General features: G+C 37.8%; 1 protein-coding gene and 1 pseudogene across 2 annotated transcripts; both read left to right on the top strand.

Moving 5' to 3' along the window:
* The first annotated feature begins 76650 nt into the window (after positions 1–76650).
* Positions 76651–77219, top strand: LOC114207267 (uncharacterized protein KIAA1143 pseudogene; annotated as a pseudogene).
* Positions 77220–83527: 6308 nt separating this feature from the next.
* HNMT (histamine N-methyltransferase) lies at positions 83528–143905 on the top strand. 2 transcript variants are annotated; one of them, XM_028101321.2, is made up of 8 exons: positions 83528–83678; positions 100369–100408; positions 101932–102078; positions 111930–111982; positions 131909–132016; positions 133036–133166; positions 135604–135697; positions 143509–143905. In XM_028101321.2, exons 3-8 carry the CDS (start codon positions 101942–101944, stop codon positions 143862–143864), a joined length of 879 nt encoding a protein of 292 aa, XP_027957122.1. In that variant the 5' UTR covers positions 83528–83678; positions 100369–100408; positions 101932–101941; the 3' UTR covers positions 143865–143905. The 2 variants fall into 2 exon arrangements, with proteins under 2 accessions (XP_027957122.1, XP_027957121.1); XM_028101320.2 differs by lacking the exons at positions 83528–83678; positions 100369–100408 and adding an exon at positions 101388–101472.
* The last annotated feature ends 274 nt before the right edge of the window (positions 143906–144179 follow it).

Genomic DNA, 144179 nt, shown 5'->3' with positions numbered 1-144179 from the left:
TGAAATCCAGAACAGTTCAGTCTTTATAAAATTCAGATCTTTTATAGAGACATCACAGAGAAACTGTAAAATATTAGAAATTATAAGCAAAATGTGTAGTTAGCACTGAGGTTAGTGCATGAAGTCTAATCTTATCTATATGTTAAGGCAATAATCAATGTCAATTTTATTGGGAAAATGTTTTTTTTTTTTTTTTTTTAAGTTAGTTATCTGCCAGCCTAACAAAGGAGATAATTCTACAAATTGTCGAGACCAGGCATGGTACTGAGTTACCTATCCTTTCATTGCATTCCAACGTGTAGGAAAAAAACTGAGTCCCCACATGATGATTTAGAGTATTAAATGCATTGACAGAGTCTAAAAATTCCCATACGAATTCTCTATTACGACTTGATTAAAACACTTCTGGAATCTGAGGTCAAAATGGGATATAAGGGTGAAGACAGGTGATCACGGGAGGCAGAGCTGATATGACTTACCATCAAAACTCAAGCAGAAAAGTGGCAGAATGTTGGAGTTTCCCTCACAATAGCTTGCAGTTTGGGGTCACGAGTATAAGTGCATGTCTGTTCTGACAGAGTATAGGGTAAGAAAACAGACTTAAAAACCTGGCAGAAGCCTATTTTCTTTTCTTTGCGGGGGGGTAGTTACATTTTCCACTGATAATGTGATCCAATGTTTATCAGGCATGCAAACACAAGCCTCAAAAAATAGTTGAATATTCAGTGTAGGGATAAAATGAGACTAGAATAATTCTCTCTATACTCCCTGAACTAGAAGAGAAGCAAATTTTACTTGTCTATAAGCTAAAGCAGAAATATTAGAAGAAAAGTAGTAATATGCTTCCACCCTCTGCCTCCATTTTTTATCCTGGTTTTTGTTTGTAGCTGACCTGGGATGTTGAAGTTCCATCAAGAAATCCAATACCAGATCAGAAATTCATTCAACCACAGAAAACATAATTTACATCTGACCATTTCACCATCTACTGTAGATCATACACTACCAAATTAAGTTCAATGCAATATGATGGATATTTATATGAGGCTCCCTAGTTAACTTAATGATGTCCCTTTGATATTTAGAATTACTATAAAACACTCTTTCTGACGTGGGGCATTGGTTTGTCATCAACTCTGAAAGGAAGTTGTTAAAGAATAAAAAGTTATGCAGTGCACTTATAGTTAATATACAAAAGATTTTAGATTCATCCATTCCATGCCTATTAAGTGCTATTTTTCCTAATATGTACTTTTTTGCATGCCTGAATTTTTTACCTTCCTCTTCCTACACAACACGTGCCAAATAAGCGTGAGAAGCCAACTAGAGATAACTATAAATTGGGGAATAATATCTTCACAATATGAGTTTGGACAGGATAATACAAGGGAGGATGAATTTGAATGTTTACCAAAGATAGACAAGTTGAAAGTCTCAGTGAAATGCTTGGAGTATGATCTAAGTGATCTCTTACCCTGCTTTTGCAGAGATGTGGCATCAAATATAACTAGCTTTCTTTTCACTCCAGTAGGAAGGGATCAGGCTCAACTGAGACTCTGTTCAGGCTTCAACGAAGACCACCATTGTGGGGATTTCTCCTTCATGGGTAGGCAAGGGATCAAAAGGCAAGAGAACAGTGTCAGAGACTAGGGATAAGCACTGATGGAAAAGTGACCTATCTAGGGAAGAGCCTGGTTTTCAAAGATCTAAATACGTATCTGGAAAAATGGCAGCATGGGTCCTACAAGGTGCTGGATTTCCTGATCCCCCCAAAGTGAAGAAGACAAATAGGTAAGTGGTGGATTTTGTGCATTTACAGTAAATAGAATATTTGGAGTACAAAGAGGCTTCCTCCAGGTGCATTGATAGGGGCCTGACAGAGCAAGCCTACAGGAACAAAGTCCCTTTTATTGTACCATCTGCTTTTTCCCAATAATCAGAAATGGGTCTCAGTGAAATGTCAAAGAAAAGTAGGGCAAGCAGGAAGAGAGAGGAAGCCAGCCAGAACAGTCATAACATATACCCGGTAAAATGAAATTGCCAGAGAAAAAGAAGAAAACCTAAAATCTACATAAGGAGAGTCAAGCGCAACACCAAAAAATAATAATGGAAAGAGAATATTTAACTCTATAGAAATATATTTGAAATATATTTCAAGAATAGAATAATTTAGAATAATCTAGAATAAATTAATGAATTGCTAACAATGTACTCATTGCCAAATTAAGTAGCAGGAAACTTGGATGGACCAAATCCAACAGAAGAGATTCCAAAGGTGAATAAAGATATATTATTGGAAACAGCTCCAAGAAAACTATAAAATACTAAATAAATTTAACACGAATGACACGGGATCTATATTTATGATTTTCAACCTTGGATTTACATTAAAATTATCTTGGGGAACTTTAAAATATTCTGATGTCCTCAGACAAAACAAATCAGAATTTCTAGATGTGAAGCCCAAGCACCAGCAACTTTTGAAGCCTTTGAGTAATTCCAATGGCAGTATTGAGTTCAAGAGTGACTAGTCTATATGAAGAAAATTATAAAATTGTATTAAAAGGTGTAAAACAAAATCTGAAAGGAACCACAACCTTTGGTGAGAAAGCTTAATTTCATGGCATTGTTCATTCTCCTGAATTAATATGTAAATTTAAGGGAATTTCAATGAGAAACTCAACAATTCTTTTTAATTGGAACTGACTTTAAAGTTTGTATTAAAGATGATTAGCATTACCAAAAAACAGCCGAGAAAAAGACCATAATGATTTACCAGTTATTAGAAAATATTATGACTAATTAATTCATCATTATATAAAACAGGACAAATAGATCAGTGGTACAGAATAGAGAATTCAGAAATGTCATCCATGTATGAGAAGCCACAATCAATTCCGTTGCATGAGAAAATGATGGATTATTTATGTACTGACACCAATGGATGTACACCCGGAAGAAAGTAAAAGTGGACCTCCATCTTTTAATATTTCCTAGCCAACTCAAAACTGTTTATCATTTTAAATGTACAGTAAAATAATTAATACATTTATATATACATACATACGTATGTAGACTCTTAAGGAGACTTCATGTTAAAAATAGGGATGGGTCGGACCTTCTTAACCAGGGCTGCTCTATAGCTTCCTTTCTCTATTTTCCTCTGGCAGTCATTGCAAATTCTTCCCCTTCTCCTTTATTCTTCTCAGGCCCACAAAACTACCTCCAACAGCATCCTGTTCCATTCAGTTGCTTAGAAATTCTTACCATTACCATCTGCTCTTCCTCTGAGGCTTTGGGAACACAGAGGAAGGGAAATGGAACCTGGACTACTCATTCATGTGCTGCACCTTTCATGCAGCATTGTTCATGATACCCTCATGGCCACCTGAAGCGTCAGGGCATGGAGACCACTTTGAGTCTAGAATCTATCACAAAAGTCTAGCTTCGAAACAACAGGGAGGCAGAGCAAGATGGCGGAGGAGTAGGAGACCTAGATTTCGTCTGGTCTCAGGAATTCAGCTGAATAGGGATCAAACCATTCTGAACACCTACGAACTCAACAGGAGATCGAACAGGAGAGTAGCAACAACTCTCTGAACAGAGAAGCGACCACTTACTGGAAGGTAGGACGTGCGGAGAAGTGAATCCGAGGCGATATTCGGGAGGATAGACGGCGGGGGAGGGGCCTCCGTCGGCCGCTTCTGGCAAGTGATAGAGCCGCGGAGCACAAAATCGGACCTTTTAGAAGTTGGCTTGGCGGAGGGACGTCGCTGCAGTGGCTAGGCGGGGGGTGGAATCCTCCCGGGACAGTGTGGTCTCAGGACCCTTGGGGTCACAGAGAGACCAGGGGTGACTGAGTGCGCCAGAGCTCCCAGGTATCAGAGCAGGGAAGCCGGCTGCAGATACGGAGCAGAGTCGCGGGCTCTCAGCTCGGGGTTGCCATGAACTGTGATCTGCAGCCCAGTCGGGGCACGGCTCCCCCAGCGGGGACCCAACAAGCGGCAGATCCGGGGAGACTCCCCTTCCTTCCCGGGGAGGAGCGGTGCGGGAGCACACTGCAGGGATCTGCTGGGTTTGGAGACTCCGCGCGGGGTCGGGTGCCAGAGATAGCAATTCTCGGTCACAGGCCGGGTGAGCACGGAGTGCGGCCGGAGACCGGGGACACGGAAGTGACTGCTTTTCTCTGGGGGCACACTGAGGAGCGGGGCCCCGAGTTCTCAGCTCCTCCGAGTGGAGATTGGGAGGCCACCATTTTTACCCTGGTCCTCCAAGGCTGTACGGAGAGCTTGCAGGGAACAAAAGCTCCTGAGATCAAACCCGAGCAGCTTGCTTAGCCCGGACCGACAAGGGCGGGGCAATTCAGCCTCGAGCAAAGACATTTGGAAACCACAGCAACAGGCCCCTCCCCCAGAAGATCAACACAAACAGCCAGCAAGCCAAGACCAAGTTGATCGATCAAGGAGAATAGGAGAACTCCAGCGCTAGGGGAATACTGCACATAGATTCATGGCTTTTTTTTTTTTTTTTTTTTACCATGATTCATTATTTCATCAAAGTTAATTTTTGTTGACTGTTTTTTTTTTTTATTTTTCTTTTTCCCTTTTTCAACCAACATCTTATAAATCCCTTTTAAAAAAAAAAAACATTTTTTATTTTTCATTTTTAGAGTCATATTTTATCCCTTCATAGTAGTTACCCTTATTTTTGGCATATATATATAAGTTGTTCTCTCTTTAAAATTTTGAGGTACAGTTTCTTCTAACAGATCAAAATATACCCTAAATCACTAGTGTATGGCTTTGTTCTAGTCTCCTGCCTGATCACATTCTCTCCCTTTTTCCTTTTTTTTTTTTTCTTCTTAAATCTTCTTTCTTTTTTCAAACAACTTATCTTACCAAGTCCTTTTATAAAATCTTTTATAATTTTCATCTTTACAGTCATCTTCCATCCCTTCATTGTATCAACCCTTATTTTGTACATATATGTCTTTCTTCCTTTAAAATTTTAGGAGGCACTTTTTTCTAACAGACCAAAATATGCCCAAAATCTAGTGTGTGGCACTGATCTATGCACTAGCCTGATCATATTTGATCATATTCTGCCTTTTTTGTATTGTTTTGTTTTTGTTTTTATCTTTTTTTTTTCTTTTTCTCTTTCTTTTTTCTTTCTTTCCCTTTCTTTTCCCCTGGTTTCAGGTCTTTTCTGATTTGTATACAGTATATTTGCTGGGGACGTTGTAAACCTGTTAGCATTTTGTTCTCTCATTCATCTATTCTCCTCTGGACAAAATGACAAGACGAAAGAAATCACCTCAGCAAAAAGAACAAGAGGTAGTACCGTCAGCCAGGGACCTACTCAATACGGACATTAGTATGATGTCGGACCAAGAGTTCAGAATCATGACTTTAAAGATACTAGCTGGGCTTGAAAAAAGCGTGGAAGTTATTAGAGAAACCCTTTCTGGAGAAATAAAAGAACTAAAATCTAACCAAATCGAAATCAAAAAGGCTATTGATGAGGTGCAATCAAAAATGGGGGCACTAAATGCTAGGATAAATGAGGCAGAAGAGAGAATCAGCGATATAGAAGAACAAATGATGGAAAATAAAGAGGCTGAGAAAAAGAGAGAGAAACAACTACAGGATCATGAGGGCAGAATTCGAGAGATAAGTGATATGATAAGACGAAACAACATTAGAATAATTGGGATCCCAGAAGAAGAAGAGAGAGAGAGAGGGGCAGAAGGTATATTGGAGCAAATTATAGCAGAGAACTTCCCTAATGTGAGGAAGGAAACAGGCATTAAAATCCAGGAGGCACAGAGAACCCCTCTCAAATTCAATAATAATAGGTCAACACCTCGACATCTAATAGTAAAACTTATGAGTCTCAGAGACAAAGAGAAAATCCTGAAAGCAGCTCGGGAGAAGAGATATGTAACCTACAATGGTAGAAACATTAGATTGGCAACAGACCTATCCACAGAGACCTGGCAGGCCAGAAAGGACTGGCAAGATATCTTCAGAGCACTAAACGAGAAAAATATGCAGCCAAGAATACTATATCCAGCTAGGCTATCATTGAAAATAAAAGGAGAGATAAAAAGCTTCCAGAACAAACAAAAACTAAAGGAATTTGCAAACACGAAACCAGCCATACAAGAAATATTGAGAGGGGTCCTCTAAGCAAAGAGAGAACCTAAAAGCAGCAAAGAGCAGAAACGAACACAGACAACAGACAGTTAACAGTCACCTTACAGGTAATACAATGGCACTAAATTCATACCTTTCAATAGTTACCCTGAATGTAAATGGGCTAAATGCCCCAATCAAAAGACACAGGCTATCAGATTGGATTAAAAAACAAGACCCATCAATATGCTGTCTGCAAGAGACTCATTTTAGACCCAAAGACACCCCCAGATTGAAAGTGAGGGGGTGGAAAACCATTTACCATGCTAATGGACACCAAAAGAAAGCTAGGGTGGCAATCCTTATATCAGACAAACTAGATTTTAAAACAAAGACTGTAATAAGAGATGAGGAAGGACACTATATCCTACTTAAAGGGTCTATCCAACAAGAAGATCTAACAATTGTAAATATCTATGCCCCGAACATGGGAGCAGCCAATTATATAAGGCAATTAATAACAAAAGCAAAGAAACACATTGACAACAATACAATAATAGTGGGGGACTTTAACACCCCTCTCACTGAAATGGACAGATCATCTAAGCAAAAGATCAACAAGGAAATAAAGACTTTAAATGACACACTGGACCAAATGGACTTCACAGACATATTCAGAACATTCCATCCCAGAGCAAAGGAATACACATTCTTCTCTAGTGCCCATGGAACATTCTCCAGAATTGATCACATCCTAGGTCACAAATCAGGTCTCAATCGGTACCAAAAGATTGGGATCATTCCCTGCATATTTTCAGACCACAATGCTTTGAAACTAGAACTCAACCACAAGAGGAAAGTCGGAAAGAACTCAAATACATGGAGGCTAAAGAGCATCCTACTAAAGAATGAATGGGTCAACCAAGAAATTAAAGAAGAATTAAAAAAATTCATGGAAACCAATGAAAATGAAAATACAACTGTTCAAAATCTTTGGGATACAGCAAAGGCAGTCCTGAGAGGAAAGTATATAGCAATACAAGCCTTTCTCAAGAAACAAGAAAGGTCTCAAATAAACAACCTAACCCTACACCTAAAGGAGCTGGAGAAAGAACAGCAAATAAAGCCTAAACCCAGCAGGAGAAGAGAAATCATAAAGATCAGAGCTGAAATCAATGAACTAGAAACCAAAAGAACAGTAGAACAGATCAACGAAACTAGGAGCTGGTTCTTTGAAAGAATTAACAAGATTGATAAACCCCTGGCCAGACTGATCAAAAAGAAAAGAGAAATGACCCAAATCAACAAAATCATGAATGAAAGAGGAGAGATCACAACCAACACCAAAGAAATACAAACAATTATAAGAACATATTATGAGCAACTCTATGCCAGCAAATTAGATAACCTGGAAGAAATGGGTGCATTCCTAGAGATGTATCAACTACCAAAATTGAACCAGGAAGAAACAGAAAACCTGAACAGACCTATAACCACTAAGGAAATTGAAACAGTCATCAAAAATCTCCCAAGAAAAAAAACCCCAGGGCCAGATGGCTTCCCAGGGGAATTCTATCAGACATTTCAAGAAGAATTAATACCTATTCTCCTGAAACTGTTCCAAAAAATAGAAATGGAAGGGAAACTTCCAAACTCATTTTATGAGGCCAGCATTACCTTGATCCCAAAACCAGACAAAGACCCCATCAAAAAAGAGAATTACAGACCAATATCCTTGATGAACATGGATGCAAAAATTCTCACCAAAATACTAGCCAATAGGATCCAACAGTACATTAAAAGGATTATTCACCATGACCAAGTGGGATTTATCCCTGGGCTGCAAGGCTGGTTCAACATCCGCAAATCAATCAACGTGATACAATACATTAACAAAAGAAAGAACAAGAATCATATGATCCTCTCAATAGATGCAGAAAAAGCATTTGACAAAGTACAGCATCCTTTCTTGATCAAAACTCTTCCGAGTATAGGGATAGAGGGTACATACCTCAATATCATATAAGCCATCTATGAAAAACCCACAGCGAATATCATTCTCAATGGGGAAAAACTGAGAGCTTTTCCCCTAAGGTCAGGAACGCGGCAGGGATGTCCACTCTCACCACTGCTATTCAACATAGTATTAGAAGTCCTAGCCACAGCAATTAGACAACAAAAAGAAATCAAAGGCATCCAAATCGGCAAAGAGGAAGTCAAACTCTCACTCTTTGCAGATGATATGATACTGTATGTGGAAAACCCAAAAGACTCCACCCCAAAACTGCTAGAACTCATACAGGAATTCAGTAAAGTAGCAGGCTATAAAATCAATGCACAGAAATCAGTGGCATTCCTATACACCAACAACAAGACAGAAGAGAGACAAATCAAGGAGTCGATCCCATTTACAATTGCACCCAAAAGCATTAGATACCTAGGAATAAATCTAACCAAAGAGGCAAAGGATCTGTACTCAGGAAACTATAAAATACTCATGAAAGAAATTGAAGAAGACACAAAGAAATGGAAAAACGTTCCATGCTCATGGATTGGGAGAATCAACATTGTGAAGATGTCAATGCTACCTAGAGCAATCTACACATTCAATGCAATCCCCATCAAAATACCATCCACTTTTTTCAAAGAAATGGAACAAATAATCCTAAAATTTGTATGGAACCAGAAGAGACCCAGAATAGCCAGAGGAATACTGAAAAAGAAAAGCAAAGCTGGCGGCATCACAATTCCGGACTTCCAGCTCTATTACAAAGCTGTCATCATCAAGACAGTATGGTACTGGCACAAAAACAGACACATAGATCAATGGAACAGAATCGAGAGCCCAGAAATGGACCCTCAACTCTATGGTCAACTTATCTTTGACAAAGCAGGAAAGAATGTCCAATGGAAAAGAGACAGTCTCTTCAACAAATGGTGTTGGGAAAATTGGACAGCCACATGCAGAAGAATGAAACTGGACCATTTCCTTACACCACACACAAAAATAGACTCCAAATGGTTGAAAGACCTAAACGTGAGACAGGAGTCCATCAAAATCCTAAAGGAGAACACAGGTAGCAACCTTTTCGACCTTAGCCGCAGCAACTTCTTCCTAGAAACATCGCCAAAGGCACGGGAAGCCAGGGCAAAAATGAACTATTGGGATTTCATCAAGATAAAAAGCTTTTGCACAGCAAAAGAAACAGTCCACAAAACCAAAAGACAACCGACAGAATGGGAGAAAATATTTGCAAATGACATATCAGATAAAGGGCTAGTATCCAAAATCTATAAAGAACTTATCAAACTCAACACCCAAAGAACAAATAATCCAATCAAGAAATGGGCAGAAGACATGAACAGACATTTCTCCAAAGAAGACATCCAAATGGCCAACAGGCACATGAAAAAGTGCTCAACATCGCTTGGCATCAGGGAAATCCAAATCAAAACCTCAATGAGATACCACCTCACACCCGTCAGAATGGCTAAAATTAACAAGTCAGGGAACGACAGATGTTGGCGGGGATGTGGAGAAAGGGGAACCCTCCTACACTGTTGGTGGGAATGCAAGCTGGTGCAACCCCTCTGGAAAACAGTATGGAGGTTCCTCAAACAGTTGAAATTAGAGCTACCGTTCGATCCAGCAATTGCACTACTGGGTATTTACCACAATGATACAACTGTAGGGACCCGAAGGGGTACGTGTACCCCAATGTTTATAGCAGCAATGTCCACCATAGCCAAACTGTGGAAAGAGCCAAGATGCCCATCGACAGATGAATGGCTAAAGAAGATGTGGTATATATACACAATGGAATATTATGCAGCCATCAAAAGGAATGAGATCTTGCCATTTGCAACGACGTGGATGGAACTGGAGGGTGTTATGCTGAGTGAAATAAGTCAATCAGAGAAAGACATGTATCACATGACCTCACTGATATGAGGAATTCTTAATCTCAGGAAAGAAACTGAGTGTTACTGGAGTGGTTGGGGGTGGGAGGGATGGGATGGCTGGGTGATAGACATTGGGGAGGGTATGTGCTACGGTGAGCGCTGTGAATTGTGCAAGACTGTTGAATCACAGTTCTGTACTTCTGAAACAAATAATGCAACATATTTTAAGAAAAAAGAAAAAGAAGAAGATAACAGGAGAGGAAGAAAAGGGGAGTATGTCAGAGGGGGAGACGAACCATGAGAGATGATGGACTCTGAAAAACAAACTGAGGGTTCTGGAGGGGAGGGGGTTGGGGGGATGGGTTAGCCTGGTGATGGGTATTGAGGAGGGCACGTTCTGCATGGAGCACTGGGTGTTATGAACAAACAATGAATCATGGAACACTGCACCAAAAACTAATGATGTAATATATAGTGATTAACATAACAATAAAAAATTTAAAAAAAAAAAAAAGTCTAGCTTCATGAGGACCAGAAGAAAAAAGTGGTTACTTTGCCTTTCATTTTTCTTATTTGTAGAAATAGATTTTTCTCTTTGACTTTTCTTTTTTCAAAAATATTTATTTATTTGAGAGAGAGAGGGAGCGTGAATGGGGGAGGGGCAAAGGGAGAGGGGGCAAGAGAATCCTCAAGCAGACTCCCCACTGACTGAGTGCAGAGCCCAAAGCAGGACTCCATCCCATGACCCTGAAATCATGACCTGAGCCCAAATCCTGAGTTAGATGCTTAACTGACTGAGCCACCCAGGTGCCCCATTCTCTTTGTCTTTTCAGTTGAAAGTATTTGATATCTTAAGCATTTAATTGGTCTAAAAATTAATTCTGCTAAATTAGAAAATCTCTATGGTAAATTGGCTTCAAGTATATTGGCTAACCCAGCAGAACAGCCTGTGCAAAATTATGCTGACCTTGATTACACAGTGCATCCATACTGGATACCCATGTAGGCTTTGACTAGGATTTCTTCTGTTACCTAAACACCTATAAACATTTTACAATGGTGTAAATGCAGAGGCTCAGAATTACTTTATTAAGATTTTTTTATTTATTAAACACACCAGAATTTGTATATTCAAATAAGTGCTACCTCTCTAAAGCATTCCATGACATTGCCATTGCTGTTACTACTAGGTGTGTTGTTCTTTTCTCAGAATTTTCCTTAGCGTCAAAGATTCTTTGAATCTCTTCAATGAGTTTTTGAAACTAGAAGCGCAATCTGAAAATAGCCAAAATCATACAGAGTAAAAGCTGAGTAGTCATATAGAATAAAGTTGGAAAGAATATATGTAGTTATATAGAATATAGATGGGCAATCTCCCTGAATAATACTGTGTGTAAGCTCCCACATACATATGTAACAGTTTCTTAGAGGTCTCGAATTTGTTTGAACATAATTTTAAATATTTACTGTTTCTGGGTAACTACATTAAATGTCAGCACTCACTAGGGATACGGCTGTCATTTGGGGGGATTATATTTGCTATCTCACAGTCACACCTTTTAAATGCTGCACAGATGCATAAATATCTTTATTTCTTCTTTTAGACCCATATGGTCCGTTCACTGAAGCCAAGCTGATCTGCCCAACCGTGGCCCAAGGTCTTGCTATCTCCAACTTCGGGATATTATTTATGTCGCAAATACCCCTGGCCCAAGGACCCTCCTCAACCCTTTGTCAACCCTGTCCAGCATTGCTTTTGAGACCTGACTCTGGACGCCCTCTCTAAGGATTATTTTCTATAAAAAAGGAAAAATTTTCACTTGCAACAGCACTTGCTTAAGAGATGGCAAAATTAAATGTGTTTCATTACACTGGGTCCTAACCAGCTGAAGCTGATTAACCACTAGGGACTGGGAATGACACCCTCCCCCTCCCTCCCTCCTCCCTGCCCCTGACGAAAGGGATCCTTTCTGAACCTAACTGAAATTGTTCATGACCAGTAAACAAGGGGGGATACTTTCCAGAGCTCATGCACTGATCCTCAGTCCTAGGAGAAATGTGAGTTTTCAGTGCTTAATTAGCATAAGCACCATGGCCCTCCACATTCTAGCATTTAAGACCCTGAGCTTTGCCTTTTAGGCCCAAATATTCAGGGGATTTCTTTCCTCACCCGTGTGTGTGCTTCCTAATAAAGTCAGCTCCACAGGCCGCCCTCACCTCTGTAGGCTGTGGTCTTGTATTTTCTTTGTCATCTCTGACCTCTTCTGCCTCACTGCTGTTTCATTAGCTACTGTCTCAGAACTTCTGGAGTCTTTGCACTATATTTTACTTTAAAAATACGTGACTTGCCAGTATTCTTATTTCATCAAACATGTGACAAAATACACCCCTAATACATCTCCTTACGAATCTTGAATCAAGGACAGATTGCTGATAAGCCATTTTTTTTTTCATCCCTAGAAACAGTATTCCTTATAGTGTGGTCTCCAAATAGCACTAGGAGCATCACCTGGGAATTTCGTAGAAATATACATTCTCGAGCCGCAGTTCAGACCTGCTGAATCAGGGACTGTGGGAGTGTGGCCCAGAAGCCTATTTCATCAGGTCCTCCAGGTGTTTCTGAGATTTCTCAAACTCAAATTTGACAACCATTTAGCAGGCAAACTGCCCCAGAGTAGTGTCTCAATATTAACTGCCTTTTAGTTTGCCTCTCTTCCTTTCCTTTCAAGCTGCAATTAAAATTAAGGGAACCCAGCGATTCTAAGCAGAAAATAGGAGAAAGATACAAAGGATGCAGTAGGAATTTTAGGCCCATAGAGGGAGCTGAGTCTTCAAAAAGAAATACAACATACCTGTTTATCTCATGTTTGTTTTCTTACCTTGTCTCATCCTGGCTGTGTGATTCCACATACCTCTCTGACTGTCCGGGTTGTCTTCTGCATGGTTACACACAGGTCCTGAGAAAAATCTTCTTTAACTTTCTGTCCTTTATTCATATTTCAGAGCTGATGTCTTCACAGAAAGCCAGCCATCGCTGCAAAGGGGCACGATTTCTAGGGAATCTGGAGTCACTCAGAGTTCTCTAGCAAAACTGGTTTCTCTTTGCACGTCTTCACTAAACATGGGGCTTTCTGATACCTCACATTTTCTAGAACCACCGTAGTTTTTAGATGTCCAGTGCAACAGCACCTTAACTGATAGCTCCCTGCAGCAGACGAAGGCACTAGTTGCTTCCAGCCAAGACAGGAGCTGGAAGTTAAGAAAAAGCATGGGCTTGGAATTGGATGCTGATTGACAAAGAGAGCACCAAACTTCCTATTTTTTTTCTTTGTGCTAGGTCTTCCTAAATCATAAGTCCTTTGAGCACATGGTAAATCTTTATTTGGTTAGCTCTTTGGACCAGTGACTCTCGACCTTGTCAAGGATGTTCGAATTATCTGGGGGAATTTATTTTTAAATCTCTGGGCATGGGACCCATGTATCAGTAGTTCTTAAATTTCCCAGGTGATTCTAATGAGTAACTAAGACTGAAAAACACTGTTTTGGATTTCCTAATTAAAGATTGTTAACAATGAGTTGTCTGCCTATTTCTCAATGTTCCTTTTCCTACAGTCAGCTCCTAGAGGTCAGATCACAAGTGGATCAAAGAACTGCACAAAAAAGGGAAACTGAGTCATCCCTCAATAGCTCTAGGATCAAAATAAGACACAATTACATGATCAATAAGCTCTGATGCCATCTCTCTCTCTTTTTTGCATCTGTTTTTCTTTTCCTATCTACTTAGGACCCCTACTCTGCCTTTATGACAAAGTACCCACCGTTACTGAAGAAAACTGACACAGCTGCTAATAATAAAGCTTCAGTGACCCAAAAGGTAACTACTCTTCTTTTTGATGGACTTTTGCATTTTCAAAAGTTACCTGAAGAGGAAAACATCAAACTCATGGGGCTTGAGAATGTACTAACCCAATGCTAATGACTGCATTTCAGGTTAGGGATGTGTCTTTGATCTAAGAGACCTTCCCATGATGCTCTGGGGAAATGTGTGCTGCCTTAGAAAAAGCAACTTGAAGATTTGCAGACCCAGCATCCCAGGAAATGATATGGAAGTATGGGCTGAAAGATGATATACATTACTGATCAATATATATAGATAACAACACAAGAGAATTTCTGGAAATGCAAATTGTTTTTAGTATGTGATGGTAATCTCAATTTTTAAAGCACCATTGATACATATCAGTTGCAAACCTTGTTAAATCACCCCTTCCACTCCTGTGGGTAATAAAATTCATTGTCTTAGTTTGAAGACATTCCTAACCCATAATCACCAACAGCAAAATACAGATTTCAGACATTTGCATCTAAAAGTTAAAGACAACTTAAAATGTAATACTAAATGGGGGTGCCTGAGTGGCTCAGTCTGTTGAGTGTCTGACTCTTGGTTTTGGCTCAGGTCATGATCTCACAGTCCTGGGACCTAGCCTGGCATGGGGCTCTGTGCTCAGCAGGGAGTCTGCTTGAGATTCTCCCTATCCCTCTGCCTCTCCCCATCCTGCTCCCGTAGGTGCACTCACACACTCTCTCTCTCTCAAATAAGTAAATAAATCTTTTAAAAAATGCAATACTAAATTATTTCTAAATTATTCAAAGCTCAGTACTTTTTTACACTTGTTTAACATTTTGATTATCAACTTTAAGAGGGTAACTGAATAGGAAAGAGTTACTAAGTATAAAGAGATGAGGACTTTCACAATTTGCCATGATCCACATTACTTATCTAAAATCAAACAAAATTCTGGTTGAAAAATAAGAAGGCAAGAAGGAAGCTCCTTCATGCATGTTGCCTCTGACTATTATCTGAAGACACTATCAGATGATGACAGAATCACTACAAAAACATTATTCCACTGAGGTCACTTCCTCCAGAGGTAATGTCTAGACTTGGGATCACTTGTAGTGGGTCAATACCTCAAGACAGGGGTGTGGTTGGCATTTTAAGTGTGAAATTAGATTTCTGGTGTAATCAATCATCTAATTGCATATCCAAATGTATTTTACATTTGCACATTTAATTATGTCTTAATTGAAATCATCCTGCTCTTAATGATTTGTTCTAATTTCCTTTCAAATAAAATTAGCAAGGGAAAAATTCAGTTTGAATTTATTTGTAGGGGAGGTTTATACATATTGAAAAAAGTAAAAATGATGGATTTTCAAACTGTTTTTAAAAGGAAAAATTTTTTCAGTTCCTGTAGAGGTGCAAAGGAAAACATTAAAAACAATCCAGATAAATTAATTGGATTTCATTTGAATACTCATCTAACTTTGAAGATGGAGAGAATATTCTTTTGTTGTGGATGTGCCCATTATAATATTCATATAATTAGTCTTCCGGCTGAAATTCAGATTCTTGGGTCAGTGCAAAAGCCTTGTTTATTTAGAAGAGGCAATTCTCTGAGAAAGTGGTTCATTAGTCTTAGATTCCAGGCGCACATGGTCTGGTGTACAAATTAAAACAGCTATTTAAATTCCCTTTATGAAAATTGTGCCTGGTAGGACACTTCCACATGCAATGAGGTCTTTATTTCTACATCTAGACACTCCAGGAAACTAGAAAAGGTGGGGTTTGTATCTTTAGATGTGCCACAGTTGATAAATCCTAAGATTCAGATATTAACAATTGGGCAAATTCTTGCATTTCCCATGATTTTAGATTTGAGGCCATCTAAATAATGTCAGGAAATGCGGAGAGAGAAAAATTTCCCTGCTATGTTTTTTTTGGGGGGAGTCTATAATTGGAAGTCAGATTAGGCCTTTAAAATTAATGACATATAATGTCACACAAAGGTCAAGTTATTCATTTGGGAGTCACAGTTATGAAATTACTGACTAGGGCATCTAACAGTTTAGCTTTAACTTGGGCATTTAATTTATTATCCATTATAGCTTTTCTTCCATCCTGATCCTTGCCCTGAACAAGATGTCATTTCATAAACCCAATTAAACATGGTACTTACTGTGGCTTAAATACCAAGACAGATTTAATGTATTGTCCAATTTCACAGATCAGCAATGTTTCTCTCCTTGCATCACTTGCCATGACTGTAACAGAAGTGAACAATCTGTGCTATTGGACGGGCCAGAGTGAAAACTGTATAAATACTGTGCGGCCCCGCAGGTAAGACAGTAGGGAATTCTTCACCCAAGGTGTCGGAGAGTTCTTGGATACATTGTGAAGTTAATATTCCATATACATGAATTTCAGCCTTTTTCAAGAGAGGCAGAATGGTTTCTGGAAAGCAGTGAGTCTCTTTCCAAATTATTGAATTAAAATGCTTTGTCAATAAATAAGTAAACCAGTGCTATTTTCATTAATAATTGGGTTGATTTCCAGGGTGTGTTTTTTTTTTTTTTTTCCAATTAGAAGAGTCTTCTAGCTAATTTGTTTAAATAGTGAGAAGTCAACACGGAACTATTTTGTTCTTGCCTCACAGTGGGCTCTGCCTACCCCACTCTCTCTTCTTTAGCCCAGGCATATTCATTATGATGTTGATGTGAACTATGTCAGATAATGTTGCTGGTTTCTTACTAGACATAATTCCTTATATCCTTAATTTATAATAATCATATTTTATGCATGTTGCCACAAGTTCACAGAATGTGGATTCCTCTCCCAGTCCGAGGGGATGGGCCATGATTGGTTTAAGCCATGAATGTTGCAGTAAGTTGTTTTATTTGTTCATAATTCTCTGTTCCCTCCCTACCCTTGCCATGCTTCAATAAGGGAAAAGAGTACTTCCCTGCCGCATTGACTTTAGCTTGGCTATATGATGGCTTTACCAGGGGAACATGGGTGGAAGTGAGAAAGTGCCTATTTTAAGAAAAACTACTAGGAAGCATCATGTGGTTTTTTTTTTCCTTTTTTAAAAATTCAGATTTCTTTTTTTATTTACATATAATGTATTATTTGTTTCAGGGGTACTACTCTGTGATTCATCAGTCTTACACAATTCACAGTGCTCACCCTAGTACTTACCCTCCCCCATGTCCATCACCCAGCCACCCCATCCCTCCCACCCCCCTCCTCTCCAGCAACCCTCAATTTGTTTCCTGAGATTAAGAGTCTTTTATGGTTTGTCTCCCTCTCTGGTTTTGTCTTGTTTCATTTTTCCCTCCCTTCCCCTATGAACCTCTGTCTTGTTTCTCAAATTCTTCATATTGGTGAGATCATGATACTTGCCTTTCTCTGATTGACTTATTTCACTTAACATAATACCCTCTAGTTCTATCCATGCTGTTGCAAATGGCAAGATTTCATTTTTTTGATGGCTGCATAATATTCCAGTGTGTGTGTCACACACACACACACACACATACGTACCACATCTTGTTTATCCATTCATCTGTTCATGGACATCTAGGCTCTTTCCATAGTTTGGCTATTGTTACATTGCTGCTATAAACATCGGGGTGCGCATGCCCCTTCAGATCACTACATTTGTATCTTTGGGGTTAATACCTAGTAGTACAATTGCTGGGTCGTAGGGTAGCTCTATTTTCAACTTTTTGAGGAACTTCCATACTGTTTTCCAGAGTGGCTGCACCAGCTTGCATTCCCACCAACAGTGTAGGAGGGTTCCCCTTCTCCACATCTCCGCCAACATCTGCCATTTCCTGACTTGTTAATTTTAGCCATTCTGACTGGTGTGAGGTGGTATCTAATTGAGGTTTTCATTTGTATTTCCCTGATGCCGAGTGATGTTGAGTACTTTTTCATGTGTCTGTTGGCCATTTGGATGTCTTTGCAGAAATGTCTGTTCATGTCTTCTGCCCATCTCTTGATTGGATTATTTGTTCTTTGGGTGTTGAGTTTGATAAATTCTTTATAGATTTTGGATACTAGCCCTTTATCTGATATGTCATTTACAAATATCTTCTCCCATTCTGTCAGTTGTCTTTTGTTTTTTGTTGACTGTTTCCTTTGCTGTGCAAAAGCTTTTTATCTTGATGGAGTCCCAATAGTTCATTTTTGCCCTTGCTTCCCTTGCCTTTGGCGATGTTTCTAGGAAGAAGTTGCTGCGGCTGAGGTTGAAGAGGTTGCTGCCTGTGTTCTCCTTTAGGATTTTGATGGACTCCTGTCCCACATTTAGGTCTTTCCTCCATTTTGGGTCTGTTTTTGTATATGGTGTAATGAAATGGTCCAGTTTCATTCTTCTGCATGTCGCTGTCCAATTTTCCCAACAAATTTTTGAAGATACTGTCTTTTTTCCACTGATCATTCTTTCCTGCTTTGTCAAAGATTAGTTGACCATAAAGTTGAGGGTCCATTTCTGGGCTCTCTATTCCATTCCACTGATCTATGTGTCTGTTTTTGTGCCGATACCGTACTGTCTTGATTACAGCCTTGTAATAGAGCTTGAAGTCCGGAATTGTGATACCACCGGCTTTGCTTTTCTTTTTTAACATTCCTCTGGCTATTCGGGGTCTTTTCTGTTTCCATACAAATTTTAGGATTATTTTTCCATTTCTTTGAAAAAAAAGTTGATGGTATTTTGATAAGGGTTGCATTAAATGTGTAGATTGCTCTAGGTAGCATAGACATTCTCACAATATTTGTTCTTCCAATCCATGAGCATGGAACGTTTTTCCATTTCTTTGTGTCTTCTTCAATTTCTTTCATGAGTATTCTATAGTTTTCTGAGTACAAATTCTTTGCCTCTTTGGTCAAATTTATTCCTAGGTATCTTATGGTTTTGGGTGCAATTGTAAATGGGATCGACTCCTTAATTTCTCTCTCTTCTGTCTTGTTGTTGGTGTATAGGAATGCCACTGATTTCTGTGCATTGATTTTATATCCTGCCACTTTACTGAATTCCTGTATGAGTTCTAGCAGTTTTGGGGTGGAGTCTTTTGGGTTTTCCACATAAAGTATCATATCATCTGCAAACAGTGAGAGTTTGACTTCTTCTTTGTCGATTTGGATGCCTTTGATTTCTTTTTGTTGTCTGAGTGCTGAGGCTAGAACTTCTAGTACTATGTTGAATAGCAGTGGTGATAACAGACATCCCTGCCGTATTCCTGACCTTAGGGGAAAAGCTATCGGTTTTTCCCCATTAAGTATGATATTCACTGTGGGTTTTTCATAGATGGCTTTTATGATATTGAGGTATGTGCCCTCTATCCCTACACTGTGAAGAGTCTTAAGAAAGGATGCTATACTTTGTCAAATGCTTTTTCTCCATCTATTGAGAGGATCATATGGTTCTTGTTCTTTCTTTTATTAATGTATTGTATAACATTGATTGATTTGCGGATGTTGAACCAACCTTGCAGCCCAGGAATAAATCCCACTTGGTCGTGGTGAATAATCCTTTTAATGTACTGTTGGATCCTATTGGCTAGGATTTTGGTGAAGACATCATGTGTTTCTGCTTCTCCTCTTGCATTACTGCCCTGAATTGTGAAAATCGTGTACCCCAGCTAGTCACTGTCCTTCAGCTTTCCAGGAATGAAGGACTCATGGAGCACACTTGAACCTCCCTCATGGTCTAATGTAGAAATGCTGCAACTGATCCACAAACTCATGAGCCAGAAACACTAAACATATGTTTATTGACATGTCAGTGTGTTTCTTCAGTTGCATTTTTGTAGCACAAGCTAATTAATACAAATGTTGACTTAATTCTTCTTTTCTTGTGATTGGTTTAGGGATGAACATTTCAACCTCTTGTAGAATTCTAATACATCTAATTTGATGTATTAGAAAAGTATATTATGGGAGGGAGATTATGAGTAGGATTTTGACCTCTGACGAAAAAGAGAGAAGGCAAAAAGTAAATGCACTTTTAAAATTTCGTTGGCTTTATTGTTTAAAGACATAATTATTGGAGTTGTGGTACTGAACTTTTAACTGTGAAGAATTACTCCAGATGAAAATGAAACATGCTAAGGGTATCAGAGCAGAAAGTTAGAGAAAAGCTGGATGCCTATGACATTGTTGAACCGTCACAGAAAATCTCATAGCTGTCATTTCCAGAGGTCTTGTTATAAAGAAAAACTGAGTTACTATATTGCTTAAGCCACTATTAGTGACTCTTCTGTTACTTGCAACCACATACACCTAATTAATACAGCATGTTTCTAGCAACATACCAAGAAACGCAGACCATATACACAGAGATCTTTTTAAATTAAAGCTTCATACTATGTAAATTGTATTATTTTTCATTTAAAAAGGAAAAATGACATTCCTATACACCATAGTATCTCTGTACCAGAGGACCAATATCTGTCATTAAAAAAAAACCTGCCTAGTATTCTATGCATGATTATAACAATGCCCTTGTACTGAATTAGGAATCTAAAACATCAATCAATCTCAGTGAGTTATTACTGCAAAAATAAATTTTAAAATATATAGAAACATGAAAAATGTGAAAGAAAAGCTAAATTACATGGAAATTAAATCCACAAATCATAATACGCACCTGCATGATTCATGAAGGAATAGAACAGAGGAAATGAAAATAAAGAAACACTCAAAGAAATAATAGAAGAAAACTTTAAAAGGTGGACTAATGAATTACATCCTGTGAAGCCACTACTCACAAGGTACTAAGTTAAATGATTTTTTTTTTTAAACTCTAAAAGCAGGTACAGCATTGAGTATGCATGTGTGGACATGTATGTGAAACATTTATTTTAAATTACTTTCTTTTTAAAGAAGATTATTTGAGAGAGAGAGAGAGTAGGGGGAGAGACACAGGGAGAAGGACAGAGAGAATCCTAAGCAGACTCCCTGCTGAGTGTGGAGCCTGATGCGGAGCTAGATCCCACAAGCCTGAGATCATGACCTGAGCTGAAATCACAAGTTAGATACTCAACCAACTGAGCCACCTAGGTGCCCCTTAAATTACTTTTATTGAAATATCACATATGTACATATAAGGACAGATTTTTAGTGTGATGAATTTTTACAAAGTGAATACAGTCCTTTAACTATCCACCAAGTTAGTAAATAACACTTACCCAGCACCCCTGTCAGATATCTTCACTTAGGACATTATTTGTGATATTCACCTATGCTGTTCCACATAGAAGTAATGCATATTTACTTATTATTCTATAGTATTCTATATGCAAATAAATGACAATTTATCTTTTCTCCTCCTGATGGACATGTGGGTTGGTTTTAGGGTTTGGTTATTATGAATATTGATGTTTTATGAATATGATGTTTTAAATAGTCCTGTCCCTTTTTTAAGTGAGAATGTATGGATTTACAGATGGACAGGAGAAGCTCTCTGTATCTCTGGGGAAACCTGGATATCTAGATTTTTAGCTCTTGGCCAAGATAACAGCGATGAGATTTATAATGTAGAACTTAAAGCCAGGAAACAACTCTTGGTGACCTTCAGGGTCAAGTTTTTGTTTTGTTTTGGTTTTGGTTTTACTGAGGGTTTGCAACTAGCCTACCTTGCTTGACAACATGGTTTAATTAGATGGTCAAGGGGGTATAAAAGTCTCACTAAGCGTTTTTCCTATGAGCTCTCCTGAAAGCAAGATTCCTGTCATAGATCTTGGTAGTTCAAGCTGAAGACATAGTACAGTCTGTGTGTGTGTGAATAAGAAGAGACCTGAGGGCCTTCCTGTGGGATGTCTTTCAGAGCCTCAGTGCTTGCCTGCACCATCTCTGATTTGTTGCACCATATTCTTTGCATTTAAGTGAATACCTTAAAGGAGTATGCTCTATGGAATGATGTTCCTTTCAAATATCCAAACTTCGGGAAACTTTGCAATATAGATCTAGCTCTATGTATATATTTAGGACTGAATTTGCTAATTCATAAGGTACACACATGTTGAGTTTTGGAAGATACAGCTAAGGTTTCCAAATGATTGTACTAATTCACACTCCTACCAGCAGTGTGTTAATGATCCAATTTCTTTACATTTTTTTTCATTACTGGTATAGTCTTTTTGTTTTCATTATCCAGTTGTAGCTTTTCTAAAAGAAATTTTTTTTCAAATTTTGACATAACTTCAGACTTAGACACAAGTTGCAAGTATAGGACAAAATAATTTCTTTTTGCATCATTTAAGAGTAAGACCAGCAGCCCAATAGCTCCAATAATTTGGGATATATAACTTATAAAAAAAAGATTTCTCCTACATATCCACAACAAACAAGCAGCATTGGTTATACTGTCTTACATATGTTGCTAGGATCAAATCCTCAGACCCCATAAGACCCTCACATTCCCACTTAGCTATCCCTGTGTGTAGTCACCCTTTTCATTTTATTGTGGCTGTGATCCCCTCCCTACATCTGAATACCCCAAAGAGTTTCCATATACACCAGACAGAACTTTCCTGAATGTTTTCTTACATAACCATAATATAATCATCAAAGCTAGGAAACTAGCATTGTCATTGGTATAATAATATTAATCAAGCTACAGGCCTCGTTCAAATTTTGGCTGTTTTTCCACTAACATCCTTTTTCTGTTTCAGGATTCTGTGGGATCCCACCCTGCATTTAGTTGTCATGACTCCTCTGTCTCCTCCAAATTATGACTGTTCCTTAGTTTTTGTTTTTTAGAACCTTGCCATCTTTGAAGAGTACTGGTTGGTTATTTGTGGAATGTCCCTCATTTGGGTTTGTTTCATGTTTTCTCCTGACTGGATTGAGGATATGCGTTTTTATCAGGAAAAACCAGAAGTGATGCTCCTTTCTCAGTACAACATAACAGGGATTATATGATAGTGACAGTATGTTTTGTTACTGATGGTGTTTACCTTCATCACTGGGCTAAGGTTGTGTCTGCTGGATTTCTCTACCATAAAGGCACTGTCTTTACCATTGTAGCTAATAAATATCTCACAGGAGATAATTTGAGACAATGCAACATCTTTTACCCCAAACTTTTGCCATTAATTTGAGCATCCATCAGTGGATCTGATCACTAATGACTATTATTGTGGTGATTGCCCAATGGTGATTATCCATCTCCTTCTTTCTGTCTACATTTATTTAGAACTTTTCTTAAGCAAGTGCTATCTTCTCCTTCCGCATTTATTTATTTATCCATTCAATTATTTAAATGGATATAGACTTATAAGTCTATATTATATTGCTCAAAATGTTTGAATTTTGACCATTAGGATCCCCTTCAGGATGACCGCTAATGTTTTTTCAACAAGCACCCATCATTTATTATATTTTCTACTTTTTTTAAACCGCTTCCTTATTTTCAGGGACTATAAGACGTTCCAAACTTATCTTGTGTTTTTCCTACCCTGGTCCAGCAATTAACCATTTTTTTCCAATGAGTATTGGCTCCTTTTATTGAAAAATGGTGTTTAGATGCCAAGATCTAGGTTCTCAGTGTTCTAATAGAGTATCATTACTGTTAGGCCCTCTTACTGAACAAAGCTAAGGAATATATATGTATACACTAAGCAACACACACTATAAGGATAAAATGATGAAACTTTCTTTGAGGAGGGAATTGGCAATCTCCCCATACTCCCTTCCTTAGAGTGTCTCCTTGAAATCCTAATAGGCCTCAAAAGAGATCCGAACTTTTGCTTTTACAGTGCAAATTTGGGGACGTTCTGATATTTGGAACTGTAAACACATATCTCTAAAATTAACTTAGTAGACTTTCACAAGGAGACTATCATCAGGTGTGGCTCTTTGTCTCTTGAGGAGATAAGAGAAGTTATTCTTGTATCTGCCTTGCTAAAGAAATTATGTGAACATCTGTCCAGGCTTTTTGTCACATTTTTTGATATCTTACATACATATAAATCTATTAATTCTTACTTAGAAATAAACTGTGTTCTCTTTTCTATATTTGTTCAGAGGGGTCTTTTTGGCAGGATTGTTTTATTTCCCCCAACCACATGCACACACACACACACATGCACATATATCTGTTTCTGAATCTTTGCCTTAAAAAGAGGGGATGCTCTTGGATGCTTAAATATTGGTGAACAGGCACCAGTAAAAAAAGAATGCAGAAGAAAACAGATTTATAGATTTAGTGGCAGAGAATTAAGGGATTTTTCACTTTGGGCACCAATTATCTTTGAAAAGTAGAAAGTAGGTCATTCGTTGGGAGTACCTATAGAATTGGGAGGAGCGATGGTTTGAGGAAAGTAGAGGTTTATAAAATTAAAATAGTTACCGTCAACAATGAGAAATAGAGTTGATTAAAAAACAAAGCATGCGTGGTTGCTGAGTAGTTTCTTGGATGAGTTCATATTGATGACTACAGCTATAATCTACTGTGGCTTAACCACTCACTCCAGAACTGCCTCTGCTCTGATGCTCCCCAACTCTCCTCCACACCCCTCAGCCAGTGGTTCACTACCCCAGCTACACATCAGATTCATCTGGGCATCTGTTAAGAAACAATGATTCCTGGGCCTCACCCCCAGAGATGCTGTTGTAACCCTTCCACACTATGATGTCAGCATCCAGTATTTAAAAGCTCCCCAAGTGATTCTAAAGTGCCTGAAGGTGGAGAACCGCAGATCCAAATGTACTACTCACTTCTCCATTGCTTGCCACAAATAAACTACTCATGCAAGTCATTTGTGAACACAATAGAGTTTACTGAAGATTGTAAATTGGAGGTTGAGTAAGCAAGCAAATTTAGTCACATTGAATTTAATTCTGAGTTTTAAAAATTTCCTATGGCCACCCCAAGAACTGGACACATTCACTGGGCCTTCATCCAGCATCATCTTCAACTTTGAACCATTTCACTAGCTCCACTTTACCCTTCTACCCCACTCTCTTTTTGCCACTTCTTCCTAGTCTGCCTGACCGTGGGAAGTAAAACTTCTCACTCATATGCAGAGTGATTCAGTTCCTACTAACAATCTGGCATCCTCCACTTCCTTGCAGTATGAACTATAACTATTCATCTCCTTTGAGAGTTTTTGCGAGGCAGCATTCTTGCATGTTATCTAGTTTGTAGAACCAGGACAAAAGGTTGATGCTGACTTCAAAGCTTCTAGGGCCCAGGAGCTTCTAAGGAATACATGGCAGATACAGACTTGCAGGATGAAGTAAGATATTTTGCTCTTTTCATTCACTCAGTAGTTCCTAATAGCCTGCCATAGGGTAGGCCAATGAAGGAAAAAAGACAAATAGATACGTACAGTGTAATCAGTACAATGGTTTAGTAAACATAGGAAGCACACAGTAGAAACACCTAAACAAACTAGGAGGATGGGGTAGAGAAGGTGAAGGAGCCCTAGGCAGTAAGAGCCCTGGGTTGCAAGCTGGTTTCCTGAGTCCAGATTGATAGAATTGTAGAATTAGAGCATCACAAGGGATGGTAGCGATCATCTGGTCTAATCACCCCCTTTTGTGGATTAGGTTATAGAAGTCTGCTGTCTAGGAATTGAACCGAATGGCAGAAGGTCCCATATCATATCAAGTCAGTGGTAAGGATCAGGATTAAATTGGAATCTGAGTCCATTGGTTATGGGCCTAGTGATACTTTTCCCAATAGGTGAGTTTCTCTGGGCCCTCCTACAGCAAGAGGGTAGGCCAGCATAAGTTGCTGAATCTGCACAGCTGACCCCTCTATCTGCAGGTGATTGCCTCAGCCTATAGCCCTTAGCTGTGCACTCCCTAGTGGTCCACCCAAAGGGGACCTAGGAGGGAGAGGTTGATAGAGAATTTGGCTTCAGCATGAAGTGAGAGGAAGGGCACATACTAAAAACAGAGAAGAGAATGGAGCATCTGAAAGAAGAACCACTCTAACAAATGTTAAATTTTTAAATTATAAAGCAAGTGTATCTCAGGCATATGGCACAGCTTTGGAAAATTTCAGGAGAATGAACAAGAGCAAATAAGGATAGAAAAAGATGACTTTGGGACCTGTGTCTGAAGTAAGTGAAGAGGCATTTGGGGGCATAGCAGGCAAGGAATACACATACCATTTAAGGAGAAAACTCAGACAGATTCACAATAGGCCTTTAAAAAAAAATCAGTTTGTATGGAGTAAATTGGAGGGAGTGTAGATCATTTCACCACTCACTCTGGTTAGAGTTGCTTAAACGCAGACCAAATAGGGCAAAAACATGTTGTAATGGGGGGCCGTTGTACTCAGCAGTTCTCTCTTTTCCTTTTCACTTCCTACCACAAGGGACTAACAGAGAAATTCTCTCCATTCACTTAGTTTGACATTCCCCAATTTTCACATTTGTAATTATAACTCAGGAAACTTCTTTGCTTGGACAAAGATGTTCTTACATTAAACATAAAACTTTTCCCAAGCGTCCACTAGTTCACCCACTAAGCAATTTCTTCCTTACACACCAGAGGTCAGTATTTGCCTGTTAATTTACATGAGCTATTAGTTCCTATTTTCCCAGTTAATTAAAATGAGAAACAAAATACCACGGATCATTGTTATATTGGAATTTGGTATTAATTCCTTAAGAAAGTTTCTTTTGGGTGGAAATGCATATATCATGAATGACTTAAGAAAAAGAAGAAAAATTTAAAAAGGGGGAAAAAAGCCATGCAATGAAAGTGGTCTTTGTTCTTCAGGAAAGCATTCCTAACTCATTTTGGGCATTTTAATTAAGCAGCTTTTACATGATAGTTACTATTTCATGTGAGAAATCTTTACAACTAGCAGTATTGACTTACATGCTGAAAGTCCACTGAACGCATAACTACAGTATTTAGATAGTATTTAGAGCCCAGGAAGTAAGAATCTCATATAAATCTGCACATCTACAATAGTGTATCAGTTGTGGATGGCAAAGTTACAGATAAATAAGACAGGGGTCCAGCAGTATAATACTGACTGTAAATACTTAGAGAGTTTCAAAGATCTAATGGAAAGAAGAAAAAACCTAAAGGCAGATATTTTAACTGTCTACAGATGAATTAAAGGCTTTCTATAGGAAGGAAAAATAGATTGGCAAGGTTGCTCTAGTCGGCAAGGCACAGAATTACAGACATCGGCATTGCGGCTTCATACAAATTAGAATTTTCTAAAAACTATAGCTGTTCCAACATTTTTGCCCGGGGTGCCATAGAAACACTTCTGGCATTGAGTATCAGGGTAAACTAGATGAATGCCCAAATCTTGTACATTCTAAGGTTATAGGGGTATCTGATTGTGATGCCAAAGAGCAGACATTCTCATGGATTCCACAAATTCTAAGCCTCTTTCCAAGCATATATATTCTAGGTGGCACCTGCTTTAAAAAGCCTCCTGAATCCTTCAGAACAGTTTGCTCATCGTGGGTGCCTCTAATATATTAACCATATACATTGCCTTTTGTCACCCTTTGAAACATATTCTATATTTTTGTATTATTTAGCTTTGTGTTTTTATGTCTTATCTGCAAAACAGATTACTCTTTTGGGAATACATGTTATTTTATCCTCTGTAATACTGAATATAATACGATGGAGTTAGTAGATACTCAGATAATATTTGTGAAGTGAACTGATTTCCCTATCTATAAACTAGTGAATAAAAATACCCACCGTCCCTGCCTCCCTGAGTAGTTTTGAGGCTCAAATGATATAATGTGTCTGAAAGCACTTTGAAGAGTATAAAGTGCAATACAAATGTAAGGCATTATTATTTCAGAGGGGGTTCTCTCAGTTATAACCTTCCATGTCAGCTTGAACATAATGGCAACCAAGGAACATTTTTTAAAACTTAATCTGAAAAGAGACTTGTCCCTTCTGGGCACAAATTATAAGACTCCTGGAAAAAAAATGTTTGTGCATATTTTTTTGTTTGTTTCTAAATAGCATAATGAGCTATGGTCTTTCAGGGAAAATGTTGCTCTGATAGAAGTAATTCACAATGTAGAAAATTGCCCTTGTGTACTTCCAGTAAGGAATTGCAAACAAACGAGCTATTTTGTCTTCTCAAGCAAAGGGACTTACTGGGCGTGGGTAGCAGCTGTTCAAGTCCATCTGGTCAAGAATTCACTAAGATCATAATGTGAAAGTAGCTCAAATGCAGATTTGCATGACAGCCTGCAAATGTTCCTTTGGAGACAAAATTGTTTCTCAGGCCAATAATCTGCGGTTCTAAAAGTCTCTAAATATGGGTTTATCGAATAATTCATAATAGCTTTAAGAAACTATTATGGCACACTGGGAAAGTCATCCATCTAGCAGGGCATACTTGTTCTGTCGGCCTGCACACATTTGTTTACAGTTGGCCTTGATCATATCACAATTTTATAAATAGTTTATTTTTGTAAGAACAAATTTTCTAGACAAAATATTATGAGCAAATAGAGGACGCGGCGAGATTTTCGAAACATCTTATTAGCCTTGAAATGCTATTTCATTTATTTATTTTTTAATTTTTATTTATTTACTTGAGAGAGAGAGAGCACGAGCGGGGTGAGGGGCAGAGGGAGAAACAGACTCCCTGCCAAGTGGGGAGCCTGATGTCGGGCTTGATCCTGGGACTCTGGGATCATGACCTGAGCCAAAGGCAGACGCTTAACAGACTGAGTCACCCAGGCGCCCCTGAAGTGGTATTTTAAAACTGAAATAAGACAATAAGATACCTGCTGATAAATAAGGGTGGGGGAGAAAAATAATTAACTGGAAGTTCATAAAAGCTTCTCAGCAAATAAACAAATGAGAAGGCAGTAAATGATAGAACTATATAATCTCTAATCTACCTTAATGGTATATTTACATAGCTTCTTAAAATAGTTTTATCACTTTAACATGCTTTTTCTTTTTTTTTAAATATTTTATTTATTTATTTGACAGAGAGAGCGACAGCGAGAGGGGGAACACAAGCAGGGGGAGTGGGAGAGGGTGAAGCAGGCTTCCCGCTGAGCAGGGAGCCCGATGCAGGGCTCGATCCCAGGGCCCTGGGATCATGACCTGAGCCAAAGGCAGACACTCAAAGACTGAGCCACCCAGGCGCCCCAACATGCTTTTTCTTATTAGAATATGTGAAGAACGTTGTGAGGAGGAATGTATATGTTTTATAAATGAGTGCGCTGACGTTAAAAGAGGGGAAGTGACTGATTCTGTTATCTCTCTCTCAAAAGCATGACAGAAATTAACACTGTGAACCGTTACTTGTGCCTGGAGCTGGTGCTCTAGTCCTGTGGGCTTCAGGTCCCTGGAGCACTCTACGCTGACAACACTGCCTCGGAGCCTTCTACTTACCTTGTTTTTTTCTACTTTCTCAAGGCCAAAGACCTGCCTCTTCTCTTCAGAATCCTCATGAAATTTCAGGAACACTGATGAACAGGGAAGTTGTTTCCAGGCTTGTTTCAGAATTATTCTCCAGTGGGCCAGGGCTGGTTTAGAATTGGGGGAGAGAAGCAAGAGGGCTTGGTAAAATGTCTATTAGTTCTAGCGTTAAGGCTAGAGGTACCAGGGCAATCTCACATTTCCCTAGGATGTCCCAAGGAATTCCTGTTATGTCCATATCAGGTCCAGATATCATTCCACCAGCCAAAGGCCATGGGCAGCCTCGACAACTCAGAGTAAAGAAAGTTTTAGCAGTCCTTGGGCAGTTGCTAGTCATTCATGGAGTTCCAGGGATCGCTCAGCTGTCTCTTCAATGGTTTAGGAGGCAGTAGGGACACCTTGGTGGTCATTTCCCCCACAAACACATACTCAAGGCAACTCTGCCACTTAGGGGATAATGCTGACTTTTGAAAGTTATAGTAGGTTTATCACCAGGGTCTCCTTCTACCTGTTCCAACAAGCACTGCAACTGACTCATAAAGCTTTCATCCCTTCAGAATATCCAGCTCTAGTTAATCTGGGAAGATGAAATGGAACAGGCTGACACTTGATTCAAAGGTCTGGACAACAAACTGATGGAACTTACAACCCCCCATACTATAGTCATCATGGTTCAATCATGGTAGATTGCCTGGGGTTGAGGGAGCTGGAGCCAGGGTCAGAGGCTATCTATTATAAAGGCTCCTATTGACTTCTTAGGGCCAGAAGACACACATCATTAGTATCTGGGAGGTAAAAGTTCTAGACACCCCAGGCCAGAGTGAAAAATCTGGGTCTGACTCACAATCCTCATCAGGGACCTCTGGGTGGCACACATTAGGTTTTGAGCAAGCATTAGTAGAAGAGATGTTTATAGAAGGACAATTGTCTGATCTAAGGTACTATATCCCGGAGAGAAAGGTTCTTAGAACTTACTGTTAAAGAATTGTATTTCAATTGTTTGCTTGTCTTCTCTGTCATCCAGAATGAGTTTTGTCAAAAGAGAAAATGTGCCTTGTTTATGCTCATCTCCCCCGTGGCCAATATAGTTCCAGGCAACCAATAAGCATTCAGTGTTTTCAGAATGAACAAACCAGGTAAGTCCTGTTACTTATTGCCATATGGCTTGGGTGAGAAAGGGCTGGAATTTGGTAAAGGACTCAATCACTGAATAGGATCTGGGTGAATGGATCCCATCACACATGTGAATAAAAACCAAAGCAGCATGTCCAGTACAACAGAGTGATAGCTGGTTCTACTCCAGATAAGTAGATATCAGCAAAGCATTAAAATGAGATATTGGCCTTTCCAAACAGTTGGATGGAATATGAGACAATTCATTCTTATAGGAAGGATAACAAATTGAAACAAGAGGTATCTGTCATTATAGAGGAGGGTCCTAGCTAATGAGCCAGAATCCAGGACTGGGATATCCCTTTATGAGAAGGGCAATAGCAGATAACAAAAGAGAACCTCAGAAACAGGGATCATGCTGAAGCTTGGTCATCAAACAGGCAAATAAGGCAAATAGGAATTCAGAACAGGGGCACCTGGGTGGCTAAGTCAGTTAAGCCAACTCTTGATTTCGGCTCAGGTCATGATCTCAGGGTTGTGAGATGGAGCCCAGCGTCAGCTCCTGGCTGGGCATGGAGCCTCCTTAAGATTCTCCCTCTCCCTCTCCCTCTGCCTCTGCCCCTCCACCCCCACCCTCCACCCTGGCTCATGCTCTCACTCTCTCTATCTAAAAAAAAAAAAAAAAAGACTTCAGAACAGACTCAAATCCATTTACCAGAACTAAGGTATGACATCAGAGCAAAGGCAAAATAAACAGAATCAACCACAGTTTCTAGACATGCAGCCATGTAAAACTCCCCAGCAACAATTCAGGATTAGTGCTGAGAGTCAAGACAGTGGTGAAATTTTGGGAGGGCTTTAGGCTGCCACAGTTCAGGAAGGAAGAGACTTTCAGAGACTGGAAACCACGCCTGCGCTAACATTTGCAATAGTGGGTTTGATTTGGTATGTTCATTCTAACAAACAACAGTTTAATTAACTGACATATTCCAGGATGTTTATAAGAACTAATTTCCTTGGAAATGATTTTTTAAATATTCATTATAGAAATTATTTTTTGCTGTGTACATTTTAGAGAAAGGTATATTATTTATAAAAGTTGGGATTGTTGAACTATTAGACAAAGCAGGGAGAAAAAAACCTTCACAAAGTGCCTTCTCCAGCTACTCCTTACAGATGTATTCTTACAATAATTACTTGACATATTTATATGTACATCTTTAGTTTAATATCTTACCTAATTGTCCAACAAACTAATTCAATGTTGTTTGCGATGCATTAAATGAACAAAAGATAAACTGGGTAATAGAGAATGCAGAGAGCCTAGTGGCCCATGAAATCACTGGATTTGCAAAGTGATTTTCTTTTCAGTGCTGTGCCCTATCTGAGAACAAAATCTGTTGGCAAAGCACTTTAGTGGCAACCAATGGATTAGAATATAGAGACATTAGGCATGCCACACGGGGTCAAACCAATGGTCCATCCAGGATAACTTATTATAGAGGCAACATGAGATGTTTTTTGGAGATCAAGGCTGTCTGATGTGGTATCAGTTTATAACAAAGGAAGCGTTTAATATATCTTCCTAAAATTTCTTAGTGAACTGACATGTAACTGTAATCCACCATATTATCCGAATTCCTGGATTTTTTTTTTTTTTCAGCAGCTCTCAGTCCTTGTGTTACAGGCTCCATAGTTGTAATGTCTGATATGTGAAAAGTAACATTCTCCTTTTCTTACTTGTAGACTTCCAGATATTTCCAATATTTCCTAAAATCTCTCGGTAGTCTTACTGATATTTCAAACCATTCCCATCTCACTTTGCTGTGTAGCAGTTCTCTGTGTGTGGTTCCCAGAGCAGCAGTGTGAGCTGGGAAATTGTTAGAAATGCAAAGTCTCAGGTCCCACCCTGGACCTACTGAATCAGAAATCTCTATTTCAAAAGCCCACTATATGATTATGAGGTATACTCACAATTGAGAACTATTGCTATACACACAGTACGTTTATCCACCTACCCTCTGGCAAAAACATATCATTGCATTTACTTTTTATTTTGATAGTTACTTATCTCGGTAACTTTGGATTCTAATTCAGCTGGAAACAAAAACAGAATTTTATATACTGAAATACCAAATGGAAGTAAAGAAGGCGAAAATATTGGTAGTAAAATCAACAACTATAAAGCAGTTTGGGGTCATTTAGTTCAGGGGCAGGCACTATAACTCAAAACCCAAGAAACATTACATTTTATTTATTTTATTTTTATTTTTTAAAGATTTATTTATTTGAGAGAGAGAGAGAAAGAGAAAGTGGGGGGTGGCAGGGCAGAGGAAGAGAGAGAGAGAGAGAGTCTCCAGCAGACACCTTGCTGAGCGCAGAGCCTGCTGCTGGACTCCATCCCAGGACCTTGAGATCATGACCTGAGCCAGAATCAAGAGTCAGATGCTTAACTGCCTGAGCCACCCAGGTGCCCCAGCATTACATTTTAAAAATGTAGCCCCAAAGTGAATGATTTCCAGTGATGATCTTTAGTCATAAAGAGATTAACTCACGTTTATTATATCTAAATTTCTCTGACCAAAGAATAAATTATTAAAGCATTTTGGATATATTTTCCTCATAACGAAAATAATAAATGTTTCAAAAATAATGGGGCAACAGATATATATGAAGTATTTACTTATTTGAATACCTGAAGATGCTAGAAGCACATGTCATTATAATCCTCTATTTGTCTTCTTTGAAACATAAAAAGTGGTGTCCATTATCACTTTTTTTTCAGTTCTTTGTGGTAAAATACATATAAAATCTATTACCCATTTTTAAATACATAGTTCAGTGGCATTAAACACATTCATATATTGTGCAACCATCACCACCATCCAACTCCATAAATTTTTCAGCTTGTAAAACTGGAAACTCTATAGCCATTAAACAATAACTCCCCGTGCTCCTAAGCCCCAGGTCCTGGCAACTACCATTCCACTTTCTGTCTCCATGACTTTGACTGCTCTGAGTGGAATCATATAGTATATATCTTTTTGTGATTGGTTTATTTCACTTAATGTTCTTAAGGCCCATCTATGGCATAACATATTGAAGAATTTAGTTCCATTTTAAGGATGATTAATATTCCTTTGTAGGTATATACCATATTTTGTTTATCCATTTATCCATCAGTATTCACAGAGCTTCCATGTATTAGCTATTGTGAATAATGCTGCTGTGAACATGGATATACAAATATCTCCTTGACACCTGCTTTCAATTCTGTGTATATACCCAGAAGTGGAATTACAAGATCCTATGGTAATTCTATTTTTAATTATTTGAGGAACTGCCATATAGTTTTCCATAGTGGCTGTGCTATTTTACATTTCTGCCAATAGTACACAAGGGTTCCAGTTTCTCTACATCCTAGCAGTGCTTCTTGTCTGTTTTTTTTTGACAGTAGCCATCCTAATTGGTGAGGTGGTATCTCATTGTAGTTTTCATTTGCTTACCTTAATGATTGGGGATGTTGAGCTTCTTTTCATGTGCTTATTGGTCATTTGTTTATCTTCTTTAGAGAAATGTCTATTCAAATACTATGCCCATTTTTGAATCAGGTTGGTTGTTTTATTGCTGTTGAGTTTTAAGACTTCTCTACATATTATGAATACCAATCTCTTATCAGATACATAATTTGCAAATATCTCCTCCCATTCTGTAGGTTTCCTTTGTTCTCCATTAATAGTGTATTTTGATGTACACAATTTAAAATTTCATAAAGTCCAATTTGTCTATTTTTTTCTTTTGCTACCTGTGCCTTTGGTGTCATATCCAAGAAATCATTGCCAAATCCAATGTAAATCTTTTTTTGTTATTTTTTTCTTCTAAAAGTTTTATGGTTTCAGGTCTTACATTTAGATATTTGATTCATTTTTACTTAATTTTATATATGGTGTTAGATAAAGATCCAACTTCATTCTTTTGCATGTAGATATCTATTTTCCCCAGCACCATTTGTTAAAAAGACTGTCTTTTTATATGTAAGGATTTATTTCTGGGCTCTCTATTCTCTTCTATTGGTCTATATGCCTGTCTTTGTGCGTGTATCCCACTGTTTCAAAAACTGCAGCTTTGAATGTAAGTTTTGAAATCAGGAAGTGTGAGTCTTCCAGTTTCATTCTTTTGCAAAATTGTTTTGGCTATTGGGGGTACAATAACATTTCACATGAATTTTAGAACAGGTTTTTCTATTCCTGCAAAAAAATGTCATTAGGAATTTGATAAGGTTTGCATTGAACCTCTAGATTGCTTTGCCTAGTATTGACATTTTAACAATATAAAGTCTGCCAATCCATGAACTTGGGATGTGTTTCCATTTATTAATAGATATAGGGGATTAGGAGTACACTTACTGTGATAAGCACTGAGTAATGTATAGAATTGTTGAATCATTATACTGTATATCTGAAATTAATATAAACACTACATATTAATTACACTTCAGTATTTGTGTCTTCTTTAATTTCATTTAACAATGTTTTGTAGTTTTAATTGTCCAAGTCTTTCACCTTCTTGGTTAATTCTTAAGTATTTTATTATTTTTGATGCTATTGTTACTGAAATTGTATTCGTAATTTCATTTTCAGATTTTTCATTATTACTATACAAAAATACAACTGATTTTTGTGCATTGGATGTATCCTGCAATTTTACCAAATTTATTTATTCTAACAATTTTTGTGGCATTTTTAGGGTTTTCTCCATATAAGATATCACCTGTGAACAGAGATAATTTTACTTCTTCCTTTCCAATTTGGAAACCTTTTATTTCCTTTGCTTTCTTAATTGCTCTAGCTTGAACTTTGATTACTATGTCAAATAGAAGTGGTGAAAGCAGGGGCTTCTGGGTGTCTCAGTTGGTTAAGTGTCTGACCCTTGCTTTCAGCTCAGGTCATGGTCTCAGGGTTGTGAGATCAAGCCCCATGTTGGGCTCCACACTGGGCATGGAACCTGCTTAAGATTCTCTCTCTTCCTCTCTCTCTGTGCCCCTCACCCCCAACTTGTGCATGTGCTCTCTTAAAAAACAAAAAAAAAAGTGGTGAGTGAAAGCAGGCATACTTGCCTGGTTCCTGACCTTAGAGAAAGAAGATGTTTTCAGTTTTTCATCATTGAGTTTTTGTTCACTGTGCATTTTTCATATATAGCTTTTATTATATTGAGGTAGTGTCCTCATACTTCTAGGTTTTTTTCAGTGTTTTTATCATGAAAGGATGTTGAATTTTGTCAAAGGCTTTTTCTGCATCAAATGAGACGATCGTGTGTTTTTTGTCCTTCTTTCTGTTAATGTGATATATTACATTGATGTTCATAGGTTGAACCATCCTTGCATTCAGGAATAATTCCATTTGTATAATCATTTTAATATGCAGCTGAATTGGGTTTGCTAGTATTTCACTGAGAATTTTTGCATAAATGTTCATAAAAGATACTTGTCTGCCTTTCTTGTGTGTCTTTGTCTGGCTTTGGTATCAGGGTAATACTGGCCTCCTAGAATGAGTTAGGATGTGTTTCCTCCTCTTCTATTTTTTTTTTTTTTTAAAGTTTGAGAAGGCGTGGTATTAGTTCTTTAACTGTTTGATAGAATTCACCAGCAAAGCCAGTGGGAACAGGGCTTTTCTTTGTTGGGAGGATTTTAATTACTGATTCAATCTTGATGCAATCTCCTTACTATTTATAAATCTATTAAGATTTTCTACTTATTCATGAGCTTGTCTTGGTAGGTGTTATGTTTATAGTAATTTATATATTTCATCTTGGTTATCCAATTTGTTGGTGCACAATCATTCACAGTACTCTCTTATAATGCTTTTTTATTTCTATAGAATCAGTAATAATATCCCCACTTTCATTTTTGATTTTAGTAATTTCAATCTTCTCTTTTTTTTTTTTAGTCCATCTAGTTAAAGGTTTGTCAATTTTGCTAATCTCTTTGAAGAACCAACTTTTGGTTTCATTCATTTTCTCTACTGTTTTCTTTTCACTATTTCATTTATCTCTGATCTAATCTTCATTATTTCTCTTTCTGTTAGCTTTGGGTCTAGTTTGTTCTTTTTCTAGTTCATTAAGTTCTAAAGTTAGGTTGTGTATTTGAGAACTTTTTTTTTTTTAAAGATTTTATTTATTTGACAGAGAGAGACACAGTGAGAGAGGGAACACAAGCAGGGGGAGTGGGAGAGGGAGAAGCAGGCTTCCCGCTGAGCAGGGAGTCTGATGCGGGGCTCAATCCCAGGACCCCAGGATCATGACCTGAGCCAAAGGCAGACGCTTAATGACTGAGTCACCCAGGTACCCCTGTTTTTGTTTTTTAATGTAAGGATTTATAGCTATATATTTTCCCCTTAGCTCCACTTTGGGTGCAATGTGTAAGTTTTGGTATATGGTATTTTCATTTTCATTTGTGTGTAACTATTTTCTGATTTTCTTTGTGATTTCTTCTTTGATTCACTAGTTGCTTAAAGGTATATTGTTAAATTTCTACTACTTGGTGAAAATTCCAGTTTTTCTTTTGTTATTTATTTCTAACTTTATTATGTTGTGGTCAAAGAAGATATCCTTTATGATATCAATCTTTTGAAGTCTAACAAGACTTAACTTGTGACCTAACATATGGTCTATCCCAGTGCACTTAAGAAGAATGTGTATACTGTTGTTGTTAAGTAGAGTATCCTGTACATGTCTGTTAGATCTAGTTGATCTACCATGTTGTTTAAAGTCCTCTCTATCCATACTTATCTTTTGTCTGGTTGTTCTATCCATTATTGTGAGTGGGGTTTTATTGTAGAACCATCTATTTCTTACTTCTGTTTTTCTAATTTTTGCTTCATATATTTTGTTGGTCTTTCATTAGTATGTAAATGCTTATAATTGTTATATCTTCTTGCTGTATTGGCCCTTTTATTAATATATAATGTGCTTCTTTGTCCCTTGTAATCTTTTTTCATTTAAGGTCTATTTTGTCTAATATTAGGATAGCTATCTCTCTCCCTTTTTTGTTATTTTCATGAAATATCTTTTCCATCCTTTTACTTTCAATCAATGTGTCTCATTGGGTCTCAAGTGAGTCTTTCATATACAGCATACAGTTGGACTATGTGTTTGTTTGTTTGCTTTTTAAGATTTATTTATTTATTATTGAGAGAAAGAGAGTGTGGGGGGGGAGGCAGAGGGAGAGAATTCTCAAGCAGACTCCCTGCTGAGTGCAGAGTGTGATGTGGGGCTCTACACAGGGCTTGATCTCATGAGATCATGACCTGAGATGAAACCAAGAGTCGGAAGCTTAACCAACTGAGCCACCCAGGCGCCCCTGTTTGTTTTGTTTTATTTTAAGATTTTATTTATTTATTTGTCAGACAGAGAGAGAGATTGAGAGCACAAGCAGGGGGAGTGGCAGGCAAAGGGAAAAGCAGGCTCCCTGCTGAGCTAGGAGCCTGAGTTGGGACTGGATCCTAGGACCCTGGGATCATGACCTAAGCCAAAGGCAGACTTTTAACTGACTGAGCTACCCAGGCATCCCTGTTTGTTTGTTTTTAATTTAAGTACAGTTGAAACACATGTTACATTAGTTTCAGGTATACAATTTAGAGATTTGACAAGTTTATACATCATGCTATGTTCACCACAAGTACAGCTACCATCTGTCCCATTACATCACTGTTACATTGACTATATTCTTTATGCTCTGCTTTCCATTCCCATGACTCACTCATTCCATAACTGGAGGCCTGTATCTCCCTTTCCCTCTACCCATTTTGCCCAACCTCCTACTCCCCTCCCCTCTGGCAACCATCAGGTTGTTCTGTGTATTTATAGTTCCAGTTCTGCTTTTTGTTTATTTTATTTTATTTTTTTTAGATCTCATATATGAGTGGACTATGTGTTTTTAAGTCATCTGTCAATTTTTGTCTTTTGGCTGAAGAGCTTAATCTACTTACATCTAAAGTAATTACTGATAAGGAGGGATTCAATTCTGTCATTTTTCTATTCGTTTTCTATTTGTCTAAAGCTTTTTTTTGTCTCATTTCCTACATTACTGTTTCTTTCATGTTTAGTTGATTTTTTATAGTGAAATGTTTCAGTTCCTTTCTCATTTCCTTTTGTGTATCTTCTATAGCTATTTGCTTTGTGGTTACTTCCTTTAGTTCTTTGTGGGGATTATATCTAAAGTCTTAAAATTATAACACTATAATTTGGATTTATACCAGGTTATTTCAATAACATATAAAAACTCTGTTCCTTTACAGCTCTGTTCCTACTCTATTTTATTGGTGATGTCCCCAAAATTACATCTTTGTTTGTATCCACAAAACATAAACTAATAATTCTTTTAACTGCATATATCTCTTAAATTACATGGGAAATGATATTGGAGTTACAAATAAAAGTTATAGTAATACTAGCTTTTAGACTAATAACTTTTTTAAATGTATTAGTCTCTTAAATCATGCAGAAAACAAAAATTTCAGTTTTAAACTAATGTTACAATAACACTGATTTTTATAATTGCCCATGTATTTACCTTTGTTGGGACCTATTTCTCCATATGGCTTTGAGTTACTGTCAAGTGTCCTTTAGTTTTACCCAGCAGGACGGTCTTGAGAACTTTTTGCAAGGCAGGTCTAATGGTAATGAACCCCCTCAACCTTTGTATCTAGGGCATTTTAATTTCTCCCTCACTTTTGAAGGAGAGTTTCATTGAATATAGGATTCTTGGTTGATAGCTTTTTTATTTCTCTTAGCACTTTGACTATATTGGTCCACTGACTTCTGGCCTCCAAAGGTTCTAATGAGAAATCTGCTCATAATCTTATTGAGGATTCCTTGTAGGTGATGATTTGTTTCTTTCTTCCTTCTTTTAAGATTTACTCTTAGTCTTTCAAAAGTTTGATTATGTGTCTCTGTATGAATCTCTTTGAGTTCATATAACTTGGAGTTTTTTGAGCTTCTTGGATATTTATGTTCATACTTTTATCACATTTGGGAAGTTTTTAGCCATTATTTCTTCAAATATTCTTCCTGCCCCTTTCTCTCTTTCTTCTCTTCTGGAATTCCCACAATGCATATGTTGTTCCATTTGATGGTGTCTCACAGTCCCTTAGGCCCTGTTCGCTTCAATATTTCTTCTCTGTTCCTCAGACTCAATAATTTCTATTGTCCCATCTTCAAGTTCACTGATTCTTTCTTCTGCCTGCTCACATATGTCCTTGAGTCCATGTAGTAAATTTTTTATTTCAGTTATTGTATTTTTCAGTTCTAGAATTTTTTTAGTTTTCTTTTAGATTTTCTCTTTATTGATATTTCCATTTTGTTTATGCATCACTTTTTTTAACTTTCTCCACATCTTCCTTTAGTTTAGTTTTTTTTTAAAGACAGTTTTTTTTTTTTTTTTTAAGACTTTGCCTAGTATATCTTCCATGAGGTCTTTTTTAGGGATAGTTTCTATTTTTCCATTGAATGGATCATATTTTCCTGTTTCTTTGTATGCCTTGTGATTTGTGATTGTTGTTATTGTTGTTGAAAGCTGGTTTTTTGAATCTAATAATGTGGCAACCGTGAACATAGGGTACTCCCTTCCAGAATTTGCTGGGTTTTGTTATTGTTATTGGTTTTGTTTTTCTGATTAATGTAGGCTTTCTCTGTACTGAGGATCAACCTGAGGTATAAATTTAAGGTCTTTCCTGAGCCTTTCCCTGGACATGTGTGGTCATTTTCTAATCTGAGTATATGAAATTGCTTTTGAATATCCCAGTTTTTAGTGTCTGGCTCCCAAAAGGGGAAAATTAAAAGAAAAATGAAGGGGGAGAGAGCATTAGCCTTTTAAATGTCCTGAAAGTCACTTCCGCAGGAGACAGAGGGGCTTACAACAATGAGGTACCTTAAAAAACAATGGGTGCCTACTTCTATTTTTTTAATTAATTAAAAAATTTTTTTTATTAACATATAATGTATTCTTTGTTTCAGGGGTATAGCTCTGTGATTCATCAGTCTTACACAATTCACAGTGCTCACCATAGCATATACCCTCCCCAATGTCCATCACCCAGCCACCCCATCCCTCCCAACCCCCTCCACCTCAGCAACCCTCAGTTTGTTTCCTGAGATTAAGAGTCTCTTTTGGTTTGTCTCCTTCTCTGGTTTCGTCTTGTTTCATTTTTCCCTCCCTTCCCCTATGATCTTCTGTCTTGTTTCTCAAATTCTTCATAGTGAGATCATATGATACTTGTCTTTCTCTGATTGACTTATTTTGCTTAGCATAATACCCTCTAGTTCCATCCACATGGTTTCAAATGGAAAGATTTCATTTTTTTAATGGCTGCATAATATTCCAGTGTGTGTGTATGTGTATGTGTGTGTATATATGTACCACATCTTCTTTATCCATTCATCTGTTGATGGACATCTTGGCTCTTTCCATAGTTTGGCTATTGTGGACATTGCTGCTATAAATATTGGGATGCATGTGCCCCTTTGGATCACTACATTTGAATCTTTGGGGTAAATACCCAGTAGTGAAATTTGCTGGGTCATAGGGTAGCTCTATTTTCAACTTTTTGAGGAACCTCCATACTGTTTTCCGGAGTGGCTGCACCAGCTTGCATTCCCATCAACAGTGTATGAGGGTCCCCTTTCTCCGCATCCTTGCCAACATCTGTCATTTCCTGACTTGTTAATTTTAGCCATTCTGACTGGTGTGAGTTGGTATCTCATTGAGGTTTTGATTTGTATTTCCCTGATGCTGAGTGATGTTCAGCACAGGGTGCCTACTTCTTTGCCTATACTTCTGTGATCTGAACCAGCAATTAGTGACCAGAGCACAGATTCTTAATAGTTGGAGGATAGGGTCCTTTTTTTCTACCCTGGATCCCACCAGCTGTGTACAAACTGTTCCAAGAATACTGTGCCCTGCTGCCTACCACATGGCTGTGTGTGAGGACAGGTAAATGCTACTGTGCAAAAAGCTAAAATTGGTAATCAACAGCTACTTACCATCCAAACATTTCCCTGGAGATTTAAGCCTTCAATAGACTCCAGAGTTCCAAAATAGTTACATCAGATTCTGCCAGTATAATTGTTTCTAGGTGACAGATAGTGGAGGTGGTGTCTAGGGAGATGCTTCCTACTCTACCATCCTCCTGTCCATTAGCTTTATTTTATTTTTTTAGGATTTTATTTATTTATTTGAGAGAGAGAGAATGAGAGATAGAGAGCACAAGAGGGAAGAGGGTCAGAGGGAGAAGCAGACTCCCTGCTGAGCAGGGAGCCTGATGTGGGACTCAATCCAGGGACTCCAAGATCATGACCTGTGCTGAAGGCAGTTGCTTAACCAACTGAGCCACCCAGGTGCCCATGTCCATTAGCTTTAAACATGTTACAACTGAGGCATAGGACAACATATTCTATCTTAAGAAGCCAATGAGTTTGGGTCAAATTTCACAATAACATGGTACCTGGGTGGCTCACTCAGTTAAGCGTCTGCCTTTGTCTTGTGTAATGATCCCAGGGTCCTGGGATCAAGCCCTGAGTCAGGCTTCCAGCTCTGCAGGGACCTGCTTCTCCCTCTCCCTCTGCTGCTACCCCTGCTTGTGCTCTCTCACTCTCTCTGTTAAATAAATAAATAAAATCTTTAAAAAAAAAAGATTCATAATAACATTGTGTTATATGTTTGGTCATTGTGGTGGCAATTTTTTGAGAGAGAAAGAGTGGGGGAGGGGCAGAGGGAGAGAATCTCAAGCAGACTCCATGCTGAGTGTGGAGCTGGATGTGGGGCTCCATCCCAGGACCCTGAGATCATGACCTGAGCCAAAATCAAGAGTTGGGCACTTAACTGACTGAGCCATCCAGGTGCCCCCATGGTGGCAATTTTTTACATATGAAAACTTTTACTTTGTAAGCCCAAACACTAATTTCGCACCTTTGACTTATTCTGAAATATAGCTCTAGTACCAGGAAAAGTTTGATTTCATGTTCAGTGGATATTTGTTGAAGGAGAAAATGTATGCCTCTGTTCTGTTAAGTCTTCCTGGAGTCATGCTGACCAGTAGAGCATGTAAATCCCAGACTAACTGCATCACAGGTGGAAACAGTGACAAAAAGAATATCTTCCCAAGTTCTCATCCTTGCAGAGCCAGATTACTCAGTCAGTCAAGTAAGGAATTTGGTGTAAAACAATGTTAAATTTAGTGGAGAAAAAAGTTTTAATTTTCTCATATTCTTTGTCACCTACTGTCTGATGTGTTTTTATCCACTCAGTTGTTCTTCTCTGTATTTCAAATAGAATTTCTAATAATAAACGTGACCCAATTCCATCATCAGACCATTCATGTTCTTTACATTTATGTCCTTTATAATTATATAATAGTCTTTGAATATGAAGATAATACCTCTGATGCAGCATTAATAATGCATATGCCTTGAGTTGTTGTGTTTTTCTAGAGGAATAAATTTATATTGATCTCATCACTGCAGTTTCTTGCCCAGTCTTCATGTGACCAATAGTACCATCTGCAAGACTGTTATGTGAATGTGGCTTGCAACTTACACCAAAAATACAACTGTCAACCAAGCTGATGTGGGAATTTAGCAAAGACCCATGCTTTGGCCTCTTTAGCAACAGGAACCAGCAAAAGGTAGTGGTCACCACTCATTAATTTAAATAGATACTGAAATTTATCTTGGGAAAAAGCCAAAGGACAAAAATAAATACTATATAATACCATAAATTACTGCTATGGATGCTTGGATGATGAAAGATAAAATTGACAAGACTGGGAGCTCTGCAATGGTCTGATATCAGGAAGGATTAATAGTATGTTCTGGCAATAAGAGAATAGGAGAAAAGAGTATTGTAGTGATACAAGAATTTAAAATACTGTGGGGCATGTTCTGAAGAAAACAGATCAGCCTAAAAGTATTGGAACAAAGGGTGGTAGTTCTAAGAGAATTGGAGGTACCAGGCTTGAGATCCAAACTAAAATTAACTCAATATTCTTCTCATAGATACTTCAAGTATGGAAAATTTAATTTTATTAGTAAAATAGTGCATGCTTGCTATTCCTATTAAAACAAACTTACAAAAAAATGTATAATCCAGAATATAAAGTCCCTTAAAGTAAGGTGGCTATAGATCCTGATTTCCTCTAGACACTCCTGTATCATGCTGACAGTTCAGATGTAATTCACAAAAATGTCCTGGTGTGTGTGCATGTACGTGTGTGTGTGCATATACATATGAATATAGCTTTTGTTTTTATTTGTTGTTTGTTTTGCAAAAGTGAAATGATAGTATACATGTGGTTCTGAAACTTTTTTTCACTGAATATATATCTTAGAATCTTTTTTTGTTTTTTGTTATTCAAAATAACCCTTTTTTTAACCTACTATATACTATTCATTAATTTTACTTAATCCTCTATTAAAACTATCTGTATTGGGGCACCTGGGTGGCTCAGTCGTTAAGCGTCTGCCTTGGGCTCAGGTCATGATCCCAGGGTCCTGGGATCGAGCCCCGCATCAGGCTCCCTGATCGGTCAGAAGCCTGCTTCTCCCTCTCCCACTCCCCCTGCTGTGTTCCCTCTCTCGCTGTGTCTCTGTCAAATAAATAAATAAAAATAAATAAAAATAAAACTATCTGCATTATTTTGAATCTTGCATGACTACAAATAGTTTTGCCACACATTTTTTACCCATAACTTCATGTGCATGTTTTAGTGTTTCTGTAGGATAAATTTTTGGAAATGGTATTGTTGATCCAAGAATATGAACATTAAAATCATAATCACTATTCCAAAGTTTAGGTACATTTTTGAATCTTCAATTTAATAACTCATAAAACTTCAACTTTTTCCCTTAATAGTTCCATTTTAAACTAAAAGTTTTAGTTCTTTAAGCACAAAATGTAGCATATTTTGTTTTGTCACTTATGCTATATATATATATATACATATATATAGATATAATTTATGGTATTATATAGTATTTATTTTTGTCCTTTGGCTTTTTCCAAAGATAAATTTCAGTATCTATTTAAGTTAATGAGTGGTGACCACTACCTTTTGCTGGTTCCTGTTGCTATATATATATATATATGTTGAGACTGGAGTGATTGACCAGACAAGTACAACATAGAGGTACTGGCTGTCCATACTAAAACTTAAGACCCTCTGGGAGCCTATAGACTTCCTCTGGTCCACCTTAAAGCAGTCTCACTTACCATTTGATAAAATATTTCAAACCAACTTGTCAAATAGTCTAAGTTAGCTGAGTTTCCTTATATATAAAACTAGAATAACCTATCAAACTGAACTGTTCCATGTAACTATAAGAGTAATTTATCTTTAGCTTTTAGGACTCTATGAAGTGACATTACAGGCAATAAAAGGTCTCACTTGTTGAATTAGGGCAGCTGAGAAGAAAGAGAATATCCTGGAATTAGTTGGCTGTATGGCTGCATTGTTAGGTATGAGAAATGTGCCAGAGATACCCTCTCTTGGTTGTCTTCCTGTTATTCTGGTGCTGAAGCTTGTATCAATCCATGGAGCTTTGTGACAAAAGGTACACATGTGCAAATTCCTTCCTTTTCTTCTTTCCTTGTAGTCTTGCTCATTTGCTTCCTTCCTTTCTTCTTTGTCTATTTTCCCTTTATTCATTTCTATTTCCTACTCAAATACAACTCCCAACTCTTTCCCACATTATCAATATGCACCAACAAAATGGCAAGTACAGGTCTTAAAGAAGACACAGATGACTAAGAGGGAGTGCTTGCCCTTGAAAAGCCCACAGTTGAGTCAGGGAGACAGACATGTAAACAAAGAATTAACCAGCCTGATGAGTACCATAATTATGTATCCAATATAATTAGCATGATAAAGAAAACTGAGCAACTAATTTTCCTAGGAGGAATCAGGACAGTTCTACAGAGGAGCTGGTACTTGTGACATGTCTGGAAGGTCATTCCTTTGGAGTGTGGGAGAGATTAATTTGGGCACATGGACAGATGGGCCCTGGGTGCTGACTGCATCAAACACAGGCTACAGCATAAAGGGCAAGTGATGTCATTTCTGCCTTCATTCTCTAACCTGCTTAACAGAGATGGTAGCAATTAAGTTATAATATAGTGGTCTTTACTTTACTTGACATCTGCCTATGTCACTGCTAGCAGAGAGGGGAAAAAAATAGCCCCTGGAACAAAGCATTTAGCTTCTGTTAGTTTCCTTCCTTTGGGAAAATAATCTCAGAATTTTTATTTCCTCTTTTTAGAAGAAACATAATATTTAAATATATGAAATAAAGGTACTCCATTATTTTCGACATTTGTAACTATTTCTTCAATAATTGGACCAAATACCTTGATGCCCCATTTTATAAACACTACTCTTCACACTGCCTTAATCCTCAAAGGTCAATTCACAGCCAATAGATAGGTACTGATCATGCTGGAACAAGCATGATAAGGCTCATACTGGGTAGATGTGTAATTATAAACATTATTAGAGTTATCTAATCAAAGCCACCAGACTATTTGCTGTCTGAAATGAATCCTCTAAGGCATATCAGGAGTATATGTGTGTGCATATGTTTCCCTCTAAGTAATTGAAAACATGTTTCTCAACTTTTGGATATTTCACAGGAAGCTTAGATATTATTTTCATTATTTATTCTATTTTATAAAATTTGTTATTTAGCCATCTTGTCTTCAAGTTGGAAGTAACCTGGTTATATTAATCTGGATAGGTTATGCTATGCTATGGTACAAATACTGAAATCTTAGCTTTAAAGCATCAAGATTTATTTCTAGATCATACTACATGACCATTGCATTTCTTGAGGGCTTTGTTCTATATTATCTTTATTCCAGGGGTCAGGCTGATGGAAGTTCTACCATCTGGAGCATCTCCAATTGTGGCAGTAGGGGAAGACATTTCTAGAACATCTTAAATGACAATTAAATGTGCTGGCCAGAGATGGCGCACATATATCCAGCATAATATATGGTCTAGAATTAGTCACATAGTCATGCCTAATTTCAAAGGAAAGGTGAATCAGATTTTACAAATGCCTGGAAGGAAGTGTGCCATACATATTTCTTTGGGGGGCATGCCTACAGGCCTCCATCAGGGCCTTGTCTGGGTGGGTGGAGTGTGGGGTTTCCCAGAAAAGAAAATGGCACAGTTGGAGTTTGCAGGGTGCACCTCTGGTGTTTGGGGGAAGTGCTTGGGAGAGTGCTTGTAGGTCCAGAAAAAGGGGCAGGGAAAGGATGGGCTGGGATGTGTTGGGCATCAGGGAAAGTTCAGAATAGCAGAATAAGGTCTGAGGTCCCAAACACACTTCTCAGTGGAAGGATGATTTCCAGGGATTACAAAAATTCTACTGAGGGGGGAAAAAAAAGGACGAAAACACAGTGAGGCAAACCATAAGAAACTCTTAACTATAGGAAACAAACTGAGAGGGGCGCCTGGGTGGCTCAGTCATTAAGCGTCTGCCTTCAGCTCAGGTCATGGTCCCAGGGTCCTGGGATCGAGCCCCGCATCGGGCTCCCTGCTCGGCAGGAGGCTTGCTTCTCCCTCTCCCACTCCCCCTGCTTGTGTTCCTTCTCTCCCTGTGTCTCTCTCTGTCAAATAAATAAATAAAATCTTAAAAAAAAAAAGGAAACAAACAGGGTTGCTGGAGGGGTGGTAGGTGGGGGGATGGGGTAACTGGGTGATGGGCATTAAGAAGGGTACTTAATGTAATGAGCATTGGGTGTTATATGCAACTGATGAATCCCTAAATTCTCTCTCTGAAACTAATAATACAGTATATGTTACATAAAATGAATTTAAATAAAAAGTTAAAAAAATCTAATGGGTCAGCAGAGAACCTGGGATGAAAAACACCTGGGCTGCCCAGGTGCTAAAGTCCCCTCATCCCAGACCTCTCTGTAAGGAGTGTGGCTCACACTACCTATTATGCAAACTCCAATACTTGTGGATGCCTTTCCCTCCCCCTACTTGACCTTGAGGGCTGGCCAGGTGTGGTGGAACCAGCAGGCTGTGCAGGACAGGGACTGCACAAGACCATAAAGGAGAGTTACCTGAACCTGCGCAAACTGCAAATCTATAGCCTTCTAGGTCCCTGAAGACCCCAGGACAGCAAGGGTTTCAAGAAGGAAACCTAGGACTCCGATCCCATGACTGCCAAGGTCCAAGTCCATAGCAACCCTCGGGGCCAGTTTTTCCTCCTGGAAGCTGTGAGTTATCTCAAATTGTCCTAGGAGACCATTGCTGCCTCTTCCTGGAGGCTTTCCACTGAAGAGCAGCCTCAGGACATCAGTCTCTTTCTAAAGGTACAGCCAACAGGATTTCCTCATAGATTTGGGCATAGAAGTAAGAGAAACAGAGGCATAGAGGATGATACTGAGGTTTTTAGGCTGAGCAAGTAGAAGCAGGTTAGGATTAGGATGGGGTGAATGAAGGGCTGAGGGCACCAAATTTGAGGCACTCATACTCAGGGTCATGCAAAAGCAGGTTTGGCACTTGCATGATACTCTAATGTCTTAAATTTTGTGCCTAAGCAACTGATTTGCCCCACCCTGGTCCTAGTACTGACTAGCATAAACTGAGTGGGGGTAGGCTGTGCAAAAGCAAGTCTGGTGAGGGTGGGGTGAATATCTAAAGTCTGGTTCTAAACATGTTAAGTTTGAGAAAGCTATTGAACTTCCAAGAGGAGAAAACAAGTGGTCAGCTGCATCACTAATTCTGTATTTCTGGGGAGAAGTCTAGAGTAAAGTTATACATTAGAGGGTGGTGACAAGACTAGATCATTCATGAAGGCAGTGAGCATAGATAGATAGATAGATAGATAGATAGATAGATGTTCAAGGACTAAGCCAGGAAATGCTTTTTTTGTCAGAATGAAGAAGAGAAACTAGCAAAGGACCTTGAAAAAGAGGATCTAGGGAGAGAAGGAAAACTAGGATTATGGAGTCCTGGAAGGCAAGAGAAAATGCTTCAACGGGCAGGGAGTAATCAGTTATGTTTCATGCTGCTGTATCAAGTTAGAATAGGATTGAGACTGTAACATTGGCATCCACTGCATGGAAGTCACTGATGTTGAGGAAAAACAGTTTTGGTGGAGAGACAGGAACAAAAGCTTAAGCAGAGTACATTGAGCAGAGAGAGGGAGAAAGGTATAGCATTCAGTAAATATGGACAACCCTTTAAAGGAGGAGAGAGAGAAGCTGCAGAGGGAGGGAGAAGCTGCAAGGGAAACAGAGGTCCAGAATTTAGGACTCTTCCTGTTTCTCAGACTGGCACCCAAACCTCTCATCTTTGGATTTAGCAATGGGTCCTCTGAGTTCCTGATTTTTCAGCAGACAGGGATTCTAAATAACAACCTCTTTATTCTGATGGGTGAGAAAACTTCTAGAAGAGATTTTTCTACCAAGACACATGTCAAAGGAAATGGCAACATGTGGCAATTCAACTAGGATCAGCAACTTTTTCTCTGAATTTGTTGATTTGGAAATCATTTGTCTGGTTCTGCAACTGAATCATCATTTGCTCTACCAGTTTTTCTAAAGTCTCACATGCTGATGCTGGTTAAGAATCATACATTTTACTCTGTCAACTTTTGCTTACCATTGAAGATCTAAAAGTATGTTCAAAGGTAATTTGAACAGACTCTTTCAAGATACTGCATCTTTTAGTAGATCCACAGAACGGTAAATATAACTTGATAATCATGCCAAACATTTCTTTGCATTGTAAAATTGAATTGGCAGCTTTGCATAATAAAGGGCTAAAATTATGAACCACATAAGATTTGCCTGAAACTTGATTGTTCAGGCTCAAAATTCTCTGCTGAATACTGTTATGCTTGCTTTTGTATTTATCCACTTTCATGTGACTGTTTACAGCAGACATTTTATTTTTTAACTATTTTCAGAAAAATAAATTTTAATAAATATGCCAAAGCCATTCCAATGGCCTCCACATCACATGTATTATATAGATATATATTTTACCATCATAATTGACATACCAGCATTGATGAACTTGATTCTTTGTGGATGCATTAGGAGAAGTATCCCTTTGTAGAATGTAGTATTTTGTTATCTTTTATTCCTTTATCTCACAAAGTGTTTATACAATGAAGTGCTTTATTGGGAGCAAAATGGGCAATCACCAGGGTAAAGTCATAGGAAAAGTGAAAGTAGAGTGAGGATCATGGGACATTTCCATTTCTTTCTAAGGTGTGGATAAATTTTAGCCCCACAGAAACTCTTGAGAAATAATCCAGCAAGAGTGAGATCATGGAATGTTAGCTTTCCCAAAGTAGAAATTATGAACAGAGTTATAAAATTTCCACTTACAAATTTAATCCTCTACCTTCCAATGGAAATTAGGGACTGAAGAAATGGCCAAGAGGGACCTCCAAATTAATCTAAGTTGTTCTCATTGTGCAGATGAGAAAACTGAGCAGTGAGATTCTGCAAGTCACCCTAATGTGGTCTAGAAAATATTGGAATCTAGGTTTCTATTACTGTTCTGGATATCCCTCTATTACAACATACTTTTATGAAGAAACTAGTATGGACAAGGGATCATTCTAACTTTCCATGAAGGATACAAAGTTGTAGAATATACTCTTTGCCCTGGAGAACCTTAGTCTATTATCAAAGAATAAATAGTTTCAGTATCTAAAATACAAGTTTCAATTTATTAAAAGCCATGAGAGTGATATAAAGGTTTAAGAAGGAAAATATAAAATGAAGTTTGGGCAAACCTGTGTGAATTTCTTAAAGGAATAGCATTTCATTTGTGATGTGAAGGTAAGGTTTCAATAAAGAGAGATGCGGAAGAGGCTGGTGAGCCTGGCAGAGGGGTATCATTAGCAAGGACAAGAAAATACACAGTAATGAAGAAGAGCAAGTCATCTAATGTGACTGGATTATAATTTACATTACTGGAATATAAGTTACATTATAATTTACACTCTGTCATGTTATTTCCTGCCCATAAATTATGGCCATATTTTCAATGAACTTAAATATCAAATTAAGTAGCCTTGTCTTAATAGTAACTCACTGAAGTCCCCAAGCCGAAAATAACTTGATTGCCATTCTCTAGACTTTGAGAACAAAATCAAGTGTACATCCTTTACCAAAGTTTGTAAGGCATTTTGATAGAAAAGAGGAAAAGAAAACTGATATGCCCTAACCACTTGTGTTGGTCATTTGTTTTGTTTGCCCTCAAAGCTATCCCTGACCCCTCCTGATCTGCTGTGAATTGCAGTCTTACCTTCGCAAACCAAATTCCTCAGCCTCCCTTTACCAAATGGCAACCAGGAAGGTTCAACTAACTGGGGGAAGAGGGGCACTAAAATTAAAGGATGGAAGGAAAGGAGAAGTCAGGATATTTCTTCTCAGTCTGTGCAGAGGCAGTAGCTCCATAATAGTCACATTTCCTTTCTGGCTTCGACTCTTTATTTTTATTTATTTATTTGTATTTTTTAGCTCTTATAGTGCTGTCTCTGCCTGGTTCCAATCTGGCAGACTCAGCATTTTCTAGGCAGCTCCTTCTTCATGGTTCCAGGTCCTGCTGGAAATCTGGTAGTGCCAAAGCCTTCCTTTGGGCCCCAATTTGGGCAGGATAGAGACTTCCTGATAATGCCAATCTGTGGATGCTTCATACCTCCTTGCTTGCCTTTTCAACACTTCCAACACAGAAAATTAAAGATGTATATAACTGGAATGTTAAAAAATGAAACTATCTTCAAATATAATTAGAGCCAGAGCTTCAAATTCATCGTGGATCTCTCTTTCTCTCCATTTCCAGACTCTTCTGTGTTTCCTCTGCATTGTTTTCATCGTCAGGCCAATATATATTACATATTATATAACTATAATATCATATAATGTAATATAATAATATAATATAATTAAACCATATAGCCAGAAAGATGATTATAGGTTGGCATAAGTCTATATCCTTGAGGTTTATAATCCAAATGAAAAAGAGACTTTTTTCCCAGAAACTCTGTATTAAATCCCCAAGGTTTAGTCTGATTGATTTACTAGAGTTCTAAGGAGAATGAAATTCTCTTGATTGGTCCTGGTCATGTGAGGTAGAGTGTTATTATTCCAGCCATATCAGAGTGAGCCCCATCAATTTACTGAGTGCAGAGTAGTGCTTACTCAAAAGAAGGGATACTGGACAAACAACAAGCTTCTAATATCGGGAGATACTGAAAATTCTCCACTTGCACATCCACATCCACTCTTCAACATTTTTTTTTCTTCTCATCATCATTTTCTGGCCAGAGTTTGTGTCCAGGAACCTGACTTCTTTGACCTCTATTCCCTGTCCCTTTTTGTCTTCTGACTTTTTGTTGAATGCAGCCAATGGAGCACACTGCCAGGTGATTGATCAGAAGGCAGAAGGAAAGAGTCTTAGAGGCATATATATTCTACCTCCACCATGCAGTTATTTGGCAGTGGAAGCATCTCTCACTAATGGCTCTTTACTGGGCAGTATCTCCTATTTGTAAGTTCCCCAGTGTTCTGGTAAGAGCTGCCACCTCCCCTGCCTTCACAGGCCTGAGGAATAATAGCTTTTACCACTGCTAGTCCCTGGGTGCCTCACTACTCCTGGTGGGTTCTTTTAACTCTGTCTACACCCTAAATGAACTCTTCTTTAAACTCTCTTCAACTGCTCTTAAAAAAAAAAAAAACTTTTTTTTAGAGTGGGTTTAGATTTATAACAGAATAAAGAGGATGGTACATAGATATCTTATACACCCCTGCTCCCACACATGCATAGCCTCCCTCATTATCAACATCCCCTCCAGATTTGTACATTTGTTATAACTGATGACCCTATACCAGCACAGCATTATTACCCAAAATCTACAGTTTATTAGGGTTCATTCTTGGTGTTATATATTCTATGGTTTTGGACAAATATATAATGACATATATCCATCATTATGGTGTTATACAGTTTTTTCATTGCCCTAAAAATCCTATGTGCCTGACCTATTCATCCTTCACCCTGGCAACTGCTGATTTTTTTTTACTGTCTTCACAGTTTAGCCTTTATCAGAATGTCATATAGCTGGAGGTATACAATATGTAGTCAATTCATACTGGCCTTTTTCACTTAGTAACATGCAATCAAGGTTCCTCCGTGTCTTTTCACAGCTTGATAGCTCGTTTCTTTTTAACACTGAATAATATTCCATTGTCTGTACCACAGTTTATCCATCCACCCACTGAAGGACATCTTAGTCACTTCCAAGTTTTAGCGATTATGAATAAACTGCTATAAATATCCATGTACAGGGTTTTTTTTGGTAAAGACTTTATTTATTTGAGAAAGAGAGAGAGCGCATACACACAGAGAGGAAGAAGCATGTTCCCTACTGAGCAGGGAGCCTGATGCTGGGCTCAATCCCAGGACCCCAAGATCATGACCTAAGCCAAAGGCAGACACTTAACCAACTGACCCATCCAGGCGCACCCCCATGTGCAGGTTTTGGGGTAGACATGCATTTTCAACTTTTTTTTTGGTAAATCTCAGGGAATGTGGTTGCTGGATTATATGGTAAGAAGATGTTTAGTTTTGTAAGCAACTGCCAAATTGTCTTCCAAAGTGGCTGTACCATTTTGCATTTCCACTAGAAATGAATGAGTTTCTTTGCTCCACATCCTCACCAGCATTTGGCATTGTTAGTGTTCCAGGTTTTGGACATTCTAATAGGTATGTAGTGGTATCTCATTTTAATTTGAATTTCCCTGATGACATGTGATGTAGAACATCTTTTCATATGCTTATTTACTATCTCTATATCTTCTCTGGCAGAGTATCAGTTAAACCTATTTTTTAATCAGGCTGTTTATTTTCTTACTGTGGATTTTTAATGTTACTCTTTTTAGCATGCCAACTGTCCCCAGGAGGACGTTGTACCTGCTGGTGAAATGATTATTCCTACTTTATAGTTTACCAAGGCAAAGCTCTAGCGTTTTGAGAAGCTTCCTAAAAATCATATATTATGGAGGACTGGGATTAAATTTAAGACTCTGGTTTATTTGCCTTCAAAGTTTGGATTCTGAAATGACAATTTCTCTCCTTCTGACAGATAAATAAACACTAGAGGACATAGTCCATTGTCAATGGCCTTGTCTGATGACTATACTCTACCAAATATGGTGGATCAGGAGACAGAGCTTTTGGCTCCTACAGTCAAAATAACTCCTACATTAAAGAGCAAAGGGGAATAAAACAGAGAATTCAACCCCATCCAACACTCACGTTGGTGGATGAATCCAGTTCGTTCGTTTGTTGTTTGTTGATAATGCACATACTCAATTTCTATAGTCTGTGAGGAAATGGGCCCTTCAAAAGTCCACCCAAAGTGTAAGTTTTGCCATTGTAATCCTCACCCGTGTCTTTGTACCATTCTTAGAATGAATAGCATTAATACATGACAGAGTAAATTCTTGGTCTTATTTTTTTTTTGGAAATATGTAGTTTGTGTGGAGAAAATGGGGGAAAATTGTGGTCTAATGGAAACTTGAATAAAACTTTAATCCTCTAAGAAGGTCAGCAACAGGGGCAGGATTTATGAGAAACACCCTCAGTGGTTCTTAACTATAATTGTAAACAGATTTTTTAAGTGGCCTAATTACTGTTAATTCTTTACCATAGAACTTGCTTTAGCACCAGATTCATGAAGGTAAAATTCATCAATGTAAGTACTTAACAACTTATTGTTCAGGGCTCATGGGTATAAAAATATAGTGTTTGAAAGGCACAAAAACAAATGTGTAATAGTAAACAAACAAGACCTGACCCAGAGTGATAAAGTTCATTTCCTTTTCACTTCATTTCCATTGTATCTCCTTACCCAAATGATGTCCAAAAATACATTATGAAACTAAGAAGCCTAAGAAATTAAATGGAAAATAATAGCTGGACTAAAGCACAATTAAAGACACAGGCAGGAAAGACAAATCCTATGATGCATCTGAGATTTGACACACTGGAATCCGATTCAGCAAAGCAAGAAGGAAAATTAGACCAGCCAAGTCCCGCAGAGAGAGAAAGCTCTGTTTTGCAGTGTCCTTTTATGTAGGAGAATCATATAAGGTCCAATATGCAAGAGAAATGAGCACTGTGGTTTGTAGAAAGAATCCAACACAATGAGGCATTTGCATGTGGACAAAGCACTGACTTTGAAGGCCAAGGAAGACAGAAGCTTTATTTAATGATAAGGTAACAAAAATGAAAGAATACATCCACAATTATTAAAATCTTGTTTCTTACACATTGACATGGCCCCAAACTGGGGAGACTTGTCTCCAAAAGCAGATTCACAAAGGGTGAAATTTATTTTGAGGAAAGTTTAGAGCAGAGGATAGACAAAGATTCTTTGTGTTCAGAGTCTGCTCTGAGAGGGGACCCTTGTTTCCTGTGGTTCTGGGCAGACATGGTGACACACAGGTGCAAAGCAATGACCTCTTTACATCTTCTACAAAATTCCAGTTACCCCAGATCCTTCACAATTGGTGAAGATAGAAGAGCTTTGTAGAGTGAAACATCCCCATGGTTTGTGTTTATTTGTTTTGCTGCAAGGTTGTAAGCTCCTTTGTAGCCTATGAATACCTTAAGAGCAGAAACAACCTTTACTCATCATTCTTATTTGTTAACTCTGTGCCTGGACAAATAGTATGTATTTAATAAAGTCAATTCTGTTGACCTAATTTTTAAATTTTGGTATTTTTTTCTCCCTAAAAAAAAAAAATTATACACACACATACACACAAACCAGTGGATGCAAAAATAATAATAATAAGGCGAAGGCAAAAAACAAATCCATTAACTTGCACCAGAAGTAAAAACAAAGATATGGAAAAAGCTCATAGTAAAAAATTGAAATATATAGAAGCTACAGGAAAACATAGACCCACAAAGCATATTTCATGTCTTCATATCTTGATCTTTTTTTTTTTCTCTAACATGGGGAATGAGGTAGGATTTCTACTGGTCCATGCTTTTTGTTGGCTCCTGGTGACTATATTCCCTTTTCTAATAAGAAACTCAGAAATTAGCTGCAGATGCTATTGTCCTTAAATGGGCCTTAAGCATCATTGATCAAATAGAAATTAGTTAAAAGGGAAGGAGGTGTAGTGGGTTGACTCGTGTTCCCCCCAAAACAAAATTCATGTGCACCGTGAACATCAAATGGGGACCTCATTTGAAAATAGAATCTTTATAGATATAATTAGGATATAAAAGAGAATCTTGAGGTAAAATCATCCTGGATTTAGAGTGGGTCCTAAATCCAATGACTGATGCCCTTCTAAGAAGAGAGAAGGGCACAGAGAACAGGAGAGAAGGCCATGTGCAAAAAGAAGCAGAGATTGGAGTTATGCTGCCATAAGCCAAGAAACCCAAGAAACCATCAGAAACTAGAAAAGTCAAGAAAGGATTCCCCCCTACAACTTCCCAATGGAGGGTGGCCCTTCTGGCTCCTTTCTGTTTTTCTGACTTTGGACTTCTCATCACAACTGTGAGAGAAGAAAATTCTATTGTTTTATGCCACCTAATGTCTGCAATACTTTGTTACAGTGCCCTGAGGAAACGAATGCAGGGGTTTTATACTTGGCAAACTATCATATTAACACCATATTGATTATAAACTCTACAAGTGGGAAATCAGCACTCCCAACAGAAGCAAATACCACATTCCAACTGTACTTATGGTAGTCGAGTCAGGGCTTCTTATTCTAAAAGATTCCTCTAAAAACTACCATAGCTATAGACCATGGATGACTCCTGGCCTCTTTTATTTGCAGATTTTATAGAAACTATATAAATGTTTATTTAATAATAAAAAACTATATTGAAGCAATTTCTAAAAATATATGATTAATCACTTCCTTTAGGTCCTCAATAAAATAATGGCATGTCTTAACAGCTCTCGTTTTATAGGATTTCATCTTGATACCTCATTACTCTAACAAAGTATAGGCTAAGGGAGAAACATTCTGCAGCTTCCCTTTGGGAGACCAGTTTTGAATCTACCTTTCCAGAGAGGTATTTTCAAGAATTTCTGTCTCTAGAATTGCTCCTAATACTGCTTCTTGCTATTATCCAGGATAAAAACTATCAGCTACATTAACTGAGGTCCAGAGACAAATACGTGGATCATTACTAGAAGGTATGCAGGCTCTTAAACTTCATTTTACAGACACTGTTTATTATTAATGTAGTAATTTACACTGGAGGAAAATGAAGATCAAGGAAGTTAAGTGAATTGCTTAGGGTCATACAGATAGCAAATGGCAGAATCAGGAACTGAAACCAGTACTGTCTAGTCACAGGACCATGTGCCATATTGTTTCCTTAAAAACATATTTAAACCTGTTTGGTTACTCCCCTTCTTGAGTTCAGGAAGGGCAAACACCATGTGTCTATTGAAAACAAAACAAAACAATTACTGCATGCTTATTTTTTTCCAGGCCCTGTGAGAGTAAACAGTGGTTTATAAGGCAAGCTCAGGCAAGTATACTGGCTGACTAAAATTTAATAATTCTTTTAACTCATTTACATGGTCAAGCAGGATAATAGAAAATAATTTCCCTGTATTTCTGCTCTTATGTTTAAGAAGTAGGTTGGCCCTGGGAGATGGGTTGGAGTGGAAAGGAAGAAAAGTGGCATAACTTTTAGAACTCTTCTCAAAGTCAAAGCCTCATGGGCATACCTTCTTAGTGCAACCCCTGTAAGTGACTTGTGCTTCCAAGCTCCCTTGTTTTAGTCATTTTTCAGTAGGAAAACAAACCCATACTGTAATAAAATATGACTAAGCAAATAATCTAAAATTCTACAACAAAACCCCAAAATCTGGATAGTGGGAAGCCATGATTAGTAATACATTTTTGCCCACCATTTTCTTTTACTAATTTTGAAAACTGTGATAAAATACACATAACACTGGGGAGAGGAGTTAAGATGGTGGAAGAGTAGGGGACCCTAAGTTCATCTGGTCCCTGAAATTCAGCTAGATAGTTATCAAATCATTCTGAACACTGTGGAATCAAGTGGAGATCTGAGAAAAGAAATGCTACAACTCTACAAATAGACAAATGACCACTTTTTGGAAGGTAAGAGGTGCAGAAACTTGAATCCAGGGTGATGTGCTGGAGGATATGGTGGAGGGGAGGGAGCTGGCTTAAGGAGGCTACTGCAAAGTGCTATAAGCAGCAGAATACAAAATTGGAACTTTTAGAAGTCTGCTGGAGGAGGGGTGAAGGGATAGAGTAACTGGGTGATGGGCATTAAGGAGAGCACATGATATAATGAGCACTGGATATTATATAAGACTGATAAATCCTAGGCCTGTACCTCTGAAACCAATAATACATTATATGTTAATTAATGGAATTTAAATAAAAAATGTAAAAAAAGAAGTCTGCTACAGTGGGGGATGTCCCTGGCTTAAAGATGCTGAGGTGGTGAAGCGGGGTGGAATCCTAGGTGGGACAGTGTGGCTTCAGGATCCCTGAGGTCACAAGAAAAATGGGGGGGGGGGCTGAGTGTGGCAGAGTTCCCAGACATCAGCAGGGGAGCTGGCTGAAAATAGTGAGTCCAGGTGCTGGCTTTCTGCTCTGTGTAGCCATAAACTGTGAACCAGTGCACGGTCATGCAACTGCTCCCTTGTAGGGACCCAGCAAAAGGCAGAAGCATGGCAAGACCCCACCTCCATCCCTCAGGAGGAACAGCGTGGGTCTGCTGCAGAAGTCCATAGAATTTGGAGTCTTGAAACTCAGTTTTGTGCCTGAGATAAAAACACTCGGGGACAGCCTGGGTGAACATAGAGTTCTGAGGGAAACCAGGGAGACAAGAGTGACTGTTTTTCTATGAGGGCACACTGAAGAGTGATTTTTTTCAATTATTTTTTAATTCTTTTTAAATTTTTATTTATATATCTTATATATATATTTTATTTTTGGTTTCCTTTCCTTTTATTTTATTTTTGTATATATATTTTTCTTTCTTTCCTATTTTGGGATCTAGTTTTTTTTAATAAGCAGACCAAGACACATCTAGGATCTAGTTTTTTGTTTTGTTCTGTTTTGTTTCTTGTTTGATTTTTTAAAAAATTTTGTGTTTGTGTGTGTGTGTGTGTGTGTGTTTTCCTGTTGTTGCTATTAATATTGTCTTTTCACTTTCTTTCTTCTATTCTTTTCTGGACAAAATGACAAGATGGAGAAATTTAGTCCAAAAGAAAGAGCAGTAGGTAATACTCACTGCCAGGGACTTAATCAATACGATATAAGTAAGATGTCTGAACTAGAATTGAAAACAATGGTTATAAAAATACTAGCAGGGCTTGAAAAAAGCATAAGAAATCCCTTACAGTAGAAATAAGAACTAAAATCTAGTCAGGCCTAAATTAAAAATGCTATTACTGAGACGCAGTCCCAAACAGAGGCTCTAAAAGTGATCATAAATGAGGCAGAAGAGAGTCAGTGATATAGAAGATAAAATTATGTAAAATATGGAAGCTGAATAGAAGAGAGAAAGACAACTACTGGATCACAAAAAGAGACTTCGAGAACTCAACATTTCCATAAAGCAAAATAATATCAGGATGATAGAGGTCCCAGAAGATAAAGAGAGGGAGAGAGGAGCAGAAGGTTTATTTGAATAAATTATAGTTGAGAATTTCCCTAATCTGGGGAAGGAAACAGACATTCAAGTCCAGGAAGCACAAAGAACCCCCCTCAAAATCAATAAAAATAGGTCAACACTTCAACATATAATAGTGAAGCTTGCAAATTTCAAAGATAAAGAGAAAATCCTAAAAGTAGTTTGAGACAAGAGGTCCTTAACCTACAAGGGTAGACATATAAGGTTGGTAGCAGACCTGTCCACAGAGGTCTGTGACAGGCAAGCTAGAAAGGACTGGCATGACATATTCAATGTGCTAAATGGGAAAAATATGCAGCCAAGAATATTTTATCCAGCAAGGCTGTCATTCAGAATAGGAGAAGTAGAGTTTCCAGGACAAACAAAAACTAAACAAATTTGTGAATACTATACCAGCCCTGCAAGAACTATTAAAGGGGATCCTTTGAGCAAAAAGAGAGCCCAAAAGTAACAAAGACCAGAAAGGAACAGAAACAATCTACAGAAACAGTGATTTTACAGGTAGTACAACGGCACTAAATTCCTATCTTTCAATAATTACTCTGAATGTAAATAGACTAAATGCTCCAATCAAAAGACATAAGGTATCAGAGTGGATAAAAACAAAACAAACAAAAAACCCCACAAGACCCATGGGCATGCTGTTTACAAGAGACTCATTTCAACCAAGGACACCTCCAGATTGAACGTTAGGGGGTGGAAAACAATTTGTCATGCTAATGGACATCAAAATAAAGCTGGAGTAGCAATCCTTATATCAGACAAATTAGAATTTAGACCAAAGAGACTGTAATAAGAGATGAAGAAGGATACTATCTCATAATAAAAGGGTCTATCCAACAAAAATGTCTAACAATTGTGAATATTTATGTCCCTAACTTTGAAGCAGGCAAATATATAAGCCAATTAATAACAAAATTAAAGAAACTCATTGAAAATAATACAATAATAGTAGGTGACTTTAACACCCCACTCACAGCAATGGACAAATCAACTAAGAAGAAGATCAAAAAGGAAACAAGGGCTTTGAATGACACACTGGACCAGACATATTGAGGGCATTTCATCCTAAAGCAGCAGAATACAAATTATTCTCGAGTGCACATGGAACATTCTCCAGAATAGATCACATACTGGGTCACAAATCAGGTCTCAACAGGTACAAAAAGACTGAGATTATACCATGCATATTTTCAGATTACAATGCTTTAAAACTTAAAGTCAACCACAACAAAAAAGATGGAAGGAACACATGGAGGTTAAAGAGCATCCTACTAAAGAATGAATGGGTCAACCAGGAAATTGAAGAAGAATTAAAAAAATACATGGAAGCAAATGAAAATGAAAACATGACAGTTCAGAACTGTTGCAGCAAAGGTGATCCTAAGAGGGAACTATACAGGAATACAGGCCTTTCTCAAGAAACAAGAAAAGTCTCAAATATACAACCTAACCTTACACCTAAAGGAGCTGGAGAAAGGACAGTAAATAAAACCTAAATCCAACAGGAGAAGAGAAATAATAAAGATTAGAGCATAAATCAATGAAATAGAAACCAAAAGAACAGTAGAACAGATCAACGAAACTAGGAGCTGGTTTTTTGAAAGAATTAATAAGATTGATAAACCCCTACCCAGACTTATCAAAAAGAAAAGATAAAGGACACAAATAAATAAAATCATGAATGAAAAAGGAGAGATCACAACCAACATCAAAGAAATACAAATAATTATAAGAGAATATTATGAGAAAATATGTCAACAAATTAGGCAATCTGGAAGAAATGGATGCATTCCTAGAAACATATAAACTACCAAAACTGAACAGACCCATAACCAGCAAAGAAATTGAATAAGTAATCAAAAATTGACTTACAAACAAGAGTCCAGGGCTGGATGGCCTCCCAGTGTAATTCTACCCAACATTTAAAGAAGAATTAATATCTATTCCTCTGAAACTGTTTCAAAAAATAGAAAGGGAAGGAAAACTGCCAAACTTGTTCTATGAGGCCAGCATTACCTTACTGCCAAAACCAGACAAGGACCCCACTAAAAAGTAGAATTACAGACAAAATCCCTGATGAACATAGATGCAAAAATTCTCACTATAATCCTAGCTAATAGGATGCAACATTAAAAGGTTTTTTCACCATGATATGGATTTATTCCTGGGCTGCAAGTGTGGTTCAACATCCACAAATCAATCAGTGTGATACATCACCATAATAAAAGAAAGGAAAAGAACCATATGATCCCCTCAATAGATGCAGAAAAAGCATTTGACAAAATGCAGCATCCTTCTTTGATAAAAACCCTCCACAGTATAGGTATAGAAGGAAGATACCTCAATATCATAAAAGCCATATAGGAAAAGCCATAGTGAATATTATCGTCAATGTGGAAAAACAGAGCTTTACCCCTAAGGTCAGGAACACTACAGGGATGTCCACTCTCACTACTGTTGTTCAAAATAGTACCAGAGGTCTTGGCCTCAGCCATCAGACGACAAAAAGAAATAAAAAGCATCCAAACTGGCAAAGAAGAAGTCAAACTTTCACTCTTCACAGATGACATGATACTCTGTAGAAAAAGCCAATGGACTCCACCAAAAAATTGCTAAATTTATATAGGAATTTAACAAAGTTGTAGGATGCAAAATCAATGAACAGAAGTCAGTAGCATTTCTATACACCAACAATGAGGCAGAAGAAATCAAGGAGTCGATCCCATTTACAATTGCACCAAAAATAATAAGATATCTATGAATAAACCTAACCAAAGAGGTAAAAGATCTGTACTCTCAAAACTATAGAATACTTATGAATGAAATTGAGGAAGACACAAAGAAATGGAAAAATATTCCATGTTCATGGATTGGAAGAATAAATATTGTTAAAATGTCTATGCTACCCAAGCAATCTACACATTCAAAGCAATCCCTATCAAAATACCATCAACATTTTTCACAGAGCTGGAACAAACAATCCTAAAATTTGTACGAAACCAGAAAAGACCCCGAATAGCCAAAGGAATGTTGAAAAAGAAAACCAAAGTTGGAGGCATCACAATTCTGAACTTCAAGCTGTATTACAAAGCTGTAATCATCAAGACAGTCCGGTACTGGCACAAAAATAGACACATAGATCAATGGAACATAATAGAAAACCCAGAAATGGACCCTCAACTCTTTGGTCAACTACTCTTTAACAAAGCAAGAAAGAATATCCAATGGAAAAAAGACAGTCTCATCAACAAATGGTGTTGGGAAAATTGGACAGTCACATGCAGAAGAATGAAACTGGACCACTTCCCTACACCACACACAAAAATAAATTCAAAATGGATGAAAGACCTAAATGTGAGACAGGAATCTATCAAAATCCTAGAGGAGAACACAGGCAGCAATCTTTAATCTCAGCCACAGCAACTTCTTGCTAGACACATCTCCAAATGCAAGAGAAACAAAGGCAAAAATGAACTATTGAGACTTCATCAAGATAAAAAGCTTTTGCATAGCAAAGGGAACAGTCAACAAAACTAAAAGGCAAACTACAGAATAAGAGAAGATATTTACAATGTCTTATCAGCTAAGTGGTAGTATCCAAAATCTATAAAGAACTTATCAAACTCAACAACCAAAAAAAAAAAAAAAAAACAAATCCAGTCAAAAAATGGGCAGAAGACATGAACAGACATTTCTACAAGGAAGACATATAAATGGCCAACAGACACATGAAAAAATGCTCAATATCACTCAGCATCACGGAAATACAAATTCAAACCACAACGAGATACCACCTCACACTAGTCAGAACAGCTAAAATTAACTCAGGAAACAACAGATGTTGGCGAGGATGCAGTGAAAGGGGAAACCTTTTATACTGTTGGTGGGAATGCAAGCTGGTGCAGCCACTCTGGAAAACAGTATGGAGGTTTCTCAAAAAGTTGAAAATAGAGCTACCCTATGACCCATCAATTGTACTACTCAGTATTTACCCAAAGATACAAATGTAGTGATCCGAAGGGGCATGTGCACCTCAATGTTTATAGCAGCAATGTTCACAATAGCCAAACTATGGAAAGAGCCTAGATGTCCATCAACAGATGAATGGATAAAGAAGATGTGGTGTATACACACACACACACACACACACACACATATACACAATGGAATATTATGCAGCCATCAAAAAATGAAATCTTGCCATTTGCAACAATGTGGATGGAACTAGAGGGTGTTATGCTAAGTGAAATAAGTCAGTGAGCGAAAAACAAGTATCATATGATCTCAATGATATGAGGAATTTGAGAAACAAAGACAAGAGGATCATAGGGGAACGGAGGGAAAAATGAAACAAGATGAAACTATAGAGGGAGACAAACCATAAGAGACTCTTAATCTCAGGAAACAAACTGAGGGTTGCTGGAGTGGAGGGGGGTGGGAGGGATGGGGTGGCTGGGTGATGGACATTGGTGAGAGTAGGTACTATGGTGAGCGCTGTGAATTGTGTAAGACTGATGACTCACAGACCTGTACCCCTATAACAAAAAGAAGATGGTTTATTTTCTATATACTTCTACACACTGATTAGGTTGAGCTTTTATTTTTCTGTGGTCAAATATATATTTTCTCAAATTCACATATTCTCCCCTGAGCCTCCTTCCATTACCCTGCAAACACTGATTGAGAACCATATCATTTTAAATAGAATGCTCTTTGGCTACATTTAAAACATGATTTTATTTATAAATATTAAGCTGATGGCTCCAACTTGTACAGACCACCTCTGAAGAATGTTACAAATGTGTGAACTTTATAACTATCCCAGCTGCAATTTTTGTTTCCTCATTTATATCTATCCCTAATTCAGCCTTGTGCTGAAAGTCTCTTCAGACAAAGAAAAGTTAACATTAGGCTTTATGTCAGTTGTTAAGGAGTCTATTCTTTAATTTCCACCTATTTTTGAGTTTCCCAATTTTCCTTCTAGTTTTATCCCATATGGTTAGAAAAGACACTTGATATGATTTCAATATTCTCAAATTCGGTAAGACTTGTTTTGTGACCCATCATATGATCTAATGCTGGAAAATGTTCTGTGTGACTTGAGAAGAAGGTATATTCTGCTGCTATTGAATAGAATGTTCTGTATATGTCTGTAAGTTCCGTTTGGTCTATAGTGTTATTCAAGAAGACTATTTCCTTGTTGATTTTCCGTCTGGATGATCTATCCATTGTTGAAACTGTAGTATTGAAGTCCTTTACTATTATTGTACTGCTGTCTATGTCTCCTTTCTGTTCGGCTAGCATTTGCTTTATATATTTAGGTGCTCCAATGTTGGGTGCATATATATTTACTACTGTTATATCCTCTTGATGAACTGACCCCTTCATCATTATATAGTGATCTTCTTTGTCTCTCGACTTCCTGATTTCAAATTATATTATGAAACTATAATAATCAAAACAATATGATACTGGCATAAAAATATATACATAGGCCAATGGAACAGACTAGAGAGACCAGAAATAAACCTTCATATATATGGTCAATTAATATTTGACAAGGGCATCAAGAATATACGATGAGGAAAGGAACATATTCAATAAATGGTATTGGGACAACTGGATACCTACATGCAAAAGAATGAAATTGGATCCTTATGCTATACACAAAATTTAACTCAAAATGGATTAAATGCAATACCTGAAATTGCAAAACCCCTAGAAGAAAACAGAGAAAAATCTCCTTGACATTGGTCTTAGCAATAATTTTTTGGATATGACATCAATAGTACAGGCAACAAAAGCAAAAATAAATAGGTGGACTACATTAACCTAAAAAGCTTCTGTGCAGCAAAGAAAATAATCAACAAAATGAAAAATCAGCTTATGGAATGGCAGAAAATACATGCAAACCATATACTTGATAAAGTGTTAATATTTTGTTTTTCCAAAGAAGGCATACAAATAGCCAAGTATAAGAAAAGGTGCTCAACATCACTAATCATCAGAGAAATAAAGTCAAAACCACAATGAGATATTATCTCACACCTATTACAGTGACAAAAGAGAAGAGATAATAAGTGTTGGCAAAAGTGTGGAGAAAAGAGAACCTCTGTACACTACTGGTGGGAATCTAAATTGGTACAGCCATTATGGAAAACAAGATGGAGGTTCCTCAAAAAAATTAACATAGAACTACCATACGATCCAACAATCCTACCTCTGGATATATATCCAAAGGAAGTAAAATCAGTATCTCAAAGAGACATTTGTCCTCATATATCCATTGCAACATTATTCACAGTAGCCAAGATATAGAAACAACCTGAGTATCTGTTAACTGAATGGATAAAGAAAATGTGTGTGTACACACATACACACATATACATACATACAATGAAATGTTATCCAGCTTTAAGAAAGAAGGAAATCCAGCTATTATGACAACCTAGATGAACCTAGAGGACATTATATTAAGTAAAATAAGCCCGACATGTAAAGACAAATACTGTATGATCTCACTTATATGTGGAATCTAAAAAAGTCAAATTCATAGAACCATAGCGTAGAATGGTAGAGGTTAGGGGGTGAAAAATGGGGAGATGTTGACCAAAGGATACAAACTTTCAGTTATAAAATGAAAGCTTCTGGGGTTCTAATGTACAGCATGGTGACTATAGTTAATAATATTGTGTTGTATAGGTGAAATTTGCTAAGAGAGTAGATCTTAAGTGCTCTCACCAACCAAAAACAAATAGTAATTATGTGAGGTGATGGATGTGTTAACTGTGGTAATCACTTCACAATGCATATATATTAAACCATCATGTTGTACGCTGCAAACAAAATGAAAGAGGTGTTTTTGTTTTTCTTTCTTTTTCTTTCTTCCTTTCTTTCTTTTTCTTTCTTTCTTCTTTCTTTCTTTCTTTCTTTCTTTCTTTCTTTCTTTCTTTCTTTCTTTCTTTCTTTCTTCTTTTCTTTCTTCCTTCCTTCCTTCCTTTCTTTCTTTCTTTCTTTCTTTCTTCTTTCTTTCTTTCTTTTTCTTTCTCTCTTTCTTTCTATAATCTGTGGATCTCACCCCAAGGAACTTTTTGCACTGAGGTAAAGTTTGCATAAATTCCAGCCTATGCATTTTGATAAATAGGATATCAGAAACTTGATCAGCTCTGCTTGGTCTTCACATCAGAAAAGTAAACACTAGCTGTTGTTGAGAGATAAAGCCTGAAATCCCAGTGGCTTAACACGTTGGTTTCATTATGTAAAACCAATCTACAGCAGGGGGATGAGAGTGGGATCTATGTTTGTATTTGTCAGCTTGGGCTACCATAACAAACACCACAGATTGGATGGCATAAACAACAGAAATTTATTTGCTCAAAGTTCTGGAGTCTGGAAGTACACGATCAAAGCGCCCACAGGTTGGTTTCTGGTGTGGTCTCCCTCTTTGTTTTGTAAAAGATGGACTTCTTGCTGAATCCTCACAGGGCCTTTTCTCTGTGCATGCTCAAAGACAGAGAGGGCAAGCAAGCCTCTGGTGTCCTTTCCTCTTCTTATAAGGACACCTATCAACTTCATTTAACCTTAAATATCTCCTGGAAGGCCCTATTTCCAAATATAGTCACATTGGACAAAATATGTCCAAATTTTTGGACATATGAATTTTCAGGGAAGGACATAATTTGGTCCACAACAATGGTATACACAGTCTTTCAGAGACCTAGGCTGAAAGAAGATCCACTACCCTTCTACCAGGTCTCCCTGAGTGTCAACATTCAGCAGCAACGAGGGAAGAGAAAGAGTATTGTGCACAGGAGGGTAAGGGGCCAAGGACATTCATCACTTCTGCAGAGGTCCCACTGGTGATGCAGTCATATGTCACCTAACTGCAAGTGAGATTGAGAAATATTGTCTAGAGTGTGCCCAGTGTAAAAGAAATGGGTTTGATGAATATCTCTCCAATCTGTACTGTAGCCCTTGATGCTCCCAGATATGGTTTTAAAAAAAAGTGTACCTTTTCTTTGCTCTTCCAGAATGTTCTCTAGCTCATGTTAATTTCAAATTCTTCCCACAATTTCCCCATGTGCTTTCACCTATGGAGCCACGTAACTCAAGAAGTGTATGGATAGGGGAGGCTGGGTGGCTCAGTCAGTTAAGCATCTGCTTTTGGCTCAGGTCATGATCCCAGGGTCCTGGGATGGAGCCCCACATCAGGCTCCCTGCTCAGAGGAGAACCTGCTTCTCCCTCTCCCTCTGCCTGCTGCTCCCCCTGCTTGTGGTCTCACTCTCTCTCTCTGTCAAATAAATAAATAAAATCTTCAAAAAATGGACAATGTGTTTATATAAGGACGAGGAAGAAAAAAAAGAAATGAAGAAGGAGTGTGAGGCCACATTCAGCTTAGGTTTTAAATCTAGAGAATGAGGGAAGAGCCAATGCGTGTCCGTTTGACAATGCCCATGCAGTGAAAGGTGAAGAGCTTCAACCACTTTAAATCTGAGAAGTCTTGAAGCCCTCATCTTGCACATGCAGAGTCATCAGACTTGTGTACAGTATCTCTGTACATATAAGAAAAGAGAAGTCCTGTGTGTGTTTCACGTTTTCTGTCATGGTAAGAATGCATGGCAAGAGGGGCGTCTGGTGGCTCAGTCAGTTAAGCATCTGCCCTCGGCTCAGGTCATGATTCCAGGGTCCTGGGATCGAGACTGCATCAGGCTTCCCTGCTCAGTGGGGAGTCTTCTTCTCTCTCTCCCTCTGCCCCTCCCCACTGCTAGTGCTCTCTCTCTTTGTCTCTAGCTTGCTCTCTCTCAAATAAATAAAATCTTAAAGGAAAAAAAAAAAGAATGGGTAGCAAGAGAGCTGGGACAAGACCCTAGAAAAAAGAGGCAGTGCAAAGCACAGTTACCTTCCTTTCACGCTTGCTGCTATCTTTCCAAGAAATCCCATGTAAACCTTAAGCACACTTCAAAACCATGTGTTTAGACAGGTTTATCTCCCAAGCACCAAACCCCATGCCACTCCCCCATGCCACGGGGGTTCTCTCGGGCACCTCCCAGGGCCACTCTGATGAGGGGAGCATCCTGGTCTCCCAGACAAGAAAGCAGGCTAGTCTAGTGCAGGGGCAGGGTGGGCTGGGCTGGGTGTGCCATTCATTCCTTGGCAAGAAATTCCTCAGAACACACTCCTCCCTCCTCCAGTTAATTCTCCTAGTAGAATTAAACTCAGTATTTTTTTTCCACTCTTCTCTAAAGGGTACGAATGAAGACCCATTCTTTTGTTAAGCAATCTGGGTTTAATTGACTAAAAATTACTCTTTCTTTAAATTTCTTGAAAATAGTAAAATTCCATTGCCATTCTTTTTTTTTTCCATACACTCCTCTTTACTGTACTTTCAAAGTAAGCCTTTTTCATAACCCTGAAGTGCTTTTGTCTTTAGGTTGTCAGTAAAAACAAGTTGGCCTCTTTGACTCAGTCCATTGAGATATGGATGCACTGAAATGTGTCCAATGGGCCATTGCCAAAGTTGCTGTTTTTCAATTTATGTCTGAGCCAGAAAAGTCCAAGGAGAATTCTACTTGTGTAGGTTGCATAAGAGCTGGCAAACAAAGCTGAGCTGGATAAGGGCTTAAAGAAAATAAGAGAAACATAGTATGTGATCGAGGCCACAGATACTGTAGTATGGGGAGCAAGATAGTGACAAGGTGAAAAGAGGCTGCAAAAGTATTAAGTGACTCAATCCTTCCTGAGAGCCCTCTGCCATATCTCCTCTGCACAGATGCAGATTTTGCCTTTAGTTTTACAAAGATTAGAGCAAGAAAGAAGCTGCTCTGAAAATGGGGGGCGGGGGGGACCAGTTTCAGTGCACCGGCATGTAGTATAATCAATTGTACCCTGTTATGTGGATGCATCCTCTTATTCTCACCTCATGCCACGTATATAGTAGCAGCTCAATAAATGTCTACTTCATTGAATTGCTAAGCTCTGTTCTCTTCTAAGTAAACCAACACCACGTGCTGCTTGCTACCTCTTGAGTAATCAATATTTTTGTGGTTTCTTCATTTCTCCAACAAATAGCTCCAATAAAACAGCACAGCCTTGAACGCATTTGTGGGAGCACTGCCTGCACATCTCCTGGTTATGCTACAGTAACCTTCAGACCTACTAGAAGGCAACTCTTCTTCCTTTATATCTCCCTCCAGGTCCCAATGAGAGTCCTCTGAAGACAAAAGGAACATGGAATCCCCACCATTTATTACATTTACTTTCCTTCAAGTAAAAAGCATCAGATGTTTCTATATTCAGAAAAAAAAAAGAAAGAAAATAAAAAAAAAAAGAAAGAAAATCATGAGTCATCATGAGAAGACCATAGATTATGGATTCAGACCGATCCATATTCTAATTCCCACTGCACTTCTGGCTGTGAAACCAGGGGGAAGTGGCACGGTCTTTCCTGGTCTGTTCTATCATCTGTGCTATAGTCATGCCTACTTACAAGGATGATCCAGGAATTCAGTGAGAAAACACATGTGCAGTGGGGTTGAAGAGGTACTGAGTCAAACACAGGTGAAGAAATGTAGCTTCTTGGTATTCTGTAGCTGGTCTACTCATTCTCAGTTCACATTCTAGTTGATAGTAGAAGCAATCATGTGATCTTTATTTGACCCAGGAACTGAAAGTCATTTGGGTAATGCTATCTGTTCTAGATGCTGCTCAGACTTTTAGATTCCCTCCCCTTTCCCTGCTCTTCCTTCGGAAATCACCAGTTATATGAGGACCTTTGCTTGTCCTTTTGGTAGAGGGGAGGGAAGACTCAGATCATGCAGGGTCCCCTCCACTCTCTATGGCTTGCTGTGGACAGACTGGTCTACCTCCCCCAATACTGGCAATTGCTGAGCTGGGACTAGTTCTCCCTATTCTTTTTGAAATCAAGTATCAACACCCACCACAGGAGTCCACTGCTCCAGGCATTCACATGTGCTCCCCAATTCCATTCTCACCTTCTCCTGTTTGCTTTGACCCCAAGCCTTTGAAAAGTTGCCCCCCTCCTTTCTCAACACTTCCTCCTCCCCCCTCTAGTGCACAGGGGGACTTCTGGATCCCTGTCATACAAAGCGCAGACAAAGAGGAGCCAGGCCTATATCTCAGGCTCGTGCATCTGAGCCTACCCTGCAGGATGGCTTCAGTGCGATGTTGTATCTGACTTCCACTGACATACAAGCCATTTTAGGGGTCTGCAACCTCCCTCACAGTCTTTCCTGGAAAATAAGCTATTCCCTTAATATTTATATGCTGCCTCACACTCATTTCTGTATTCCTAAAAGACTTCTGCAATTTGATGCATGATTCTTAGGTGGGGAAGTAGAAATAAGAACATTTTTGCTCTACTGTTATCTTTTTTTTTTTTCCCTATGATCCCTCAGGGCAAGAAGGGATAAGCTTTTCTTCTTCTTCTTTCTTCTTTCTTCTTTCTTTCTTTCTTTCTTCTTCTTCTTCTTCTTCTTCTTCTTCTTCTTCTTCTTCTTCTTCTTCTTCTTTTCTTCTTCTTCTTCTTCTTCTTCTTTCTTCTTCTTTCTTCTTTCTTCTTCTTCTTTCCTTCCTGTCTGAAAGGAACTTGTCCTATATCATTTGCTCCTTGTTCCTAACTTCCTTTAAGACTCCAGGGTCATGGTTCAGTCCGAATGGTGGGAGGGGGTGCAAGAAATCAGTCCACGCATAAGAGAACCTAAGTAAGAAAGGATCTCCAAAGACTTATAATTGTTACAGATGACAAACACTTGGACCAAAGCCTGGACTCTTCTATGTACTCACAATAGGTAAATACCCTATACTATGTGGTCATTTCTGTGCATAATTCAAGTATTATGCTTTGAATTAGGGAATGCCAAACATTTTTTAAAACAAACACCAGCCTCAATATGCCCACTCCACCATCTCTAGGCAGAATTTTGCCAAATCTATCTAGATTAAGGACATTTGTAAAGGTCTTTATAGTAGTTGCCCCACAAACCTACAAGTAACTAATCCCAGTATTGACCAGCATTTGCTCTTAGGAAAGTTCTCCAAATTGACTTGCATTCCAGATACCTAGTGCAAAAGACAAAGGGTGTGCTTCTCTCTTCCTATTTATGGATAGTTTTCAGTGATTAGGAAAAGAACCAAACTGTAAATGCAGCTTGTCAACTGCAACAATGTGGCTTTTCAACTTTTGGCTGATCAAGATGTGAAAAGGTAACAATTTGACTACTTTTTATATAAATATAAGTTCATATTTTCACAGCTTTGCTTCAAGACTTAAGCTCTTCCAGCTGATTATTAATTGCCAGGAAACATCTGCCCAGTTTATCAGAGAGTCTTAATTAAGCAAATGCATAGAAATTATAAGGGGGCAGAGGCCCATGGAATTCACCAGGTGTAATGAATTCCAAAGAAGCAGTGGTTATAGATTTCCCAGGGTGTGCTAATAATACACACAAGCTAGAGGACAATAGAATTAAGAATTTTTTTTCCTCCTTTCTAATCTCCTCCCTTTTTAAAAGATACTATTCAGTCTTTAACTCTCAATTTAGGTGCCTCTTCTTTCCAGAGAATTTCTTGGTCCCCCTTTTCTGGACTCCATTAGTCTACATGAAGTGACCCTCCTTCCCACTCCAACTGGTAAAGAGCATTACTATTGTTTTATCCACACTCTGCTTTAATGACCTGTTATATGTTTGTCTCCCCCAAAATGTCTATGACCTTGCCTGGTCCATGCCTTATTCATCAAAATATCACCAGAATGATATAAAATGTCCAGTCCACAGTTATCTGTGCACAGTTTTGTTTGGTTAAATAAAATGTACAAAATCACCAGTTTGAGCTATCCAGAGCACTTTAGAAACGACGAGGACAGAAGGAGTTATTTATTTTTGCACTTTAAATATTATGCTTATGAACAGAGCACACAGTGAGCGAACCTTTAGTTAATTTACTACCTATCTTTGCCAAGCTGGGAACTAAAACATTTTTGGCTCATATTCCCTGTGAGCTGCTGTGCTTTCCATAATTCATTCCTCAGAGGGCTTCACCAGAGGACTGGGGCAGGGAGGGCCTCCCTGGTAAACAGCAGATGCCCAGCAGGCCTAAGGCATGTCTGACACACAGATGATGGAGGGGATTGGAGGAAGGGGGCAGCAGCTCCTGGGATGACATATTTAAGAGCCCAAGGAGGTGTATTGCTTTAAAATTACTGATCATAAGAAATAGTTCCTGCCAATGGTGTATGGTATGTGCCCTTCTGTCCACACTAATTCAGTGGGTAAGCACAGAGAAACAGAATTCTTCTTGTTGAAGCTCACAGAAATGTCAAGAGTGAAAATGATGCTGCAGTTAGAAATCCTTTTGCAACCTGAAGTTCTGGCTTGAAGATGAGACATGAGGAAGGAGCTAAGAGTGAACAGACTGGGGCAGCAAGCGGGAATAATATGTGATTCAATATTTGCCTAAAGTAAGGGTGATGAAATAGTCACTACTTCAGAGAAAGTCAAGTGTTCACTTTTCTGAGGTCACGGCCTTCTGAGAAGAGATATTTCGGTGCAGTAGATGACCACTTTCTCCAAGAAGCTGAGGGCTTGACTTTCTTAATCTTGCAAAAGAGGAAAAATAAAAGGCAGCCACAGATGTTTAAAGAGGGAGAGGGAAGTCTGAAGTCACCATATCACTGACGGCAGATGTGTTCATTACAATGAGGTACATGGGATTTACATCCTAAGGAAAGGCACTGGCCCTATTCAAGGAGGATCCGTTTGGTTAATAATTATTGAATTTCCATTCTCTTTGGAATTTCAAACAGCAAAGTCTATTAATCATGCATTATGAGCAAGGTAGTAAGGGAGTATGAGAAGGAAGAGACATTCTCTGTCCCAAATGACTTTAAGGGTTGGTTGTGAAGATTGCGGAAATACATAAAACTAACCAAACAATGGCATAAATGCTTGGCATAGAGTGGGTGATAGGTTAATACTGACATGGATTTCTGCTTAGTGATGAAGTTTGTGGTCTATGTACTAGATAGATATCACTAGATTTTAAGTACATAATATCATCAAAGCTATGCTCATCCCAGACAAATAGTGAGGCCTGAGCTTGGCACTGCCCCCTCCTTGGGCCTGCACACTGAGGCCCTGCGTTTGCAGTCCTCAGGGACTGCAGCCCTTTGGTCTCATGAGGCCTCTTTCAGGCCTGACCGCCCCCCCCCGCCCCGCCCTTCTCTGCTAGCCCATGTAATTGTGAAAGTACATACTAATACACACGAGGGGTTTATGTGATGATTTTTGTATTTAGACAAGAGATGGATTGGCTCTTACACAGAAGCTACTGCACTTGGAGGCAGAAGTGCAAAGTGTGACCTGAGTCTGTCTTTTACAAGGATGTGCCTTTAGGTAACTCCCTGACATACACAGCCCAAATGTCCTCAGCTCCCCAGAACAGGGATCCCAGCTGCAGAGGAGGCCAAGGTGTGGGCCCACCAGGACATTGAGTCCATTTTGCATGAATGATAGTTTATTTGACTGGACATACACATGTTCCTGGAAGTCCTTCGTTGGTGAGTATAGGCAAAAGTAAGTAAGACATAGGTTATGGTCAAGTTTTTAACCTCACTTGTGAGTCTCATGAAAACTTGCGAAATGCAGGTTACATATAACAGGAACATACATATTTCTCCTCATAAGGTTATTATGAGAGTTAGCCACTAACCACAGTATCCAACAGAGTCTAATTGCATTGCCCAAACATTTCTTGAATCTGCTATTTTGCACCTGAAATTATTTAAGAAAAAAAATGTTGATAACAAAAATAGAAGGCTTAGGTTAGAGGCAAGTAATTGGGGGTTTGTATTCTTAACACCCAGATGGTGGTCACACATTCTACATTTCCTCTGGGGGTTGCCCCAGCTGCCAGCTCTCAGTACACTGAGGCATTGACTCCAACCCACATATCTCCATGTCCTCACAACAGCTAATAAAGTGGCTTATTGCACTAGAAGTTCAATATAGATGTACCAAATAAAAAACAAATAAAATTATAATTAGAAGTCCACAACAGCAAGAAGCAGCAATGCTAATGCAGGTGATCCTGTGTTTACTGAGGAAATGTTTAGGAGCCCACAGTCTGGAATGCTATGCTCATGGGGTACACTGTTAATGAGCAGCCAAGTGCTGAGTTCAGGAACAAGAGAAGACAATTATAGCTCTGCTGCTGGTGAGGCGGCTCTTATCATTGACATGTAAGCCCTGCATAAAGCCTTGGAAATTTCCATTTTAATAAAAACAACCTTGGAGAATCATAGGAGACAGGAGACTCGGTTCTTCATCCCTGAAAGTTTGGTTGTCTCCTAAAATGAGGTTTTGCCAGCCTGACACAAAACCCCTGGTGCAAGTTTTGTCTACATCCACAGACCACCTCTTAGTGCTCTGTAAAAGAGAGCAGAGAGAGGTTGTGGATATTAAACTCCCACCAGGCCTCCTCTCATGCTGAGTATAATTAGATTTTAGTCTTAGGTCAGAGGGAAATGGGTAATTGGGGCAAATTGCTATGAAGCCAGGCACTTTCTCATATGACTTAGACTCTGAACTCAAATGAACTTGACCTCTCTTGCAGAGTCCTGTCTCTGAGGGGTCTCTCCTGTCACTCCTGGTGTCTCCCTCATTACTAACAGCCCCCTGCCCTCAGCAGGCCTCTTTGGGATCTCTCAGTCATTATTTATGTTATAGACTCTCTCACTCTTTTCCCCTTAGATCTCTGGCTAAGGATCCCTGTCTGCCATACTTTGCAACTCTAAGAGAAACGCCCTTACTTAATAATTATTTGTGGATTGGCAAGAACTGGACCCCAGCAGGATAGTTTGAATGGCTGATATCAAGGATTCAGTCAGAGATGAGCTGGGTAATTGAAAGCATTTTTGTTTAAAAACTGTGCATGGAGAGTTTAATCAAGATAACTATGATTCATCCATGTTCTGAAAACAGTCACATAAGTGTGTTGGAAACCTGAAGGGGGAAAAGAAGGCAAGGTGTGCAACCTTCTTTGTCCATGTGATGATGTCAAAGATTCTTCAGAGGTTGGTGTCCTTGTCAATGCTTTTTTTCAGGGTCTAAGGGTGAATGTGAAGGAGGACAGCCAGTCCTGGGACTGAAAGCCAATAAGGAGTCAGGACTGGTCCACATGCAGTGAGTAGAGGTGACTGGGCGTTCTAGCAAAGCAGAGAACATATCCTGTGGGAAGGGTAGACTCCTGGGAATCAGGGATTAGGGACAAGGACCAGCAAGACCTAAGTAAATGTCCTAAACTAAAACAACCAAGCAACGGAATAATAATAAATGTAATGTGGTCTTTTTGTAGTTTTCCATTACTGTTGTAACACATTACTACAAACTTAGTGGCTTAAAACAACATGGACTTATTATCTTATAGTTCCAGAAGCCAGAAATACAAAATGCATCTCGCTGGGATAAAATCAAAGCGTTGGCAGGGTTGCCTTCCTTCCTGGAGGGTCTAGGGTATAATCCATGTTCTTGCCTTTTCCAGCATCTAGAAGCTGCTGACATTCTTTGACTCATGGCCCCCTTCAATCAAATCTTTCTCATGATGTCATTTCTCTGGTTCTACTTCTTCTGCTTCCTTCTCCCACTGTTTTTACATATTCTGGATATCCTCTCTTGCCTTATTTCCAGAACACTCCCTAGCAGTCAGGTGCTATACCCCTTGGCAATGGTGAAGTCCTCTCTAGAGAAATGGAAGAGCCCTACAAACTATGTCTACATATTGTCAGTAAAGGGAGCCTCCATGAAAAAGCCAAACTTTTGGTCACCCTCTGTGATAAAACTCTCTTGTTGGCAAACTCTACCTCTGCACCCTGAGTGAGACCCAAAGATACTCTCTAGAAGCTCAGAATCCATGGGTATGACAAGCATGCAGATGTTTATATAAACTCTGTCTTCTTTCCCTAACCCTCAGAGAACCTGGTGTCTAGGTCCCTCGCACTCTTCTTCAGTTTCTCCCAGAGTTATCCTCCTGGGATGTGAGAAAGAAGCATTATGTATTCTAGCAGCTGTCAACAAAAAGGATATCTGGAATACAGAATTGAAAGACAAAGTGTCTGATCCGAAGAAGGCCAAAGTATGGTGATAATCATTTGCATTTAAACAGATATGAGACAGGTTGTTTTGATGGGAGTATAATGAGGAGTTGGTGAGAACATAGTAAGATGAACACAGAATGCAATGAGTGGTGGCATGGAGGAGAGAAATTTTGCCTCTCTTGGGGAGAGTTTTAGAAGGCTTTCCAGCATGAGGAACCTTTTAACAAGAAGTTTCTGAAAGAAATGTAGATAGCATGGTGGAATTTCCAAGTAGCAAGAGGCATTAAGAAAGGTATCAGGAAATCTTAAAATGGTCTGTTGTTCTTGGGAAATGCAAAAGAAGTTATGAGTGATACACTGTTGGCCCTGAGAGGAAATATTTACTCGCTCTCAGAATCAAGATCCACACAGCAGCTATGTGCCCATATCATAAAGTTGCTTCAGAAAAATACAATTGTTGGCCATCACCAGTGTACCATCTCCAGGCGGCCCCGGGAACCTGTTTTTCCCAGGAGCAGCTACGAGCAAACGGAACCAGGTTTTGTACGTGTGGCCAGCCGAACTGGCGTTCCTGGCTCGCTTCAAGGAACAGGTGGACTACAGGGAAGGGCTACCGTGGAAACCAAGAAAATCCAGCCTCAGCTCCCAGATGAAGATGGTGATCACAGTGATAAAGAAGATGAACAGCCCCAAGTGGTGGTTTTAAAAAAGGGAGACCTGTCAGTTGAAGAAGTCATGAAAATTAAAGCAGAAATAAAGGCTGCCAAAGCAGATGAAGAACCGGCTATAGTTGATGGAAGAATCATGTATCGAAAACCAGTCAAATGTTCCTCGGATGAAAAATATTCAGGTTTAACAGCAAGCTCAAAAGAGGAAGGCAAATGAAAGTGAAATAAATAAGCAAGACTCAGTTAAAAAGAACTCACAAAAGCAAATAAAAAATAATTGCCTCCTTTCTTTTGACAATGAAGATGAAACTGAGTAAGTAGGTAAATATTTTGGACTTAGTCGTCCTTAAGAGTATATGGGGTGTTTTTTAAAGTGACACTATTTTTTTTCTATTTAAAGATAATACAAGTTCATTATAAAAAATTCAGAAAAAATTTAGTATGATAAAAATTTTGTCTATCAATACCCCTTTGACATGAGGCTAACTCTGTAGATATTAACTATTATTAACATTTTGGAACTCCCACATGTGGGGTATGTATTTTTTAAACAGAATTGAGATTATATTGCATATGTTTTCTGTCCTGCTTTTCACATGACGTTATATTCTGAGCATTTTTCCAGATCAGTAAAATTCAAAAATTTAACATAATTGTTAAAGAGGATTTTGTCATTAAACAGATCACCTATTGCATCTTCTTCATTAGCAGAAGCCCACTTTGGAGGAAGATGATAATGTGCCTATTTAAGAATACTTCCCCAGCTCCTGCTAAAGGTAGCCATATAACAGCTCTGGCAATTTTAGAGATAAAAGTGGATCTTGTACAAGTGAGCTTCTAATAGAAGGATCTTGATAGAAGAGAGAATCTAATGTATAACATGGAGACTGTAGTTAATACCACTATAAAAGAGATATAATTAGAAGTCTGCTTAATAAAGCTACCAGGTGTTTGATACAAAAAAGCAAATCTGGCAAACATGAACCTTTGTCCTTCTCGCTACATTCTGCTACATCCAGGAGCACATACATGAAACCTAGGAGTATTGGAGCCATTTTTTGGCCTAAGGAAGGCAGATCCTTTCTCTGGGCAGTACAGTGGAAAGATTCAAGGCACTTGGATTCTGAAAGCATGACTTGAGGAGCTGCTGCACCAACCATGGACTCCCAACCTCTGGACTTCTTGGTACATGAGAAGAATAAACCAAAAATTGTTGGTCAGTAGTACCACTTGCTGACACCTGAGAATTCAATGTCTCCTGCCCTCTTTTTCCCTTAAGAGGCCCCCTTTAGTGTTGTGTTCTAGAATTTGTCAACCTTAATAATAAAAGTCAATTATTTTACCAGCAAAAAAAAAAAAAAGAAAGAAAAGAAAAATACAATTGTTTACTTACTCCTTGAAATATTTCCAGCTACCCATTTTCATCGTCTTTCTCAATGTGGCTCTGTCTGCCCACCTATCACTTCCTCTTTCCTTAACTATCGCGGTTCCTAGGTCTTCCATTATTCAGTAATTCAGGAGAGCTACAAGGCGGACTCAGTCAAAAGGAAACAGAAAGGAGTAATTTAAATATAATGTGATGGGAACTGCAGTTTCAATCCATATCTACTGCTATCCGAAGTCTTGCTGGGTTTTAGTTTTGACTGTGAGTTTCATAAGAAATCATTAAAGTATAGATATTTATAGCTAGACGATCTTGACCTAGACATGTTACAATATTGCATGAGGTTACATGGCCCTTAAGCCCTGTGCTCCAAAACCTTAGATCTCTGGTATACCAGGTCAGTGTTCTTTCTGTTCCGCTTCAGCCCTGCTTTGGGCGGCCGCATCAAGAATCAACAGGGTTTCTCCCTTCAGTGGAAACAGGGTCACAAGCCACCAGGTGGCAGTGGTTGTTAAAAGTGGATACAAGTCAAGACTATTCTGTACTCATTGTTCCTCTTTTCATTCGGGCCATATTTGAAGAACTTTTACATGTTCTAAAGGTTCATCTAAAACTACCCAGCTAGAACTTTCTTTTCTATGGGCAGTGCCATTCTCTTAATTTCCCAAGTTAGGAATTTTAAATTATATTTCACCTTCTAATTCCTTAATTGCTATTATCCAATTAATCTTTACTTCTTGATAAAACACTGTTGCTATCATACAAATCCTCTCAAATTCTCCCAATGGTTTCTTAGCTACTGAGCAGCATCTAAGCATTTCAGGCTAATAATCAGAACTCTAACAATCCATGCCCATTCACCTGTATATAACTGTGGAATCATATGGTATTGTGCTTAAAAGATGCTTAATAAAATTTGTTCTTTCACTGTTATTTGTATATAATTATAAATATGCAAATTTATACAAATGAAAATATAAGGGATATTGTCCTTCAACCATTTTTATTACGGTTGGATCTCTCTGCAAGTAATATACCCAAAGCGAGTAAGTCTTTCAGAGCTTACAAGCTGCTGAAGTATAAAGATTATATAAGATTTCAGTATCACCTCAGAATTTAACCACACACCTGTGGCAGGAAACTACACATCCTCCTGTGACAAGAAGTAGCTTTGTATTCCATCAGATAAACTAGTTTAGTTCATTCATATCCAGGAAACAAACTCACCAACTGATTTAAGATTTCATGCTGACAGTAATGATAATAAGAATTTCATCTTGCATGCATAGAAAGATTTATAAGTGCATAACATGATTTTACTTATTATATCACTTAAATTTATTATATTATTTGAGCCTTACAGGTATCACATGTGGTTGACAGAAAAGTGTTAGTTGTTCTATTTTACAGAAAAAAAAAGGAATTCAATTTTAGTGGAAAAAACGTATTTGCCCATGGTGACAAGGACAAGAAGTGGCAGAAATAATGACTTACACTGGATTTCCAGACCCCTGGTTACAAATATGAACTGGACAAACTTGTAATATTGGAGAAGAAGCAGGCAGTCACTTTGGCTCACTTTACTACTAGAATCTTCTACCCAAGTCTGGAAGAATAGTTCTGTCTTGGTATCTAGGGAAAGTCAGAAAAATTAATGGAATGTGATGGACTAATGAACTTCTCTGCCACCCAGATGTAATTTCTAAACTTTTTTTTTTTTTCAGAAACCTTGTTCATAATAAAGTATTAAGTCGATCTGCTCTGGTTGACAGAGAACCCAGAAAACTGCAAGTGTGGCTTACTCTGTTTTCTCTGTGTAGCTCCTGAAGTACCTGCAGAACCAGAAGATTCCAAGAAACACAGTCGGGGGGAGGAAAAAAAAAAGCATTTGCAGGATTCAGAGGTCTTTCTTGACAAGCAACAGAAACTGGGTCTAGCTGATCTAGGCAAAAAAAAAAAAAAAAAAAAGGACCTATCTTTAATCCTCTTGAGGATGTTGCTTCTCTCCCTGGGGCACCTGGAGAAGTGCTGCTTGCCCAGGAGCTCGCAGGAACTAAACCACTGCTGCCACGGAACCATTTGGTAGTGGACCTGATTCTGCTGCTGCCCCAGAAAGTCATCCTTGTTGTCACGGCCGCCGTCAGCAAAGAGAAATCTCTGTGACTCTTGCATCCTGGAGTTTCTGGTTCCCATTCAAAGTCCAGGAGTGTGTCTGATGGAAGCCCTGGCGCCCTTGCTCTAGCTGCGCGCGAAGCTGGTGAACCTGAGGGAAGGTGCAGCCCCCGGGGCAACTCATGGGCTGGGGACATCCCTGAACACAGAGCCTGGGCTCACCTCACTCGCGGCCAAAACGAGTCACCTTTGGTTCATATTTGTCATTCTCAAACCTAGCCACCCAGACGAATCACCTGGAGAGCTTCGAGGATAAATTCAGGGACAAAATACCACAGAGACCAATTGGATCTGAATCCCTAGAGCTAGGGCCCAGGCATCCATACGTTTCTATCAGTTTCTCCTGGGGATGCTAGTACACAGTGAACGTGGAAAACCACTGGCTGCGATGTTCTCTAAAGTTGTTCTGGCTCTGTTTTTAAGATTTCATTACAAGCCCAGTGCTCTTTCCACAACGTTTTGCACATTTTACTTCTTAGGAAACTGAGTTCCTCACACCAAAATGGAGCAAACCCCAGGAATAATCATCCTAATTTTTGCCTCCCAGCCTGTCCCAGCTTCACAAGAGAAAATCTTTTCCCTGTTCTTAAGGCAGAAAGATGGTTTTATAATGTCCTATTGCTACATACACCCCTGGTGGGCTGTCCATGTATCCAGAATTGTCTGACGTGAGATGCACTTTTCCTACAGAGCCAAGTTAGGAATTAGAGGGAGAGAGAAAAGTTCTTTCTCTGGCTTATGAAGGGAAGGGCAGCATAGCTTTTCTGGAATATAGTTATGGGCATTCCATAGCAGTCCAGTCCATCTATTAATTTAACTTCCATCATGTGCCAGGAACTGTGAGAGGCACTGGGGGATCCAATCATCGCTCAAACACACACTTCCTTGCCCCCTTGGCATTTCAGCCTAATGAGGGAGATTTTTCACAAATGCACTGAAGGAAAAGATCTAAGTTATATCAGAGAATAACAGGCTGGAGGAGGCCAGGAAGGGGACTTGATTAAGGGGGTCGAGTACCACCCCTCTGTTGAAATGACTCTGGTGCTACTTGATGAGTTGGTATGGCTACATCAGATCTAGAAGGCAGCCACCAACAATATTCCCCATCTTTCCTTAAGTCAAAGGCAATTTCTTTTTCTCTACTTTAAAAAAGGAGATCAGGGGCACCTGGGTGGCTCACTCATTAAGTGTCTGCCTTTGGCTCAGGTCATGATCCCAGAGTCCTGGGATCGAGCCCTGCATCAGGCTCCCTGCTCCTGGGGAGTCTGCTTCTCCCTCTCCCACTCCCCCTGCTTGTGTTCCCTCTCTTGCTGTGTCTCTCTCTGTCAAATAAATAAATAAAATCTTAAAAAAAAAAAAAGAGATCAGACAACCAGATGGGCATTTGCTCAACTGGTTTGCTATTTATACTTTGAAACATATTGAGAAATACTGAATCCCCTATGGAAAGCAAAACATACAACATTTGGCAAAACCAGTCTCTTGAGGAAATTTCTCAGGAAGTGCTGGGGTCCATCGTTCTTGAACTGTGTCTGTTTAATAGGACTAGATTTATGCTTTCCTAGTTAGCACTTTCAAACCATTTGTGGAACAAGGCACAGAATAAATAGATATTAATCTCTAGTTATCTGCCTCCTGCCTCATAAAAGAAAACTGGTCTTACGTCTTCATCCTTGAATTGGTCAAATTTCTCTCCTTCAGCACTTGGGAGATGAGATCTCGGGCACTGTTTCCTGAGTTTAGATTTTCAATTTGATGCTGCCTGTTCTGGAGGTGGTCTTTGGCTTAAAGAACATTGTCCCGTCTGAGCTACCTATTTCTGTGGCTTTTCTAGATCAAACTGAAAGAGTAAGAGTGAGCCCAACAACCCAGAATTAGCTGCAACGCCATCCCTAAAAGACAAGCCCAGAGTGGAGATCACTGATTCACTTCCCACCCGTGCCCTTTGGGCAGCCAACCTCAAGGACTTCAAGGATTTCACTGGGTGTGACACGGCTGTCAGGAGCTCTGGACGCATAGCAATTTCGCACAGGCTACATGCAGTTGGTTATAGAATGATGCCAGTGCTTAGCACAAGGAATCCTAGCTCAAGTACAAGCTTTTTCATGTACTAGGCTTGTGACCATGGGCAATTCACTGTTCTGGGCCACAGTTTTCTCATCTGTAAAATGGGGGCAATGACCCCTACACATTAGCAAGGTGATGGAATATTAAAGGAACTAGTTTAAGATTATCATAAACCATGATGCACTTTACAAATAGAAGGTAGGATTATGATATGCTTCTATTTACTTCCTCTCTATTCCCCACTTTTTTTTTTTTTTGCAAGACACCTCTGTCAGACCAACCTGCCAAGACCTCCTGCCCCTGGCAACTTTCTGGGACTCTTTTCCATCAGCACATTTTCTCCAGTATCAGATTGCTCTTACCCAGGTCTGAATTCTTTTCATCATCATTTGTTCAAGGCTTGGTTCTCAAAGGTTGTGATGTTTTGAATTGTTTTGCAAAAGAAGAACAATCAGGGATTCCAAACAATCCCTGGGAAAGAGGAGAAACTCAGGAAAGGTGGGAGGGAAGGGGGCTTTGAAATAGTAATTAGGGAGGTAGAGAAGTACTAGGTTAGATGTCAAATGTACTGGTGGACACATATAAAATCAAACGGACACACTTTTTAAAATGTCAAAGTTGATGATGCTTGATTGTTTCTTTTTTAAAATTACGTAAAGTTCCCTCTTTTTGCCATACAGTTCCAGAATTTTGACACTTGCCACCACCACCACACTCTGAACAGAGTCCGGCAGTCCAAAAGGAGTCCCTCTTGCTGCTCTTTAGAGTCTCCTCCTCCCCTGACCCTTAACCCCTGCCAACCACTGAGCTGTTCTCTGTTGCTACCAGAATTTTAAAATGGGAAATGAAAATTTCCAAACCAGTTGGTAAACGTGGTTTCCTTCCTGTGTCAGCCTTGCCCTTGCTCTGGCTTTTTGTTGTGTTGTAGCTCGTAGTAATAAAGTTCAAAGAAGAGCTATTGTTTTCTAAGCATCCGTATCATTGTTTTGGCAAATGCTCTTCTGTTTGCATGCCAGAAGAAGGTCCTGGGGGTGGGGATATATTGTGTTTGCAAAGATGAACAAGATCGCATAGAAAGGCCATTTTCAGCACAGAATTGCAACCCTGGTATAAAATTAGAATTGCTTCTCAAGGAGAAACAGCCTTTATTAAAGTAAGTACAAATTCTTTCAGGAGAATCCCAGGTTTGATATAACTTCTAATTAAGTTTCTCAAAAGCTGGAGGTCATTTATTCTTCCTTCTGTCTGCCATCTAGCAGCAGGGCTCAGAGTCTCGCATTCACTGAGACCTTGCTTTGAATTCTAATTCCAATTTGAGTTTTTATACATAATTTTGGTTCATTCCATGAGTTTTCTAAAATTATTTGTTTGAATATCATCAATATCTACCTTTTCCTCTCCCTCCACTCTCTCTATGGAAATCTCTCTGGATATGGCTATTAAGGAGTTTGAGCTATCTCGTCTCAATAGTGGATTGCAGTTAGTATTTTAGAACTAAATTAAACAAAATGAATTCCCTAAACAAATTAAATTCCAATATGCATTCATTTCTTATCCTGACTGGAGATAAAAAAGTGATAAAATGAACCTTCCAAAAATGATTCTAACAGCAATATTAGGAAAAAGAGGTGAGCTTTTTACTGTGCATCTGGATAGTGAAAGGCCAAATACTGTGAAGTTTTAACCAACTTTGAAATTCCAACCAGAGTTTCCTTTGGCATCCAAACTAAAAGCAGACTATATAATACAGAACAGGCATTTGTGGGAGACAAAAATCACTCTGCTTTTTTTTCTTTTTTTTCTGGTGGCATGACATTCCAGAGGCAAGGGAGCCCACATGCATATTCAGAATTCCCAAAAGCAAATTTTCAAAAGTTAACAAGTTAATTCCACATACCTTCACCTTTTTTGACCTAATGTGCATTTTGTTTCTGCTAGAACTGAACCAATGGAAATATTTATTTGGCCTAGCCGAGTAGAGAGGTTTCGTATGCACTTTGTATGCATTTATGCCTTCTTCTTTAACCGTGTGTTTATTGGCTGCAAATTTCACTTGACTGCACAAAATGCATTCACAGTTGATAACTCTGAAATGTAACAGCAAATGTGTTTATGGGAGGCCATCTTCTGGCTACTTAAACTGGCTGACACCCCATGTATAATGTCTGATTATAGAACATTGTGGGAAAGGAGCTAGCTCTTTAGGTCCTACAGATATCCGCAATTACTCTTAGAGGCCTATACAGGAAATAATAAAAACAAACATTGATATACATGCTTTTGTTTTTAGTTAGCCATATTGATAAACAGATCTTAATTATTTTGAACTGCCTGAAAGCATATGGGAATTAGTATGATCTTATGTTTTCCGAACAGTGCACTATAATGGTATAATCTATGCTTAACAATGGAAAACAGCTTTGAATTTAGGGAAGGAAGTGTACCAGAGTCAGAGAATGAGGTAGACAGAGTGCAGAATCTGAGAGGTGGTATCCTGCTTCCAACCAGAAATACTAACCACTTCTCTAAATAATGGGTTTAAACTCCTCAAATAGTCTTAGAATTTTAGAACCGGAAGTGAGATGATGGGATCTAGTTCTTCACATTTGAAGAAACGGAACCCCCACTGATTTAAGTACTTGCTCCAAGTCACACACGGAGCTAGTGAGTAGAGTTGAAAGAAGAACCAGGGGGTCACTCACTACCTAGTAACTTCCTCTGACTGTCCGAGCAGAGAAGGACCTCCTGACCCTGCTCATGGCCAGGTCTCTCAGAGGAGAGTCCCAGGGGCCCCTGATGGATCTTCCTCATGAGTTTAATGAACCCTGTTGGATTCCCAAGAGATAATTTCCAAGCAGATACCCTCTTCATAAACAAAGCCAATCTTTCCAATGACCTGTGGGAGTTAATGATCATAGTCAATCATTCCAGCTCTTTAAGATTTCATGAATACCAGCCTTCCTTTGACCCCATAGCTATCATATTAATTATAATATCATATAATATGTAACATATAATAATATCATAATAGCTCTAATAATATAATGCAGTGAAAGTACCTTTCTTTTCTTTTCTTTTTTTAAAGATTTTATTTATTTGACAGAGAGAGACACAGCGAGAGAGGGAACACAAGCAGGGGGAGTGGGAGAGGGAGAAGCAGGCTTCTTGTGGAGCAGGGAGCCCAATGCGGGGCTTGATCCCAGGACCCTGGGATCATGACCTGAGCCGAAGGCAGATGCTTAATGACTGAGCCACCCAGGCGCCGAAAGTACCTTTATTTTCACTATTTTACTGCGATTACCTGGCATTCACTGAGCATTCATTATGTTCTAGGTATTTTGCTTTATGCTTTTTTTTATTTAACTCTCACAACAAATTAAGATAATAAGCACTTGTGCTGGTCATTGATGTCAGATCCATTTCTGGTCCTTCTCCTGTTCTGTTCAGTATTACAGGGGGCTGAATCCTGCAAGTTACATCACTCATGCTTTTTGCCAACTAGTTTTCACAGAGCTTTAGTAAAGGGGGAAACTGGCAAAGATGAGAGGGTAGGAAGAGGGAAGATGCTGGGTATTTCTGTTCATTTCCTTTGGTTTCAGGCAGCATGGCTAAGAGTAGCTATGTCCCCTCTGTTGTTTTAGTTCTTACTAAGTAGGCCAGGCTCCAGAGCTTTGGTAGCACATGTCCTCCCTTTATCCTGTCAGCCCTATAGGTGGTGGGAGCTTCCTGATGGGTTGCCTCACCATCTTTGTTTGCCCTTTCGGCCCTTCCAAGACCTTTCCAATTGGTTGCCGGTATTAAAAATTCCCTCTGAACTACCTGACATGGATTCTGCCATTTGGACTGAAACCTGGCTAATAGAACATTATTGTCCTCACCCTATAAATGAAGAAACTCAAGGTTAGAGAAATCTGTCTCACACCAGAGACATTACTATGGACTAGATACTGTGCTAAACATTTTATACACATTATTTCATTTAATCCTCACAAAACTATTATAAGGGGGATATTATTATTCCTATTTCACAGATTGAAAAATGAGGCTCAAGGAACATAAATAACCTGCCCAATGTCATACTATAGCTGGTAATAATGCTATATGTCTTGTTTTTAATGGCATAGTTGTTTCAATTGCTCTTTATTAGCATGGAGTTTATAATGATTTTGTTTTGGGACGCCTGGGTCTGCCTTCAGCTCAGGTCATGAGGATCGAGTCCCGCATTGGACTCTTTGCTCAGCATGGAGCCTGCTTTTCTTCTGCCCCTCCCCCGCCTTGTGCGCACACGTGTGCTCTCTCTCTCTCTCCCTCTGACAAATAAATAAAATCTTTCATAAGAAACTATACACTTTCTATGGCCCACAGTATTTGAAAAAAAAAACACTCAAAGTCATTTATCAGAGGAAAATGAAAATTAAAAACTACAAAGAAAAACTGCCATATACTGCCAGAAGGCATAAAACAAAAGTGACTGGCAATACCAAGAATTGATGAGAATGTAGAACAGCTAATATCTTTATACTGTGCCCGTGAGTATGGACATTTGCAAAGCTTTTTTGCAATATCTTCTAAAGCTAAATATTTGTTTATTTTATGACATAATTTCACTCATGGTAACAAAGATGAGTGCATCAAAAGACATGTATAAGAGTGTTTCCACCAGGTTTAGTTATAATAGTCCCAAACAGGAATAGCCCTAATGTCCATTAAAGAAAAACCAATTAAACAATTATACATTAGGGGCACCTGGGGAGCTCAATCTGTTGAGCATCTGACTATTGGTTTTGGTTCAGGTCATGATCTCATGGGTCATGAGATGGAGCCCCAAGTGGGGCTCCATGCTCAGTGGGGAATCTGCTTGAGATTCTCTCCCTCTGCCTCTCCCCTCATTCCATGCACACAGGCATGTGCATTCATTCTCTCTCTCTTAAAATAAATAAATAGATCTTCTAAAAAAATTATACATTATAATAATATCCAGCAATAAAAAAATAATTAACTGCTGATGCCCCTTCCCTCCAAAAAAGTTGTGGCAAATTTCAAAAATGTTATGAAGAGAAAATATCCAGACACAAAAGAATACATTCTGTATAGCCCTTATATATGAAGTTTAATAACAAGAAAAACTAATCTATGGGGATGAAAATCAGAATGATGGTTATATGTGTTGGGGAGACAGTATTATTGATTGCAGATACAAGTTAGTCTTCTAGGATGTTTACATATATAAAACTTCCTCAAGCTGTACACTTGAAATATGTATACTTTATTATATGTAAATTATGCTTTGATTTTTTTTTTAAGTACTATTTAGGACCCATGGACATGTGTATCTTTTTAGTCTCTGGATCATGCACAAGCAAGGCTTCCCAGATGGAAGATTATTCTAACCCAGCATATACTTGAACACATGCGTCTGTACCAAATGCCGGAGTAGTCTGCTTACCATTACCACTCCCTTTATATAAAAAAATTCTCTTACATGAATCCTTTACCTTCACAGATCCCTAATTCAACATTGGATCTCCCCTTAGAGTCAGTGAGACAGTAATTGAGATGATCTGTATTATGGATTCAGGCAAAGCTTGTTTGATGAATTGTATTCTTTTATGTTTGTTTTTGTTCTCATAACTGTGCAGTTCCTGATAATATATCAGGTTCCAAATATTTACCAACTTCTATCTTTGGAAGAAGATCTAGACCTTTCCAGATGAATTTTTAAATATTTGGATTATTAAATAGGAACCCTCTATTTCTTCTTTGTCTTGTCTCATTACTTATTCTTCTCATAAACATTTCTTATAAGTTGTAATCTCTAGAATATCATCAGTTGCTCTTCTACAGTTCTTAACATTGTCTACCCACCCCACCTCTTACCTCTCAACTAATTAGTCCCCAAATATTTCTTCTGCATTATTTCATTGGGTTTGTCTCCTCTTTTACTGGGTATTTTGGACCTTTTTAAATTTTTTTTCTGTTCTAAGTTAATTAAAACAAAATTATTATAGATTGTAATTTATTTATTTATCAGAGAGAGCACAAAACAGGGGTTGCCACAGACAGAGGGAGAAGCTGGCTCCCCGCTGAGCAAGGAGCCTGATGCAGGACTCAGTCCCAGGACCTGGGATCATGATCTGAGCTGAAGGCAGATGCTTAACTGACTGAGTCACCGAGGTGTCCCAAAACAAAATCATTATAAACTCCGTGCTAATAAAGTGCAATTGAAACAACTATACCATTAAAAACAAGACATATAGCATTATTACCAGTTGTGTGAGCTTAAGCAACTTACTTTGACAAAATGTGGCCAGGAATATTTCATGTACAGCCAAGGGGCTGCTTATGCAGAGACTATCTTCAGGTTATCATTTATGATTTATTGATAGTCTTTGAATACAGTGGCTCTGCTAGTTATGAATACATCAATTTTTAGTTTCACAAACCCCCAGTAATTTATCTTTTTTAAGAGATGAAGACTTATTAGAACTTCAAGAAACCTTAAAGATCATCTAGTCTACCTTCTTTCCCCATATTTATATGTGGTAGGGATGGTAGGTGGTGTAGCATGTTACATTAGGTAAATGTTACATCATTTACCTAATGTCATTTACTTACTAAGAGGCTAAGCTTGTATAACACTGAAATGCCTCCCTTCTTGGCTTATTTCTGCACTTACAAGAAACTTAGCCAAATGTCCTGTTAAAAGTAAGATTCTAGTATCTATCATATTCGCCTGACATTACCAATATAATTGAGCTCTAATGTTTTTATGTACCATAATTTCAAACTTCCCTTCAAGACCACAGTTGGGTCAAACTGCCTGCTAAATTTCAAATAAACCAGCACATCAACGAACCAATCAGTTTGTATAAAATACCTTCCTCCTCCTTGTCTGTCATGAGAAAATAAAATGGACTCTTCTAAATATTTGATTAAGATAACAATATTGCCATCATTATCTATATACATGTTACGTGAGGTGACATAAGACTAAGGCTAAGAAGCCAGGCCAATAAGAACAGTGTTCAAAAGACTACAGACCAGAGTGAATAGAGATAGCTGAAGAATGTTATGTACAATAAAATGGGTCCTTAGTGATATGGAAAACAAAGGCAAAAGAAAAAAAATTTAAATTTCCTTTTTACAGCCCATTGCAAGTACTTGAAAAGGCAGAATGACCTTCCTCAAGGAGCTTGGCAGCCTTGATGTTAATATTTTGCTAAATGAAAAAAACCCAACCCTCAGGATCCTATAAAAAAATCCCTTCGAGGGTTGCCTGGGTGGCTGGCTGGCTCAGTTGGTTAAGCATTTGACTCTTGATCTCAGCTCAGGTCTTGATCTCAGGGTTGTGAGTTCAAGCCCTGGCTGGGCTCCACACCGGACATGGAGCCTACTTAACAAAACAAAACAAAACAAAACAAGTTAAAAAAAAAAAAATCCCTTTGGAAACTTCCTTCATCTCTACCCACCCCAAGATATATGTTTGTAATCATCCACCAAGCATATGGCCCACTGATATACACATGAAGAGTCTCATGACTATAAGTAGTAAATGACCTTATTCTAACAACAGCTACCCCCTCAAGGTCCTGGAAGACTTGCTTGCAAATTCGTTAGCGACTATGCTATCCCTAAACCCCTCCCAACTTGAAAGTATATAATCAGCCACTCCTCATGACCCCAGAGTGGGTTCTGTCCCTGTGCTTTAATAAAACCACCCTTTTGTACCGAAAATGTCTCAAGAATTCTTTCTTGACTGTTTGCTCCCAAATCCCAACATTTTCACATCATTTTGACATCCAAACATCTGGCTTGTCTTCTCATCTAGACTCCATGTCTTGGTGCAAACTTGGTGAATACTTTCTCTCCTCTCCCTTTACTTTCATTCCAGGGGCTTTTCAAGGAGTACTGTCTTACTGGAACATTTTCATGTCGATTGCTCAGCCTGCAATCGTCTGGCCCATGTCTACTCCACAGGGAGGAGAAATCCTGCCTCTCCTAGCTGGAAGTTAGTCCCCTGGTCAGAATGGTGATAAGACCCAGAAACTTGATACCCTCTCTTTATTCCTGTCCTTATACAAAGTTGTCTGTCTTGGGCATGGGACAGCCACCTAAGTCACCAGGACAGCTGCCAATCTTAAGACTCCTGTGTACGGGTTCCTCCTCGTTGGTCTAATGTGATCCCCTCCACATCTCTGGTCTAGCTGCTTCTGACCGCCAGACCTCCACTCAGAGCCAGCCAAAACCAATTCCCAGCTGAATAAAAACCCAACTGGGAACTGTTTCCTAGGGAACTTGGCTGTAAAGACTACGTGTGTTAGAATGTCACTTAGACCATGATGGATTTCTATTACTATTTTCCATCAATGTCCCCTACTAACTACTTAAATTACAAAATTGGGCAATTTTCCCTTGTAAAACTTTTCTAATATTTTCCATGGGTTAAAAATGGCAGGTTCTTCACAGCACCACAAGGCAAGGCAAAGGCACAGCAAGGCAAGGACTTCTTCAGTTCCCAAAGACTCTCCCTTGGATGCCTTTTAATCCACTGGAAACAATTCAGATTGCAAAATTTAAGGACTGATCTGTAACACTGCTTGTCCTCAGTATGATCTATTAGTTAGATCTCTTCTGTAGGAAATAGGGCAAATGGACACAGATACCCTAGGTCTAGGCCTTCATGGCTCTAAATCAGAACTTAGACCTAAGGGCCTCTTGTGGAATGTGTTTGGTCACTAACCAGGCCAGTAAACTCCCTTCTGATATATTGGATGATAATTGTCCAACCAGGCCTCTTCCTGATGGAACTCATGTTGCTGGAGGAAACAGGCCATCCCTAATGAAGGGGATGCTAGCCATCTTTCACTGTTCCTCCTCCTAATAAATGTGGGGGTTTCTTCCTAATTCATTTCCTGGGTTAACGGCTGTAATAATCAGCGACAACTGTGGTTGTCCCCCCTCGGGATGGGGACTTTAAGGAATAGTCCCAAGCAGGTGCCAAAACTCCTTTTGTTTCAGAGAAGTTCCCTGTCTTAGACTGTATATTTCCACTCTGTTGGAAAAAAGCATGGTGTCTGCTCATCTGTCTGAGCTAACCAGCTTTAGAACAAGGAGTCCTATTTCTCTGTCTTCTGGCAGCACTTTACCTCTTCTGCCTTCTTCCTCTCCTCCTGTTTCTGTACCACTTTGGGTGTGGCCAGTATAACTGGTTCCTATACCAGCCTGAGTGCCTCTGGTGCCATTGGCACCTCTTCCTTCTAACCTTGCTATAAAGGAGCAAAGAGCACCCCCTTGGACTTACGCTGCCCACTTCAGATTTCCCTGAAGGGGCCCCAGGTAAAAATTAACAATGCGGAACAAATTGATTGACTTTTAAGTGGACCCAGGTGAAACGTAATTCAATATTTAAACTAATTTAAGTTTGTTGGTTTAATTAAGATAGACATGTCTTTGGAATTATCACCATTAAATATGAAACTTTTATTCTACCAAGGTGTACTAAAGGTCAAATAAGCTTATGTTATCTTTGTTGCAATTTGTTAGCAAAAAGATGACTTAAAATGATGGTTAATTTTCTCTGTCTCAAATTTTTCATGAGTAATGGTTAAGAAGCTTTCAAAGTCTTTGGTAAAAAGAAGCTTTAAAGTTTTGCTTGGATGATAAATTGGGATTGAATTCATTGGACATCTTCATAGGTCTTTTCCAAATAGGATGAAGTACTAAAGCATGGATTACTGAATGAAGGTTTGTGCTTTTGACTTCTTATTGCAAAGAAACTAAGGATTAATTGGGCCCATTGGAAAACATGCTGTATGCTTAACTGATCATAAATTTGCCACCTACAGAATTCTCATGTAATTGTACACAATTAGTTACTACTTAGTTTTCACTGGAGACTAAGGTTTCTAAGAGTTAAGACTGATGGAAATAAGGGAAGCAACTCTGCATGTAGGAAAGTAGGAGATGTATGAGAAGGATGTAAGGAACAGGAATACATTTTTGTTGAAGGTAAAAGTAATTTTGTCCTAAAATGAGACTGGTTGTTTGGAGAGAGATGGCTTGGGACACAATCCGAATGCAAAAGAAAGTTGTAGAAAGTTGTGAAGGAAAATCTTTGGAAAGATATTTTATGTGTGGCTGGGATGGACTAAGGTTAAAATGAGTGGATTTTCAAAATACACTGGTATAAAACTGGAATCCTGCTTTCTCTCTGTTAAAAAGACAATGTTTTATTGGATTTGGTCTGCTCCTGATAAGAAAATGGAAACAAAGTTTTCTCTCTTCTTTATCTGCCCAGAAAAACCAGTTTCTATGTTTTGTCTTTATCAGGTCTTTAGTGATCTGTAATCGTACTTATGCATGTGCTTTAAAACTTTCTAAGGTTATAACAAAATTCACTGAGATTTAAATCATAAACAAAGTCTCTGACTAACAAGGCTTATTTGGTAAGCCACTTTCTGGTATAAGATCATCGGTCAATATTCTGGTTATTGAAGTGTTATATGTCACAGAATAACTGAATTTCCTTGTCAGCTACATCATAATGAACTCTATATCAGATCATTAACAGTGTCCATTTCTGAGTTTTTGTTATTTATAACTGTTCTGATGCTTTTGCGAAATGTATTTCATCTTTAAGGAGATTCATAAAAAGGACTTTTAGGACAAATACAGGTACTTGGTATCTTTAAGATCCTAAAACTGAAATGGGTAAGAATTTCAGAACTAACTAAAAAGCTACATTCAAACTGAATAAGAATTAGTAACATGGGACTAAATGAGCTGAAGAAGAGAATTATAGTTTTGTGACTCTTGTCAGAAACGCTGCTGGTTCTCTAACGTTTGCTTTTCCAGATTAAGGAAATTTTCTCTTAAGATATCTATGACTTACAGAAATGTGATAAAATATTCCTTGAACAAATTGAAGCGTTTAGTGTTTCTCTCTACCTGAACCCTCTGAAATTCAAAAAGTCTCAGTAAGTATTCTTTCTTTCATGGCAATCATAGTTGTTTGCATAAGTTCAATAAGAATCTGTTCTCCTTACAACAGGACACCATTGGAAACATTGGTTATTTTACCAAGGCTTTGACTGGAATGTCATATTTGAGAGAGATATGCATAGACTCAGATATGACCAGACAGCTTTAAGGAACTGAGGTTGACTTTGTGAAACATGGAGCCACAAAGCCCCTTAGAAATGTTGGCCTGACACTTTGCTTACAGAGTTCTCAACAGCCTTACCTAATAAGTAAAGAATATCACTTCCTGGCAGGTGCAGGAACCTCAGGATACTTTGGGGACCTTGAGAAGATAAATTCACCCAAATCTATAGGTATTGCAGTCATGTTTCATGGCAAGTATTTAGCTTGGCTTCTGGCCTAGAGACACTACTAAAAGTTCAACCTAGATTCCTTATGAAGAGTTCCAGCAAAGCAAATTTTGAAAGATCTATATGGCCAATTACTATTCTTGCTGAGCTTATGTAACTAATTAGGCCAACTTTGTTAAAAATCGGACGTGTTTTACAAACGAATTAGTCTCAATTTGGCTATCCCTGGAAATAAGGGTGATTCTAGAGTGAAAAATTATGTTTCAGTAATGCATCTTTGAGGATGTTAAATTCTAGTTCTGATTGACTTTGAGTGTTTGTTGTTTGCCTAAGCTAGACAACTTGAGGTAAACTTCAGAGAAATTGCCATAATAGCTCATATAGAGACAATTTTCATGCTTGTTATTCTGTGGGGATAATAACAGAGTGCCATGGGCATATGACTATTTGAACAACTGGAAAAATGGGATGGATTCCCCAATAATTGTATAACTCAACTAACACCTTGACCAATTCTGTGTGGCTGGAATGACAAAATCACTCCTTAAAAGCCAGAGTATACCCCGTCCATAGGATTAACTATGGACTTGTGGAAATAATGGATGGCCCACTTTCCTTATAATTGTATTGGATGTTACACTTGGGGATGCCCATATACCCAGACAAGTCTTCTCCCACTTGCCTGTGAGTCCTTGTAATTAGGATATCGTTAAGGCTAAACATCAGATGAAGAGGGCTTCTTGGTGGTTTTATCCCTTAGCCATATTTGTCACAGGAGCTGCCTCTAATGATATAAAATTGCAAATAGAGGCTTTACCAAGCATACAGTGACCACCTTTAACTAAGCTAGACATACAGTCACCCACAAATTCAAAATGTGGCCCCCCCAAAACCAAATGGTCCTTGATACCCTGACTGCAGCTCAAGGAGAAACCTATGCTTTATTAAAACAGAGTGTTATGTATATACTCCAGATTACCACAAAAACATGCCCGGGTTATATGAATATTCAAAGGTGGGTAGGTGCTTTAAATAATCCCTCTCTTTCCTTTAATGATTGGTTAAACTCCTGGACTGGAAGAGGATTTTTGTCAATTATCAAAGGACTCTGATTTGTGCTTTTCTTTTTATTCTTCTAATCATGTTTTGCTGTTTTCTCCTGTGTCTCTCCTCCTGATGCCCAGACTCTTTTACTGCCACATGTTCAAGCCAACAGATGATCCTTTGTACTGAGGGCGATTTTATATATGCAGTCTCCCTTGGTTTCAGCTGCCTCTGTCTTTTGTAACTCCTATACATATAAGTCCCCAACTGATCAATGTTGACTTATAGGTAGGGACATCTCTATGCCCCTATTCAGCAGGAAGAAGTTATAGAAGATGAGACCTTCCACCCTCAGCAGCCTTAAAGATTTAAGGGTCAAAATTGTTCAGGGGGTAATGATATGGAGAACAAAAGCAAAAGAAAAAAAAATACATTTCCTTTGCAGGCCATTGACAAGTACTTGAGACAGGCAGAGTGATCTTCCTCAAGGAACTTAGCTACTTTGATGTTAATACTTTGCTAAACGCAAAAGGCAACTTCAGCTTGACATGAGCCCAACCTCCAGGACCCTATAAAAAATCCCTTTCAAAACTTCCTTTATCTCTATTCCCCCCGAGATACATGTTAGCAATCATCCCGCAAGCATATGGCCCACTGATATACATCTGAAGGGTCTCATGACTATAAGGTTTTACTAGACAGTCGTAAATGACCGTATCCTAACAACAGCTAGCCCCTCAACGTCCTAGAAACCTTGCTTGCAAATTCCTTAGAGACTACGCTAACCCTAACCCCCTCCCAACTAGAGAGTATATAATGGGCCACTCCTCACAACTTCAGGGCAGTTCTTGCTGTCCACGGGTCCCTGTGCTTTAATAAAACCACCCTTTCTGCACCAAAGATATCTCAGGAATTCTTTCTGAACGTTTGCTCCCAAACCCCAACATTTTCACATTGTTAAGATTTTGCTATTGTTTCTTCTTCTTTTGTTTGTTTGTTTTTTGGTATAGCACATACAGAGCAGTAAGAATAAAGGGAAATAAACAAAATGCAGAATCATACCTATAAATATAGAGAACTAACTGATGGCTGCCAGAAGGGAGGGGCGTGAAGGTTGGAAAAATGGGTGAAGGGGACAGGGAGATACAGGCTTCCAGGTATGTCAAGAATAAGTCACAGGAATAAAATATACACCATAAGTAATATAGTCAATGATATTGTAATAGTGTTTCAGGATTTCTTTTCCTTTGGTGCCAATGGTTCTTGGTCAGGCCACTTTGAAGAATGAAGAAGTAGACCAGACAAAGAGTGGCGGGCAGCAAAGCAAAGTTGAGGGACAGTACAAAGCTCCTGAATAGGGAGGGGGCCCGAGAGGGTGGCCCTTAGGGCTTCCAAGTCTAGGGGTTTTTATGAGAATGTTGGCGGGCTGTTTTAATCTGATTAAGCCTCCTTGCACCTGTCACCCAATCAGGTTTTTGCCCACCACTCATCTACTTATCAGGTAGTTGTTCATGTGGGAAAGGGTGGAGGGCTCCTTACATGATGATATAGAATAACAAGATGGGGTCTTCTTCCTTTTAAGGGTAGTTTCCTCTCAGGATGGGGTTCCCTTGTCTCTGTCTGCCTTTCTTGCGACTATCCTCAATTAATAGAGATATAACAGGACAGATGGCAGATACCCTCGTGGTGAATACAGCAAAATGTATAAACTTGTCAAATCACTGCATTGTACACCTAAAACTAATGTAACATTGCATGTCAGCGAAACTCAAATAAAAAATTAAAAAATAAATAAATAAAAAAGAATAAACAAGGGAAATCCCTTGCTTTTTGACCTAGCATGGATAGTACTATATTAATTTGTGGTAGGATGAATACAGAATTACTCTACTTTTTGTTTGTTCCAGAGTTCTCTAACATGGAAAATAATCAAGTTGAAAAGGTACAAAGTGGTAAGAAGTAGTATGATATATTTTTTTAAAAAATGGTCCATGGAGTTAAACAACATGAACTTGAATCCAGATTCTTTTCTCATGAGTTATAGATTTTGTACAACTTATTTGTTCTGAGTCTTGCTTGATGATAACAATCGTTCCATTCGCAGAGGATTAAGAGTATTACGAGATAATGTGTGAAAGGCACTTTGACACAGTAACAGCATAATATATGGTAGGTTAAAGAGGACAGAAGCCCCAAAGAGGTAAGAGAACATCTAAGAATTCTAATTAAGATAATCATTCAAAGCCCAGAAGAATCACATCCCAATGTACTGAAATAATTTATAAGAGCAATAATGATGTTATTTTGCCAGTAACCTTTGAGAAGTCGTGGCAAATGATAGATTGCTAGACTAATGCCCCAATTTTCAAGAAAGAGGGGAAAAGAGGATTCTTAAAATTTAGTAATTCCAACCAGCCTGCTAGATGTTTTAATCCCCAGGGACATTCCAGATTCATTATGGATTATGAAGCAGATATTCTATTTGTAATTTTAAAAGGAAGTTGTGATTGCTGAAACCAGCATTTAGTCAAGTGCAAGTCATGCTGAAAGCAACAAGATTTTCCTTTTTTTGGAGGGGTTGAAAGACTACTCAGAGAAATGCCCAAATGCCATAGACATGGTGTATCTGCATTTCAACAGGGCCTGTGACAAAGGTTTCATGAAGCTTTAATATGTTAATGGGCATTATGACCATCAGAGGAATCTATTGAACTCATTTTTTTTGTAAAGCATCTAGTAACATCTGAAAGAACTCGGGTTGGGCAGAACACGAGGGAAATATTAGTTTTGTCTAACCTGGACAGTAACAATCTGTCTGGCTAGGCAACTTTTGGGATATTGTGTTTATTTCCAGACACCATTTTTTTTTTAAAGAAACCCTGACAAACTAGTCTGTCCAAAGGAGGAAACTAGCACAGTGGATTATGTAAGGCTATACTGGAAATGGTATAATTAGTAACTGTTATGGACCAACTATTTGTATACTCACCAAATCATATGTTGAAATCTTAACCCCCAGTGTTATGGTATTAGGAGGTGGGGGCCTTTGGAGAGTGATTAGGTAATGAGTACAGAGCCCTCATGAGCAAGAGCAGTGCTCTTATAAAAGAGATTCCAGAGTTTTCTTGTCCTTTCTGCCATGTGAAGAGTCAGTAAGAAAATGACTGTTTAAGAACCAGAAAATGGGCCTTCACCAGATTCTGAATCTGCCAGCACGTTGAGTTTAGACTTCCCAACCTGCAGAATTCTGAGAAATAAATGCCTGCTTTTTAAGCTACTTAGTGCATTTCTGTGATAACAGTCCAAATAGACTAAGAATTATGGAACTATGAAAGAGATACCTTTGGGAGTAGGGCTATCCTATGAGCCAGTTTCAAATTTTTCTTCTTTTTTTAAAATTAATTAATTAATTAATTTTTTAAGGATTTTATTTATTTATTTGGCAGAGAGAGAGAGAGCACGAGCAGGGAGAGCAGCAGGCAGAGGGAGAGGGAGAAGCAGGCTCCCCGCCGAGCAGAAAGCCCGATGTGGGGCTCGGTCCCAGATCATGACCTGAGTCGAAGGCAGACGCTTAATTGACTGAGCCACCCAGAAGCTCTCAAATTTTTCAATAGGTGTTACATGGGGAAGAAATTAGAATCGTTCCATTTAGATTAAGCAGCCAGAGACAGGAGTACCATGTACAAGTTATAAGGAGGCAGATTTGGGCTGAACGTAGAGTTTGTGAGAACACTGGTTTGGGGATCTGACAGATTAGAATTAGATTCCCAGTCCTGCCCTTTCCTTTCTAGGCATCCTTGAGCAAAGGACCCAACCTCTTGGGGTGCCTGGGTGGCTCAATTGTTAATCGTCTGCCTTTGGCTCAGGGTCCTGGGATCCAGCCCCACATCGGGCTTTCTACTCAGCGGGGAGCCTGCTTCTCCCTCTCCCTCTGCCTGCCACTTCCCCTGCTTGTGCTCTCTCTCTGTCAAATAAATAAATAAAATCTTTAAAAAAAGAAAAAAAGGACCCAACCTCTTGGGATCTCAGTTTTCTCATCTGTCATATAGGCAAGCCCACAGAGCTACTGCAAAGTGAAAAATCCTACACTAAGTTAAAAAAGACCCACACAATTCCTGGCACATAATAAGAACTCAATAAGTGGAATTACAGTTTTATTAATAACAGTTAGAATTGCCCAATCATGTAAAGGAGGAAGAATAACTGATGGTGGAGAGTATCTCAATAGTGAAAGTGATCAAGCACAATTTTAATCTTTTAAAATAACTGAAAGCCTACTGTGAGCAGTTATGACTCAGTCCCTGTCCTTATTAGCTAGCCATCACATAGGGCCTAGCAGGGGAGAGAAGGCAAGTGCATTAACAAACCATAACACAAGGACAAATGCCATCAAAGCTGTAAGAGGCTCAGAAATTAAGAGCACACTGCTAAGCCTTTTGAGGGAAATACAGAAGGCTTCATGGAAATGGTAGCCCGTGAGGAGTGGGAACATTTTCGGTGGGTGGGGTCAGAGGAGAAGCAGAGCATTACTCACGTAGGGGCTGCTACATGGAGAAGCTGTAGGCGGGAAAGCACAGGGATGTATCCAGAGAAGCAGCATGGTTTGAAGGGATGCACTCGCAAGCCTTAAAGGAAAATGAAACACAAGTCTGGATGATTTGGGGTATGGGAGTCAAAGAATAAGGCTCGGACTTAAGTTGGGGTACAGTGGAGAGACAGTACACATTTGAGGGGAGAAGAGTGACTTTATCATTACTGTGCTTTAGAACACTGAGTTTGGCAGTGGCCATACAATTCGCTAGGATCAGTGTGACTCCTAAGACAGGGAAGCCAGTATGAAAATAGCGCAGTAGATGAAAAAAAAAAAAGGAGGATTTCAAGTAGGATAGAAGCCATGAGAAGGGGGATGAAATCCCAAAGGAGACATGAATGAAGAGCAGACTGTTGAGGAAGTTTGGCAAGGGGCCAGATGATGGTCTCAGGTGAAGAGTGAGTTTTAGTTAACAGTAGGTTTTAATAGGAACTTTTGAAGGTAAGGTCAATGCCATTTCTTCACAACCGAGTATCACACAGTATACCCTTACTAAATATTTGTTAAAGTAGATGAATCTGTGAATGAATGATTTGGATTAGATCTAAAGGGAAGGGTGGGAGATGGTAATGAAGAACCAGAAGCTTGTGAGAGTCAGTTTGAGGAAGACGAGGCTGGTTGGAGAGACACGGGAGTTAAGTAGCATATGTTTGTCTGTCTGTCTGTCTGTAGTCCTAGGAGCTAAGTTAGGGCCTGTGGGCCAAATCCAGCCCAGCACCTTGTTTCCATACAGCCCTTGAGCGAAGAATAACTGTTACATCTGTCAATGACTGGAGAAAATCCAAAGAATATTTCATGACATGTGAAAATGATATGAAACTCAATTTTCAGTGTCTGTAAATAAAATGGCAACTTTTTTTGTTGTTTTCTTATTACAGAAGGGACCAGCCTGCCCCTTACAGGAGCAGTAAGCATCTGGTAAGCATGGCTATGAAAGTTATCTGTAGAATTCTCATTACAACCCCATGAGATTTAATTCATTGTTCCCATTTTACTGATGAGCAAACAGAAAGTTATGTTTCAGCCAAGGTCACACAGTTTCACACTATACCCACAGCAATCCGCTTTTCCAGATTTCCCATTTTCTCCTAGGGCAAAGGCACAGCTCTAAGAGTAATGTGACCATGAAGTGCTTAGAAAAGAGTGTTTGGGAGCGTTGAATGCTTGGACAGTTTTGGAACTGAATGGCTTAGGCAGACACAGTTCTAAGAGATGTATATGAACTAACTCATTAATTCTTGTAATTCTTCCATGAGATGGATACTGTTATTAACATCCTATGCTGGAGGAGTGGTTTTCTTTCCTTCCTTTAAAAAGAGATTTTATTTATTTTGAAAGAGTGTGAGAGAGAGAGCGCACAATCAGAGATGAGGGGAGGGGGACCAAGGGAGAAGGAGAAGCAGACTCCCCGCTGAGCGGGGGGTCCGATGTGGGACTCGATCCCGGGACTCCAGGATCATGACCTGGGCCAAAAGCAGTCGCTTAACCAATTGAGCCACCCAGGCGCCCTGGGAATGGCCTTCTTTAACACCACTTCCCGGGTAAAAAGTCCAGCATGTAGATATTCTAACACTTTGGATTTTTGACTGGTGACAACACTGGGCCACCAGAGGCTCGTCCAACCCTAAGTATCTAAAGATTCCTTGTTCAGAAGCACTTCGGGAATGATTCCTACAGACTCGGCTGGCTGTTACCCTTTCTCCTGCATTTGTGCCCTGAGAGTCTTCTCTCATTTCCTTCATTGCCCCCAAAGCAGGCTTCTCAGACCTTCTAGTTCATAGTTCCTCCCTGATAGTTTATGCTAAAGAGACTCCCTTTACAACACAACACAACCAATCAGCGTTTGAAGAGATGCAGCCAATCAGTGTAAAGTTCAAGTACTGAGAAGGGGCAAGGCAAGAAATTCTCCTGTAGAAAGCATGGAGGCAGGCAGAGGACAGTCTTCTGTCAAAGATTTCAGCAGGCGTAGATTTCTGAAAGTGGTCTGTAGCCTTTTACGTGGGTGTTAATCCCTGTGTTTGTCGCCTTTGGCTCATAAAGCAGCTGGGGTCCCACTTGGAATTTAAATTTACTGCTAGTTGCTGCCCGCCAAACAGGAAATGATTAGAATCCAGTCTGGTTTTTTGGCTTTCTGAACATCAGGCGTTAAAAAAACAAGTTTTAGCAGTGGATTTATTGCTTTGCTTTACCACCTCCCTTTCTTACAAAACAACAGTGTAGGGGTTAAAGTAGCAGCGCAAAGTCCTGTACAAATGACTGACGTAATGAGATTTGCACAGCCGCCTTCCGTGCCTGTTAAATTCAAAGCACGGTTTTTTTGGTTTTGTTTTGTTTTGTTTTGCTGGGGAGGGAGGGTAGGAATTGTGGCGGTGAGGAGAAAAAATAAGGAACTGGGAAGAAAAGGAGGGGAAGTTAAAACTTCCTTCTCTGTCTTCCATCAGAAAACCAAACATGGCATCTTCCATGAGGAGCTTGTTTTCTGACCACAACAGATACGTTGAATCTTTTCGGAGGTTTCTCAACAGTTCCACGGAACACCAGTGCATGCAGGAATTCATGGACAAGAAGCTGCCAGGCATAATAGCAAGGTAACAAAAACGGACGTTTTTGTCAAAGAGACAAGCCTCGGGCTCCTTGTGTGCAATGACAGATGGGTCGAGCCCAGCCCTGCAGGCTGGGCGCGGGGATAAGAAGGAGCTACTGATAGCAGCTTTCACCCGGCCCTCCTCGGCCCCCAGCCCCACCCCACCCCCCCCTCCCCGCGCCCCTTCTTCTGCGGTGCTTTAGTTAGATGCCCGCTTTCCACGTTCAAAGGCTCCGGTTCGTCCAGTACTTCCAGCTGCGCAGAGATAAGCATTAACCATTTGAAGGCACACGTCCATGTTCATTTGGGAAAAGATACTAAATCTTTGAGCTCAGATTTTTCAGCCCTCCTCCAGATTTTACATTTCAAAAAAGTCCCAAATGCAGAGTCTAGTATTCTTTTCATTAGAATAAAATATAAATAATTACCAAATACTGTTTGCCTCTGAGGATTGAGGAGTGGGTACTTCTCAGTTCTCCTAATATCCATTTAAATTCATTTCCTTATCCATATTCTTATAGTTATCACTCTCAAAAAAAATTCTTTTCCTTTCAACTTAATATTAGCAGTGTGGTTCTTCAAAAAAAAAAAGGCATTTTCCCATTATCAGTGAAACTCACTAGTTCCTGTCCTTCTTGCAGACTTCTTTTTTTGGTGATTAATGTGTTCAATTTGTGCTAGAGCTGATAAGCATTATGAGAGTAAAAGATTCCACATGCTGAGGATAATCAAATCACCTATCTGGGGGTGGATTGCTGTAACATACTCTGCTTCAGGAAATAATGATAGAAAACTGGGAATAAATGACTGAGTGTGGATCCAATTTGCAACAGCAAAGAAAACTGATATTTTATCTTTTGCTGGATTTCTCTACTGTAGGCCTGAAATTCTTTCACTGGGATAGTACCCCTGCCTGATGAAAGCAGGCATTGTTGGATGTGTATGGAATTCTATTTCCCTTTATATTTCTTATGGTTCAGTTATATAATTTATTAATAATTAGTAAGTATTAGAACAATGATGCCAAAATCAAAGCATACAGCAAATACAGATAACTTCTTATCTAGGAACTAATAATTTATTTCTATGGGTCTTTTTGTTCGTTTCTAAAATTAAAGGAAATGAGTTAATTTCTGAAGTCTTTTACAGTCCTAAAGGTCTGTGCTCAGGTCTGTAGCTTATCCAGTCCCTTGGTTTTCTTCAGTCATCAGTGGTCTGAAGAGGCACCAGGGATGGATTAAATATTATGAATGATGATGACCCCTATCTTCATGGGGTACACAATCTGGTTAGAAATACTGAATGTAGAATTTGTGAAAGACTAAAGAACTTTCAAAAACATAACTAAATTAGGATTGCAGTGGTTAAAAAAAAACAACAACACAAAAAAACAAAAACAACTGGCTCCTAGCCCTACTCACTCCCATCTCTGACTCCTCCAACTCTTCAGAAGCAACCACTTTAAATATTCTGAAGTATTTTAGTTGTTTCTTACGAAATTTTCTTTCCTAATTCTAAATATCATGTTATTCTTACTGTATTAAAATAGCTAAATAAACATATATATTTCCTCCCCTATCATGTCAGTATATTTATATCAAAATTTTCGGTTCAATAATTTGAATGTTTATATAATTTGCCTATGTACATATCATACATAATTGAATGATACGTTGTATTACAATCACATTTCTTTTCAGGTACTTTTTGTTTTTCCTAGAGTTAACTATTGTTTTGATTTTAGTTTCTTTTCTTAGTTTTCTATATACCTGTCACTACTTGGACCCCAAGCAGAAGTATTAATCTTCTCTCAATATAGTCCAACAAATCAAGTCATCTGTTAAGTTTTCCTCATGGGAACATCTTTTCTGGAGCTCTCTGTTCATCTTTTCCAGTCTGCAGTGAATTGCTGGTGATCTGCCATACAGTTATTGATAAGAGAATTTATTTCACCTTCTAGAAATTCTCTTGCCCTCTCTGCAGTATTAAATTCCCTGATTCTGGATCTCATGTCATTTAGACTTTTCTTCTTCTTCTCCTTCTCCTTCTCCTTCTCCTTTTGTCCTTTAAGAGCTTCCCAAGAAAGAGTGCATGAAAAGTAAACTTTTGAGATTTTGTATGTTTAAAAGTGCCTTCAATCTGTGGTCATCTTTATTTGATAGTAATTTCTGTCCTGAAATGGTATTATATTAGAAATTTAAAGGTACGTTTCCATTGTCTTTTAGCAACTAGAGTTTCCATTGAGAAATCCAATGTCCTTCAAATTGCTCATGTTTGGCTTGTGACCTTTTTTGTTTTTGTTTTCCCTACTTAGAAGTTTTAAGGATGTTCTATCTAGTATTATGAAATTCTAAGATGAGTTGTGGTGTGGGACTTTTTTACACATTTTTTTTTTTAAGATTTTGTTTATTTGTCAGAGAAAGAAAGAGAACACAAGCAGGGGGAGTGGCAGGCAGAAGGAGAAGCAGGCTCCCCACTGAGCAGGAAGCCCAAGGTGGGATGTGATCCCAGGACCGTGGGATCATGACCTGAGCCAAAGGCAGATGCTTAACCAACTGAGCCACCCAGGCATCCCTTTTTCACACATTTTTGTGGGTAGTCCATGGGCCATTTCAATCAAGATTCAGATCTTTCATTTCAGGGAAATTTTGGTATTACTCTATCATCCCTTCTCTCTGATTTTCTTTCTGGAAGTTCTATTCATCAAACACCAGACCTCCTGAATTAATTCTCTAATTTTCTTATATATCCACTTTTTACAATTTTTATCTTACAGCCCTTCTATTAATTTTTTACTATTACATTTTTAATTTTCAAAAGTGGTCTTTTTTATAGCCTGTTCATGTAAGACCTTTTTTATCTATTATAAAAATTTCCTCTGTTCTCTGCATGTTTCTTCTGAATGCTCTTTTTCTGTTTCTTTTGGTCTCTCTCGTGTTAGGGGAGCTCCCTAGCTACCTGATGTGATTTGATTGTCCATCCAATCAATAGTGAGACACTAAAAAGGTGTTCAGATCCTCTTTATGTATGTAAGTGAAGTTTGTTCACTGAGGGGGTGAGTGGGTGGCTCGCTATAGCAATTGGATGTGGACTCAGTTGTTTGTTGGGAGATTCTCAGATGTCAATATTGTAAGTTTATTCAGCAAGATGGTTTGTTTCCTTGGAGAAACAATCCCCATCTGGAGGTGAGGTGTGAGGTGGGGAGAGTTCCAGTATATCGCTGTAAATAATAAACTTTGTTGTTGATGTTGTTATATGTTATGCATTTAGATCCTTGACTGGAAAATAGTAAGTTTTCAATAATTATTAATCATAATATATGAAGCGAGTTCATAATAGTGTCTAATTCATAGAAAAGTTGTGAATATTCAAAAAGTGAAATCACTTAGCTGTGGCTGGAATAATAACAATTGCTAATATATGTTGAGTGCTTGTCATGTGCAGATACATTTCTAAGAGATTTACATGAATTAAATCATTTAATCCCCACAACTGTTCCTTAAACTAGATACTATTATTACAATTCTATACAGTAGGTGATACTATTATCCTACTTCATAGGTAATAAAGATGCAGAGAAATTAAATAACTTGCTTAAGGATAATGTACGAGTAGGATAGGACTTCAACCTTGATGTTGTGCTCCATAGCTTCACTATGCTATCTACAGATATAAAGCAGTTTTAAGAATTAACCAAGAGCATAGATAGGGATGGTTGTATTAGGACTATGATTATGAGTGGGAAAATAATTAGAACTAAGGAAGGGAATTCATTCATAGGTGTCCTTGAATCTATCCTTTCCAGTTCCTTAAGAACTTGTTTAAATCTGTTTTTGTTCTACTACTCTGTCCAGGCTCTCTCACTTCAGGGGAAAAACAAAAACAAAAACAAAAACACAAAAAAACAAAAGACAAAGCTAGAGTCCAAATAAACAAACACCACTCTTTCAGTTCAGGTTTCCCCTTTCCATTCTCACTCTTTCATTCTATTTCAACAATCTCTAGATCTTCTTTCTCTTTATTCACTTTTAATCTCACTGCCATCTGACTTTTGACCTCAACCTTTTAAAACTATCATCAAAGACACTCATATTGCCAAATCCAATGGAGATGATTCCTCCTTTATGTTTTGGTAGTACACTCTGCTACTGTTAACACTACCAGTGGCTTTCTCTTTCTCTAATTCTATCCTCTCTGAGCTTTACTGTTTTCCTCTTTGTCCCCTTTGTGTGTTCCCCATAGTCCAGTGACTTTTAAAAGTTGGCATTACATCATTATCCCACAGCTTGTCAAATTCTTCGCAATATGCTTGGGTGATAGACTCTAGTCTCCTAGTTTTGACCATAGCTTTATGATGCTAACTCTCCAGAATACATCATTGACCCTGATCTGTCTCCCACTCAACTTAAATCTTGCATATCCAAATGTCTGTAGAATTCAGATTTGTTAAAAAGAAAAAACAAAACAAAATACCCTGACAAAACACAAACTTGCCATCAAACTATATTCTCCAGCTTCCTTTTTCTCACCATATGCAGTCATCCAAGCTGGAAATTAGTCAGTCATAATACCCTTCCCCCTTTTATTAATATCAATCAAAAGCAAGTCCTGCTGTTACCTCTCAGTAAATCAATCCCATTCCATTTTTGTACTAGAACCATAATACTGGGCTCTATTTTTTTCTTTAGTTTTAATCCAAGTATATTTGATGTACCATATTGTTTCAGGTGTATAACATAGTGATTCCACAATCACATACATTATAAAATGCTCACCACAATAAGTATAGTTGCTGTTTGTCACCATACATTATTACAGTATTATTGACTATATTCCTTATCTTGAACATGCATTCTCACAGCTTATTTATTTTATAACTGGACATTTGTACCATTTAAACCCCTATGCCTATTTCACCCATCACCTCACTCCCCTCCCTCTGGCAACCATGTTTGTTTTCTGTATTTATGAGCCTGTTTGGTTTTTTTTGTTGTTGTTGTCAATGTTTATTTGTTAGTTTTGTTTTTTAGATCTGACATATATGTGAAATTATATGGCATTTATCTTACTCTGTCTGACTTATTTCACTTAGAATACCCTCTAAGTCCATCCATGTTGTCACAAATGGCAAGTAATATCCCATTTTGTATATATATATCACAATTTTCTCCATTCATCCATTCACACTTAGGTTGCTTCCATATCTTGGCTATTATGAATAATGGTTCAATAAACATAAATCTTTCACCTCCTTGTTTAAATTTATTCTGAAATATTTTATTCTTTTTAATGCAATTGTAAATGGGATTGCTTTCTTGATTTCTGTTTCTGCTCATTTGTTACTGATGTACAGAAATGGAACAGATTTTTGTATTTCATTTTGGATCTTGCAACTTTACTGAATTTATTTTATACTTCTAATAATTTTTTACTGAATCTTTAGGGTTTTGTACATATGGTATCCTATCTATAAATAGTGACAGTTTAACGTTTTCCTTACCAACTTGGATGCCTTTTATTTCTTTTTCTTGTCTGATTGCTGTGGCTAGGACTTCAGTACTATGTTGAACAAAAGTGGTAAGAGTGGACATCCTTGTCTTGCTCCTGATCTTCGAGGAAAAGCTTTTAGCTTTTCACCAGAGTATGATGCTAGCTGTGGGTTTTTCCTATATGGACTTTGTTATGATAAGCTATGTTCCCTTTAAGCCCACTCTGTTGGGAGTTTTAATCATGAATAGATGTTCAATTTTGTCAAATGCTTTTTTGCATCTAATGAGATGATCATATGATTTTTGTCCTTCATTTTGTTAATTTGATATATCACATTGATTGATTAGCAGATATTGAACCATCCTTGTATTCCAGTATAAACCACACTTGATTGTGGTGAATGATGCTTTTAATGTGTTGTTGAATTTGGTTTCCTAATATTTTGTTGAAAATTTATGCATCTATGTTGGATATTGGCCTGTAATTTTTTTTTAAAATTTTTTAGTATCTTTATCTCATTTTGGTATCAGGGTTATGCTGGCCTCACAAAATGAATTTGAAAGCATTACTTCCTCTTCCATTTTTTGAAATAGTTTGGGAAGAATAGGTATTAACTCTTCTTTAAATGTTTGGTAGAATTCTTCTGTGAATCCCTCTAGTCCTGAACTTTTGTTTGTTGGAAGTTTTTGATTACTGATTCAATTTTGTCAATAGTAATCTGCCTCTTCAGATTTTTCTATTTATTCCTGATTCAGTCTTAGAAGATTGTATTTTTCTAGGAATTTATCCATTTCTTCTATTTCTCAGTGTATACTTTATTGGCATATAATTTTTCATAGTAGTTTCTTATGATCCTTTGTATTTCTGTGGTGTCAGTTGTAACTTCTCTTTCATTTCTGATTTGAGTCCTCTCTCTACTTTTCTTAATGAATCTGGCTAAAGGTTTATGAGTTGTTTAACTTTTCAAAGAACCAGCTCTTGGTTTCACTGATCTTTCCTATTGTTTTTTCAGTCATTATTTCATTTATTTCCTTTTCGATCTTTATTATTTCCTTCCTACTAACTTTGAGCTTCATTTATCCTTTTTCCAGTCTTTTAGGTGTATGATTAGATTGTTTATGTGATATTTTTCTTCTTTCTTAGGTAGACCTGTATCACTATAAACTTCCCTTTTAGAAATGCATTTGCTGCATTTCAGACATTTTGCACTGCTATGTTTCCATTTTTATTTGTCTCCAGGTATTTTTTTTTTTAATTTGCTCTTTGATTTTTTTAGTTGACCCATTGGTTTTTTAGTAGCATGCTATTTAGCCTCCATTTGTTTCTTTTTTTTACCTAGTAATTGATTTCTAGTTTCATATTGTTGTGATCTTTTCTGATGTTTGATACAATTTCAATTCTCTTAAGTTTACTGATACAAGGTTGTGGCCTAACATGTGATCTATCTTAGGGAATGTCCATATGCACTTGAAAAAAATGTGTATTCTGCTGTTTTTGAATAAAATGTTCTGTACGTATCTGTTAAGTTCATCTGTTCTAATGTATTGTTCAAAGCCACTGTTTGCTTATTAATTTTCTGCCAGGATGATCTATCCATTGATGTAAATGGGATGTAAAGTCCCCTACTATTATTGTGTTACTGTTACTTCTTTATGTCTGATATTTGCTTTATATATTTAGGTGCCTCTATGATGGGTGAGTAAATATTTACGATTGTTGCTAATTGTTTTTGTAGTTTTTCTCTCTTTTCTTTTGCTCTTGCTCTATTGCCATGTGATTTGATGACTTTCTTTAGTGTAATGCTTGGATTCCTTTCTCTTTATTTTTTGTGTATCTATTAATAGGTTTTTGTTTTGTGGTTACTATGAGGTTCACATATAACATCCTATGTATATAGCAGTCTATATTAAGTTTGTGGTTGCTTAAATTCAAACACATTTTAAAATAAAAACATTTTTACTCCCTCTCCATGTTTTATATATATGTCATATTTTACATCTTTTTATTCTGTGTAATCCATAACTAATTTTTGTAGCTAGAATTTATTTCACTACTTTTGTGTTTTATCCTTCATCCTAGCTTTATTTGATTTTTACCAGTGAATTTTTTTTCCTTTCATAATTTTCTTATTTCTAGTTATGGCTTTTTCTTTTCCACATAAAAAAAATCCCTTTAACATTTCTTGTGAATCTGGTTTAGTGGTGATGAACTCCTTTAATTTCTGTTTGTCTGGGAAACTCTTTATCTCTCCTCTGATTCTGAATGTTTATCTTGCAGGTAAATTACTCTTGGTTGTAGGCTTTTTTTTTTTTTTTCCTTTCAGCTTTGAATATGTCATGCCGCTGTCTTCTGGCCTGGAAAATTTCTGGTGAAAAATCAGGTTATAGCCTTATGGGATTTCCCCTGTACATAACTGCTTTCTTTTCTCTTGCTGCTTTTAAGATTTTCATGTTATCTTTAATTTTTGGCATTTTAATTATTATGTATCTTGGTGTAGACCTCCTCTGGTTCATCTTGTTTGGGGCTCTCTGTGACTCCTGGAACTGCTTCCTCTCACAGGTTGGTGAAGTTTTCAGCAATTATTTCGTGAAGTAAATTTTCTGCCCCTTCTTTTCCTTCTGGCGCCCCTGTAATACAAATGTTAGTACACTTGATGTACAGATGTCCCTTAACCTATTCTCATTTTTTTGAAAATTTCTTTTTCTTTTTGCTGTTCAACTTGGGTGCTTTCCACTATCCTGAACTCCAGATTGCTGATCTCTTCTTCTGCATCCTCTAATGTGCTGTTGATTCCCTCTAGTATGTTTTTCAGTTCAGTTACTGTATTCTTTAGCTTTGATTAGTTCTTTTTTACATTTACTGTCTCTTCACTGAAGTTCTCATGAAGTTCATCCACTCTTCTTCCAAATCTGGTGAGCATCTTTATAAACATTACTCTTGTTTCTTCATCAGGTACCTTGCTTATCTGTTTTGTTTAGTTCTTTTTCTGATTTTTGTCTTGTTCTTTTGTTTGGAACATATTCCTGTGTCTTCTAATTTTATATGACTCTCTGTTTATTTCTATGCATTAGTTGGTCTGCTATATCTCATGGTCTTGAAAGTCATCGTCTTATGTAGAAGGCATCTTGTGAGGCTCAGTAGAGCAATGCCCCCATTCCCAGAACCAGGTGCTCCAGGGGTGTCCCTTGTGTGAGCAAGCAGTAGACAGAGAGTGTCAACATTGTCTCCTACCAGCATCCAACTAGCCAGACTGAAAAAGGGCAAGAAAAATGATGCCTGCCAGCACTTTCATTCCTGGAGAAAGCTTCTATAGATCCCTGCCCCTCCAGCACAAATCCCAAGATTAGTCAATCAATTTCCTTCCTACATGTCCAGGTACTTTTCAAACTTCTGTTTCTGTACTGGGTTCTGATTGAGTGATATTGTATGCTGGCATTTTAAGAACAGAGTCTCTGTTTCCTAGAGCCTGGCTCTGCTGGAGTTAATTCCTGCTGATTTTCAAAGCCAGATGTTATGAAGGCTTGTCTTCCTGGTACAGGTTTCTATAACAGGGGGTGCCTCAGATGGGGCTTCACCCCCTCACTCCTTAGGAAGTCTCTCCATGCTTTTGAGATCCCTCCAGCCTGTAGTTGCCATGCTGGGGGTTTGCTTCCTACCACATCTCTACATCTCTACCCCTCCTACTTTTCTTGATATGGCTTCTTTATGTCTTTAGCTGTGGAATAACTGTTCTGCTAGTCTTCAGGTTGTTTTCAGGGTGAGTTGCATTATATGTCACTGTGGCCTCAGTATGTCTGTGGGAGGAGATGAGTTCAGGGTCCTCCTACTCTGCCATCTTTCCCTGCTCTTAATACTGAGCTTTATTATCTCACATTTTAACTTGAGAGCAAAGTAGTGTTTTATTCATTTTTATACCCCCAATGCTAAATATAGACACATAATAAATGTTTAATAAACATTTGTTCATTGAAAGGAAGTTAGCAAGAAAGAAGGCAGATATACAGTGTGAATCACCTTAACCTCCTCCCATCTATAACGGATGGCTTATTAGATCACTAGACTCAAAGGCTCACTTTATCTGTTCTTGTTCTCCAAACAATCTCTAAACAAATGGCATTTCCTATCTCTGAAATGTTTATAGTGCTGTTTCTAAAAGTCTCCCAGTTGAAAATCATTAATGAGTGGAACCTATTTTCTAAAGATTTCTAAACACAGCAGTGTAACTACTGACATGAGTGTGACCTTTCATGTTGGCCTAGTTTTTATTCATTATAATTTTAGTTTGTTCTCTTCAACTAGACTTTATAATCAGATTTTACAAAGCACATAGCATATTTTTCTTAAACGACATAATTTTTTTTTCAGGATTGGTGATAGAAAATCAGAAATTAAGATTCTAAGCATTGGCGGAGGTGCAGGTATGAATAACACATTTTTAAAATTTGTATTTCACTCCAAACATCATGCTGTTTGATGGCAATATTGTTCATTCTCTAAGATAACTATTTTTTTTTGTTCTTGGAAGAGATTGGCTTATTAAAACTGGTAAGAGTAGTATCAATTCAACTAAGATTAAGGGCCCCCATAGTTTTATAACACTTAAGACTTAAGCCTTCATTAGTATCTGAAATATGGATAAGATGTGGCTTTTTATTTATTTTTTTAAAGATTTTATTTATTTGACAGGGAGAGAGAGTGAGAGAGAGAGAGAGCACAAGCACGAGCAGGGGGAGCTGGAGAGGAAGAAGCAGGTTCCCCACTGAGCAGGGAGCCCAATGCAGAGCTCAGCCCCAGAACCCTGGAATAATGACCTTAGCTGAAGGCAGATGCTTAACTGACTGAGCCACCCAGGTGCCCCGATGTGGCTTTTTAATACTTTTTTATAAATGGAAAAACACATAGAGTAACTTTAAGGATAACTTTTATCCAAAATCATTTAATTGTTCACAGTAAAGGAAAATTTCCTAAGATATCCCTTAAGCTTGTGCCACCCAAGTGTGGTCCATGGACTGCTTGCTGGTTTGCAAACTGTTAATGGTTGGAGGAGATAAGAAGCATCCACTGGCATGGAAATCAGTGCACAGTTCCCTTCATTGAGAAACTATAAATATGGTGGAAAATATGTTTAATGAAATAGTTAATTTATACTCTTGTGGCCCCACTCTTTGAGTTGCACTGGCCAAAACTGTTCCCTTCCTCTGATTCAGTTCCCAAACTGCCCTCCAACACACTCCCAAATCCACTTTTATAAGCACTTCATGGTCTTACTACTCTTAGAGCTGTGCTTGTATCCTAGGAGAAAATGGGAAATCTGAAAAGGCAGACTGATGTGGGTGTAGTTTCTGACTCTGCCATTAGAGTGTGAAAATGTGTGACCTTGGCTGGAATATAAGCTTCTGTTTGCTCATCAGTAAAATGGAAACAATGAATTATATATCATATTGTTGTAGTGAGAACTATATAGATAACATTTATGTCATACTTAGCATATTGTTACTGCTCCTGTAAGGTACAGGCTGGTCCCTTCTTCAAAAATAAACAAAAAATTTCATCTGCAGACTTTACGTTATATCAAACTCCTGAGTAGTGTTTGGTTTCTTTTTAAGTTGCTAATCACCTGGAGATCTGAGTTAGTATATTAATATGTAAAATATAATCATATATATTATTTATATATTCATACCTTTCTTTCTTTCATTATTTTCTTTTGATTAAGTGATAGCTTAGTATTGGTTACCTCCTGGTAACAAGTAGACACTACACTACAACTTGTTATATAGTGTCAAGTGGTAATCCCCTGGGTTTTTCAAGTATAAGTGCTCTAGTGACACATGAGTGAGTTAAATTGTGACCCATGTGAACACAAAGATAACTAAGAGCCCTCTAATGGAATAGAATCACTTGTTTTTAATGTAATCATTTGTTCATTTTTCATATAATATACTGTGATATGTAATAAGGGCTAACTATTTAAAATAATTTTTATTTATTATCATCTTCCACCAAAAAAAGAGAAACCAGCAAGGACAAATAATGACAGATATTGTCATGAACAATATTATAGAGATTGTTTAAGCAAAAATACCCTGTCATTGCTTACCGATATTCTAAGTCCTAAGGATTATAAAAGTAAATTCATTTAACCAAGACAGTCCTTACCAGTGAGTTTTGCATATGAGTTTCAGACACCCAACAGGTAATGAGACTATCATTTGATAGTGTCACTTGTGCTTGGACAAGAAGAGAAGCCCAGCAAGGAAAAGTAATTAAAACCAATCTCTATCATGGCCAAGTTAATTGACCTTTCAATATAAAGTTAATTGAATTTCTAATGTAAATTTATCCAGATGCTTATAAGCTATCTAGAGAAAGGAACATTTGGCCTGCACAGTGATTCCTTACATAAAGGTGCACATAGGAGCTAATATAGAGAACTTATCAAAACAAAGGAAGCAACACTTGGAATTTTTCTGACTGAGCTCTAACACTGTATTAATAACAGGCTTTGCCTTGGGTAGAATATGGGTGCCCTTTAAGGTTACTATAAGAAGAACTCCAAGGGAAATTCAAGCTATAGATATTTAGCATTCTCTGCTCAAGTAAATAAGCTATATGAAATAAAAATTGATTTATTTAAAATTCCTAGGTCCACATGTTTCTGGCATGAAAAAGCAGTGCTTTATAGCACTTAGTTAAAGTGCTCACATACCGACTGGGACATGTTTATCTGATAACATGTCATTGCCTAATTGCAAGCACTGGGTAGAAGAACAATATATTACTATACAATGAGGAACTTCCTATCTTTTAGAGAAATGGTCTCCCCACATGTTCTACAATCTATAGCATACCTGAGAGTTTTGCATTATCCTGTGACTTCAGTATCCTTTCAAGTCAGTCACTGAACTCCAATCCATGGCAAACAAGGCCATTGGCCCTGTCTAGTACTTGTGCTCAACTCCTATAATGTATCTTACAAGGTTCTACTTCCTTCTTAGCTTATAGACCTCTCTGGTTTCACTGTGTACATGTTCTCTTCCTGGTTGCCCAGATACCTGCAGATCATTTTCTGCATATCTTTAGTGCAAATATTTTCTTGGCATTCATATTGGTGCTACCACTTCTCCCCACTACAATGAAAAAACAAATAAAAGCAAAGAAACTAAAAACCTCTCTAAGTGAAATTGCTGCTTTTATCACTTAATGCTCATATTCTTTGTCAGCCTACTTTTTTTTCTTTTCAGAAACATGAGCAGGGGGTTACCTATACACACTTTCTGTCTTCTGCTTCTCTTCTGTAGAGGTTGGTGATTGTGTGGAGAGATTCCACTATTTAAGAGAGAATGTAAAGTTTTTGAAAAGGATGTTTGGAAATTCAGTTCAGAAGCTGAGCAATTATTAGGGCTCTGAGCAGTTCAAAAGAGAGGAAACTCATAGCAAACTTTTTAATGTCATCTTTAATCTACCACATCAATAAAATACAATTGATAAATAGCACTGCTTTCCATAGATTATATGTTTAATGTTAGGAAAATGTATGAAATAAATATATGAACCCAAAAATTAAGGAGAGGAAATCAAGAGAAAAATATCATGTAGCTTTTATAGAGCCCAAATTGGGAAGTGTAAAGTTGTGTTGTGTACATTGCATGTGTTTGTGCTTTAATGAAACACAAAGCAACTGGAATTGCTTTTATTCAAGGTCTTGAAGTACCCATACCATGTTCATTTCAGCAGTTGTTCTTAGATATTGAGAACAATTGCATTGTATTCTAAGTGTCATAGAATATGCTTCTTGGTTCATCCTCAATACTGATGCTTGAGCCACCCAATGAGGTGTCATTATTATTTGATTTTTAATGAATATCGTCTTTATGCTAGAAAGTACATAAAGAAAAAAACCATATTCTTTTTGGTAAAGGAGAATGCTAGTAATTTACACTGCATGCATTTATGCCTGGAAAAATATTCCAGAAGGCAGTAATGAGCAATGTGTTCTCCTTGCTGTGGGCTCTGTTTAAAGGGGAACCTGCTGTACTGTTCAGTTCTTATGTTCAAATTCCAGAGAGTTTTATAAGGATTAGACAAGATGACAACTCAAATAATCTCATTTTATCCAGCTTTCTACTTCTATTTTTATTAACCTTTTGTGTACTGACTCAATTGCCATAACATATATAATGGTATATATGTTTACTGAAAATTTTTTAAGATTTATTTATTTTAGAGAGAGAGAGAGTGGGGGGAAGTGTAGAGGGAGAGAGAAAAATCCTCAAGCAGACTCCTTGCTAAGCACAGAGCCCCACACAAAGCTCGATCCCAGGACCCTGAGATCATGAACTGAGCCAAAATCGAGTCAGATGCTTAACCAACTGAGCCACCCAGATGCCCCTATAGATGATATTTAGTCAACTGAAGCAACTCACATATGAAATACAGGTAGTATGAATCCTCTCATGACATCTTTTTGGTAATAATTTTGCTGACATATGTTAAGAGCAATTAGGTGGTTTTCTTGTTCTGCAACACATAGACATCGGCATTCCTGTTGAGATTAAAAAATAGAAAAGCATTTAGAAACCATCTCATTTTACAGATAAGAAGCCTGAGAACCACCAAGGCAGAACAAAAGCCAGGTCTCTTGACTTCAGTCCAGTTCAACAGACTGTATGAAACAAATATAAAAGTTAATTATTGACTTGGAAAAGGAGATATTAGGTACTTAGTAGTAACCAGCTATTTGAAAATCTAATCTTTTAGATTATTAATTCTGTCTCTGTTCATAACAACATGTTAAGGTAACACAGAAGTTTTATTTTCTAAGCTAGTTGGATAGAAGTGAAGCAAGTGTAATTAGGGCAGTAACAGAAAGAGCCAGTGTGTCAATTTTAGAAGCCAGGAGGTGGTGGTAGGAAGCAAAGGTTAATGTTTTTCAGTAGTCTAGAGTAAGCCAACAGTTTATATCAGCAAATTGGGAATGACTGGGGAAATACAGAGAATTAGGGGATTTGGGGGGGGGAGCAGAAAAAAATAAAAATTGAATGTGCTTATTCCCATCTTCAGATATTTCCTATTGATCAAACTACAGAATATTTACCCCTAAAGAACCAATGGTTGTAAGAGAGAAAGATTTCTTGAGTCAGTATTACAATTTACTGATCAAACTTGTCCAGAAATGAAAGCGCACATCTTGAGAGATAAGGTGTTATCTGTGACTCTAGGAGTAAGCATAGGCTTGAAAAGTACTTTTCAGCCATGCTGTGGAAAGGACTTAGGCCCTAATTTCTTGGCTGTTGGGGCCATTAAAGGTGCTTTTGGTCCAGAAAATCTACGGTTTCATGAGTAACCTTCTAGAAAGAGGTAGGCATTTCTTCAGAGTGGTATGGCTAACACAATGTTTGGCTATATTGAGGAAGTGGAATTTAAATGGGACTTCTAGACATGCAGATAATTTTTAATCTGTATTCTAGTTGCTTGTAACTTGAAATGAGTAAGTACTATTTTACTCATGTGCAGCATGCTAGCAGTTACTCCATGATATGGACTCTACTGAATCACTAATTATTAGAATTTAGGACTGTCTGCTTTGGGTAATCATAGTTTGGAGACTCAGATAAAAAGTTTTGTTAAAGACATTCATACCCTATTATTAAAAATACATATAATTTTAACAAAATAGTTTACCCCTTTGTATTGTATTTAAAACTTTCAAGTGAAATGGAAGTAGTATTAACAAAAAATACATTACCAGTTTGAAGCAAGCGTAATGCTACAACACTGGAACCATTGTCATTAAAACTAGAGTAAACAAGCTAGTTTTGGGTAATTCAATAAGGCTTGAAACAGGAAAACAGAATAATGAGCAGAGTGAAGACAAAAGTACCATTATTTGCAGATTAATGACTATATACTTAGAAAAGCAAATAAGCTCAGTTGTGCAGCCTTAGACTTCATAAGAATGCAGTAATGGCCTGATATAGGTAAAACAGATAAAAAGCAATGTGATAGATCCATGTTCTTTTTTTTGTTAACATATGAGTTTTTTATTCAGTTTTGAATATCTACAATGTGCTTGGAAGTCCTTAACATGTGGTTATCTTCAATTTTGCTGAAGGAAAAATTTGTATCTTGTCAGTTCCTATGACAGTTTGGGACAATCTCTTAATTAGTGAATAGGCTTCCACTTGACGTTTACTACTGAATAAAACTTTGTGATTTAATATAGACACTCATGCAACCCTGGTATAGAGGGTCTGTTCTCATTTTCATTTTGCAGATGGTGAACCTAATAAAGGAGCTTGGGGATTATAGAGATTGGGGTCAATGCCCAGGGTCTTCTGTAGCTTTGTCTCTATTAACAATAACTGATAGAAATGATGAAAAAATATTTGATTAGCTAATAATTATATTTAATATGAAAATAAGCAACCTATTGGAAGAAAAGTTCAAATTTTCACTGAGAACAATTTGAGAAGATATAAAAGGCCAATGTGTAATACTAATGAGATTACAGTAATATGGAAGCCTTCATGTACAAAAGGTAAAGGCATGAAATGAAATGAAATTTTCCTGAAAGTAATGTATCAAAAACAGTTCTGATATTCATCAAATACACAAAGACCTGTTCATGCTGGCCATAAAAATACTGACATACTTAATACATAGCCACTCCCCTGCTGTCCCACCGCAGTCCCAGCTGCTGCTTCAGCCCCTCTTCATGGACTCCTGGACATGCCTGCTCCCACCCCATACCCTTGGCTTCCTGCCCCCCCATCTCCAATTGCTCCAGCAATTAGACTGATCTTGCCCAATGAGGAGGCCTCTAAAAATGTGCTACAATTCTTCAGCCTGCGTCCTTTCTCAGCAGCTGGCACCCTTGTCCTTAGGCCTTGTCTTTTGTTTTGTTTTGTTTTATTTTTAAAACAACCAAAGACCAAGGGGCTTATTCTAACCATTAATTCTGGTTCTTGGAATTAATCTGAAAAAAATCAAGATTTTTGCACAAAAAGTCATGGTTTGTTGTCAGGTTCTTCATAATAGAAAAAAATTAACTATATATCAACTAACTATATATAAAAATATATTTACATATAAATACACATTCATATATATTTCCACATATAAATGTATAAATTTATATACACTTATATTACATTTATATTATAGTATCAAAGATTATAATTAAAACAATTATTCTATTTCAGAGAATATAGTGTTGTTGCCATAAATAAGACATTTAAGTACATTTTGATATATTCATGGTTTAACTCTCAAGTAAGAAAATCAAAATAGTTCATATGCATAATGATCTCTCCTGGGTAGACTAAAGGAAATTATTTGTTTGAAAGTAAAAAAAGAAGAGCTTAGAAGGAAATAAGCCAAAATGTTAACTTTTGTTTTCTCTGGTAGTAGGCTATTTATTTGATTTTCTACTTCATATCTTTATCTATTTCTCAAGTTTTATACAGTATTTATTTTATAACCAGGGACAGGAAGAATAAACCCAGTTAAAACTATAATCTTATGGTAGATGAGAGATGATGGTAAAGAGTAGACTCACTGACTTCTGACAGCAACTTTAGCTATGTGGCCGATGCCCATAGCACTGCTCCCACATATATGTTTTTTGGGACACTCCTTTGGCCATTTTTGACTCTCTGGTAATGGCATTATACCTGTACAAATATTTTAAGAACCATGTATTCTGTGTTAAGGCTTAGCAGAGTTTTTTTTTCAGAGCACACAGATTCTCCCATGCCTGATCCAAGTACATGTTAGCCATTATGATGAGGGTGATGGTGGTCAAAAGGATGGTGGCTATCCACTGTCTCTTCCTTGAGACATTTGGAAATATTTTTCTTTCCTTTTATTCCATGAGGATAGCAGGTCCTCAGACTCTATTCATACAAGGGTATAAATGACTGATAATTTTCCTCAACAAGGAAAATTTGTGTTTTAATGATTATTAATGTTGCAGGCTCATATAAGAGCCTGTGAAGGTTATTTGAGAGACAGAGAGGCATGAGAGAGCATGTATGCATGCCAATGTTGATGAAATCACACCATCTACATGATTATCTTGGACTACCTTCACCAGTTCAAGTAGTTTCCTCTTATAAGTCCTGTCTTTGGGCATGAGGAAGAAAAGTTAAGAGAAAGTTAGCACTTCATTAAGGGTAAATCAATATAACTTTTGAATATTACAATATTGTATTGATAGAATTTCTTTCTTTCTATGTATGTGTTGAAGTAGCAGTCAAGTATCTATATGTTTGAAATGTCTAAATTAAAAGTTAAGGCAAAATTCAGTCCTTTATGAGAATTGTCTATCAAATATCTCTACATTTCAGTGTTCAGCACCTTTTGGGACATTTTCTCTAAGTTGCACTTCACACAACATTTTGGTAGCGTGGCTTTTCTTAGGCCTCCTGCAGTTGTATTAGGCAGTTTTGTTCCTGGGCTAACAGCCAGAAGACACATGAAAGCAAATGGCAATGCCCTTTTGACTCAGAATTTATATTTATAATTCCCTTCCTGAGACCCTACAGCTATTTTAATATTCTATCTCATATTTCTATACTGACAGAATTGCCTGAATACTGAGGCATGCAGGGAAAGAGAGAGAGAGATGGGGGGAGAGAGAGAGAGAGAGAGAGATATGAGGTAATCTTGTCAAGAACCTTCTATCTTTCCCACTGCAGCTCAACATCAGATTGCTTTTGCTTTGGTTGCAAACCCATAGATGAAATTATTTTTCATCACTAAGTACAGAGTTATCTGGGTAATTTTTCTCCCTACAATTTTTTTTGTGCCTGATATTCTAGTAGAGAGAACAAGGAAGATAATAATCTTAATGCAACACGTAATAGAATAAAATTTTTCCTGCTGATAATCTAAAGAATTCACATACATTTCAATATGAGAAATGAAGCAAGAATAGAAGGAAATCAAATGGCAAGCGATATCTCCAGTCTTTAATCCTCCATTTTCTTGACCTGCAGATTTTCTCATTTTGAGAAACCCCAGGGTTCTCAAGCTGGGATTTGTGTTTCATTTGATGGAGGATAAGTCAGAAGAACAAGCCAGACAATACAAACACATGATGAGTGCTCTTACAAGTTATCATTTTATTATGGAGCTGTTCATTTAGAAGGGCAAAACTTCATTCCCTCATTCCCGGTCTCCTTAAACTTTCTCTTAAATGTCACTTTTTACATGAAGCCTACTTGACCATCCAATTGAAAATCACAAACTCCCCTCCATGGCTTCCCCTTGCTCCTTTTGCCTTGATTTTCTCCATGAGACTTATCACCATCCATAACAGTTGAATATTTTTGTCTGTATTATTCATTGCTTTATCTCCAGTGATTAGGACATGGCATTTAGTAGGTACTCAAAAATATTCATTGAGTTAATGTAGAATAGCTTCAATTTATTGAGCAATTACTATATAATCATGAACTGAAGTACAAGATCTCCATATAGTGCCTCTGACCTTTACAATAGCATAGACCACATTATCCCTAATTTACAGATATGTACTTTAAAGGGCAAAGATATTAATACGTTTGTATAAGATAATTCTGGCAGATACTAAATTTGAGCTCAGTTTTGTCTATCCATAACCTCTAAGTTTTCCTTTTCGTATTTTTTTTCTATTTTTTATCAGCTGACCTTGGATTTCAAGCAAATGCAACATTCCTCTGCTATCTCATTAGATATATCATTGAAGTTCAGGGAGTGGAGAAAGGGTGTCTAGAAGATGAGATCCCCCCTTTCCTTGTTTTTGAACTTTTCATAAGTTCCACTGTCAGGGATCTCAAATATATATATATCCCTCTAAATATAGGCGTGATGCATTTAAAATATGGCTCATATGAAATTAAGATATTACAGTCACAAAAATATCTGACTGTAAAATTAAATAAAGATTCAACATAGCCCCAAAAGAGACATGAAAAGTCATTTTATAGTTGTGGCTGATTTGAGGAATGGGATGGTACAAAGGAAGGAGATTTGCAAGAAGGGGGATTTTAAGAATTTAGTTTTCATTTAACTTTGTAAATCAAGATCAGCATATTTTGTTTGACAGAAAATAACACCGGAAGAAGGAGAGAGGGGGCAGAAAATTTATGCAAAGAAATAATAACTGAAAACATCCCTAATTTGGGAAAGGAAACATATTCAGATCCAAGAGCATAGAGAAATCCCATCAAAATCAACAAAGGCAGATCCATACCAAGATATTATTGTAATTAAATTGGCAAAATATAATGATAAGGAAAAAAAATTAAAAGCAACAAGACCAAAGAAGACGATAACATGCAAAGGAAAACCCATAAGGCTAGCAGGAAATTTTTCAATAGAAACTCAACAAGCCAGAAGGAAGTGACATGATATAGTCACAGGGCTGAATGGGAAAAATCTGTAGCCAAAAATATTCTATCAAGCAAGGGTATTATTCAGAATACAAAGAGAGATAAAGAGTTTCCTAGACAAACAAAAACTAAAGGAGTTTATGACCACTAAACCAGCCTGCAAGAAATATTAAAAGGGACTTTGAGTAGAAAGAGGAGACCAAAAGTGACAGTATAAAGGTAGAAAACACAAAAGTAATGAAAATGGATATTTTTGTAAAAAATCTGTCAAGTAGCTCACAAAGTAAAGGATGCAAAATAAGGCAACATATACTTACAACATGGAGAGTAAAAGGGTAAAGAATGGGTTCAAACTTAAATGCCATCAACTTAATGTAGATTGCTATATGCAGAAGAGGCTATATGCAAACCTAATGGTAACCATATATTAAAAACCGCTAATAAATATGTAAGGAATAAAGAGAAAGAAATCCAAATATATCACTAAAGAAAACCAGCACACCATGAAAGAGAGAAAGACAAGAAAGGATCAGAGGAAATATTCAGAAACAACCACAAAACAAGTAAAATTACAATAAATACATACCTATCAATAATTATTTTGAATGTAAATTGAATAAATGCTCTAATCAAAAGATGTAGGGTGACAAAATGGACAAAAAAATAAGACCCATCTATATGCTGCCTATAAGAGACTCATTTTAGACCTAAAGACACGTGCAGATTGAAAATGAGGGATTTATCATGCAAATGGATGTCAAAAAAAGCCAGAGTAGCCATACTTATATCAGACAAATTAGACTTGGAAACAAAGACTCTAACAAGAGACAAAGACACTATATAATAATAAAGGGGACAATCCAACAAAAAGATATAACAATTGTAAATATTTATGCACCCAATATAGGAGCACCATATACATAAAACAGTTAATGACAAATACAAAGAAACAATCAATAATACAATAATAGTAGGGGACTTTAATACCCCACTTAGATCAATGGACACATCATCTAAACAGAAGATCAACAAGGAAACAATGGTTTTGAGTGACACACTGGAACGGATGGATTTAACAGATATATTCAGGACATTCCATTCTAAAACAGCAGAATACACATTCTTTCCAATGCACATGGAATATTCTCCAGAATAGATCACATATTAGGCTACAAAACAAGTCTCAAAAAATTCAAGAAGATCAGTCATTCTATGCATTTTTATTTTCTGACCACAACACTATGAAACTAGAAGTCAACCTCAAGAAAAAGTTTGGAAAGACCACAAATACATGGAGGCTAAATAACATGCTACTAAACAATGAATGGGTCAACCAGGAAATCAAAGAAGAAATAAAAAAGTACATGGAAACAAATGAAAATGAAAACATAACAGTCCAAAACCTTTCGGATTCAGCAAAAGCATTTCTTAGAGGGAAGTTTATGGCAATACAGGCTGATCTCAAGAAGAAAGAAAAATTTCAAACAACCTAACCTTATGAAAAGGTGCAAGAAAAAGAACAACAAACAAAACCTAAAACCAGCAGAAGGAAGGGAACAACAGAGCAGAAATAAATGATAGAGAAACTAAAAACACAATAGGACAGATCAAGGAAACCAAGAGCTGGTTCTTTGAAAAAACTCAATAAAATTGATCAACTCCTCACCAACTTAATGAAGAAAAAAAAGAGAAATGACTCAAATAAATAAAATCACAAATGAGAGAGGTGAAATAACAACCAATACCCAGAAATACAAACAATTATAAGAGAATAATATCAAAAACTATATGCCAACATATTGGACAACCTACAAGGAATGGATAAATTCCTAGAAACATATAAACTACCAAAACCAAAAAAAAAAAAGAATAGAAAATTTGAACAAACCAATAACCAGCAACAGAATGGAATCAGTAATCAAAAAACTGCCAACAAACAAAAGTCCAGGACCAGATGGCCTCATGGGTGAACTCTACCAAACATTTAAAGAAGAGTTAATACCTATTCTTCTCAAACAATTAAAAAAAAATAGAAAAAGAAGGAAAACTTCCAAATTCATTCAGTGAGGCCAGCGTTACCCTGATACCAAAACCAGATAAAGACACCACTAAAAGGGAGAACTACAGGCCAAGATCCCTGATGAACATAAATGCAAAAATCCTCAACAAAATACTAGCAAACAGAATCCAACAATACATTAAAAAAAAAAAATCCTTCACCACTATCAAGTGTGATTTATTCCTGGGAAGCAAGGGTGGTTCGGTATTGCAAATCAATCAATGTGATACATCACATAAATAAGAGAAAAGATAAAAACCATATGATTATTTCAATAGATACAGAAAAAGCATTTGACAAAGTATAACATCCATCAGTGATAAAACCCTCCATAAAGTAGGTTTAGAGGGAACATACCTCAACATAATAAAGGCCATATATGAAAAACCCACAGCTAACATTATCCTCAATGGGGAAAAACTGAGAGCTTTTCCCCTAAGGTCAGGAATAAGACAAGGATGTCCACTCTCAGCACTTTTATTTAACATAGTACTGGAAGTCCTAACCACAGCAATCAGACAACAAAGAGAAATAAAAGGCATTTAAATCAGTAAGGAAGAAGAAAAACTTTCACAATTTGTAAATGACATGATACTCTCTATAGAAAACCCTAAAGACTCCACCAAAAAACTACTAGACCTGATAAATGAATTCAATAAAGTTGCAGGATACAAAATCAGTGTACAAAAATCTGTTGCATTTCTGTACACTAATAATGAAGCAACAGAAAGAGAAATTAAGAAAACAATCCCATTTACAATTACATCAACTATAATAAGATATCTAGGAATAAACCTAACGAAAGAGGTAAAAGATCTATACTCTGAAAACTATAAAACACTGATGAAAGAACATTGAAGATGATACAAAGAAATAGAATGACATTCCATGCTCATGGATTAGAAGAACAAATATTGTTAAAATGCCCATAGTACCCAAAACAGTCTACATATTTAAATGCAATCCCTATCAAAATACCAACAGTATTTTTCAAATAACTAGAACAAACAATTCTAAAATGTGGATGGAACCACCAAAGATCCCAAATAGCCAAAGCAAACTTAAAAAAGAAAAGCAAAGCTGGAGGCATCACAATTCTGGACCTTGAGTTATATTACAAAGCACAGTGATCTAAGCAGTATGGTACTGGCACAAAAATAGACACATAGATCAATGGAACAGAATAGAGAGCCCAGAAATAAATCTACACTTATATGGTCAATTAATCTACAAGAAAAGAGGCAAGAATATACAATGGGGAAAAGACAGTCTCTTAAGTAAATGTTTCTGGGAAAACTGGATAGCTACATACAAAAGATGACCCATCGTATTACACCATACACCAAATTAAATTCAAAATGGATTAAAGGCCTAAATGTGACACATGAAATCCTAAAACTCGTAGAATAAAACATTGTCAGTAATCTCTTTGACACTGGTCTTAGAAACATTTTTCTAGATCCGTCTCTTCAGGCAAGGGAAACAAAAGCAAAAATAAACTATAGTGACTACACCAAAACAAAAAGCTTTTGCACAGTGAAAGAAACAATCAACAAAACAAAAAGGCAACCTACTGAACGGGACAAGATATTTGCAAATCCTATATCTGATGAGTGGTCAATATCCAAAATATATAAAGAACTCCTCATTCAACACTAGAAAAACCAAATAATACAATTAAAAATGGGAAGAGGATCTGAATAGATAATTTCCAAAGAAGACATACAGATAGCTAACAAACACATAGACAGATGCTCAACATCACTAATCATCAGGGAAATGAAAATCAAGACCACAATGAGATATCACCTCACACCTGTCAGAATGGCCAGTAACAAAAAGACAAGAAATAACAATGGGCAAGATGTGGAGAAAAAGTAACTTTCATGCACTGTTGGTGGGAACGTAAATTGGTACAGCCACTGTGGGAAGCAATATGGAAGTTCCTCAAAAAATTAAAAATAGAAATACCATATAGTCCAATAATTACACTTCTGGGTATTTACCCAAAGAAAACAAAAACACTAACTTGAAAAAGCTATATGCATCCCTGTGTTCATTGCAGCATTATTTACAGTAGCTAAGATTTGGGAGCAACCTAAGTGTCTGTCAATTGATGAATGAATAAAGATGCACGTGCACGTGCGCACACACACACACACACACACACACACACACACACAGACACAGACACAGACACACATGGAGGAATATTACCCAGCAATAAAAAAGAATAGAATATTGACATTTGCAACAACATGGATTATGCCAAGTGAAATAAGTCAATCAGAGAAAGACAAATACCATATGATTTCATTCATAAATAGAATCTAAACAAAAACAAAACAAACAAGTGAAGCAGAAACAGACTACTATATACAGAGAACAAATTGGTGGTTGCCCAAGGGGAGGGGGTTGGGGGAATGGGCAAAATGGATGAAGGTGAGTGGAAGTACAGGTTTCCAATTCTGGAATGAAAGGTTAAAAAAAAGTGGGAGGGGGAATGAAAAATAACCTATAATTCCACCACTTGAGATAACCAATGATTGTAAACTGGTGCATATCTTTCTAAACACTGTACATTGAAACGAAGTACTCTATAACATTTTGACACATTTGAATTTTCTCAACTTTGCTTGTTTCACATATTAACCAACTGGGAAAATCAGTTACATCATCATAAAATGCACAGACTCTAAAAGAAGGATAGTATATTGAAATAGAATTGTTTAATCATTATAATTTTTCCATTTGTCACAGGAAACTGCAGATTTTGTTCCAAAACTTTAAGGGGGAAACACATAATAAGGCTTTAGTTAACCCAAACAACTGTTGGCATTTATGTAGCTGAAGGCTTAGAATGTTATAAATAAGTAGTCTACAATTGTGAGAATTATGACCAAGCAATGCCTAATAAGAGATCGTATGTAAAAAGAGACTGACTTTGAGATAAACATGTATTGCCTTTTTCCCCTTAAATGCTGTTTTCTTGGATCTCAAAGTTAGGATTTCCAGGAGGATTTGCAAAGTACAATAAAAGTGCTGGCTTCCACATTTCTTTTGTTTACCTCTGAACTTGCTGAGAATTTCTGAATTATTTGATCTATTCATTTCTAGTTTACTTTCTCCCATTCTTTTGGCACATTAGTTTGGCTTGTGTGCTAAAAGCATTTATAGGGTGCTTAATGTCTGATAGTGGAACACATTCATAATGTTATGGCTCCTACTAAGGAAGATTCAGTTGAGAAAGAAAGAACAAATGGTCTCCTTCCTTTTTTTTTCTTTCTTTTTTTAGTTTTTGTTTTTTGTTTGTTTGTTTGAATCTCTCATTGCTGGCTCATGGTACTACAGTTCAGATAACCCCTCACATGCTTTTCAGTGATTGATGATCAAACCTGCTCAGTTGTTCAATCTAGCATTTTAGAGTCCTTGATACTTTTTAATAAACTCATTAGAATCAAGTCTTTGCTAGTGAATAAAATAAGTGAAGTAAAGCAATAATTTAGATTAGGGAACAGAAGGTTTTATCTGTGTTGCCAACTCCAGTCAATTGATGGGTAGTTTCTGTCTGAAGGATTTTAATGTTACTTCCAGGCTCTGTGGGAAAGACTACCAAGGTAATCAGTCATATGTAGAATAGTTCAAGATGTGTTGGAGTTAGATGATGTAAGGAAGTGAGGGGAGACAATTCCTGGCAGAAGACAAAAAAAAGCACAGAAGAACATGGTGTATGTGGAGGGCAGTGGGGGAGAAAGAACGGTAAAAATGCAAGAAATTCAAGGTTCCTGGAGCCAAAAGTTTCAAAATATGAAGCTGTGAGAGATAATAGGAAGCAGGCAGAGTGGTCTATGCTCAGTTTAAGAGCTTGGACTTTATCTAGTTGATTAGTCAGAAGGTTTTAAGCAGGGAAGTGATGGGCTTGCTTAGCTTAGAGTTTTGAATGACTGTTGTAGTGATGGCTTTGGGGGACAAAGTTCAGCAAAGATAGGGTGAATTTTTAGGGTATTTTTGCAGAATTCCAAGACATAGATAATTTGGGCCTGAGCAAGGATTGCTAATAGGAATGGAAAAAAGTAAGAAACATTTAGGAGGAAAATTTATGCATGGCTAGAGAAGGAGAAAGAAGGAAGGAGCAAAGCTTGGGAGACTGGATGGATAGTGAACAGTATAGGTAATGTACTAAAAAATATATTTATAACTAAATGCTAGATGTTTAGGCTAGACTATAGGACATAATACTATAGAACATCTGAACTACCTCTTTATTATTCTCTTTTTGTTGAGGAAGGTGTTCACATAAATCATTTTTTTAAATGCATGTCTCCTATTTCTGAGGGATACTAGAAAGCAAACTATGTAGGGTATGAGAACAAGGAATGTATTATATTTTGGGTGACCTCTACATCTATCTATTACCTATCATCTATCTATGTATCATCTATCTATCTATGTATCATCTATCTATCATCTAATCTATTACAATAAGAAATAATATAGTCCATTATAAATAATATATATAATATAAATATAAATAATAAACATAGCATGTGAGAATAAGTGTCTCATAAGCATGGTGGCATTATTTATTGTCAAACCCAGAATACTTTTAAGAGTGAGAGCTATAGGGGCACCTGGATGGATCAGTGAGTTGAGCATCGGACTCTTGATTTTGGCTCAGGTCATGATCTCAGGGTCCTGGGATTGAGCCCTGCATCAGGTCCCACACTTAGTGGGGAGTCTGCTTGAGGATTCTCTCTCCCTCTCCCTCTGCCCCTCCCCCCACTCTCTTTCTCCCTAAAATAAATAAATCTTTTTTTTTTAAAGAATGAGAGTTGTAGGAAGTGGGTAAATAATTAAAATTATAATTTAAAAAATATTTATTTATCGAACAGGTTTTTATTATATTGGTCAATTTATAAAATAGTTATTAAAAACTATTTGCAAAAATAATATTCTAATAATAATATTTGGTTAAAAGTTAAAGGACAAGAATAGGACAAGAATAAAACCAGATGGGACACCAGCACAACAAGCAAAAAGTATACCTGTCCCCGGCAAACAGGAAGTGTGGTTACTCAACTTATTAAGACAGAAATGGATTTTATGTGCTAATTCCTGATGAAATAGTTTCATTATCTCCTTCTGTTGCTCATTCCTTTCTGCTAGGGATCCAGCAGAGAATGCACAGAGGGTTTATGTCCATACATGGACTCACAGTCCAGAGGTTGTTAGTAAACCCATGGTTTCCATGTCTCAGGTGCTATTCTAATACTGTGCCCTCCATCATTACCCTAAAAAGAGGGACTGGCTGGCTCTGACTGTGGTAGAACATTCTGCTGGTTGGGAAAATAACAATATTGGAATATACCTTGGGGCTGTGCTAGATACATTCTGCCATCTGGGCAGATCCAAAATGTTGGGGTTCATCTTAGGGGAAGAAGAGCTCATCAAGCCCCAAGCGAAAAATTATTGCAACCTTCTGAGTTTCAAAATGTTGGATTTGGGATCCTCAGAAATGATGACTTTTTTGTTTAAAATATATGCCTAGGTTGGGGATGCCTGGGTGGCTCAGTTGGTTAAGTGTCCGACTCTTGGTCATGGTCCGAGGGTTGTGAGTTTGAGAACTGGATCAAGCTCTCAGCTGGGCATGGAGCCTGCTTAAGATTCTCTCTTTCCCTCTCATTCTGTCCTTCCCCTCCCTGCTCACATGTTCTCTCTGTCTTAAAATGTATATATCTAGGTTGATAGAGGCAAGAATAGAATTTCTGGCCTCTGGCCCTTTGGGGCAAGCTGGAATCTATTTCTCATTAGTCCACAGCTTTTCTTTATCAGCCTTTTGCCCTAGTAATTATTATTTTTTTGTCATTTAAAAATAATTACTGCAAAGAAGGAAAAAAAAACTTCTTATGCCGTTTTAGTATTTGGTATCTTCCTATTTCTTAGTATGAAGTAGTTAGAAGAACAAACACTTTAGAGTCAGAAAAATGTGCCTTAAACTTTAGGCATATTAATATCTCCTGAGTGTCAAATTACTTTAATCAGCTTATCTGGTTGGGAATAATATTGCAGAGTTTGTGATAACTTTGTTGTCAGGATTAAGTGAGATGATCCAAGTAAAGTGCCGAGCACAGTGTTTGACAAATAGTAGGTGGCCAAAAAGTGGCAGCTAGAGTTATTACAGAAAGTATAAAAGTTTTCATGTTGGTGAGGCCAGAAAATTGTCACATAAGCTCCTTTATCCTCCATTTCAGCTTCCTTTCCACTTCTTCCCCTCCCCATCCCCACCAGCTCCTATTACCAGCACTTGGGGCTCTCACGGTGCTGTTTGACTGCCCTTTTTCCTAGTCTAGCATCTTTTGTTCCTGATTTATCTTCCTCACTGCCTTTCTTCCAGACCTTCTAGTCTTATGACTTATGCTTTTGTTGCCTGCCATATCCAACCTTGTAGAGGTTCTGTTAATGTCATTTATACCAAAATGTTAAAGACTAACATCATTTTCATAGGCTAGTCTTGCCAGCACATAGATCTATTTTAGTAAAGGTAAACATCATAACCTTAGAGAATAAAATTGCAGAACTTAAGTTGGAGACATCAGCAATAGGGACAGAGGAGATATTTTTATTTTCAATGAAAGCAATAAAACTAATGAAAAGCTACTATTTATTGAGTGTCTATTTTACACTGAGTTTTATATGCATTTTCTCACTGAACCCTCACAATTAATAAATTATGTGCTATCATTATTGCTATTTTTCTGATGAGGAAAATACAGCTTGGAGAGGTAAAGCAAATTGCTAAAAGTTATACACACCTAGTAAGTGGAGAAGACAGGTTTGGAACTCAAACCCATCAAACTTATCACCATCTCTCTCACTCAATCATTTACATGGTAAGTTTTCATCAGGGCAGGTATCTTTGTGCTCTTCCTAACATTATTTGCTAGAGCCTAGTGAAGTGCTGGACACATAGTATGCAATTAATTGTTGGTGCATGAATTAATGAATGCATATCTATTCTACCATAACCTCCTTTCCATTTTACCTCACTGGAATCACCTTTTGCTTGGATGCCTGCCTTGTCGAATATTCCAAAATTCTGAAGTGCCAGTAGTCCATATATACCGTTCTGTTCCCTGACTTCATGTCTCTATCTTCCTGTCCTATCTACCTGCAATTCCTCATTTTCCCAGAAGTCTCTGAGCTAACTTCCACTTACCCTGTAACACAGAGCTCAAGGAGGGTCTCCCTCCATAAGGCTTTCCCTTTCTCTGACCTCTCCTCCTTCCTTTTCCTCACTGTCTCCTTTCCTCTCCCCACCATGGCCCAACCTGACAGGGTTCCTTTCATGCCTGTGTCTTCCACTAGACCCTGGTGTATTTGAAAGTGAATGTCTGACACCTTTTTAATCTTTTTTTTTTTTTGTACCTAACATATTTTTCTTCTGACATATTTTTATATGCTTCTGGCCTAGCCTAGTTTATCAATTCTCAGGTGCTTTTTTTTTCATATTTTAACATCTCTGAATTTGGGATACATCTTTCAGTTGATGGAATCTTAAAATTATAACTGACAGTGTTTTTTTCTGATCTAGTGATACAAAAGGAAGAGTTGACCGAGTCCTAGAATCAATGGCATCTTAGATTTAACATAATATGGTAATAGAAAATAAATAAAGGTTATATGAATGAAGGAAGGAATAACAATTATAGCCCTCCTCAAGTCATATTATTATTCCTACTTACAACCTACCTGTTCTGCATCATAGACAACATGGCAGGGCAACAGTTGAGCATTATTCTTTATGTTGGGTTTTCCTAGTACAAGTAAGACATAATGTACTACCTCAAATTATTCTTAATCATTTCTTTCTGGACTTACATTATATATTCCATATACTTGTCTTCTAGGTGAAATTGATCTTCAAATTCTTTCCAAAGTGCAGATTCAATATCCGGGAATTCATATCAACAATGAAGTTGTTGAGCCAAGTGCTGAGCAAATTGCCAAGTACAAAGGTACCTGTAACCCATGGTGCTCTATGTCAAATCCTATCCTGAAAGGCTTATCATCCCAAATTTGTCCCCTCAGTCATTAACAACATAGTCACTAGGGTATGTTCTTTGTAAGCTTATTGGGAAAATAAGATATTTAATTTGTTTTCTTGGCAGACATGACTAACACCTCAGAAATATGAAGTGAATAATTAGATTTCTTTTTTTACTGACTCCTCTCTTCCCTGGTCATCAACTATTATTTTTGATGTTTATTCTTAGAGACAGAGTCATTAATTCATTCAGAAATATTTAAACAGAATCCTTGCTCTTAAAGGGTTTATGTTTAATGGATTATAGCAGGAGTCAGCAAACTTCTCTGAAAAAACACACACTGTAAATATTTTTTAGGCCACACAATCTCTCTCACAACCAATCAACTCTCCTATGGTAGCACCAAGGCAGTCAAAGATGATGCTGATAAACTGAGTGTTCATATGTTCCAATAAAACTTTATAAACACAAAAGTTTGACTGTTATATCATTTTCACATATCATCAAATGTTATTCTTTTGATTTTTTTAACCATTTAAAAATCTAACAGCATAAGATATGAAAGGCATAAAGTCAGGAAGTAAAATAGTATGTTTTTAGCTTTCAGTCTATTTAGAAATAGGTGGCAAGCCAGATATGGTCCATGGGCCATGGTCTGCTGGCTCCTGGGTTACAGAATCATATCATTTGTTTTCCACTGATAAAATTCACCAGTTGATTCCCCATTAATACTGAGATAATGTAACCAATGTCTGATCAGGGTTCTCATAATTATTTCTTATTGACTCTTTCTTTCATCTCTAATTTCATTTACTACTAGAAAAAAAAATCAGGATGAACTCTCTGGTCTTCCAGAGCCACATAAAAAAGAAAAATGTGCTTTATATCTGTTATGTATATAACATTGATTCCATTAAAATTCGAAATGGAAATGGATTCTGCATTTGCAATTAAAATTGTTGGTGTGCCATCTCTTTTCTACATTTTAGAGCTTGTAGCCAAGACATCGAACCTCGAGAACATAAAGTTTGCTTGGCATAAGGAGACATCATCTGAATATCAAAATAGAATCATAGAGAAAAAAGAATTTCAGAAGTGGGACTTTATTCATATGATTCAGGTAAGAAATATTTATTGTTATATATTCTCAGAAAGATTTTTTTTTTCAGAAATATGTATGAAGAATGCCTAATATTCTACCTTTAGGAAGAAAAATGAAAATCTGGTTTCTGATTTTACAAGTGAACATTATCTGTCCAGATTGAGGATAAAGATGTTGATAGTACTGAGAGATTCTCTGTAACATTCAAAAAGCCAATTTTTTTATACTCAAACACCTTCAGTTACTGATTTTTTTTCAATGTTGGCTTAATTAATTTTTGTAGGATTGGAAGTTCATAGATAGTTTTGAGGGCAGTAGAGTGTTAACATATTCTAGCACAGCTCTAATGGTCTGGATGGACTGATGTCCCAGAGTTTTTCTGAATCCTTTCTTTCCCTTCTGTTGATGACCTGGCTGGTGTGCATGTGACAGAAGGGGTAGGTTAGATCATTCTTAGGTCGATAAAGTTTACCAACATCAGTCAGTCATTCAGTAGGAATTTATTTCCATGATCCAGCACTGATAGTGTATTTCTTAGAAATACACTGGAGGGTTTCTTGGAAAGGGAGTGACCATTCATTAGATGTTATGGGGACGGATTTATGAAAATCACTGATATTTCTGGATAGCATATGAGTGTATGGACTTTGGGTGTTGTCTACCATCAGAAAATGTGTATATTTTAGAAATACCAATATTAACAGTAAGAGACATCTTTCCACAGTCCACAAGTGCAGTCATCCCAAAGGAATAAACTTACAAGAAATCAAAGGAAGAAATGACTCCAACATTAGTTATCCAAGCAATCCTACACCTCTGCTTTCCTAGCTGACAAAATCATTTACCTGTAAGAGAGTACTTAAATTGTCCATCAAGCCTATATTGTTTCTCTATTAGACTTAATTTCTTCCCTCCTCATATTAACTATTTCATACCTCCTTCTCTCTCCTTACACTTCCTGTAACCCCTCCACCACCACTCATTCCCAGCTGATGACCTCACTTCATACTGTATAGCAAAAAGAGAAATCATCAGACGGAAAGTCATCTTTCACCCTCCAAATTTATAAACACAGCTGCATCTGTACCCAACATCTCTTTCTTTCATCTAATTACAAAAGCCTCCTTTTATCAAAAACCTGTCCCTCCACTTGTACTCTGGATCCCATTCTTTACCTGTTATAAAATGTCGCATCTTCAGAGATCATTCTTCTATTTCTCTCAAAATTTCCATGTATCTTCCTTCTTTCTTAGAGCAACTCTGCTTCCTCTGCATTACTATTCTATTCCCCTATCTTCCTCCCTGTCTAGGATACATTTTCCCTATGTTATATCTTTGTCTCTTCATTGTTCCTTATAGTCTTAACACTCTCATGACATTCTTTCAACTTAATGTTCACAGTCAACTTCAGAGTATCTCAGTATCTATTAGATCAAATTTCAGAGCATCTCTTCTGGCACACCTCCTCTTTTTTTAGCCAGGTCACATCATAGACTGTTAGCCATCTTATGGATTATATATCTGGGTACCTATCTCTGTCATGAACAGCATGGAATGACATGATACTAAATATGGTCCCGAAGCAGCATAGACCATGTGCAGCTCCATTTTATTTCATTCATTCATGTGAAAGGGGCGTAGTTTAAGTTGTGTTTGCTTAATGCAAAAAATTCTATCGTGGGCATCTACATAGAATATTAAATTATTGCCCAAGAGAGATGGAGATGAGATTTAAGAAGTAAGTATCTGTGGGGGTAGATTCCAGGGATGCAAGCCATTAAGGAAAATTTTCCACTGCCAATGTATAATTCTAGGCTCTGCCTGTGTTGAGTGGAAAGGCCTTTCCCTGAACTCCATCACAGATGGTCCAGAGTTATTAAAAAGGGGTGGGTTGACCCCTAGCACCTTGTGACCAAGTATGTAACCTCATGCTTTATTCAGTCCATTTTCCTAGAGAATCTGTAAACATCAGAGCCTGCCATATTTTCTGTGATTTAAAAAAAGCATCTGTGAGCATATGGTAAAGCTGGTACAAGGGGCTTAATTTTAAAGCAATGTTCCATGAAATGGGGTCTGTTTTTTTGGTGCCAGCACCATCTTCTCCCAGAAGAACTATAATTCACAAAATATAGAGTAAGCATAGAATCGATGCCCCAATGTGGAGTGGAGACTAAGTATCTCCAGCTATAAATGTCTCTGTATTGAAGTCAGAAAGAGTAAATTTAAAACTATTTGGCTGTAATTGAGCAAATACCATAGTTTTCCCTTTTCTCAAATATTTTATCACACTATTACTTTCTTTCTCCATATAACATCTTTAATTTTTAAATTCTTAAAGTGTTTTGTTGAGTAAAACTCTCAACTTGAAAATCAAACTTTCTGATGACTATCTAGCCCAAGTAACAAAGACATTGACATAGAAAAGTGTCTAATCTCTCTTTTCTTTCATTTCTAGATGCTGTATTATGTAAAAGATATCCCAGCTACCCTAAAATTCTTCCATAGTCTCTTAGCTACCAACGCTAAGATGCTCATTATTCTTGTGTCAGGTAAATTATTTATATTCACCCTGAATTTTAAAACAATAATAGTGCATATGTGCTTGGATATATGTGTTCGAAGGCAGCCTGCTATATTTGGTCTTCATTATGAAATTCTTGACTTGGCTTCTGATCGTAGTCAATTAATAAACACAGTATTAGGAAAGTCCTTCATAACAGCTATCAATTTAGGGGGTCTAGTGGAATTAAATGTCTAATTACTTCTTTGGGGAAAATTTATCTTTGTTGTCTATATATAAATTATTTTTTATATGACATAGAGCAAATACCACTAATAGGAATTTTTTTTAATGAGGCCAAAAACAGCAAATATTTCTGTTTACCTCCTTTTTGCTTCTTGAATGTCTCTTCCCCTTCTGTGATGTTTACTATATATAAATAAAGGTTTAAATATTTGGGATGCCTTCATATTTGATTAATTTGCATTTCTAGAGCCATTATCAATATTGTTCATGGTAGATTTTCTCAAATAACTACCAAAAATTGTTCACTTGTTTTGTATTTTCCAAAGAGGGCATTTGATCATGTCACGTTGCTTCCACTATATAATAAGTACCACATAGAGAAGTCAACATGCTAATAATGAAACACTGACATTGCTGAGTTCATTAATTCATTAATTCTTTCATTCAGCAATCTTCGTGGATTGTCTACACAGTGCTAGGCAGATTGATTCTAGATATACAACAGTCTCTATCTTCCTAAGTATATACCAGACCCCTTACTCAAAACCGTATGTCACAAAATTCATCAATTCTTAAATATGAGAAATGACTTTAAGGATGGCAAATAGGGTTGTTACCTATAATTCTAGGGTTGAACTCATGTGGGAGTTTTTGCAAATGAGAGTTCCTGTACACAACCTCTTCCCTAAAGGAACATTTTGATATACTATTTTTATCTCTAGTTAATTAAAAATACTCATGTGGTAGAGTTCTGTTTTCCCATTTAGAAGGGCTTATGTAAACTGGATGCTTCCTACTAACCTCTGTCTAAATTAAGACACTTGGGTAAAGCCATTATGCTACATTTAGGAATACAAAAGACAACTTAGTTGTTACCAACGAGGGCAGTCTATTCTTAATAATCTGTATCAATAATAAAGAAAAAGTGTTACCAATAGAAATAACAGTTTATCCAGAAATCATGTATGTCTGATTTTAGGATATATTTCATATCAATAGAAGATCCCCTCTTTCTTATATTTGGTTTATTCTTAAATATTTTCAGCAGTTAAGTATTTCAGTGTCAGAAAGCAGTTTTCTATGAGTATATTTCTACCAAGAGGAAAAAGCCAGTCTAAGGTTTGACACGAATAGTCTACAAACAACTGAGAACTAAGTACCCTTATGAATACAGTATTCCACTGGCTATCTCATGAATTATATTAATACAATCCATGGTTTATTAGTATCAAGAAATGTTCAAACCAAAACAGGCACAGTGAAATATATGGTGATACATGCAGCAAGAATGCTGAGGCATCTCCTAGCTGTGTGAACTTGACCTATGAGTCTTAGTTTATTCAAGGGCTATTTCTAGATAATCACACCTACATTACATTGCATCTATGCATATATGTGGTTCATATGTACTATGTATATATATACTATGTATATATACATTCCCAGGGAAAAAGCAAAGAAAGGGAGTAAAGACTCAAATATCAATTAGCTTTTTCTTAAAAAGTATTTTGACTCAAAAGATATTCAGTCAATGTAGTTTGATGGTGGAAATATTTTGCTAACTTTTTCTGTATACAGTAAAAAACTCTTCATTACTGTACTCAGCATGGGAGAGAGGTATCCCAAAGAGGACAACATTGTTCATAGACATTGTTCCTACACGTAAGAATGCAAAAAATAACAAATGTCCAATTATTAAAGGGACTCTAATGACCCCCTGCCTTTATCACATGCACTTTTCTTAGAAGAGATTTGTGCAGCTACAAGAGAAATATCATACATACATTTCTTCTTAAAGAACCACTTAACAAAAGGAGAAGATACATTTAGGCATTTTATTTTGGACTTTCCAATTATCTCCTAAGGCTAAAAGTTACAGCTTTATTGCCTCTATCAGAAGAGTTATGAAGGAAATAAATTAATTAAATATATGTAATAAAAAATAAGCCACCTAGTTCAATACAGTTTCCTTTTCAGTAAAGAAAATATTCTACTTGAAAAGGTAAATAAAATTGTCAAATATGTTGATCTTGTCATCAGTTTAGTATAAACCGAATGTCTCCAGATTCCTCAGTCTTAGGGGATCACTTATAACTTATAAATCCAGAAAAAATGATGGGATCCCTTATCCCAAGTAACTTGGGTCATCCATCCCTCTCCCCATGACTCCTGAGGATCTTGGGGGTCATGCTTACATGCTCCTGATGGTTGCCAACCACTGTTTGCGCCAAACTTCTGCTGCCAGTTCAATTTTTGATTTCCTATCTCCAAACCTTGCATGTCTTTCAGCTGCCTTTTCTTATCCTGTTCTGCTTTGCTCCAAACATAGACATAGCCCTACTTCCTTCATTCTCGAAAGCACCATTCTTTGATTTTTGGGAGATGGCAAGACTGATGGAGTAGAAGGACAGCAGGTACAGAACTTAGTGCAAAGTCCCACAGCCACTCTTTTCCTAGCTTTTCTCCTGCTCAGCGGTGCCCTTCTCCCTTGCACCTACTCGTAACTTCTCCCAGACCTCACCCATATCCTCTTAGCTCACTACTTTTCCTAAGATACCAACTCCTCACTTTTGCCCTTCCATCCCTCTTATTTTTCCTTGGAGCAGTTTAACTTCCTTTTGATCTACCTCTTTCACCTGGGTAAACCTGTGCACCTATGAACCTGTCTTAGCCACAGTATATTTCCCCAGGATAAACTGTATTGCCCCTCAGTGTATGGAAGTGGCTGCAGTTTCCTTTTTTAAGAATAGCAATATTTTCTTTGTTGCATTAACAAAGTCACTACGAATATATGGATCAGCTTTTAGAAAAATAGATCATGGCCAGTTTCCAACAGAAAAAACAAATTGAATCACAAGAAATTTGCAATCAGATTTGCCTTATATCCTTGTCAATTAACATGTATAGGATTGATCTACATCTTTATTGTTCATTTTTTCATTTGCTGATATCACTTCAAATCCCTGTCTGCCCAGACCAGTCTGTAGATAGCAACCAAGTTTGAGAATGCTTCCTGGATCATATGAGGTACCTGAGCAACTTCCCCCTTCACCCCGTATGAAAACCATTGCCCTAAACTGCCTTCTCAGCTCAAACTATAATCCTTGAAACCCCCTTCTCCATGTTTACCTCATGAAAACATTCCTTAAACTTGAATATTGCCCTAAAACTCGGAACACATATACCAAAATGGTTCACACTAAGCTCTGTTCTTATCAAGCCTCTTGCAGTCACTTTCTGGGTGGAATTTGCTTCATAATTACCTAGAAGTGCAGAAACCTGTTTGGGAAGAAAGCTTTGTTTCAGGGCAGCATTGTCATCCATAGCTACACTTCAATGCAGAAAACTGGGTGCTCATTGTAGACGATTCAGACAAACCTAGAACTAGTTACTAAATTAAATTTCCAGGAACACTCATCTAGCTAATATCTAGGCAGATAATAGTATGTCTGGATTACCATCTTGCTCTAAAGGGTCATCTTAAATGTGCCACATAGCTAAGGCTCTTTCCTGTCCATCTCAGACACTGACCTATTACTGAATTGACAAGTTATTTCTCTGAATAGACTGAATTACTGTTATTTGAGTCCCATATGGACACTCACTTTTACAATTTATTAATCATAAGATAATAAAATATGGGGTCAGTTTCCAGAATTATGCAGAAACCTGGGTTGGCTCTATGTTCCATGTGTACCATGTGTACCTAGATACCATGTGTGTTCAGCCATATTGAAAACAGTGCACAGCCTGTACTCTCAGTCCATGTTGTCTGCAGAGGATAGCTGTTTGGTAGATTTGATTCATTCAGCTTTTCTTGAGCTTCTACAGTCAGTCACTGCTAGGCTCTGTAGGATGCAGATGACTACTACTTTTCCTCTGCTTTTGAACGGCTGCTATGTAGTAGAGGATTGAGGCGTGTGAACACTTGGAGCAGGGTGCTAAGTTTCTTATCAGAGGCATACAAGGAATTTAAAGAGAGCTCCTTGAGAGCAGGCATCCTGCTTCTCATCTCTTTGGAACCTAAAACACACCCAATAGACATTTGAATTGAACTGAATAAATTATTTTATAATCATTTATTATTTCTGCCTTATAATATTCTAAACTACTAGTTCTGAATGTGTCTAAAAAAAAGAGCATGTTTTGGCTAAAACTACATGATGGACTTGGAATCAGAGAACATAGAAAGTTCTGGAGATTTGAAGATAGGTTTAATAAACAGGAGTAAAAGACTCAATAAAGAAGATACACGTGCACACAGACACGCACACACACTAAAGTGCATGCTGGAATAGGCAGAGAAAAGCGATGAAGAGTAGGCAAATAAAACTCATTAGGAAAAGACATAGAAATTGAAATCAGAATTAAATGACAGCATTTACTGTTAGAATACATGTTGCTTGAGGGAAGAGAGGCTTTTCTCTGTATTTGGAAGTATCAGTTACAGAACTAGCCCAGCTCAGTAAATATTCATTTAATTATAACAAGCAGAAGTTCCTGATTATATAAAGATAAAAGATTTGATTTGGGGATGAAAAGGAAGAGAGATAAGGACAAATGAGGTGGATTTTTAAAATGAGTGTCTCACACTAAAATGATATCAATCGTAGCATGTTTTTCTGCAAATGTAGTAGCCAGGCATTAGTTTTGAGAGTTGCTAGTTAAAATGCAACTTTTCTGGTTAAGGGGGTTTAGCCAGAAGGAGACACTAGTTTTTTGTTCTCCCCTCTCCTTACCTGCCTGAGGAAGGAGGCAAACATGGTGTGTTATTTTTAATAGAATGAGAAAAAAGAATCTGGTTTATATCATGTTGGAAACAAAAATAACACCATATGTTGTGCCCACTGACAGCCATTATGATAATGCATCAGTTAGAAAGTGTATAATTGCTCAGCTCAGAAATGGCACCAAGTCACACAACACTGACACCAGTAAATTTTCTGCAATCAGTATTCGGTTATTTTTTTTTCTCTGTCAGCTTAAAAATAAAAATAATAATGATAATAGAGCTTCCTTTCAACTCATTGAAATATTTATTTTCTTGTAAAGTCTTATTTGTAGGCATAGTCTTATTTGGGCAGATAATCATTATCTTTGTAATGAAAGATTTTTTAATACATACTCATGACCCTATTATTTTTCATTGGACTGAGGTTTTGTTTTTTCTGCTTCATTCCAATTTTACCTTCTAGAGCATACCCTGAAGTTATCACTCCCTCTGAAATATTGGTAGAATGTCAATTATCTAAGCTATTTAAATTTTACCCTTTTCTGCCTTGGATAGTCTGTTTTGTTGAGTTCAATCAGGAGACTTTAGCCCAATCCATGGATGAGGGCCAGGGTCTTTGGGCATCCAATAATCATATGCATAACTGTATAGGTATTTATTGTTTGTGTACTTTGCTGGAGAGTCAGTTACTTCATTAGACCATAAAAGAGGTTTGGGAACCAAAAAAATGTCAAGCCTTTGAAATCTTCACTATTAATCCTGGAATATAGGTTCCCTCTTACATTGCTTTGCCAAGTCCAACTTAATTTCCCAATACTTGAACAATGTTTATTTACTACGTGTGCCAGTCATGGTTCTTAGTTCCTTTACTTTCTCTTGCCCTAATTCTATGCAAAAACTCTATTGTTATCCCTGTTTTGCAGGTGATAAACCTGAGGAAAAGTTTCATAGAGCTAGTCAGAGGAAAAGTCAGGCTTCCTACTTAAGCAGTTGGCTTTAGAGACCCTCTTACTTACTACACTGTATCAACTGTGTATGTAACATCCCATTATTATATGCATGTATTAGAGGGTCCACAAACAGATGCTCATTTCTGTTGATGTAGTAGTATTATAAATTTCTAAACAGCAAGTTTGCTTTTTCACAGTCTCAAGATTACAACCAGTGAAAATATATTATCAAACTAATTCCATATAATGTTCATTTATAAGTATTTATTATCCATCTGCCATGTGCTTAGCATTGTATAACAATTCACTTAAATTATCTCATTTAATACTTGCAGTTGCATTTGAGGTAAGTATGGTTATCCCCACTTTATAGATCAGAAAACTGAGGTTCTCAGAGACTAAATAACAAATCTCATCTCTTCATGAAGTGTCAGAAGTACATTCCAACCTGTGTCTCTCTCCCTCAGAGGCTGCTTCTCTTAGCTTCTACACTGGGCTGGGTTTTCAATTAAACACAGTAGACATTGCTAAAACATCTTCTAAAGCTGGGAACAAAATTTGTAAGAATCAGCCTATTTATTGGCAGTGCAAGGCAGCATTTTATAAGTGGAGACATGAGCGGCTACCCCATTTTTTGTTTGAGAAAATTATCATTGTATTTATTCTGCTCTTTCTCTCTGTTTCAGTTCTTACTCTTAGATCCTCTCCTCTGAACTCAAGACTCACATAAACCACTGCCTTCTTCCTATCACTGCTGGAATGTCCAAGAGGTATCAATAGATATCTCATATTTACATTTCCAAAGCTTGACACCTGATGATACATTTAAAACTGCTCCTATCTCATTCTTCCCATTTCCAATAATGGCAATTCTCTCTTTTCAGGTACTTGGGGCAAAATCATCGGGGCCACTGACTCTGTTTTCACTCATACCCAATATCCAAATTATTGGCAAATCTCCCTGGATCTAGGAGCATAATATATAAGAAATCCAACCACTTCTCATCACCTCCAAAAGCTAGCTGCTCCAATTTGCCATCATCTGTCACCCAGATTATTTCCATAACCTCCTTACTGTTCTCCCTGTTTCTGCCCTTATGGCCCTATGGTCTATTCTCATCTGTGTGACTAAGTAACCTTATTAAAATGTAAATCAGGTTAAGTCAATCTAATGTTGTGTTGTCCAGTATAAAAGCCACATTTGGCTATTGAAATTGATATGTAAATGAATTGCAATGAAGTAAAGCTTAAAATTCATTTTCTTGGTCATACTAGCCACAGTTCAAATGTTCCTTAGCCACAGATGGTTAGTGGCTACCATATTGGACAATGCAGATATAGAATATGTTCATCGATCCAGAAAGTTATTTCAGACAACTCTACAATGGCTTCCCATCTCATCCCACGTGATATGGCACCCTATCTACTTCCCCACCACTCATCCATCCTTATCTTCTTCTATTCTCCCTTTTGCTCACTGAATTCCAACCTCACTGGTTTCCTGGCTAGTTCTTAACATGACAAGCATGGTCCTGCATCAGAGCCTTTGTAGTTGCTCTTTTCTGTACCTAAGGTATTCTTCCCTCTGATACCTACATGGCTTGTTCTCATATCTCTGCTCAAATGTCACATTATTACAGAGACTTTCTGTGACCACTCTATATAAACAGCAACCCATCTAACTCTTTAACCCTCCTTATTCCTTGTTCTGATTTGTTTTTCATTAGCACTTAGCACCATCTGATATGTGATTTATTTACTTGTGTATTTAACTTTCTTTCCCCCTGCTGTGCACCTCTTAAATTAAGTTACTCAAAGGCAAGAATATTTCTTTATTGGCTGCTTTATTCTAAGCATGTAGTATACTTCCCGGCAGAGAAGAGAATTGAGAAGAAGAATAAGTAAAAGCATGAACTTTGTTTTATCACACAGGAATCAGTGGCTGGGACAAGCTGTGGAAAAAGTATGGATCCCGCTTACCTCAGGATGACCTCTGTCAGTATGTCACATCATCTGACCTCACTCAGATTCTGGATAAATTGGGGATTAAGTATGAGTGTTATGACCTTCTGTCCACCATGGACATATCTGATTGTTTTGTTGATGGCAATGAAAATGGAGAACTGCTTTGTGATTTTTTGACAGAAACCTGCAACTTTAATACAACAGCACCACCTGATCTCAAAGCAGAAATTATGAAAGATCTGCAAGAGTCTGAATTCAGTGTAAAGAAAGAGGGAAAGGTTCTTTTTAATAATAGTCTGAGTTTCATAGTGGTTGAGGCATAAATATCAACATGAAAGTATATTAAAAATTATATTTTGAATAATGTTGATCATTTATTTCTGTATTAAAATTATAAACACATCTCAATATAAATAGATTATTGTCTCATATATAAAATTTAGAAAATTCCAAGACATTCTTAGATTTCCATGCGAATCATATAGGATACTGTTAGTCTTATCCCATTCCTTCCCCACATCAAGAGGCCACATTCCGAATAAATACCACATAAGCTAGAAAAATGAGACAACTAAGTTTCACTGGCTTATTGACAGTAAAATCCTTTCCATTTGTTGATTGTACTGGGATTTCCCAAA

The sequence above is a fragment of the Eumetopias jubatus genome, unplaced genomic scaffold (genome assembly GCF_037043125.1).
Source record: "Eumetopias jubatus isolate StellerSeaLion01/CBP00866 unplaced genomic scaffold, mEumJub1_p1.0 scaffold_3, whole genome shotgun sequence".
Taxonomy (NCBI): Eukaryota; Metazoa; Chordata; class Mammalia; order Carnivora; family Otariidae; genus Eumetopias; species Eumetopias jubatus.
Note: the sequence above shows the minus strand (reverse complement) of the source record. Positions and strands in the feature narration are given on the sequence as shown.

Excerpts from the sequence above, each read along its gene's own strand:
- HNMT (XM_028101321.2), top strand. The coding sequence starts at position 101,942 with ATGGCATCTTCCATGAGGAGCTTGTTTTCTGACCACAACAGATACGTT. Across the intron at positions 111,983-131,908 it reads AAGCATTGGCGGAGGTGCAG|GTGAAATTGATCTTCAAATT; the intron begins GTATGAATAACA and ends CTTGTCTTCTAG. Across the intron at positions 133,167-135,603 it reads ACTTTATTCATATGATTCAG|ATGCTGTATTATGTAAAAGA; the intron begins GTAAGAAATATT and ends TTTCATTTCTAG.